Here is a 133,023-nt window from a genome sequence, read left to right as displayed (position 1 = left end):
CTCAAGGGATTTACTCCTGGCAATTATTTCTAGATATAGTTTCAATCTATACTAGGTGTCTAATACTGGGTATATCACAACAAAAGCTGCATAAAGATGAGTAAGAATGTGTGTTTTTATCAATCTCAGGCCCTCATGCTCCTTACCACAGTAAATCTGCATCCCCACCCCCAACCCACAATGTACAAACAATCTAATCGGTGCGGATCCTGGTACTATTATTAGTACATGTACTTTGTAATGAGTGAGTACAATCTACCATTTTGAGACGCGCTAGAATATGTCAGCATTGGAGCATACGTGCAGCTCTAGATAGCACTTTCCACTCTCTAATTTCTTTCCTTCCTTCCTTTCATTGTAAATGTTTTTCCCAGAGTATATATGTCTTGCAAACCAATACTAGTCACATAAAATGTGCATTCATGAATGGACTTATTCTTAGTTTGATCGAGTTTCATCGCAAAGTGGTAGAGCGTTCGCTTCGTAACCGGGAGGTCGTGAGCTCGAGACCCGCTCGTGCCAAACTTAATAAATATATAAGTAGTGATTGCTCCTTCGTCAAACGCTCAGCATTTAGAAGTGAGACTCACAGATCTTTCGGATTAATCTCGGCTGAGTTAAAAGATGAACCCCTTCCGGGATCGCGGGAGTACCTACCCTACAGGCTATGACATAGTGTGATTAACGGAGGCAAATAGGCGTGGTTTGCGACGATGTATAGGATCAAGAAAGCCAACAACCCCCCCCCCCCTCCGAAAATTCTGTCTCAAAAATGCAATAAAGCAAGATCGAAAAAATAAAGTCTCGCAAAATACATGTATAGGTTGATGATTTATATTCAGTGGCGGATTTAGAGGGGGCGCAACCGGGCCTCCCCTAAAATTTTCAAATCTAAGGTAAATCTCAGTATCTAGTTTCGGAAAATGTACTAAGCAATAAAAGAAGCAATAATTTCTTCCATTCCCGGAGAAATGAATGACAAAATCCTCTGATTTCTTGAATTACTTTATTGGGAGAACTTAATTTTTTCCAAAAACGCCTTAAAATTTGGGTCATTCTATTAATTTCACCATATTAAAATGTTAGAAAATAGTACAAATGACTTAATAGGAGAAATATTTCAAGCCCCATAAAATCTGTAAAATCCAGGAGCTTCGCCCCGTGGACCCCCACCAGGCCTTCGCCCAGCCCCTGGACCCACTGCCTCATAAAGTGTCGCCCCCCGTAACCACAATTCCTGGATCCGCCCCTGATATTGATACTTATTACTGAGAAATGAATGTTCTCGTATTCAATTTCATCAAGGAATAAATGAACTGTGTATGCATGCAATTTTTTTTTTTTAATAAAAGCACTTAGTTTATTCTATGTAAATAGCAAATAGCAGATACTATTTGTTCTGGACTTGTACCAGTCCTGTAAAATGTTCATAAATTCTCCATTGAGAAGAACAATTGAGAAAAGATTAGGAAAGTGCTTTCAAATTCAGACCAATGAACGATGGCTTTCACATCTTGACAACCGCCAGCCAAACCCTTTCCCCGTTACTTGTGTAAATATTGCCCATTTATTGCACGGTATATGATGCCAGATCACCTTGTTTCCCATGCGGTCTTTATTATTTATTATCCCCCGATGAAACCTTTGTTTTGTAGCTTTCTAGTGAATATAACTGCAGTTCAGGTTTTTACAGGAGTTATAACCCTTTCCATTATACTAGTATTTGTTTTCCGCGTAAGATCGTTTTTGACGCTATCTAGTTTCGTCTTGATTTCTTTTGCGTATATTTTCGCCCAGAGTCCAACCTGTGTCAGTTAGACAGAAAGAAAAAAAGTGTTATAATCGGCCCAACTCCAATATTGCAGCTTCTAACTGATTAAAATGAGTGTCAAACCAATGCTCAGATTTCCAGGAAAAGGAACATTTTTTGTAAAATATTAAACACAGACACTACTTGAAGTCTTTTCTTGAACATCAATGAAAGACATATATAGGAACAAGCATATAATATTTAGAGAAAATGTAACACTGGCTGAAAATGAAAACCAAGGAACATTTTCAATCTACATTAGACTATTTCAAATGGTGCAGCAAGTAATTTTTTTCTATTCATTTGAAAGCTAATTTGAATATTACCAAGAATACTAGTAGACGGGGTGTAATGTAACCTCTATGAATTCGTTTTCCCCGCATTATGAAACTGGTTGTATTGCCTCCTGGTTTTTTTGTTTTTTGTTTGTGGTTTTTTTTGGGGGGGGGGTTGGTTTTTTTTTTTTTTTTTTTTTTAACAAGTTGTCCGCAAATATACATACATGCATTGGTGACCACTGCCGCCCGGTAAATTCAAAATTTACAATGTGACGCTGGTACTACATGAATATGATTCTGAAGCAAAATAAAAACCATGGTAACTTCATTAATTGCTGCCCTTTGAGTAGGAAATCATATCCGCAAGGATACATAGACATCTGACACAGGCACTGTAGTTGAAAATTATTATTTCTTTTTTAAATGAATTTTTGGCTAAAGGTTTGTCCAAACTAATAGATTTTGATTTACTCAGAAACACCTTGTTGATACATAGCCTAGAATGTTTAGTTTACGCCATTTAGCTGTTTATATACGAAAACGTTACGCAGATGTAAAGGATTTTCTCTTTAAGGAAACCAAGAAGTCTTTTTAAGTAAAACCATCTGCGAAGGGGCTTAAAGTATAAAACCAGAATGTTTGCAAATAAGCTTGATTATGAATTTGATGAAAGTGTGTCCTCTCGCTCGGTCGCCGTAGATGAAATTAGAGTCGTCTTTTCCTGTCCCGCATACAATTTACACAGGGAACGCTACATCAATTATTTAATTTTCAACACCTGATTAGATATGTTTTGAAATTTAAACTTATTGATAAAGATTTCCAACTCTAGAAATTATACAATATATCCGCTAAATACCAGCTTATTTATTTCATAGTTTGAAATTTCTGTAGCATATATATAATTAAAAACGAATTTAATCCGATCATCTGAAAACAAAAAGCGCAAATATTTTTGTAACATTTGTGAGTATTTTAAATTTTTTGAATGGACATGGAAATTGGAACACTACCGATGTACAATTAACACGGACTGTTAATGAAAACAAAATCTTGTTCGCGGCGTGTTTTATTCATTATTTTTTTTTTAAAATTCAAAACGAGAAATACCGTTCCGTTTAGGTTTGCTCCTCCCCTCCTAAGCAGTGACCGATGTCAGATCTTATCGCACTCTGTGTAGGGTATACCCATGTCACAGAGCGGTTGTGTTTGCACATCTTGTCGTCAGGACGTGATGCTCGCGCAGCCGATCACTGATAGAGTGATGATAGGCTGATGACGAGGTTTCCTTTAAGATAAAAACGGTATATCATAAACAAATATCTAGGAATTTTTCACTATAAATAAAATATTTACTGGGGAAAAAATACGTTCATATACATATGATTTTTGCGCTATTGAGAGATAATATCTGTGGTAATGACTATCATTAAACACAAATTTAGAAATGAGTTTGGTAGTATATTCTTAATGGATGTCCGCGAGTGTGTGTGTGCACAGGCACCTGAAGCATGGATACTACTTATCTACTTACTACTTACCTTAAGGGAGGGGGGGGGGGCTTTTCTATACGCCTGTCGAAGACGGGATGTATTAGGCTATGGTATGGCGTCGTCCGTTTTCTCTGTCTGGACCTTGTGGGCAGGATACAGACTGAACCGTAAGCTCCATGATTTTATAACTTGGTACATTTGATCACCATGATGAGAGGAAGATGCCTATTGTTTATCAAGGTCAGAAGTCAAGGTCAAGGTCGTAGTATTACTGAGTAGGAAAACCTTGTAGGCAAGATACAAACCGAAACGTAAGCTCCAGGATATTGCAACTTGGTACATTTGATCACTATGATAAGAGGAAGATGCCTATTGTTTTGCAGTAAAACCTTGTAGGCAGTATACAGACCAAACTGTTGGGGCTAGGACCGTCAAACGTGGTACACATATATAGCTTATGCAAAGTGGAGGATGCCTATTATTTTTCAAGGTCAAGGTCGTAGTAGCAGGATACAGAGTGAACCATTGGGGCTAGCTAGGACCATCAAACTTAGTACACATACACCTTATGTTAGTAAAAATATTACATAGAGTACATGATTTGTCTGTTTTTACGATGCAAAGAAAGCATATCACACTCTGATTACTGATACTATCTAAAGCCAAGTTCTACAAATCATGACGTAAGAAAAACACCTTGTATTAGCGTTTTACGGGAGTATTATAAATGTACCTTTGGCATACGAGTGTAAGTGAGAGCAAGGAACGACAACTCTGAGTAGAGATTGGTACCGTTGGCGGTTCTCTTGTTGATAATTTTGGCGGCAAAAAAATTCTCCGAAATGTGTGGCTTCCCTGTCTATCTCATCCCTCTTTCGATTTATGTAACCTAATCGTTTCACGTCTTTTTGTAAGCTTTAGAGAAGGTTAATCACTAAAGCTTATACAAAGCGTGAAACGATTATATAAATCGAAAGAGGGATGAGCTAGACAGGGAATCCACACATTTCGGAGAAATTATCGCCGCAAAAAAAAAAAAAAAAAGATTATCAAAAACGAAAAAGGGGGGGGGGGGGGGTAAGTAAACTTTTTATCCATATTGCATGTGTGTGTGTGTGGAGATGGGTGGAGTTTTGAGCCCCCAGCGTGAGACATGCTTTTTTGCAAAGCAATGATGAAAACATCTTTTAAATTCCCGTAGAAAGGGAAAAGTTGGTGCTCTATCGTATTTAAACTTGTACATTCTGGCATATCCATCCGTATGTCTGCCCTTCCGACACATTTTCTTGTCATTGAAAAAACACAGACATACATACATGTATATTCGTGTATATCGGAAAATATGTTTTTGCATAAAGCTGAATGCAGTAAGGTTTTTGTTGTTGGTTTTGGGTTTTTTTGTTGTTTTTTTTTGTTTTTTTGTTTTGTTTTTTTTCAATTTCAATTGAAATCCAGGGATTCCGATTAAGGAATATAGTTGGTCTAATTCAACAAAATAAATCATAGAAACTCCTTCTACAGTCAAAGGTTACAGGATTTTAACTCTGTGATAGAATATGGTTCTGATAAGCCTGTTGATTAATCTTAATCTAAATTAGATTCTTTGATCCGCTCATGTAGTTTGCTAAAAGAGAGTAAAGCCAGCGGATCTAACATTTATAATTTTGATTTAGATTGTAAGCCTTTGTAGATGTGCAGTAAGTTTCGGATGCTACATATTGTCATTTATCTTCCGGGCGAATGGCAAAAGCGCCTGCAGGTACAATCATAAGTAACAGTGTGTTCTAAAATAATGAAACTTACACGAATTATACCTGTAAGGATGCATCTCAGGTGCTGAAATTGACCTATACACTTTCCATATGAGTGAACAAATCGAATTTCTATCCCCCATCCTATCCCACCACCTCCCTCTCTCTCTCTCTCTCTCTTATGCACATGCGCAACATAGACGATAGTTCAATCCGACGCAGTCATATAAAAGCACATTTCGCGCGTTGTGAGTTCAGTTCACGATATAGGGACGAGAGAGAGGGAGAGAATGCCACCCAAAGCACCAGGTGCAACAAAGGGTTCGAAAAAAGCTATATCCAAGTCAACTAAACCACCAGGCGAGAGAAAGAAAAAGAGGAAACGAAGAGAAAGCTACGGCATTTACATATATAAAGTATTAAGGCAAGTCCATCCCGACACTGGAATTTCAAGCAAAGCCATGTCGATAATGAACAGTTTCGTCAACGACGTATTCGAACGGATTGCCGGCGAGGCCTCGAAACTTGCAACTTATAACAAGCGTTCCACTATTAGTAGTCGAGAAATTCAAACAGCTGTACGCCTTTTGCTTCCCGGAGAGTTGGCAAAGCACGCTGTCAGTGAGGGAACTAAGGCAGTGACGAAGTATACAAGTGCAACGAAGTGAGGAAATTCGGGTAGAAGTCGATACTTGGTGCTGAACGTTGACAATTTGATCTCGTTTGTGTTGGACTTGTGATGTGTTTCACCAATTGTGTGTAATTAGTTCATGTGTTTATATCACAGCAAATGAATACATTTTGGCATACTTAAATATATTGTTTTCTGGCTTTATTAATCTAGTTTAAATAACCATCGTCGCAAACCACGGTTTTTGAGTCCACACACGCTCCCTGGATGATGAAGAGATCCGACGAGAAGCACCCGTGGGTAACCGGCGATGGTTTATAACGAGCCTAATAATAGGGTTTCTGAGGGTCCCACAAATTAATCATTCAATTTATCAAAAGTAAGCATTTTGGGATAAATGTCAGAGGGTTTTTTATTTATGAAGCTCAAAAATATGCGTATTTACAGAATCATAATATATTCCGGACATCAGTAAAATCAACAGTCCAATGAGGCACGTGGTGTCTACCAGAGGCGTTTATTTTCTCGATGGCCTTGACCTCCTATTGACCGTCATAGGTGAAGAAATAGGTGCAAGTTAAGTTTTGAATAAATGGGGAAACGAGACCATGATTTCTTTTTTCAAAATAGGGTAGAGCATTCAATTATCGAGTGTTTATTTTAGCTCGCCTTGACGACTGTCTGCGTCACATTTAACCTCAAGTCTCGGTATATCTTTTGAACCAAGGGGGATTGGGCTTTGATATTTCACATAAAGACTTTTGACCCTGGGCATTGACCTACGTTTCAAAAAAGTGTCTTCGATACATCTTTTGAACTGTTCTTCGTAATTGTTCTTCTGCTACCTCTTAAACGTATTACTATTATGTTATATATGTATACAGTGTATATTATGTTCCCCTCTGGTATCTAAGAAAGTTGCATTGTACCATATATTATATATGAACCTCTGACGATTTTTCTTTCATGTATTCTATTTCTTGTATCTCGTACCGTTTTTAACATGTTTTGAGCGAATAAATTTAATTGAATTGAACCAAGAAGGATAGAATCCCGCTTTCAGGCTACCGGTAACATCTAGTTTTAGATAGTCTGTACAAAAAACTCGCCCATAATCGTTCTAGATTGCCACCTAATGTAATTGATCGTTTTTCACTGCCTTTAATGTGAACATCAGTGGCGGATTTAAAGAGAAGCGCACCCCCAACCCTTAATTTTCGTCTCAGTCTTGTTTAGAAGAAGAAAAAACGATAAAAGAAGCGATCCTTACTTCCACTCTCGGAGAAGTAAATGACAAGATCTTTTCATTTGTTACTTTTATTCGGAGAACTTGTATTTTATTTTTTTTTAAACCCAACTTCCTGTCATTTTATCAATTTCACTTCATTAGAAATGACAGAAAATAGTAAAAGTTGCCACATAGGAGACGTATTTTAAGCTTTATAAGATTGGGGACCTTAAGGTGGCCCCTAGACTCCCTGAATATCCTCACGACAAATGCTTACTTTTTTTTTTTAATTATGCCTTAAATTACTCCAGGAACTGCGCATCTGTCAGATTTGTAAACATTATAAAGGGCATGTCAATTTGTAATCTAGTTCGTCGGATTCGCCGCTTCTATTTGTAATAAATCCAAATTATAATATTATCAAAAAATAATATCCGTCCGCGTGTCGAAAAATACCTCCGTAAAATATTTTCGAATTTTTACAACAAGCGCACAAACGACCTTGATGCATGTGCATGACAAATGCGGGCTCTCGAAAAAATTCATAGCAGTGTAATACGGTGTTTTAAGTTATTCATGATGTCTATCTTAATATGTACAATACTTCATAACACTGGATTGGAAGTTGTTCCTTATACTGCAATCGAACTGGAAGCCGAAGAAAATTTTGAAGCGCTATTCGATGCCACTCTTTTGGAGAACATCGACAGCGTACCATTGATTGATTATATATTGTTTAAAGTATCTCTTGAGAATATTTCTCTCACAAGGGCTGCAAAATTTAGGCCTATGATCAGTGCTTATGGCCATTGAGCAAGAAGGGATCTTAATCGTGCCACACTTGCTGTGACATGGGTCTCAGTTTTTGTGGTCTCACCCGAAGGACCGCCCCATTTATTCACCTCTTACGACAAACAAGGGGTACTGAGGACTATTCTAAACTGGATCGACAGTTAACGACAAATTCACAAAAGGTTTTTGGTGATTATTAATTATGTGTGTTCTATTAAAATTCAAGAAAATACTAAAAACGATACATTGGAGATTTCAAAATTGGGCATGTCCCTAGCAATATGCTTAGATCTGAATCGAAAGTTTGTAGAAATGAAACTAAAATAAATTCTTCAAAAAGATTTAATGAATTAATGTTGGAAAATACATGTAGGTATAAAGAAAATGAAGTCTTTGAAACCTGAAATACTTCTTATTTATTGTAAACTATATCAACAAAGTTGAAAAATTTTAAGTTCATGTGGTAAACATGATATCTGATGATTTTAGGTCTTTATTTTTAAGCGCTCGCTTTTTAAAATCATACTTAATTCAATTAAAATTGTTTATATTTCTTGTATTCGCTCACCTCATAATTTTTATCTCCAAAATAAAAAATAATATTTGTAAAATGATTTCGCCCTCTCGCCTCACTTTTTTTCTTTGAAAATCCGAAGAACTATTTTACAAATTGGTGTGGCCTAAAAGAAAATTCATATTAATAAAAATTCCATTTGAGTGGCACATTTGCGTAATTATTACTTTCTTAGACCTACACTTATAGTACTTCCAGTCATTCATGAAACGATGTAATATTTTAAAACAAGCGAAATGTGTAGTTACTCACGTCAGTTGACCTCGGTTTGAGCAACCTGACCTTGATTATGTTCGGGACTCATCTGAGGCTATGGCGGTTTTTACGAAACGCTCATTGTGAGTATGCTCTCAAGCAATATTCCCTTCTTTATTTTGCTGAATTTTTCATCAGATCATTATAATAGTTATACCGATAGGTGTTAATGGGTGCATAGTTGGCTACTCGAAGAATACCGTCAGTTACAGCTTGTAGTGCTTACTTTAATATACATATACCAAAATTCCTTTCTATAAAAGCCGACATTGAAGAAACAATTCCAATTAATGGTGCATGCCTGAGTGTGGTGACAGCTGCCCATTCTTGCCATAGTGCGCTGCTGGACATTCGGACCTCAGGGATGTGGGCGTGCCCAGCACTGACCAGGTGAGAACGGGCTCTGCACATCAGGTAGGTAATTAGACAGGTCCGATTGACAGCTATCTCCAAGGTGTAATTTCACCTTCGATTTCAAAGAAGAGGGGCGGAGAGGTGGGGAAATTTAAAAGCCGTGTGTCCTGGCGTGGCAAAGCGAGGAATTACTCGTTTATTGAATTAGTAATAGGCATTTGGACAATTTTCATTGAACGATGTAAAGGCACGATGTTCATCATTACAATGGAGGGAAGATATAGTGGAGACAATCTAATTAAAATTAGATCTTGATTGCATGAGCGGATCAAAGATCTAATTTTAATTAGATTGTAGTGGAGATATCAGGAATTTCTCCTTGCTCTTCAAATAAAAGTGAGAACAAAATAAGATGCACTATGTTGACTGTAATACACGGATTTACTAATATTATAAAACATAGCTGCAATAGTGTAGCCCTCACCGATTGGGGGGGGGGGGGGGGGGGGGGGGGGGGGGACAGAGGAGATCCCGAAAACGTCAGAATAAAAAAAATCGGATCGGGCTACTTTATTGCAGCTATATTTAAAACACTACGCGATCTAGACGTTTTGGAACGCGGGTGCGTCTAGTTAACGATTTAACAAATGTCAGTTAGGGGCTCTGTTGTAATACAGAACCTCACCAATTTTGGTATATAATAGCACCTCGTTGGTAGGCCTATAGGGTGACACAAACAATGAATTTCGTTGTCCCTGTCCCGAGTGGGCTATTTAAGAAGCTAAAACTAATGATATTTTTCGACAAAATGTGTACATAGTCTTGACAAACACGGAAACCCTGACCAAAGATTGTGAAATCCGTGACCCTAGCTAGTATAGGGCAGGCGTTCTGCTGCCAGGGTGGGGATCTACAGCTCATTTAGCAGAAATGCATTATTTCTTTAAAATCGTCTTCTTGGCTCCTGGATATGAAACTACCAAAATAACTAAATTGGGAATGAACAAGAAAGCTATTAAATATTATGAAATTCATGGCCCCTGGGTCAGGGGTTCCGGTGCTAGGGTGGGGCGCCGCTCATATAGTGCAAATTAAAAATATTTTTGGTCCATTAATACTAAACACAACCGATCTCTTCGGTGCTTGGGTGGGGATTATGGTTGAAATAGTGAAAATGCATTTTTCATTAGAATTCTTCTTCAGTTCTGAATGTCAAGAAAGTAAAATGAGTGCATTATGATTATGAGCTGGAGGCCTCTCTTTACATTTTGAAACGCATGGCGCCATGTTGTGGCTATGTAAAAACATCGAATGTTTTAAAAAAAATATTTTTGCTCCTGCATAGGTAACACATAACCTGGTCGTGTAGGTATAATAAGCATGAATCTTTTTGTCATATTTATGCAATTCACGGACTCGAGTCGGGAGTACTAGGCTGAAGCTAGCAGCCACTAAGCCCGTAGAGGCTAGCAGCCAATCAATCCAAGATTCTTCCGACTCTTATTCCCGCTTTTATATTATCAAAATTAATAATTTTGAAATTAATTAATAAACAGATTGTTGATTGTGAGTAACTTATTGAACGAAACGAATATTGAAACAAGGAAGAGGACGCCTTTGAAAATCATATCACGTCCTCAGTTTTGAGGTTTAGAAGTACCGCTTGGGATACCCTACGGAAGGGGTCACTTTTTAGACCTCTATAATCATTGACTTGGGGATACCCTACGGAAGGGGTCACTTTTTAGACCTCTATAATCATTGACTTGGGGATACCCTACGGAGGGGGTCACTTTTTAGATCTCTATAATTATTGACTTGGGGATACCCTACGGAGGGGTCACTTCTTAGACGTCTATAATTATTGACTTGATGATACCCTACTGTGGCGTCACTTTTTACACCACTATAATTATTGAATAACGACACAAAACTGATCAAATGATAGATAAAAATGTAGACGATCCCGTAGATAGTCGGCCCATTAGGGCAATACGCCGGTTTCGAGATGAATCTGAGTTATTTCCCTTTGGAGAACTCTCGTACATAGTAAGGCGCGAAACAACTTGTCTACATGCGGGAGTGGGACAAATATTGATCACTGCATAAGTGAATGTGCTCAGTGAGTTTCTAATACGTAGTTTTATCACTCGAAGTCGACCGATACACAACCAAGTAAATGATGTATTCAGGGAGTAATTATCAAATACATGGAATTCTTATTATGTCGCGTTATTTCGTCGCTTGTACGTATCATACCTAGAATATTACTTACAAATATGGCATTGTTTTTATTCTACTTTACTAAAAAATATCTTTCGATAGTATTTTGCATTTCCTACATTTACATATTTAAAGAGAAGCCGCTTTTAATACATTTTATTGTCTTCCTCACTGACTGTAGGTCTACTCTGTCCCACTTAGTTATTCAAAGTACCACTAAATGCATCAATTACTTTTAACAATCCATCTATTAATCAATTTTCAAATGACTAGTTTTGGTCTGTTATTTAATTTCGAATATTTTGTCTGAGTTCTCTCAGTATTTTGATGATTTTCCTTATTGACTGCTAGCTTCAGCCTAGTGTTAGGGGGTTAGACCCCGGAATGTGACTGCATAAATCATATAGTAGAAATTAAAATATTTTTCTTAATCATTGTACATTTAAGCAAAACAAACTGGATACATAGTTATAGCCCCTGCAAATAAAGACTGAGTGGTATAACTATGTCCATCTACTTCTGACCTTCCATCCAACCAGGAACTTCCGGATATTTTTGATCCCACAACGCATCAAACTTAATATGCGTAACATATAGATCCCACAACGCATCAAACTTAACACGCATAACAAATAGATCCCACAACGCATCAAACTTAACACGCATAACAAATAGATCCCACAACGCATCAAACTTAGCAAGCATAACAAATAGATCCCACAACACATCAAACTTAACACACATAACAAATAGATCCCACAACGCATCAAACTTAACACGCATAACAAATATATCCCACAACGCATCAAACTTAACACGCATAACAAATAGATCCCACAATGCATCAAACTTAACACGCATAACAAATAGATCCCACAATGCATCAAACTTAGCAAGCATAACAAATAGATCCCACAACACATCAAACTTAACACACGTAACAAATAGATCCCACAACGCATCAAACTTAACACACATAACAAATAGATCCCACAACGCATCAAACTTAACACGCATAACAAATAGATCCCACAACGCATCAAACTTAACACGCATAACAAATAGATCCCACAACGCATCAAACTTAGCAAGCATAACAAATAGATCCCACAATGCATCAAACTTAACACGCATAACATATAGATCCCACAATGCATCAAACATAGCAAGCATAACAAATAGATCCCACAACACATCAAACTTAACACGCGTAACAAATAGATCCCACAACGCATCAAACTTAACACGCGTAACAAATAGATCCCACAACGCATCAAACTTAACACGCATAACAAATAGATCCCACAATGCATCAAACTTAGTAAGTGTAACATATAGATCCCACAACACATCAAACTTTACATGCATAACAAATAGATCCCACAATGCATCAAACTTAGCACGCGTAACATATAGATCCCACAACACATCAAACTTAACACGCATAACAAATAGATCCCACAACACATTAAACTTAACACACATAACATATAGATCCCACAACACATCAAACTTAACACACATAACAAGTAGATCCCACAATGCATCAAACTTAACACGCGTAACAAATAGATCCCACAATGCATCAAACTTAACACGCATAAAAAATAGATCCCACAACACATCAAACTTAACATGCATAACACATAGATCCCACAACACATTAAACTTAACACACGTAACACATAGATCCCACAATGCATCAAACTTAGCAAGCGTAACAAATAGATCCCACAACACATCAAACTTAACACGCATAACAAATAGATCCCATAATGCATCAAACTTAACACGCGTAACATATAGATCCCACAACGCATCAAACTTAACACACATAACAAGTAGATCCCACAATGCATCAAACTTAACACGCGTAACAAATAGGTCCCACAACACATCAAACTTAACACGCGTAACATATAGATCCCACAATGCATCAACTTAACACACATAACAAATAGATCCCACAATGCATCAAACTTAACACGCGTAACATATAGATCCCACAACGCATCAAACTTAACACGCGTAACATATAGATCCCACAACGCATCAAACTTAACACATATAACAAATAGATCCCACAATGCATCAAACTTAACAAGCATAACAAATAGGTCCCACAACGCATCAAACTTAACACGCGTAACATATAGATCCCACAACACATCAAACTTAACACGTGTAACATATAGATCCCACAACGCATCAAACTTAGCATGCATAACACATAGATCCCACAACACATCAAACTTTACACGCATAACAAATAGATCCCACAATGCATCAAACTTAGCAAGCGTAACAAATAGGTCCCACAACACATCAAACTTAACACGCATAACAAATAATCCCACAACGCATCAAACTTAACACGCATAACATAGGCAGTGACTTTTTTTCGTCAAGTGCCCGGCATTACAGGATCCTTCGGGCATGACCGGTCTCATGTTACTTTAGGCGAACCTCACTCTTATAACCTTGGGCGTCGTGCATAGGTCTACATAAAACGTGCGACACTTTACATACAGCTGGTGACGTCTCTGTGCTTGCGGATTTTTTTTTAACAACAAACAAAACCAGTCATAATTGTTGATGGAGAAGCACCAGGATGCCATGTTTATCGCAAAGGTAACATATCACCAGATTTGTTGTGACATTGAACAAGGTCAGTTGATCAAGGCCGATGTCACCAGTAAAAAAAATCAGTGTGTTGTGACCTTGGATTAAGGTCAGTTGAGCTAACTGCTAAAGATGGACATATACATGCATGATAGCTTTGGCAAATCGGTTGGTTATGGTAATTAAGACATGTGGTGACCATATACGATCCTCAGATTTTGAATGAGAGGCACCATCAACACTTCTAATTCCAACTTTTCTTTGAGTGATATTCGGGTGTCCCGGTGACCTTCAAGGCTCATGGGTCTTTCGTTTTAGACGGTTCAAATTTGTTGAATATCTTTACACTTTCCCTCCAATACGACACTGTTAAGCTTCATGGTCCCAATCGGCAATCCTCGGCTGATTCCGCTACGCCCCTAATGTTGAGTGCGCGAGACATCCGAGTAATTCCGAATGTCATGGTCCCTCAAATTACCATCAGTTTAATTTGTGAAAATATTTTGAGCATTGTGGGTATTGATTAGATTTCAGCCCCAACAAATCCAATCAAAATCAACCCTCTTACATGTTGATAATGACAGGACAAGCTGTTCCATGGACAACGAAACATAGGCGTCATTCTGAGGGACCAGTGTGTGCTGTAATGCGCCTGTTATTCCACCAAGTTACTCTGTCACGTGGCATTAATGAATTTCTATTGGAAATAAACGTAATTAAAGGGATGAAATTAAGTTTTTCAATTTAAAAGTGTCAATTTCCCGCGAGTTTCTCTCTACTGAGTCGGTCGCATGACGTAGTAGACACAGCGGTCATCTGAAAGTCATTAGTCCATAACACATTTTTGAAATTATTATGAATAAACAAGATTTGTTTGTGAAACACCGATGTCCCAGCATAGCTGCAAAGTAATTTTTTGGTACCCACATAAAGATCTTGCCACACGGAATACAGAATTGAAGTACATATATGAATGCCCTAAGGCTATATCACTAACCATACATACGAAAGTTATGGCATAGGTTAAAGTTTATATATATATATATATATATATATATATATATATATATATATATATATATAAAACTCAAAACACTTTGTAGAAATATTACCGGTCTTCTTCAGTCGTGTTATTCAGAAAAACAGGACTGAAGAAGACCGGTAATACGGTCGAAATATTTCTACAAAGTGTTTAGAGTTTTTTCTGTATGTTACTTCCAAAAGAGACATATATATATAGATAAGATAAAATAAGTTGATTCCAATTTTGGGCCCAGAGGGCATAACAGTAAGACAGTTTATAAAGAAGGAAATTCAAAAAAGAAAGAAAGTTTACAACATTAACTACAGGTTACATAGACTGCAAACTGCATGTGGATGCAGCATGTTGGGGAAACAAGTACATACATAATCATATATGAATTGCTAATCATGTGTATACACAAGTAAATAGACAGTATCAGTATTATACCAACATATGAATAATAAACTATAATGATTTTTGCAGTTATAAAGAATCACTTCTTTTTCTGAAAGTTTGCACTAAATATTCACTCAATTTGACAATTACTGGTTTGTCTTCATTAATCATCAACCAAGTAAATTTGTACTTATTTGTTAGATAGATAAAAAAAATTGTTGAGCTTGTATATACCATTAAAAAACATATTTCTCTCTTCAACATAGAATGGACAATCAGTAAGGAAATAAATATAAATATATATATATAGAGAGAGAGAGAGAGAGAGAGAGAGAGAGAGAGAGAGAGAGAGAGAGTAGCTGATCTTTGAATTTGTTGAAAGTCATAAAAGACGAGTTTTTAATGGGTAATTGAACTGACTACCACTTTTATTATTATAAGGATCGTATTAAGGTGAAATACCACGTGTATACCTGGTGAGTAACCTATCAATTTCAGGGTTTTTTGTTAGTGTGACTTATCAAATTCATATTGAAGTATAATTAGCGATTTCTCTTGTTATCAGTTCAACCTTGGTTGGTTTTAAACATATCCAACATTGACACTCCATTTCTGTGACATTTCTTTGTGTGAAACGGTTAGTTTTAATGAATCTCTAATGGCCTCTTTTATTTGTAAGGTTTCATTTCAGTCCGGGGGCAACAGCCATGAATGCGGAAAAGTGACGCTGTCTGATAGCAACAGACAGTATTACAAATCTCATTTCCCCTGTCAATGTTTGGTCTGAAATGGACAACTGTAGTATTTACACATGTTTAGCAGTTTCAACAACCTCCTGGATCCGACACTGCATATTTGGCGGTCATTACAGGGGGGGGGGGGGGGGGGGGGGGGGCTCCCTTCTGATTGGAAAATGTAACAAAAATTGCGATATTGTTTTGATTTTAGAATTTCATTTCAATTTCTTTTAAAAAAAACATAACTGTCAAATATGTATTGTTTTGTTTTGTTTTTCTAATTGACATGTTTTGTTTTAAAGAATTTAGCTGTAAATTAAAAATAACATTTATAATTTTCATAAACACTTTTCAATCTAAAAAATTATAACATCTATCTAAGTCTCCTATGCACGTTTCATTAAATATTCTTGTGATGTATCAAATCACAGTGAATTTTTAGCTCTAAAATTTCTTATTTGCAAACACACCTTTTTTTTATTCCGAAAGAAAAACAAAAAATCAATTGAGAGCTGATATCATTCTTTCAATGATAAAAATATACTCCATACAATAAAATTAGGGTGTAGCGATTTTTTGTGAGATCTTGTGCCCGTCATGGTGTGTCGTGTGTTAACATTTGAACATTTTTCAACTTCTCCTTAAATACTACACAACCAATTTTTGCCGAATTTGATCAGGAATATCTATGGGGTATCGGTAACAAGTGCAATTTTTTTTTTATCCATGGCTCCTTGTGCTGAAAGCCCCCCCCCCCCCTAAAATAAACTATCTCTCTGCCATGGGAGACAAAGCATTGATGTTTATTTACTAAAGCTGTACTTTTTTCATTGAATAAGAACACTGATCCTCCTAAATTATTTTTTCAAAATTGTCAGTTGGAGTATGTGCCAGTGCACAGACATTTACGATTGTTTGTTTCATGCGACTTGGGCTGGTCCCATTATGTAACTAAAAATAACAAGTACGGCCTACAAAAAAACTAGGATTTCTTAAAAAATTAAAATTGACCTTAGAAAGAAACACTCTCCTATTTTTATGAGACCAGCTTTAGAATATGTCTCTGTTGTTTGGGATGGATGTAGCTCATATGACAGTGATCTGTTAGAAAAAGTCCAATTATGCGAAGCACGAATTATTACTGGCCCTCCTATACTAGCCTCTGGAGATTCTTTATATTTAGAAACTGGTTTAGAACCTCTATCTTCTAGACGAATAAATGCTAAATTAGTTACCATGTATAAGATTCCTAATAACGAAGTTCCACAATATATAAAAGAAACAATGCCTAGTAAAATAAACAATATGTCCACATATAATCTCCGTTATGGAAATAAATATGTAATACCAAATGCAGACTTGAAGTATACAAAAAATCATTTGCACCAGACGCTGTATGAAGTGGAATTCTCTTAGTATCGAATCATGACAGGCTTCTTCAATTAAACAATTTCGTAAAAGTGTTAGGTCTAATATCAACAATCACAAACTCCCTGTATATTTTGATATGGTTCTCGTTTACTGAATATAATTCATACCAAACTGAGGTACACCTGTGTTTTGAATTATGATCTGTATAGACGCAATATTGTTGATTTGTGGCATGCGTGGAGATGCATAACTTTATTTGTAAGAAATATTCAATCGCTAGATACGAATTAATGGATAGATGAATGATTTGGTTATCGTTAATACAATCTTCTACTTTGGGGTGATAGTGTCTTATCATCTGAATTAAATAATTGTATTTTTTCTTATGTTCAGACGTACAAAAATGTATATTCGTGAAACTGAAATATTCAGCTGATGATCATATTGTATTGTTTATTTATAGAACACTTGTCATGATTGTATTCTCTGTATATTATTTTTAATGACAATTGTGTGTTGTAACATGTATTAGGTTATAAGGAGAACAACTCGTTAAGTTGTACGAACTTGCTTCTGATCCCTTTGTATGTATCATATACAATAAAATCAATGAAGTCTCTATTAAAAATTGTGAAATTCACGGTCCCTAGGTGTTTTCGTGTTAAGGTAGGGCGCTATGGCTCATATAATTTTTAAAAAATCTTGATAAAGAAAAAGTATTCATAATTTCAAAAATGGGTATATCCTGGACAACTTACCGGAGGGAGGGAGGTGAGTGAAATGGAGATGAGGCCGATTTTAACCCCGACCTCTTTTAAAACATCCTAGTTTGTTGTTTTGTTTTCATGAAGGATTGCGTTTGCGATTTGGACATTTGCAAATTGAGAAACAGTGTTCGGGTTGACTGATTAGTGTTTTCCGTCTTAAGTTTAATACGTTTGATTCATGCAGATTCTGGATCTTCTAAGTTTATAGGGAGAAAACTCCCACGTATTAAATTGCTAATTCTGGTTAAAGAAGGAACCAGGTTTGTTATGTTTAGTTGCGCTTTATCTATCTATCTTTTCAAAAATATGCGTCCATTTGCAGAATCGCAATTTCTTTGACAGAGAAGCATGTAAGGTGCTATAAATCATCTCGTAAACCAGCTTTCATTTATCAGAATCGAGATTAAGTAAATATATTGTGTCCCAACCTATGCCCAATGGTGTTACGATTAGAGTCAAAATACGAAATCAGATTCCATGTGTTTACAGGATTCGTTTGATTGCAAAAGGTGAGAAGTTTACAAGATACTGCTACCAAAGATGTCTGGCTCAAAGATGAGAGCGAACCGTGCAAAATATCACAGTGCACATTAAACTGTAAAACGTTTACACAATACGCAATAAAACCGGAGAAATATCGCTCAAAGATAACATTTTATTACAGGAAAGAAATGGGGTCTATCAATGTTATTACTTAATTTGCAAACATTTGTCAATTGCAGATACCAGTCATTTGATGGTTACATGGAGACAGAGCAGACGGCAGAATGAAACTTCAACGGCACCATTTGTCCAAAAAACAAAACAAAACAACGGTCCTTGTTTGGAAGCAGTGTATCATTTCCTGTAACATACTCAGGTCCTGGTATGATTTATGTGGAGTTAATCGCGCGAAGATGCATTCAGCTTGGAGAAAATTCACTCTAAAGGTGTAATCTTTCTGGATTGCCTTAATTAGGAAATTGGTGGTAATTATTCGGGGCATATGCTCGCATTTGGAGCTCTTGGGGAAACAGAATAGCGTACTTAAGTGCGGGACATGAGCTAGGATGACATGGCCTAAGGCTATCTCTGTTTAACGTTTTATGCCTAATTTCGTTTTAAAATTTTAAGTAAATTTCGTATGAAGACTCCATGACCGTTCTTTGTTCTATAAGAGTGAAATCGTCCCTCCCTATTTTGCCCCGACTCTTAGTGCTTGACGCGTGTTTTTAAGTTTGAACTTTGGACAAATTTAAGAGGGAAACTTGATAGTATTCGCCTCTATTCGTCTAGAACATGAACACTGAAAAGAATGAACAATCGCTCCCGACAATTTTTCGGAAAAATTAAATGCTGAAAACAAAGGCCCAAGTCAGATATATTGCTGATACGCTTGCCCAAATACTTAACTGTAATAACGAAAGATATACAACCAAAACTTCATACTTTTTAAGACTTTATTAAATTTTAAACTGTCATAGATATGCTTGTTTACAGATTACTGGTAATCCCTATGCATATCCGAAGTTAATCCCCCTGGTAGTAGTCAGTTAGACTTGGGGTTATTCAGACTTCTTTCCAACACAGATAATGGAGTCGATCGGTCAATAAAGTTATGGTAATTAGGTAAACAAGTGTACATAAATTAAGCACTCAAGACACATTACTACGAGGTGGACAAGAATCTCCTCCAAACATTGCGTCACGCGGGGATAATAAAGATAATGCCATATCCCTCAGTCAACCACAAAGACAGTTATGTATTCTAAACAGTTCGCAGATTCTAAGGTTGTGCTGCAGTTCGGAATACCACAATATTATTTCATCAATGTATAGTATATATATCATCCCTATAATAGCTTTAAAACTTCATTGTTATTTCGGATTATTTGTCGAAATGCGCATCTGGTGCATCAAAATTGGTACCGTATAAGTTTTACATAGTAACAGCGGTATATCAGTCCTTGGTACAGTCATGTAAATCCAACTGAATCTCGTTCTTCGTCTGCGTTCAATATTTTTTGTTGTTGTACTTTGTGGGTTGGTTGGAGTTTTATAAACATGTAGAAATGTCACCACACAGCTTAGGTAAGGTACCACAGATCTATGCTAGGCGCTCCAGGCCATTCACATGTAATATTTTATCGTTGAAATGAGACACAAGACACTGTTCCATTATTTTTTAGCTCACCTGAGCCGAATAGAAGGCTCAAGTGAGCTTATCTGATCAAAATTTGTCCGGTGTCTGTCGTCGGCGTAAACTTTTCACATTTTCATCATCTTCTCCAGAACCACTTGGTCAATTTCAACAAACTTGGCACAAAGCATCCATTGGTGAAGGATTTTCAAGTTTGTTCAAATGAAGGGCCATGCCCCCTTCAAAGGAGAGATCATCACAAAAATGCAAAAAAAGGCGGGGTCATTTAAAAATCTTCTTAAGAACCACTGGGCCAGAGGAGCAGAAATTTACATGAAAGCTTCCTGACATAGTGTAGATTCAAGCTTGTTCAAATCATGGCCCCTGGGGGTAGGTTGGGGCCACAATAGGGGATCAAAGTTTTGCATACAATTATATAGGAAAAATCTTTAAAAATCTTCTTCTCAAGAACCACTGGACCAGAAGAGCTAAGATTTACATGAAAGCTTCCTGACATAGTGCAGGTTCAAGTTTGTTCAAATCATAGCCCCTATGGGTAGGAATGATCCACAATAGGGGATCAAAGTATTACATACAAATATAGGAAAAGTCATTAAAAATCTTCTTCTGAAGAATCACCGGGCCAGGAAAGTTTACATTTACATGAAAGCTTCCTGACATAGTGCAGATTCAAGTTTGTTAAAATCATGGCCTCCAGGGGAAGGTTGGGGCCACAATAGGGACTAAGGTTTTACATGCAAATATATATGGAAAATCTTTAGATATAGGCCTCTTGTTTTAAAAAGTAACGACATTTAGTATGTTCTTCTTCAAGGTATCACCGGAGAGACCGGAAACTCGCTCGGAGAAGGGACTTATAACGAGACGTGTCTGTCGCTGTATGGAATCAAACCCAGGGGTGAATCCAGGAATTCTTGAAGAGGGGGGTGTTCTACCATTAATTGTGGTTTTCAAAGGGGGAAGGGTCCGCCCTCAAAATGCGTTATTTTAAAGATTTTTAAGCAAAATTTTCTGACGAAAGAGGGGGTTCCGACCCCCGGCCGAAACTCCCCCTCTGGATCCGCCACTGGAATCCGGTCCCCCTGCACAGGAAGCGAGCGCTTCACCGTTTGAGCTTATCATTGTCAATGTTGATAACCTCCCGGCAAATGCACCGAATTTTGCACAGGGGCTAAGCCCGTTTTGGGCCCGAACCCTGTGATACCATAAATATATTTATGGTATCACAGGGTTCGGGCCCAAAACGGGCTTAGCCCCTGTGGAATTTTGTAATATTTTAATGAAGCTTTAAGTTAGATTAGGACGATTCTCTTCAAAGACATACTTTTTTTTTTCTTTCTTACTTTTGTTTAGCCAAGAACATAACTAAATATATCTTTTTTTTAAATTAATGATTATTCTAAAGTTTTTATAAAATCTAGCTTTTATATCTAAAGAAGCATTTTATCGTGTCCAAAAGTTAATCAGACAAAAATCGTGTCTACCCAAGAATAGGGAAAATTTTGATTCTGTATAGATTTTCCTCCCTATTATAAAGCCCTATATCATTACAGTGTTACAGCTATAGTACCCGCATTTTCTGAGCCAAATCTCATTTGCCAGAGTATAGACTCAAAGTATAGGACTCAAAATGGTATTTGCTCTGAGCTGCTCTCTGTGATATCTGACGCTTTAAACATTTAATAATTCTACCTGAATCTTGGAGTCACATGATCGGGGGATCACGGTCGAGTAACGTCAGTGTTATCAGCTTGATGTTGAGGAACTAGAAAGATATTATCGACAGATCAGAAAGGTTCCCAATATTTGTTGTGACACACTCGCAGAGTACAAGATGTATATGACTTTTCAAAGTTCAGGAGGATTAGCCTGAAAAGGGAACTTGAGTGATTATTTTTTTTCGGTAAGTGTTTGTTCATTATCGTTACATTTCCCCCCAACATAAATTCATATAATATTGAAAACAGAATTAATAATTTTGAAAAAGCTATTTTTTTTTTTTAAACCATGCAGTGAATAACTGAGATGCGAGTTTCTAGACCACAATTTTATAACGATATCTCAGCTGGATTATGAGAATTTTTATATAGTAATATAAAAATTCTCATATGACCATAAACATCAAAAATAGAAAACAAAATGCCAATTTTCTCAACAAAACGATAAACTGTTCTCTCTGCTCAGCTCAGTTCCGTTTGAAGTAAATCAATTTGGATTGGTCAAGCTAACCCGGCAAACCTCTGTCAGTTTGTTAATTAATTCCCCGGTAATCACTCTGTCAAGTTGATTAAATCTGAGGACTCGTGCAGAGAAATCGCAGCTTCTTTTGGATGGAGGGGAGAATTGTTCAGCTATAATGCGGGGTCATCTCATATTGCACGGAGCCAGAACTGGTCCATATGTCACGTGTGCAATATTAAGATTACGTTCTCTATTTCCAAATCTATTACATAATATCTTGAAAAAATAAATAATATGATTTAAAAATGTGAGTAATTTTGAATTTTTTAAAATCCAAAATTTACTGAGATAATTCAAGGGATTTCACAAACAATTAAGTTATTTTTCAATTTATCAGTAATGTTTACCATTTACCAGTTTAATTCTAGCAGCTGATAGGGGACACTAGATTCTGACAATCTTATTAGCAGTTCTGTAATTGGACTGCTAGAATTTATGTACTGTTGGATATATGTAACCCAAACTGGACACTCTATCTCACCAAGACATTAGCAGCATATCAATGACACTTTAAGTGTAGGAACACATGGAGAATTTCTCTCCCAATTTCATCAGTGATAATGACGAGTTCTCTTGTGGCCTTCCAAGTCATCAATCATCTTGAAGGAGAGTTCAGTTGGTCAGTTGGAAACTTCTCAATTAAAGCAAGGAGGGAGAGTCCGATGAAGATGGACTTTTCAAATGACTTTTTAGATGAAGATAACACCTTTTAAAAGTTTTTAAATGACTCACAACATGAAGGATATTTTAATCATGCATTTTTATCCTTTTCCTTCTTTTTTTATTTATCCATGAATAATTATTGATTTAAGTGAAAATTTTCAGATAATGAAACAGTGTTACAGATTGCTAAGCTGTTTATTATTTTCTGTCAAAGGGTTCAATGCTTTTTAAGATTTGCTAATGCTCAAATCCATCCAGCTCTAATGGACAGATATGCATGGAGAAAATTCTGAACCATTTACTCACTGGAGCAAAGAAAATTACACATTTAAGAGGGCATAAAATGTTCGAATTAGAAAAATATCCACCAATTACTGGTATATACAAACTACCAATAACGACTGACAGTATTTCTAAAAACCTTGAAAATTTGCATCTGTTACATTAAGTATGAATGCACTTACAATACCAATATCCCAGTAGTGATAGTTTTACTAGATGATCCATATGCTCCACATCAGAATTTCAGAGGGAAATATTTTTTTGAAATTTAGTTCTTATCAGAGCTTAAATTTACTGAGCTTTGAAGTTGTTGAAATTTCATGATTGCTAATAGATTGCAATTAATTTGGAGAAAGATAAGATAGTGCAATTTGTGTGTTCGAATGAAAAGGAAGCTGACTTATCAAATAATGATTCTCTCCCATGATGCATCAGCATCCACATGGATGTGATAACGAATATTTATTAAGCTGGTGAGGTGGTGTATGTATAGGTCTTTTTGATGTATCAATAATATTGACATGTGAATGTGATAACTTATGCAGATTAGAGTATATACAATGTTGACAGTTTGTGTTTGTATCAATGGATACATTTACTTGTGACAATAATTATAGGAAATTGATTTAATTCTTAAAGAGTAAGTAATTTTGTAGATGTTTTCCTCTAAGTTATATATATTTTTTTAGTAGAATAAGCCTTCATTGGTCCAACCTTGTAACAGAATTATATATATAGTGATAACTGCCTTATAATTACAAAGTGTACGTAATATTCTGAGTTGTATGAAGTGATAGTCTAGATCTATTAATAAAACAACAAAACAAAACACCGCACACCAAAAGCCAATTTTCAAAACACTGAATTTTTAAAACTTATTTATATTCATTGATCAAGCTATCAATAATTTATATCATATGACTGCACGTTAAATGTAAATATTGATAACAGCTTGGAAGTTACTGGTACATTGAATTTATACCCAAGGTTTTAGAAATTTATAATACTGAGGCAAAATACACGCTCTGTACGATGTTGTGTCTGTAAATTAAAGTTTCATAAGATTTAGCATTTGTTGCAGAATACAAAAAATTAGAAAGCTCTACTGGGAATGCCAGTAATTGGTAAATCTAATTACGCAATAAAGCTATTAGAAACAGACACAGACTTTGAGATGAATTAAAGCAGACAGATTAATTCAAGTATGGGTTTCTCAAAGTCTTCTCAAATTATTTAAAATTTTATTTTGTTTTATCAATCCTGAAACAAAAGTAAGGCATTAGGGGATGTTTATGTTAATACCTCTGATTCAATGAGCTGAAATTGCTTACAGGGGTCATGATGGGGGTCAATTAACAGTATTGATTCATTTGACCCATTGCATAAAAGAGAACTGTTTCTTAGACCCACCAATACAAAGATTTTTAAAAATATTCTAGCAGTAGGCATCTCACATATCCCTGTTATCTCATCAGCTAATCACAATGAAACATTTACATGGTATAAGGTTTAGGCTAGATATATGGGGATAAGGGTTTGATAGCTTTGTCAGATAAAGATACAGCCATTGATATGCATGTCCCGACACTGTATAGGAGAACCATTTTTAAAATGTGTAGGCAGCTGTGACAGTAAATTTAAAATTGTGGCATGAAATCCCAATAGATTAATTTATATTCCTGTGATCTGAAATATTTATTTTGTAAACATGATGATCCTCATCAGAAGGGAAGAGCACGGATAATAAGGTGTTTAGATATCATCCACTACTGTTTCTATCTGCTTAAAAACTATCTGCAATTATCCTCAGCATGGTGTTGCTTATAATCTGTTTTTCATATTGATTTGTTTTATAAATAATTGGTAATAAGATAATGAAAATATTGAGCATATATATACAACAGGAAGGTTGTGGTTGAAATTTCATCCGTATTGGGCGGATTTCTCGGTAAACGGCTGAGTTACACCTGAATACAATGGCTGTGATCAGATATCAATCCAGATATCCTCTTGCATTAGATCAGCATGATTAGACACAAGATTGATAATTTTCTAAAACACTAGCATGACACAGTTGTAAATTTTTTCTTTATTTTGGGTCTGAAATAAACAAAATCGTTCAGTTCTCACCTGTGTCGGTGACTAACAAACTCTTCGATTTTATCAAGTGACTGGTACACCTGTAATTTTTTGTTTCACCTGTGTCGACCTGGTCAATACCAACACTAAAGGATTTATGGCAAACCCATAGAAGTGGCTTACTTTTGAAGTTTATGATGCAGCTATGTTTGGACAAGTGTCCTTGTTTGTCGAGAAAACTTTCTGATATTGTCAATTGCACATGAAATCTTGGGGAAACTGGTGCAGATCCATGATAAATCAGTGGGTTTATGGCCACAAGGATGGTTACTCCATATAGTTGTTCACACATAGAACTACCATTTTATTTTTAGAAAGTCTATATACAGTGTCAACAATTCAGATCTCTATAAAATTGTCAGGAGAAATAAAAACATTTCATAGTCATCCATTCATTTTTTCATTCAACAAGATATAGCAAAATATTGAATTTTGCGCAATTTATTACAAACTTTTATGGTTTTTATGAATATGGAATTATTCTAAATAGCATTGATGATTATAATTAAGCTCTTTATAATTGACATTTTATTTGGCGACACACATTGCAAATATTAAGGTATTCTCAGTACCTAATCCGTAAGTGAGTCATCATTCATTGAAATATGTCATTTTGAAAACAAAAATTGTTGCAACATTGTTATAAAATCATAAAATACAGAATTGTTAATTTGTAGTTTCTTCCCATACTTCCAATTGAAAATAGTTTTATCTGTAGGCATTGCATTCAAGAGCATTAATTGGCACATATTTGTCATCTATTGCCTTGATGATTTCATAAAATATTCTCAATGATTAATGAATCACAATTTGCTTAGCATATTTTGCATAATTAAGTGGAAAAAAAATATGGAAATTGAATTAAATTGACCTCACAATTTTTTTGTTACATAAAAATTAGGGTTTTTTTATGGGATATATTATAGTGAAAAAAAAAATAGATATTGAATGACTCCCTTATGGCAATATACACTGTACATGTTCCAATATTTTGTCAAACATAAAAGCACTGTGATGAATCAGATCAGTGAACTTTCAACTTGACATAAAAACAAACTACAAATTACCAAAAAAGTAACTAATCGCAGAATTTAAGGAATGGACGTCTAATCTGTAGTACAAGGAGAACATAAAAGAACAGGAATCATTGCGTAATTTTGATAATCAGCTTTGTGGATAATGCAAATTATCCCCCCTCCGTTTTAACAGACTAGACACTTATTTCCTCCTAGAAATTTTATGTCAATCTCTTGTGAATCATTAGCTAAGTTTTTGATGATTTATAAAATCTAAGAATCTTAATTTTCTTTGGGGGTAACTTTAAATTTCACAATGAGTCGATGTTTCGAGTTCCCTTAACAATAAACCATTATAACATTTAAGCCAAGCTTTATTTAAATGTTTGAATCCATCTTCTTTCCTTCGAAATCTGCCACCTGTGTATTTTGGAATGGTATAACAAAGTTAAGGGGGTATTTTGCTGTAGACGAATAGTTCCTCTTAATCCCCAGCATATAGCTTCCCGCTACATCCATCCGTCATAATTATAGGGTTTTTAGCTTCGAGGTGTGTAATATAGTGTTATACAGCCTAAGGTATGAAGTACTTGTCAATTATCTGTTGACATCCAATCTTGGAAACTAACAAATGAAATTCTAGTTATGTAATAGATTAAAAAAAAAAAAGTTCCTCCACAATATTCTGATTAAGCTTCACTGAAATTTGAACAGTATGATAATTATCATCCCCTAAATGTGATTTTTAATCAGAGGAAATTTTTTTCTCAGAAATTTTAGAATGGAAATTTTGCTGAATTGACAGAGATATTACTCTGAATGTTTTTCATTATCAGTCAGACTAATGGTAAAATCGAGTCATTGAATGCTGTATCTTGTTCATGCGTTTAATGCAGCGATGAATATCACAAAATTTTCCCCTCCTCATGATATTCGATAATTTTCAAATGTATCAAAATATCTTATTTGTTAATGGAGTAGCACCAGCCATTCAGTTAGTCTGATAAAGAGGGGACAGGAATCTATAATATCCAATATCCAATTTTGGAAGGGTAAACCCCGAAATGTTAACACTGCATGATGCCTCGTGACATCATCCAATATTTTAAGAATATGAAGGATTCCCATGAGAGTCTGATAGCATCTCTCATTAATTATTGAAACTCATTCACACTAACACTCCAATTTTTCTGAAAGTCGGCATTGAGAGACTTGATATTTTTTGGTGAAATTAAATAGAGATCTAATGGCCCCATGATGCCTCTTTCCTCTCCTATTGATGGGACATGTAGCCTAGTATATATATGAAAAGCAATTGGATAGCACATTTCCATTAATTCTGTTTTCCATGATAACAAGGAGGGATCAAGTAGGTTAATGAATACCAATTATTTGCCCAAATGATGCCCGGGCCTGCTCATATACCGGGTATCTGTGTTGTTCCATGTTACAGTAAGGGCAAAATGGGGCATTGCAAGAAATCTGAAACACATCGACAACTACAAAAGGATTCAAGTGGCTTTTGCGTAAATTGTTGCATTGTAAAATACAATCTCCAACCAACTCAGTTTAGCTCTGCAGTCTTCTGATTTGGGACTGGATCTTTGTAGGTTCAGAAGGAATTGAATTATATACTGTAATTCGTCATTAAATCCATTAAACTAATTTTTGGCTTATCAGAAAAAGTGATGTCATACCATGATAGCATTATCAATATAGTAGCTGCTCTTGCTTTTCATTCAGCATTTCTGAACTGTGTCCAATGCATTCAAGCTTGGAAAATTACATGTATTAGGGAAAATGATCTTTATATTAGAAATATTGGGGCATTAAAAATCTCAAATACCTCGGCATCTATAAAGGATTCAAGTGGATTTTGTGTAATTGAGTTCAATAGTGCATTGCAAGGAATATGATTCTAAGCTGAAATCTCTACTTTCCTTTGATGTTGCATTAAGAAGTGTAGATAAATGTAACGGGTGCACAAATTAAAGATTGTACTGAATGAAATTTAATAATAACCAGCATTAAAAAATTGAGAAAGGGGTCTTTTTAATGAACCAGGCAAAGAATTGTTATAAGGCAAAACAGAACATGCATTTAGGGATCATTCACTTTCAGCCTTGTGATAAGGAAACTCAATATGTGTGGACTTGGTATGTATAGTCGGAAGAATACAATTTCATCAGACTGAAAACTTATTTTGATTGTCTTTGGTGACAGTAATTTTTAGAAATATTTGGTTGGGCTTTACTGAACAAGACCTGCCTCATCAGATTCCAATAGTTTGTGAAAAACCAATGATAGTGAAAGCAGAAAACAATGGGACTGTGGAAGGCGATAGGTTTCAAGCCTGGCTGCTTGTATTGGTTTTATTTCACTTCTCTGAGAGAGTTTAGATGTTGGAGCTGTCATTGCATACATGTTTGTGGACATTCTATGTGAAAGGGTGGACTGTTCCTGAAATTGGAGGAAAACCTCTTTTATTATAACAATTCTATTCCTGAAATTGGAGGAAAATCTCTTATTATAACAAACATTGAAGAAGGTAAGTTCTGATTTTCATGTTGTGACAGTGACGTTTATTTTCAATGTCGTTAGGTACCTCAATGTTGTTTTTTGTCACCAAAATCTGACACTTACATCATCAAATTCTGCACGTGTCTGAAGTTTTGTCACCAAGGACTTCCACATATTGTCTCTCCGGGTATTAAAACTTTCAGTGTTATCATTAATGTCCTTCTATCTGTCCTGCATCAGGTCAAAGAAACCCAATCTTGTAATGAAGCCTCTCTTTTATGCCCCCTTCCCATCACTTCTCTTTCATAAGATAGCCATTTTGATGAAATAAAGGCCACATTTTTCACCCAATCTCTCTTTCAAGGATTTCTGCAAAATTTTTGCTCTGAAATTTTATGAACATTTTATGTGGTATGAAATTTTACTTCTAACCTGATACCTATTTAATTGGCTAATAAATGTTAGATTCAACATGGTAAGAGTCAAACGCAGATGATAAAAACTCAGACATAAACTTTCCCTGAATGTGTTCAGCTACATGAAAAAAGAATTAGGAGCAAACACAAAATTCACTCTGTGTATATATAGACTCAAGCCTTCAGATGCAGCAAGACATTTGAAATTCTTAGAACCTTAAACAACAGAAGGAGGGGTCTCTCTAGGTATTTTAATTCAAAGAGGGAGATGGGTATAAGGGATGATAGTGCAGACAAATTGCCTTCATTTTCTCAGGTATTTATGGGCCCTCATGATCTTGCGGGATTTTTTCGGAACAGGTGACTAGTTCAATAGGGGAGTTTTCCGACATATTTACAACTCATTTTCTTCATTGTGCACTTAATCCTTTGTTTTCTGAAGTCAGTCATAAACTGATTTGAATTTTTTTAAGCGAAGTTTAGAATAGGTGAAACTGATAGTACGAGTGATAAAGTCCCACATTTGAATACTGTGGGCTTACAGGTGTGTTACTTGTTGAAATTTTAAGAAGTGTGTCTACGGTGGAAAAACAATGCCTCTTTGCCAGTCGTATACCTTTGTATCTACTGTCATCAGCATTTTGCCTCACATTCAACTTCCATGAACCCTATGAAGTGGGCTTTAAAGCAATCAGATGACTTGGCATAGCTTGCTTGGGAGTAACATTTTTTAAACAGCTTGAAAATTGCTAAAATGTGTTGTGTTTGAATGGAGGAGAAATAGAGAGTTCATCTGTCAATATTACAGTGTAAGTTGTGTCTTTATTTCAGTAATTTTGAAGATTAAAATGATTAAGATCTTTCATTATTAAAAGTCATGTATATTTTTGAAATGTCAATCTAGAAAAATGATAGATGACTTTTAATCTATATCATTAGAATTTTATTTCATTTCACTGTCAAATTTTTTTTAACATGCAAAAAAAGATATATATTTATATAAGTAATGCTTTTATTGGAGGATGTGCATTAAATTGTTTATTTACTAACTGTTTATTTACTAATCAGTGGGGAATGCTAGATCTTTAACAATTGTGGTGGTTGGTTAAATTGATGTACAAAATGCAATGTTGTGTGAAGGCCAGACTGTTACAGGGTAGACAATACTGAATACTATAGAATAACTGCTATTGAGTGTGATTGTTGGAAAAAGTGACTGTGCTATATCATTTTAAATACACTGGAAGTTTGTGATCTGATAACAGGTCTTTTTTTGTGGTCAACCGATGAAGTCATCATAGGGAACATTTTTGTTTAATTTTTGTGAATGATTTTCATTTCAGAACTGTGGAAAATTTAAACTAACAGGATTATTGGCAAGAAAATTTCAAACTTTGTATTCTACTGAATTAAAATTAAGTTTTTAATTGACATTGTAAACTAAAAATAGATAATACATATACATGTATTGCTCCTTAATTGACTCAATCATAAAGCTATACAATGCTTAATGTTATGAAAATTGAAGAAAAAAAAAAACAATCTTTTAAGCTGGATTAGCTTCCTTTATTTTAAAATTCATTAAAATAAAAGATATATGTTTATAAGAACAAAAGATATATAAATATTTAAAAATTTGTTAAAAAGTATCTGAACCGAAAATTAACATGTAAATTATTTAAGCATTTGGACAAGGAAAATTGATTTTGTGGTAATAGCTTGAACACAATATTAACAAGCTTTAAGGTCCTCTCTTCAGTGGAATACCTGCTGTGCATCATTGTCCTTAAACCTTCATCTGAGCTCAGTGGTCAATATGGATAATGGCAAACAATATGGCTTTTCTTTCTTGGAGTGACTTTTCTGCTGCCGTGTATTCACACTGAGTACATAGATGTTATCTTTTTGACTTAACACTTTAACTACTGAATTCAAGATTTTATCAAATCAAAAATTAAAAAATTCACACAAAGTCAATGTTCTGTGTAATTGTTTATACATTATCTACGGTAAATTCATGGAGGAGAAAGTTTCCATTCATTGCCTGTATAATCTTGTCTGGGAAACAAGAGGAAATCTTAAACATGTACTCACATTGTCTGATGAGAATAAGAAAATTGGTGACTTGGCTTGCGAAGATGATTAAGGACGTTTCTGAGATTTTTTTTCATCTTCTTGATATGAAAAGTTCTTGTATGATTTCCAAAATAGGTTTAAATTGTATAATGTAGCAATATTACTATGATTGATAGCTCATGCAGTGGTTAGATCACCAGGGGTACCAGGTTCAATCTCTGATTGATCCAAAGATTTTTCTCCCTTCTTTTCTACGATAACTTCGTCAAGTTCATATATCAACCTTCTGTAATACATAAAAGTTGACTTAACATTTTTACTTGCCACAATCAGGAACTATCGAAATATGCCTAACTCTAAAACAAACTTGGTAATATACCCCTAGTGTCTTTTGTAAAAACAACATAAGAGTCACATATTTAATTGTACCTGAAATATCATAAAAAATTACATATGATTTAGCAACATCGCGTATATGTCCTTAAGATCTTTCAAGAAAGGTCAATGATATGATTTGTCATTGTGAATTTTGAAATGATTTGATATACCCAACAGTAACAGCGTATTTGATTTGCACAGTTAGAAATGATAAGGAAATTCAAGCTAGACCAATGCAATCTCATTGTGATAAAGTTCTATTGTTGTGTATTTAACCTTTCTGTTTCTTTTTCATGCTTTAAAAACTATACACTCTGCATTTATCTGAATATCCCTTTTAAAAATATCAACCATGTAGTGCACAAAAAGAAATAAAAATACTAAATGATATCATTACTGCCTGTTTAAACAAATTTCTTCTTCAACAAGGCTTTCCGACTAATGACGGCAAATCTGAAAAGTGTGATACAACAATAAATATTGTGGGGATTAAAACTCTAATTCTCTTCATAACATAGGACATGTTTATCTTTTTCGTTGCCATTGTGCAAGAGAATTAAATTTTCATGAGAGATCAGCTAATAGGAAATGCGGGACAATGCCCAATATCACCCAGGGCAATCAGTGGACGATGAAGAAGAACATTCCCAGGGCCTCTGTTTAAGGCTACTTATTGACTTTCCTCTGGGTCATCCTTTAATTATTCAGCCTATAAAAGCTTTCAAATTGTTTTAACAAGAAATCTAGCTTTCTTTTTCATGATGTATATGATAATATGTTTTAGAAATGTTGAAATACTTGCCTCCCATTGGCAGAATTTGTCATGTGTGGAAAAATCCATGAAAAGTTGCAGGACAGCTGGATCTACAAATACATGCATGAATGACATTTCTGTTAAGGCTCATTTACCTTTAGCTGTAGAAAACAAAACATTTTGTGCCTAATGTACTTAATTAATACAAATCTTGAATATTATTTAATGGGAATTAAAAATATTATAGCTGATGGCTATCATTATTTGACTTAAGGAGGACAAATAATACAAGGAAAAAGAAGTACTAATATTTTGAACTTACTCCAAGTCTAAATATGACAACTGAAAATAAAATTCAAAGAACATTTTTCCGACATCTACTTTTCCTTAAATAACAAGAGATTTATTAAAGGAATTACACGGATTAAGCAGGTGAAGTTCATAGCTTGATTAGTTTTTCCTAATCCATCCTTTATTTTGAATATGTCATAATTCTGCGAAACAATGTGCAATAATTTGAAATTATATTGCGGATATAAATCGGTAGGAGACTTTTTAAATAGCCCTGAAGTACGCACTGAGTGACTGGCGGGAAAACAGCAGAAGCCAAAAATAAAAACTCTGCAGATGTAGAAAACCACTGATCCCCATTCATTGAAACTAATTACCAAGATTTGGCATAAGAAAACAATATGACATAGAATGATATATCACTACAAACTTTTTCTGAGGTTTAAGTCCGCTGGGGACCCCTCAAAGCTAATGAACAGACCCTTTCAATACATTAACTGCAGTCTTTCTATTAACTTTAATAAAAACAGGATTTGTTCCTTTGTGTTGCTAATCAAGCAGATAATAAAACCGGATTTGAACACTTTATGACTCCATTTCAAAAAAAGAATTTACAAGCATGTCAGTTGAAAGCCATATTTGTTGCACGAGTTTATGAGAAAGTATGAACACTAATGATTCCTCTTAGCACAAAGTAAAATTTTCATGGAAATATCTGTTGGGACATTTTGTATGGGCTTGTGTGGGTCGTAGCGAATTTAATTCCGGATTTGCTACTGTTATAGCCTTGAAATGAAGCAGAAATAATGCCAAATTAATGATTACTTAAAGGGAAATTGGATTTTAGGGAATGCTTTGAAGCAAAAATACAGAAACATTACATATACTTTTCTGCATGAATTTGCAGAATATTTTACAAGTTTTTGCACAATAGTGCAAGTTTAAGTGTAAAGCGCACTTTGCCACACATTCAGTTTACACATCTGACACCTTAAACTGCTTTCATAAAGAATATTTCTTTCTTCTTTGAATGGAGTCATTCATCATTCAGTTGCAAAATTAATACATGTATCAATATTAAAATCTTGACATTTGGGCTCACAAAAAGTGGGTGTGTTGAACATAAAAATTGTGCTCTATGTAAATCCAAACAAAATTTGATCATTTTGGATCGATTTACCACACAGCTTAGGAAAGACAATTTCAGCAAGTAAAAAAAGGCTATTTTAAGTCCGTTTTATGTCCGTGAATTTCAATATTGATTACATTGGAAAGTATTTGGGAAAGTGTCAGTCAGAAAAATTCTCATTATAATAACGACTCTGAACTATGATAGAATACTCCAAGTATTATTTAACTCCCCCTTCCTCATCTTGTTTCACAGATGACTGCATTGTAATGTTATTTTCATTAATTTCATAACAGTTCTACCAAATCTGAGCTCTTTGAAATTCAGTCTCCTCTTTCAGCCATGTCTATGATCAGTGACAGAGTGAAGTCCCATGTGTCACCCTCATGTCCCCTGAACATGATGGTGACACCAGCTCTCTTAACACAGAGTCTACCATCCAGAAAATGGTTATTGTGCTGCAGCAATGGTCATCTGGTCAACTGTCAATCATAGTAGCCACAGGCCATTGTTTGACCATTCCATAATCAATGATGTTAATTTGTAATGATTTGTTAACCCTTGAATATCTCTTCATGGAAAATAATTGGCTTTAACAGATGACAAATATGAATTAATTTTCCATTTTGTTGCTAATGCATAACATAACCAAAGTGCTTAGCCCAGCAAAAGGTAGAAATGAGTGGAATCTAACATTGTGAGAGAAAAAAAAATAACAATTGCATTTTCTGACCACTTTAAAGCTAGTAATACCTTTTCATTTGGATTTCATTCTTCATGTCAACTTTTGGATGAATATATGATATTCTTTTAGATTTAAATCTTGTTTTATCTGTGACTCAACTGTTTCTCTTCTTTTGAAAATTGCCACAGATGAAAGCCATTTTAGGTAAACATTTGTGACCCAATTCTATAGTCTCAGTCTCTGGCACAGTAGTTGTGTGGTTCTAAAATTTCATTAAAGTCTCATTAGCGGCTTGAATGGGTTAGTACTGTGATGAGATTTGACTTTGATGGAGCCTTGGTTGAACTTGGCCACAAATTTGTTGTTTGGTTGATTGCATGCATTTTCAGAAACATAAGGGTGGTCTGTTGCCTCCTACTGGACATTGCTCTTTAGAGGATTTATATAGGCAATGCCTGCTGTCCAATCCTATTGTGAATTTTCATAATAAAATACTGTTTAAATTTAAATAAAGCAAGCAGAAAGTACCTCACCATCACTTTCTGTTGAAAGTATCCATACTCACATAGGTATTTGAAATAAGTTAACATTGATCACATCAATTTTTAAACATTTAGCAGGAACTTTTTAAAGTTCAGATTTGAGATATAGAGACTGGTGTCTTTCCTTGTTAATTAGATAGGATTACAAATCTTTGGAGGAAAATGAAAAATACTTTTAACACTGAATGTTGAAAAAGAAAATGGATAAAATAGGGTGGATCCTCTCAGCTCAGGCAAACAAAGTCCTCAGGCAGATGAGTTTGTGTTGCCCTTTCCAGAAGGTTTAGAGAAACAGTAATTTAAAGGTTGATGGCTTATCAAAGGATGTTTAGGGGTTTTAACTGAGACTAATTAAGTTTGTTATTGTGTGGTCTGATAAGAAGTTTGCCATAATTACAGGTAATGTCCAAATGTGCTAATCTGTGGACAGTTTCTGACATTTTTCACAGGTTGGTGAGAGGGACTATGCTCTAGAGAGGTGTTTTTGCTAAGGGTTATACTGCTGAGATCTCCAAGGCTCAGTTGTGAAAATATTTGATTCTGTGAAAAAGAAATGCTGTGATTTTAATTGAATTCTGCAGGGTGTATTTTTTCACAAACAAACTAACAAACCTGCTGTTTTTTTGTGATGTTTAAGTAATTGTTCAATTCAAAGCACCCAAAAGACAAATAAAAAAGTTTTTTGTTTGAAAGAAACTTTTCCACAATGATTTGACTAATATGTGCAATTCTGACAGCTAAGCTGAGTTAAAGTGGCATCCCTAGAAATGAATTAAGACAGTTCCAGATAATGATATAGGTATACCCCAATGTGTGGTCTCTCTTGATTTACAAAAGGACTTCATATTTTAAATTTTGTCATTCATTGTTAGTCTTCCTTCACACAGTACTACATGTAGTACTGGGGATAGATCTCAACAACTATATCACAGAGACGGTATGTACTGAAAGTGAATACAAGGTTGGTATCCAATATGTGGTGTTTCTCAATTTATATTATCAATAATTAAAATTTATATATATATAGCTTCCCTGTGTTATATCAGGATCAGATTGGGTTCAGTTTAAAAATATTAATATCAAGGGGAAAAAATATCAAGTAAATATTTAGAAGGTTTGAAAGATAAGTTTATACAATCTGAAGTTTTATTTAGTAAGGAGTGTATGTTTGTCTGTTATAGACTTTCTGTTTGTAATTCTGTCATAAAATGATGAATATCAAAAGGTTCCTTATGCAAACTGTGAACAAAGATTACATATGTTCTCAGGGTTTTTATTTTGACAATTCTAAATTTATCATTAAATTAGTTGGATAAATGTTTGGCATTTCTGAAAAATATTGACCATTCATAAAAGTAGATTTGTTCTTAATCAATCAGATATGGTTTAAATCTGTACAAATTAAGATTTTTAACAAGATTAATGAACCCTTGCATCTGCTGCTGTGTTTTACTAATCATGCAGTGTCAACACAACAGTGACATTTTGATAGTCTTTACAGATAAGTTCAAAAGAACACGAGGATCAGTCTCACCTATCCAAAGGATATTTTTATAAAATTGAAGTTAGGGGCTGGCATCTATTGAAATTTAAGAAAAGATTGAGCATTGATTAGTCTCAGTTTCATGTACATCATGTCTCCGTGGACCCTCAGGTAGTTCTGCTGATTTCTCTCACTACAGGTAGTCTTCCTATCCCCTACTATCAATTTCCTAACCCTATAATTAATACTGTAACGAAGGTTTTAAGAATATAACCAATGAAATTCCTGCAGTGTTCACCTAAGTGAAATTCTGCTACTTGATGCATGCAGACTGAGTTCTTGGGGCTAAAAGTGGCATTGTATAAAATTCAGGGATTACATGGAACACCCATAATCATTATTGGTTTACATAAGGAGTTAATCACCAGAAAATAACATAGGTGATGTTCCGTCAACTTTAGCTGTCCATCCATTAAATGAGTATATACTCCTAACACTCAGTTGGACTTAAGATGTACAAGTGCTGCTAATGAATTCCAGGTAAAAAAAAAAAAAAAAAAACCATTCTTAATTCTTTTTTTTTCATTTTGTGTTAATTTTTTTAAAATTGTTTTAGCTTTGACAATGATAATGACAATTTTTCAGTGTTAAATTATGATGTCCTTCGTTATTTGAAACTGACAATGCTTCCTAAATACATTTGTAAGCTTTGGGCAAAAGGAAACTTTGACAAATACCTGTCACCATTGGATGGTTTAAATATCCAAATGGAACTCTCTCTTTCATCTTTTCTTCTTTTAATCATAAATTTGTTTATTTCCATCATAAACACCCAGACCTCATTTCTACTGCCCATTGTAAACAGTAATTAACTCTATAGAGCTTCATTTTTACTGTGTATGGTCCAATCTGGTACAGGTGAGTTACAGGGAGGGAAGGAGATGGATACCTTATGGAAATGGAGACAGATTTTGTTTTAATTGACTAGGCTTATTCAGGGGTCAATTTGGTCTGTCTGTGTGATGGGTCACACCTTTGAAGTGTTATAGTTTTCACCTCTCAGAGCTAAAATTACTTTCACTTAGAATTTGGATATTGAGGGTCAAAGTCCTATTTATTCTACATTTTATCATACATATGATTTGGTCTGTATTAGATTGGCAGATGGTCCATGTGCATATAGAGCACAATTAATTGTTTATCAACTGTATCTTAATCAGACTAAATTTGCTCTGATCATATGAATTATCCTAAGGTCTATTCATTTAAAAATGCATTTGAGTAATTCCTATTGTGGCCTGTTATGTAGACTTGATTCTGTGTGATATTCTATATACTGTATCCAGGTTTGCTCCAGATGATCTTGCATATACCCTTATGGCAAGACACTTGCACTGGTCAGAGTGGGTCATCTTGCCCTTTCAGTGTATCCGTTCACACCTGTGAATTGGCTTTGTTTTAGCCCCTGTATCTGTTCCTCTGTTTGATTATGGAAGTCCAGTTTACTACATAAGTTGACTTAAGGTGATAATATCGATACACACAACCTATTTATTTCACTAAGATTGGGATAATATTTAATCCCCTTTTACTGTTGTGAAGAATGCCATTTGTTTGTTCTCGCTGCGTGATGACATAGCTAGAATCCCTTGTCTTCTGTAAATCTATCACCTCTAATGACCAATTCAGAAAATTCTCACCTGAAATTTACAGCCTCTTGCTGTTTCCTAATCTGTGTGTGATTGACTTTGAAACTCCGAGTTTATTTGCAGATGGTTCATTTTCATGGCATTGCCATGGTGACAAGTATCGTGTAATTTTAGTTATGATTTGTTGGACATAGGTCAGTGTTTGGTAAGCGGACTTAAAAGATGGATGTAGATTTGACATTCATGTTTAATTCATAAAAACGTGTGTGGATTGGTGAACTTTAACATTGAATATTTGTATCTTCTATAACAGCTGCATGGAGGTAATGTTCTTTTTTTTTTTTAAATATATTTTTAAATTAACAAATGAGAATGAATGGAAAACTACAGTAAATAGATATGATTTAGCATTCTAATTTATATTTGTATTGCTTTAACTTCTATATTTTACCCCTGAAATTAGTTAAAACGTGTATCTATTAAACCCACAAAAACAGAAGTACCCATACATTTATGATCCTTTTGTCCCTGTCAATAGTTTTGTGTTTTCTGAACACTTCATGTGTCACATCAGATAATGCAGAACGCTTAGAGACAGAAAATAAAACAAAAAGAATGAAGGGATATGAAATTGACACCAAGTTCCCAACAAAAGACTTTTTAAATGTGACATCATCCATTATTGTTTAGAATTAATTCTCTGGAAAACTTATTGAAAAACTTTATTGTGCTTGATAATGAAAGGAAAAGTTGTTTAAAAATAGCAAAATTAGAAACGCATAATTTGATTTAGAGGTTCTTAAAAAGAAAATAAGAAAAGAGTAATTGGTTTCAGAATTGAACAGTTGGTCAGTCCTAATGTGAGTGGACGATTCATGTAGTGTCATGGAAACCACCAGATGGTATGATACATTTTTTTTTATTGCTATTGTTTAAATTTTACCTATGATAATTAACAAAAAAAGGGAGGGACCAGTAGTATTCTTAACATGGATTAACTACAGTAACACTGCAGGTAAACTATTTTTTCTCTTGAGTATTTTTTTAAATTATAAAAATTGTAAAAACATCTTACTTTTTAAATCATTATCATTAATTTCACTCCACCCCCAAATCTATTTGATATTTATTTGAAAAATTAGGTTATATTCTTCAAGTACAAATTGAATTTTAAAGATGAATTAATAACTGAAATTCTTTAATGTAGTGATTTAGCATTTGAAATTGGAACTTGATTACAAAATGGTGAAAATGATGAACGGTGATAAAATCAGGTTTTCAGAAGTATGTCAGCAAGCAATTTTAATGAAATACATCATACCAATCTTTAAACTCTAAATGTCATGAAGTACATACTAAAGTAATGGCTTAATTTTACAATCTTAAATGATATTACAGAGTTGCTTGTTGAAAGCCTTTTTAAAGCGCTTGTAGAATGGAGATTTTGAGTTTATAAATTTGTATATAAGAATCACAGTTAGTTTTCTGATCCTATTTAGTCAGGAATTACTACACAAAGACTCTGCATTAGGCAAGAAATTGTCAACTTTATGAGGATATGCTGCATGGCGGCTCTCGCTTTGCCATTATGTATGGATTTTAAACATGATTGGAAAAATAAGACGGATAAAGGTGATTTAAGTCCAAATGTATAAACTGGTGCGGTCAGGTTTTTTGTCAATATTTAATGTTGGTCCGTCTGTTTTTCCAGATTGATGACGATTTTACCAGAGAGAGACGAAGTGTGAAAAAGGTGGCTGTGTGTGTGTTTCCTTTCGTTCTGACATGCTGTGATGTCCACCAAATCATCATGATGCTACAGGTCTATGTTTTGTTTTTTGTCCTCCATTTGTCTTCCTCAACACTTGTGTACTACGTAAATGAAGAGCGGAATCCTATTTATTCCATTGGAAACATCGGACAAGATGCGAATATTTCCTCTATGTCCGGCGTCACACAAGAAGTGCTACAAAGGATGGAATATTCCTTCATTGGGGGCAATCAGGAAATTTTCGAAATTGATCCTCGATCTGGAATTCTGACAGGAAAGATGAAAATCGATCGTGAAGTGCTCTGTCCTCATTTGAGAAAATGTGAAAGGGATTTGCGAATTGCAGCGAGAAGTGGAAATTTTTTCCTTACTATAGATGTGACAGTTCACATAGATGACATCAATGATAATGCACCAACTTTTCCTCAAACTTCAATATCATTAGAAATGTCCGAGGGATCCTTCATCAATTCCACATTTCCACTTTTGGGAGCTACAGATATTGACATGGGACCAAACAATTCTATCACAGAGTACAAAATGACTCCTAATTCTGGAATGTTTGCGTTGGACACAATTCCCAAACTAGATGGTACTTCGGATCTCAATTTAAGGCTTATTCAATCATTGGACAGAGAACTAGTTGAGAAATATACCATTTATGTCAGTGCCTTGGATGGGGGAGATCCACCAAAATCTGGAACCCTTACTGTGAATATTTCAGTAACTGACATCAATGACAAAGCTCCAATTTTTACTCAACAAATGTACAACGTGACCATTAAAGAGGACATGCCGATGAATTCCCTTATTGTGCAAGTTACTGCAAATGATGGCGACATTGGACGGAATGCAGAGGTCTCGTATAAATTTGCCACAATTCAGACAGATGATATCAACATTTTCCACATGAATTCAGCTTCAGGGGAAATAAAGCTGGTGGGACCTCCAGAATACAGCTTGACTCCATACGAGATAATTGTGGAAGCCGTCGACAATGGTGAACCATCCAGGAAAAGCAGTCAGGCTCAAGTGATTATCAACATCAACGACACCAACAACAATGTTCCAGAAATCAGCATTAATGTTCTGTCCGAGTATGACTATGCCATCATCAAGGAAAACGCCAACAAGGGAGACATAGTGGCTCATGTGGAGGTAAAGGATGCTGACACTGGAATCAATGGACACGTTTCCTGTCATATTGTAGATAATCCTTATTTTAAGCTCCAACCCATGGAAAACACACCAAATGAGTTTAAGGTGGTAGTGAATGGTACCTTGGATCGAGAAGATATTATTGAACATATTGTCACTGTGTACTGTGAGGATGGTGGATCTCCTGCCTTGAATTCAACAAAGAGCTTCAAGGTGCAGATTCAGGATCAAAATGACAATACTCCTCAATTCATCAACAGAATTTATCCGTGTGAGATTTATGAAAATGAACCCAATGGGACAGTAGTAGTCAAAGTGAGTGCAACAGACAATGACCAAGGTCCCAATGCTAAGGTCCGCTACTACATCAATCCAAATGGTCAATTGGATTTCAGAATCGCAAACCCAGTGGATGGAATAATCACAACCAGACACTCTTTCGATAGAGAAAAAATCAGCCATTTTAATTTTACTGTCATCGCTGTTGATGGAGGCAACCCAGTTGCACTGACTGCCACGGCAACCATTCTGGTGACCATTTTGGACAAAAATGACATCACACCATATTTTGATTCTGATGTCTTTGAATTCAGAGTTCCAGAAGAAATAGCTAATTTGACCACCATTGGATTTGTGAAAGCTAAAGATGAAGATGCTGGTGAAAATGGAAATGTGACTTTTGTCATGGACAGTCATTCACTTGGGAGAGTGCCTTTCCTGTTGAAACCAAATGGAGAAATTAAGAACATAAAGAGACTTGATCGAGAGCAGGTTGAGGATTACAATTTCACTGTCATTGCTAGGGACAATGGAGTTCCTTCCCGAAGCAGCAGTGCTACAGTCATTGTGAAGCTGACAGATATCAATGATAATGAACCAGAATTCATATTCCCTAACAGTGTAAACTACTCTGTCAATCTATCATACTTGGCCAAAGTTGACAGCATTGTTGCTACCATTAGTGCTGTTGATCCTGACAAAGATGTGAATGCAGAAATCAGATTCAACATCATTGAAGGAAATCAGGAAAATCTATTTAAGATTGATACTTATTCTGGAGAAATATTTTTAGCCAGAAAAATCCATATCTATGAAATTCGAATTTATGATCTTCTGTTGACTGCAACTGACCAAGGATCTGTGCAGCAGAAGACGTCTCGGCAGTTGTTTTCAATCCATATAAAGTTTGTAAACACCACAGCAGTGGCTCAAAAAATTGTAGAAGACGAGCCTCAAAACCTCATCATTGCCATAGTGATAGCTATTGTGACCTTTGTTCTTTCTGTTGCCATCATCATCACCATCTGTGTCATCAGACGAGCAGACGTCAAGAAGCACAACTATCGTGCCAAAAACATGGAGGAGATGAAAATCATGGAGACAATGGGTCGTAACAGCAGTACCCGGTCTTCCTCTTCCAGAGGATCAACAGACCATATCATTCCTCACAGAGACTTTAACCGAAACCGAAAAGAGGTCAGCTTTTCTCTGGAAGATGACAGCTTCTCTTTCCGTCATCCAAGCAACAGCCCTAGCATGTCTACCTTCAAGTCGAGTCCAGTAGATCCTCAGGTATATAACACCAGTAGTTTATACAATTTCATTCAGATATTACTTTACTTAGTTTGAAATTGGACAAGTTCAGCGGTGCAATATACGCTACAGCTGAATGGGGGGTAATTTCGCTCAAGTGCTCTATCTGCAGACAGTGTAAGCAAACAGTATTCCATGTGTAGGTCATTCCCGTGTTTGGACAGGAAATGGGGAAATTATTTAATTACACAATTTCATCCATTAATGATGTTGACTCAAACCTGTTCTCGATTTTATGCAAAACTGAAACCTTGTACATTTACGGGTAATCTCGAAACAAATATTTGATTTTGACCTGTTATATAATATGTTGCCTCTGTATTACATTCAAGATAATTTCAGAGGGTAATCCTATCTAGCTGAAATCCAAAATGTAAATCTATTAAAATATGATGTCTGTATAAAAGCTGAAAACTAAATATTGATCAAACACAAAAGCATCACCCCCTGATAATTCTCAAACCAGCAGCTGTGACGACCAAATGAGTCTCAAGCAATATTATGGGTACTGCAGAGATATCAAAACCCATTAATACTTTTGACTAGAAATTTTACAGATTAATTCTGAATTAAGAATTTTTGTACAACCATCTGTTATTAATGCATTGGGACATCCAGCAATATTACTGTGAAGGAAGATGATAAAAATTTGCATGAAAATATGATGTCATTGCTGCCATCAATATTAGTGATCACAGAATTCCTTCAAGTTATTACAAGAATAGAGTTATTCCCCTTCTGTACATTCTCTTGGAGAATTCTATCATTTTTTTTTACTTTTCATTTGAAAGATTAGCAAAATATTACCACCCACAAAATCTCTTACTGTACTAAGGACTTTGCCCCTTTTACTGTACTAAGGACTTTGCCCCTTTTTCTGTACTAAGGACTTTGCCCCTTTTTCTGTACAAAGGGCTTTGCCTCTTTACTGTACTAAGGACTTTGTCCCTTTTTCAGCCCCCTTCAATCCAACACACAAGAGAAGACAGCACACTGTCTGACAAGAATGCCAGGAACATCAACAGAATGGAGTCGCTCAGACTTCAACAGAGGATTCTACAATCCAAGGATCAACAGCAATGGCAACAGGAAGAGAGAGTAAAGGTGAGGGTACAGAAACTGTTTACTCCCAGAGAGAGTCAAATGATGCTTTCAGTATAACAAATACATGGTACTTTCTTAACAAAAATTACCCCCCACCCCCACCCACCCCCAATAGAAATTGCTGTGTATTTAATTAGTGCACACTACCTAGGATTAATGACTAAGTTGGATTCTTTCTAAAGTGTATGTTTGCATAAGAATCCTACCATTATATTCTAGAGTGGAACACTCATTTTTTATTCAAAGAGGTAAAAGTATGTATTTATCTATATTGGTGCTTTTCAGAATGTAGTGAGTTAAAAGTGCTCTCTTTACATACCACATAAAAGTTGTGTCTCTTCCCCTTTTCTCACACAATTTTTAAAAACTTTGATAAAGTATTTAGACAAGGGTTAAGATGAAAAGATGTGATGACATAATGTTCTAAGCAATAAGTTTGTAATAACATGTTTAGAGCTGTTTAGAATGATGAAATAGCTGGAGGGATGCATAAACATCTTAAAGCTTCAAAGATATACTCATTATGTGTATCATTTTAAGTATTTTGGAATAATGATAAATGTCACAAACGCCTTTTCAGCGCTTTAAAAAGGTTAGGAAATTGTTGGAGCTATTTGTTGTGAATGATCGGAAACCAATGTCGTGATTCTGTGAAGCGATAACGTGAGAAACTGTCTCAGTTTCTGCTTTGGGCAGATATACATGTGATATTGTTCCAGAGTCTGATTCACAATGATGCTTGTGGTTTTTGTCTATGATATTTTGGTTATTCACATCAGAGATATACATATCCTACTATACAGTTGACTTTAAGCAACAGTTTTTATGGACAATCATGTAATTTCATTTTCCAGTGACGTTGTAGAAGATAATACAATAATGGCGAGTACAAAACTATATTTAGAGACAAGGTGTTAAAGTAATTACAGGCAGATGGTTAACTTAAATTGACCTTTAACACAGTTGTGACCTAGAATTATTATGATTTCTTGTGTATATATGGCTTTTCATATTTGCATTGGAGTATACATAAAGGGAAATAACTCCAACATGATTACATGTAAATGCACCATGACAAACCTGCTTATCCCAAGGGCCCCATGTTACATCACACATCAGAGCATTATCATTACACTATCATAGACTTCTGCCAACTCTATCTCATTTGCAAATCAGATAATTGAATATTTCTGGAAACATTGTGCATGAAGGGATTTCCCTAACTCCTAATCTATGGAGATTAGGCTGAGGGGCAACTCCACTTCAAAGGAACGTCACAGCCAGCCTCCGTTTTCTTGTATTCTGTTGCCAGAGGTGCTTCGTGCATTGTCCTGTCCAAGTGTATCTGATATGGAAGTATGAATATGCTTATATTTTGGCATCCTGAAAAAAATATTGGTTGTGTCACAAGTTTAGGAAGATATTGTATCTACTAGTAGTGAAAAAAATTCCTAAAGGAAGATGGCTCGATCCTCAGCTTATGAGCATAACTGTGACAATGCTTTAACTGTGTAAATAATGGGTCAAATCTTATTCGATTGATCCAAATATATATTAACTACCTAAATCTATCAAGTTCATAATTTTTATGTCGATCCAATTTTGAGAGGGTTTGGAAAGGACTACAATATGTGGCGGAAGAATTATTTGATTAAAAAAATAAAAATTTGCATGATTTTACAGGTTTTGTTTTTATCCAACATATCGTCAACAATTATTTGAATTTATGATACAAGTAGTGGAGACTTTGAACTAATTCGAATGCTGTAAATTCATTAATTTGGTTGATGTGGTTTGTAAACAGAATGCTTGATTCTTTAAGAAATCTCTATTAATTTACTCAAAATTTTGTACGAAAATTCAGCATTTTGGCCAATAATTTTAAAAATTGATCTTTATCCCCCACTTTCTTTAGTTCCATCTTTAAAAATATTTTAAAAGGCAAAACTCTGTGATTAAATATGTGCAATTTTAAACATTGACAATACTTGCAATACATGTTGTTTCGAACTCTCAAATTCCATATGATGAATTTTTCCATATAATAAGTGCGAAAAGGTAATTATTTATTCAAATCCACTAGCATTAATCTTTTTAAAATCTATATTATTAGAAAACTTGAGTGCGTATATATTTGATATAATGATTAATTTTTGTTGCTTATGTTGTGTTGACAATTCAAGTTTGTGTGAATAAATCGTGTGTAAATTTGAAGTGCAAAAAGGTTTAGTTTAACACACTGTAGCTCAATAACAAGCACTATGACCCCAGTATTTTTTTTTTTTTTTTGATTTCCTTCAATGTAGAAATCAACAATTTACTGCCCAAAAAATTGACAATGCTACAAAACTCGGATGTGATCCTTTTTAAGGCAGGCACCTTTAAAAGATCTTTGCCTGTCCTTTCCCACCTTATTGAAAGTTTAGGTTGTTTAAGACAAAATCCTATTTTTTAAAAACCATTATAGTTTACATGGTATAGTTTTTGTATGGGTTCTAAATAGCAAAGTAGTGGAGAAGACCTGTTGAAACTGTAGGAAGGAATTACATGTATCAGAGATAACACCTACCTACAAATCTTACCTTTACAAAAGTATTGTAGTACTTAGGGCAATATGGACCATGGACATCAACCTTCAATACCTCAGTGATTAGAGCACCTGTCTAGTAATGCAGGGTTCCTGAATTCAATCCCCGTTTCAGCCATAAATTACATGTATTACCGGTACAAGGCAGATTCTGCAGAATGTCGTAGATCTTGATGATTTAGTAGAATTTCTTAAAGCATGGAAATCCATAAAAACCTTTCATTGTTATTTTCAGAATATGCCTTATATGGAAATTGTTGGCCCTGGAGCATCAGAGTGTAAGGGAGATAACCACAGTGATTTGTCCGAGGAGTCCCTGACTGGGGACAGCGGGCGGGGTGGGAGTGAGGAGGACGTTCGGAACAGCGGGCTCCCTCATAGCGATTCCACAGGTATTACAACTTCAAGGATTATCAAGGAACAATCTGAATATATCATCTCAAGTTATTACATAATGAGCTGATTGTTGTCTCCAATACTGTATTGGAAAGTGTCTGAGAGTTTTGGGACATTACTTAGTCTCACCAATACTTTCGCTGAAGAGACAATAACGCTAAACAAAACCTTTGTAACATCATCATTTGATGAAAAGTTTTATTATCAAAACAAAATGCAAATTTGTTTTGTTCCAATTAAGTTTTATCTTGTTCTTATCTTAATATTTTCTCACTTGCTTCTAGGTGTGGATCATAGATCAACAAGATCTCGTCATTTGTCTGTGGCCAACAGCAGCGGTGTTTCTTCCATAGGCTCTCATTCCCTCTCCCAACACATGAACTTCTCCACGTTTGGACGTGGGTCTCCGTCAGAAGGCTTGTCTACGTTTCCTCGTAATGCGGGGACTAAAAATGTTCTCAATGTTTCCAGACACCCTTCCTCAAGCTCAGTGAATCAGAGCTGTAAGGTTCATAGACTCCATTCTGAGCACTACTCACCTCAGAGAAAACCTCTACGAGACATTCCCTCTGTGCCAAGGTCATTCACTGGAGACAGACTACACAGAGCTCAAAATCAAAGTTTAGTGCGTTATGATGACTCGTACTGTGAAAGTTGCAATACAACGGCAAGAGACGATGACGACGCCACAACGACATCAGGCAGCTATACTATCAACCCCGATGATCTGTGCAATGATATTGACAATCTCTTTTTCAAATCTGACACTGTTGTTTGATGCTTACTAAGGAAATAATGTTGTAAAACTGTATGAATTGTGATATTTCATTGTATTTATTGAAATTTTGATGTTCAAATCTTGCCAAAGTCTCATCATGTGTTGAATTATTGTAACCAAAGCTTATCATATTTTGTCTTCCATTTTGATCTTTGGTAATCAAGTGTGTGTACATGTGGGTGTGTTGAAGAAAGCAAGAGAGAGAGAGAGAGAGAGAGAGAGAGAGAGAGAGAGAGCTGTTACACTGCCATGTCAGTATGAGGTCAAATGCACAGCTAGTCCAATCAGAAGATTGATTCAGATTTCAAATCATACTCAAATTTTTACGTTGTCTCTTTACTTGTCACATTAGGATTTTTACTGACATTTCTTTTCATTAAGGTGATTAAATGATCGATGCATAGATGATGATTGTAAAAAAGGTTAATGATAAGTGCTGTGCGAATATATAATGGTGTTATTAGTGTAGATGGACTTTTAAATTGTAGACTTTGTTTTCTGTTTTGTAATCATCTTAGTATTGAAATACATGTATGAGTATTCACATCAAATGTGATTTTTCATGTAGGGTAGAAAGATTAAAATCTGAGTTATTTCCCTTTAAACACAAACCACAATATTCACCACAAATCAATGGTGGTTTTAAAATATGATTTTGGTTTGCTTTCACGTATACAGTTTGCAACTTGCATGTGCGGTACAAGGGGATTGTTGTGACACAGAAGTTTTCATTGTCGAAGCATTAAATATGCAATGTATTTATGCTAGTTTTTATGTACACCTTGTGAATATTCAAAATAATTGTACAAAAAATCTTGAGAGAAAAAAATTGATATTAAAAAGCAATAAAATATGAAACTGATTTTTGTTTTATTATTGAACTTGCTACAAAAAGAGATTCCCAGATGGTCTGTTTTGTTGTACTCAAAAAAGGAAGATAACTCTGTCTCTTTTAAACGTCAGGGACGGATCCAGATATTGAAGTTAGGGGGGATGCAACTTCATAAAGCAGAGGTATGGGGGACCGCCTTGTAGCCCCCAGTGGGCTTTGTCCTGAATGGGGCCCAGGGGGTTTTAGCCCCAAAAGCTCCTGAATTATATAGATTTTATAGGGCTTGAAATATGTCCTATGTAGTCTTCTTTTTTTTTTTTTTTTTTTTAAATATTTTCTGACATTTTTAATGAAGTTAGATTAATAAATTATACAAATTTTAAGCTTTGTGGCTTTTTGTTGGGGTTGTTTTTTTTTCCCTCCTTGGAATAGTGAATAAGATCTTTCAATAAAAGTAACAATAAATCAAAAGATCATGTCATTTGTTCCCCTGAGAGTGAAAAAAAGACTGCTTTAAATTTTTCGTTTATTTCTTTTCTAAACAAGAGACCAATCTGCCCATGAGATTTAAGTTGTTTTTTTTTTCGAATCGAAATAAACTATCGAATTCGCGATCCGAGTGGCTGAGATCAAAAATCCCAGAAGAAGTAGAACACTACATATATGTTTCCGTCAAAAATAAAGTGGGAATTCAATTGATCATCAATGGGGGGGGGGGGGGGGGTCACTCAGTGAAAACTCGTGTCTCTACTCACTTTCGACTATATTGTACCTCAACAGGCCTCAAAACCATAAATTGAGAACAGACTGAGAATATACTTAAGCCTAAATTTCAAAACTATGAACTGAGAATAGACTTAAGCCTAAATTTCAAATCCAGCTAACTTTTGAAATAATTTTTATAAACAAATAAAATTTTCAGTATATGTTTGCATTTGAATTTTTTTTTTTTTATAAACCTGCAGATTTTTATAAACATCTGTGCTAGATAAATCTTAATTAAGATACAAGTAATCAACATTTTGACTTAAGTCTAATCTCAGAAATTTATATTTAGAGGGATGGCTTATCTCACGAACTGGAGCAACAATTACTGAATTATAGTAACATCGAACCATCTATCTGTACATAAATACGGCCGATCTGGTATCGTTACCAAATTTTAGATTGTTTAGGCCGATCTGGTATCGTTTCGTGGTCTCCAATAGCCAGATTAAGATTGTTTAGGCCTAATCCTATAAAAATATGAATATTGAAAGTTTCTCGGTCAGTTAATTACTTTATTCACTTCACCCCCGGGCTTGTACTTCTCAGGAAGCTGAAGCATCGTAGTGATCTCAAAAAATAATTGCATGATGTCGAATTTTATTACATACTGTTTAAAAAAAATCTTCTTCCAAGAAACATGGTCTACGCGAGATAACTCTTTTCTTCTTTTTTTTTTTTCTTGGTTAGATAAATGAGTTATCTTTCTTTGAATAGAATGGATCATTATCCGGACCCCTGAATATCTCTAATCAGGGGGCCCGGGTTTCGAATCCTCGTCTGGTCCGTTGTATTTTCTTCCTTCCTATTACATTTGACTTGAGATTCAGGGGCCGGATTTGAATCTCGATCTGGTTAATTTTTTGCATTTTCTCCAGAGAGAGAGAGAGAGAGAGAGAGAGAGAGAGGGAAAAAAATTTTTCAACCAATGGACAGAAGTTGTGAGGACAGAATTGCACTATGGGGACAAAAAAAAAAATGCCCTCACATTTACGTCCTCATAAATGTGATCTACAGCATGTGAAAGATGTAGATACAAAACATTAGCTTAGTGAGGACAAGTGGTGTGAGGACATGTCCTTACTAATATTATCTCTCAAAATCTTTTTTTTTCATAATTCGAAAGAGAGTATTAGATAAACTTTTATAGGTATCCCTATAGCTATATCTAACATAGTACTTTTTTGCCTTTAGAATAATATATGTGTATATTCTCTTCTACACCTTGTGGAAGAGGGACATATTAGGCGATCTCTCACTGTCATGTGAGGATGAGGCCAGTTACACAGTTATTCCTTCAGAAGGCATATCTAAATTTCAAATCATCCTAAAACATTGTACATAGCTATTTTCTTTATCATGATAAGACAAACAAATGAGGCTTAGATGATGATGGTAAGAAGGTTAATGATTAGTGCTGTACGTATTTAATATAATGGTGTTATTGGTGTACATAGACTTCAGATTGCAGACTTGTCATTTTGTTATGTACATGTAATCATCACAGTATTGAAATTTTCGCTAGGGTAGAAAGTTTAAGATCCGGGCTATTTCCCTATGGAGCGCCAAATTAGCATAAACTCAAATAATTGAAGATATCTTTAATTATACGAAGATATCATTAATGATATCTTCAATTCTGAGTTATTGCGCGCTTTAATTGAATTTATGATCGCATTAATTATTCTGCTGAATTGGTGATCGCTGTAATTGAATTCTTGCTCCTGGATTGATGAATCAACATTGAATTGATGCGCGCTACAATTCAATTGAAGAGAGCACTAATTCAATTAATGCTCACAATAATTGAATTATTACTCTCCTCGATCGAATACATGTTGTAGTAACGCGCTTCAATTGAATTAATGCGCGCCTGAAATCAATTATTGCTCTCATCAAATGAATTAATGCGCGCATCAAATTGAATTGATGATATCTTCAAATAATTAAAGAGATGGTCAATTAATTGAGTTTATGTTAATTTGGAGCTCCACAACTCTGCAGTGACATATTTAGAGCCCCCCCCCCCTTCCTTTTTGACCAAATCGATTATTGTTATTTATTGATTTTATTACGTATGAAGCATAGCTAAAATAATCCATAAAAGTAACCTTAAAAGGACATACCTTGAACCCAATGGGTGCCTTAAATCGGCCCCCATACATCTCTCTCTCTCTCTCTCTCTCTCTCTCTCTCTCTCTCTCTCTCTCTCTCTCTTTTAAAAGCAAATCATGGATCCGCCACTGCTCAGCACATACGCTGCAACTAATTGTTTCTATATCCCCTCCTTTGTAAACAATTTCCTTTTCATCTTAAGAGGTTCGCACCTGAAATTTGGAGTGATGTCAATTTTTGGGGAAGTGTACATTAAAAGGACATGGACACGATTTGAGCTTAAAGTTTTCAAATTTTATTTTTCCATTTTTATTGTTTACAATGCTTAACTAAAGTATTTCTAATGGTCAACCAAAATTTGAATATCGGTTTTTGAGTTACATGTGAGATACAGCAATCACAATTCTTCGTTATGTAAACAAGGCTCATGCCATGTTTTTGTTTACATGTAGATTGCTTATTAGAAAATAGCATATTTAAAACAAAATGTGAAATACCTTAGTCAAGCATTCTAAACATTAACAAGAGGCCCATGTGCCACATCGCTCAACTGAATCACCTTTGCCCTGCCATTATTCAGCTGTTAAGATTTTGAAAGGATTTTTTTATCATTCTTTATTCCTATGAATAATTTTGATCGTATATTGTAACCCCAACTTAGTCCCAAAGGATCACAACATCACTGAAAATGAATTCACATAACACAGAGATGCACACCAATATGACTAACACAATCTTGTTGTTCTGGATAAGACCAAGGTTACAAGGTCATAGATCAAGGTATGATACGAAAGACCTTGTCATAAGAAATCTACTTTAAAATATGAAAGCTCTCCCTTAAATAGTTCAGGAGATATTGAATAGGTCAGATTTTTTATATAAAATTAGGTCAAACTTCCAGGTCAAGGTCACAAGATCGCACATCACTGCATCATATGAAAGGTCTTCCTATAAAGAATGTATATACAAAACATGCTTAAATAGCTTAAATAGTTCTAGAGATATTCTTAGAGATTTTTCAGCATATAACACTTTGATCCCCTATTGTGGGCCCACCCTACACCCGGGGACTAGCTACATGAATTGCACAAACTTGTATCTGTCAGGAATCTTTCTTGTAAATATCCACTTTTCTGGTCTTGTGGCTTTTAAAAAGATATTTAAAGATTTTCCCAATATACTCGTATGTACTCGTGCTAGTGTGGCCCCACCCTACCCTCGGGGGCCATGATTTTTACAATCTTGAATTTGCATTATATCAGAAAGCTTTCAAATAATTGTAAACTTTTCTGGTTCTTGAGTAGAATATGTTTAAAGATTCTCCATATATATCCCCGTGAAAAACTGTGATACCCTATTGTGGCCTCATCCTACGCCTGGAGAACATGTTTTAGCAAACTTAAATCTGCACTAATTGTCAGAAAGCTGGCTTGTAAATTTGAACTTTCCTGGCTCAGTGGTTCCTGAGAACAATTTTTTAAAATATTTCCTCTATTTATTTGTTTGTGAAACTTTGATCCCCTATTGTGGCCCCATCCTACCCCTGGGGGCCATGATTTTAACAATCTCGAATTTGCACTATATCAGGAAGCTTTCATATAATTGTAAACTTTTCTGGCCCAGTGGTTATTGAGAAGATTTTAAAGATTTTCCCTATATATTCCCATGTAAAATTTTGATCCCCTACTGTGACCCCATCCTACCCTCGGGGGCTATGATTTTGACAAACTTGAATCTGCACTATGTTAGGAAGCTTTCATGTAAATTTGAACTTTCCTGGCCCGGTGGTTCTTGAGAAAAAGATTTTTAAATCACCCCACCTTATTTTGGCATTTTCGTGATTATCTCCCCTTTGAAGGGAGCATGGCCCTTCATTTGAACAAACTTGAATCCCCCTTCACCCAAGGATGATTTACAGTGCCAAGTTTGGTTGAAATTGGCCCAGTGGTTCTGAAGAAGAAGATTAAAATAGGAAAAATATACGGACAGCCAGACGACAGACTAAAGGTGACCAGAATAGCTTACTTGAGCTTTCAGCTCAGGTGAGCTAAAATGGAAAAATAAAATTTGAAAATTTTCAGCTCAAATCGTGTCCATGTCCCTTTAAGGATAATTAGGAAATTAAAAAGAACAAGAGGCTCATGGGCCACATCGCTCACCTGAGTCACTTTGGCTTATATTTAAAGATTTTCCATATATACATGTATTCGCAAGTAAAACTTTGATCAATATTGTGGCCCCAACCTGTCCCCGGGGGGCATGATTTTAACAAGCTTGAATCTGTACTATGCCAGGAAGCTTTCCTGTAAATGTAAATTTCTTTGGCATGCAGAGAAGAATATTTTTAAATATTTTTTTCTATATATCAGTATGTTAAATTTTGAACCCCTATTGTAGCCCCACCCTACCTAACAAACTTAAATCTGCACTATGTCAGGAAGCTTCCGTTTAAATCTATATTTTCCTGGCCAAGTGGTTCTTGAGAAGATTTTAAAAGATTTTTCCTATTTATTTGTATGTAAAACTTTGATCTCCTATTGTGACCCCAACCTACCCCCGGAGGGCATGATTTGAACAAACTTGAATCTGCACTATGTCAGGAAGTTTTCATGTAAATCTCAGCTTTTCTGGCAGAGTGGTTTTCAAGAAGAAGATTTTTAACAGATTTTTCCTATACAGTGAATATTTATATGTAAAACTTGAATCTGCTCTATGTCAGGAAGCTTTCATGTAAATTTCAGCTCTTCTTCCAGTAGTTCTTGAGAAGATTTTAAATGACCCCACCCTATTTTTGTTTTTTGTGATTATCTCTCCTTTGAAGGGGGCATGGTCCTTCATTTGAACAAGCTTGAAAGCCCTTTCACCCAAGGATGCTGAGTTTGGTTGAAATTGGTCCAATGGTTCTGGAGAAGAAGTCGAACACGTAAAAAATTTACAGATAGATGGACAGACGACGGATAACAGGCGATCAGAAAAGCTTATTTGAGCTTTCAGCTCAGGCGAGCTAAAAACTGAAGTCGAAATGCGTGTTATTGAGCTGTACAGTGTTCTAAAACATGACCTTTTTGCACTTGAATTTTGCTCAAGATTTAATTGTCTGTTGGACGTTGGTGTAAACACAATATGAGCAACAAAAATCAATCATTACATAAAATAAGTACATAATCATGTCTTCTAGCAATATAGTTTTAAAAAAGGTTTCATTCAAGAGGTGGAAATAGATAAATGACCTTTTTGCACTTGGTATACGAAAATCTTCATGATATCAAAGAAATGCGAACGATAATATTGTTTCGCCGCCTACCTTCTGGTCAATTTTAAGTTATCAATTCTCTTAAATGGATTTTTTATGTTAATATAGGCATTTATATGAATTTAAATAAAAGTTGATTTATTTGATAAAACAAAGAGAGATAACTCTATTTTATGGGTTAAAATCGCTTTTTTTTACTATGGAAAACGGAAAATATTTTTCACACCCCTCGCCAAAACATAGGTAGTAAATGCTCCTTCCCCGAACGCTCGGCATGTAGAAGTAAGAATCATGGGTCTTTCGAATGTAAAAACGGAGGTCCCGCGTAGCGACAGGCGTTGACACGTTAAAGAAGCGACCCTCACTGCTGCGGCCCTGAAAACATAATGTAGGTCTAAATTTCTGGTACTTCACCAGCAGTTGGTGAAAAAAATCTCGAAAACATGTAAACAATTTACTATTTTTGAATATTGAATGAAAACTAGCTGAAAATTTCAAGCAAACATTTCTGTAAGTTTAACTTAACATTAGCTTTAGGAATACTGACTATTCATCGACTTACGGGGCTTTCCCCCTGAACCCTCACCGTGGTTTTGCCCTGGGCCCATTGGGGCCTTAAAAAGTAGTCGTTTTAATAATTCAATTCAATTCAATTCTTTATTGGCACTAAAGCACATTATATAAGAATGTGTTGTTAGCCATACATAGATACACATATATATTGATACATTACAAAATATCAAACTGTTGAAAACTTATTTCTAACATTAAAACAGTCTCTGATGTATAGACAGGTTTGTTTTGTAGATACAAGGTTATGTGGATTTAGTAAACAAAATAAGGTATTAATATCTAGTAGTTTTGAATGCATTTTTCTAATATGTTCATACACAGGACAATCAAGTAAAAAATGTTTTTCATCTTCAACAATAGTTTGACAATGAAAACAAAATCTATTTTCTCTAGGAATGACAGGATTACAATATCGACCTGTTTCTACATACAACTTATGTGCACTTATTCTTAATTTGGTAAGATAAGAAACTAAATTCTTAGGAAGTGGAAGACATAAATATGGTTGGATTTCTAGTTTCAAAACATCATGGTTGAATAATGTACTATAAAATGAGAGCTTACCACTTTGAGTGTTGTTAATATGTTGAAGTTCAGAAAAGAATTTATTTTCAAAGAATTTTTTAAGTTTAGGAATAAACATTTTACATTCAGTGTCAACGTTAACATTTAACATCTTTTGTATTGATTTTATACAAGTTTGCCAGCATTTTTTATTTTCACTAGCCAAGTGTACATCTTCCAAGTTCCTTAGTAAAACATTGTGATTATCATTAGATTTTGCTAAATTTTCCAATCTAGAATAGTATTTAATAGCAAGCTGGTATATTTTGGCATGAATAGGGAGAACACCTAATTCCATTTTTGTTGCCAAGTTTGATGCTTTATTATGTACACCTAAGATGTTTTTCAAGATAAAATTCTGAATTTTTTCAAAAGGAGTTTTATCAAAATTATTGGGGTTTGCATTAAAGTCAGAGATCCAAATTTCTGAGGAGTATGTTAAAATTGGGACAATAATTGATTCATATAGTTTTAACCACAAGTTTGGTGAGAGATCAGAGCCAAAAGGTAGTTTACGCTTCAAGGCAAAGTAAGCTTTTCTGGCTCTAGCAGCAAGATCCTCACAGGCATGTTTTAAATTGCCATTTGATTGTAAAATTATACCAAGATATTTGTACTTATCAGTTACATCTATAGTAGAATTGTTATAATAAAATCCATAATTGATCTTTGTTTTCCTGGTAGAACAAACCATAACCTTTGTTTTTTCTAAGTTTACATGCAACTTCCATTCTATACAATATTTTGAAAGAGTGTCTATACAATTTTGGAGGCCTTCAGCTGACTCTGATAATAAAACAAGATCATCAGCAAAAAATAAGTGATTAAAAGTTATATCACCTAAAGATACAGGATAAGTTACTACTTTATCAAAGTAATTTTCAAAGTCATCAACAAAAATATTAAATAAAGTAGGACTTAAATTGTCCCCCTGTTTAACTCCTAATGTAGTATTAAAAAAGTTACTACATAAATTTCCCTGTCTTACAGCACATTTTGTAGTAGAGTACATATGTTTTATAATATTGAAAAAATTTCCACCAATTCCCTTTTTTAAAATTTTATACAAAAGAGCTGGTCTCCATACAGTATCAAAAGCTTTTGAAAAATCAACGAAGCATAAAAATAATTCCTTCTTTCTTTTAAACAAGTATTTGTTCATTAAAGTTTTTAGGATGAAAATGTTATCTGTTGTACGATATCCTTTCCTAAATCCTGCCTGAAAGTGACTTAATAATCCTCCAGATTCTAAATAATTATTAAGACGTGTTTGGAGTAATCTGTTAAAAAGTTTACCAAGACAACTTGTTACACTTAATCCTCTATAATTACTGCATTTTCCTGGATCACCAGACTTGTACAAAGTTGTAATTAATGAGAGGTTCCATAACTCTGGCATTCTGCCAGTCTGAAGAATTTTGTTAAAAAGTTTAACCAGTATAGGCAGAAAAACATCAGCACTTATCTTAATAAATTCAGAATCATTTCATCATATATTTATACCTTACTATAATCTAACATAGGCCTAACTGTGTAGTAACATTACCCCCACCCCCTACCAAATATATAGGCCTATGTATGTGTGTGTGAGGACGTGCATTTCTTTTTTTTTTCTCTTTTTTTTTGAGTGCGCATCTCTCACTTGAGGGCAATATACATTTTATAAAGCGGAACAACCCCTAAATATTTTGTTTCAAGAAACACCGTATTAGAGTTCCCTCCCTTGAGCTTACACAGTACACAAGCAAGATTTATAAATTGAATGAGAATTAGAAGTCAATGTTTTAAACTTGACCCTTTTGCACATGAAATTTCTCAAGAGTTATTCGTATAAACTTTATTTGTCTGTTGGTGTCAACACAACACAACTTGAGCGCCACAAATCAACCATTACATAGTACAGATGCATGATTATGTCTTCTAACAATACAGGTATAAAAAAGAGGTTTGGTACTAGTAGATTGGAAATAAATAACGGCATTTTAGCACTCGATGTACGGAAAAATTCATGATACAGGATTTTGAATTTTAAAAGACATATCATGAGTAATGTCAATTTCTAAAATTGCAAGTCCAGTACAGTCTTGTCTTAATATTTAAAATGGAGTTTTAAAAAGTTGAGGTTAAAGATCAAATATTTGAATTATTGGCCAGAATACTGAATTTGCATACAACATTCTAGGCCAAAATACTGAATTTTTATACAAATTTCAGGTACATTTGTATATCAATTTAGATTATGATTATTTTTTAAATCGATTTTCTGTTTGGGAAAAAATATATCAACCAAATTGATGAATTACGACAAATGAATTACAACATTTGAAGTAGTTACAAGTCTCAACTACTTGTATCATAAATTATAAAACTGAAATACGGGTGTAAAGGTATAAAAATTGACGGTACATTGAATACAACAGAAGCTGTAAAATCATGCAGATTTAGACGTTTTTAATTCAATAATCCTTCCGCAACAAATTGTAGTCCCTGCCAAACTCTTTCAAAATTTAAATGTTCGACTGGATAAGGTTAAGTAATAGCCGTATAATATGTTTGGACCAATGGGATCCGTATTGAACCAGTACACACAGAGTTAGAGCATCCTGCGCAGCTGTGCTCAGAAGAGCTAACTTCCTTAAGCTGAAAGTACTGCCGGGCGGCTTGACATACACCTGTGCAAAACAGAATATTTTATTTCTAACAATTCAGAGTATGAGATCATTACAATACAAAAACACAATATAACAATATACAAGTCATATTTCAAGTACAGAGTTCAATGACAATACATTATACGTACACATGATAATGTCTGAACTCCGATGGGATTCTTGCACTGAAGAAAAATGACACAAATTTTCTTTTGTATGCTTGTATATAAAAAAAAATTGTTGAGGATTACATGAAAAACGAAGATAACGATCAGTGATCAATCTCATGTATCCCATAAAGAATACCAAATTAAAAGTAGGGCAAATACGAACTCCTGGACACACTAGAGGTTGTATTAGGTACCTAGGAGTAGTAACGACCCCCCATGGACCGGTCATACCCGCCGTGAGCCCTCTGTCTTGGTCAGGTAAACAGAGTAACCTGTAGTCCTAATCGGTATGAAAAGAACTGCCTAACACTTCAGACAGCATTCGACATAACGGCGATAGCATCGTATTAATCATGATCTATTTATAGATTTATCTTCCGTTAACTGAATTCTCACGTCTTGGAAGATAGATCCGCGAAATAAAGTTGTAAGAGGTAGGTAAAGCAGCGACACCAGCTGGTGTCGCTGAATTCCCACTTTTCAATATCATAATGGAGTCCGCTCTGACTCTCCCCCGCAGAAGTCACAAAATAAAAGCGGGGTTAAGAGTCAGAGGAATCTCGGATTATGAACAATGTGCGTATAAATATTGATGAATGTATTAAATATGTCTATTCTAATTAATAGCTGAAAATTCCGACAGACATGAAAGTAGAATGAAAATATGAAAAATAAGTTTCACTTTGGAAAATACATGAGGGTATGAACTGCAGAGCGTTACACGGAATATTTATCGTGGAGCGCTTTATGAAGTACTCCGGCGTGAAGCGTCACAGTTCATACCCTCGTGTATTTTCAAAAACGAAATTTATTTCTTTTAAATGTACTTAGAAATTTACAGCGGCAATTTGGCTGACAAATTTTCTTGATTTCACAAATAATATTACCTTTGCAATGGGACAATATTAATTAAATCCATCACCGATTTCTACACTATTACTATAGGATTAAACATTCTTTTTGAAGAATTTATCGATGTGTAAACTCCGGACATTTTACTCACAAACTGAATAAAAGTGCGAAGCACTTTTATGTTAAGTTTGTGAGTAAAATGTCCGGAGTTTACACATCGATAAATTCTTCAAAAAGAATGTTTGATTCTTATAATTCCAATTCATTCACTTTATTAACAATTGAAAAATTTGAATAGTTTCCCCGCACTATGTTATTTGTTTTCAGGCGTGTATGAATACATCGCGTTTTCGGATTTATTGATGTATGAACTCTTGTTCAGTTTTATTTTTGTCCAATCAAAACAATTGTAATAAATAACATTGGAATTATATATTCTTAAAAAATTCACATCTACCTCTTGTCAAACGTTGCAATATCTAATTGTTGTGTAATTCTTCATGTGTGTTGTATAATTTCCATTCATATTGTATAATTTATCAATCATATTGTATATTTTCCATTTATATTCTATAATTTTTCATTTGTATTGTATAATTTTCAATTTGTATTTATTATTTTCCATTTGTATAGTATAATTTTCGATCTGTTTTGGGGATTTTCTTTCTTTTTCATTTTTATTGTATATTTTGTTATTCATTCTTTAGGGCTAAACATCATCTTCGCTAGCCAAAGGTTTTCGGTCCACTCCGCTCCCCATATGTCAGTTTTCAGGACTATTTTTCCTTACGGATAAAGATATTGCCCTGCAAGTTTCCTCTTGAAGCAATACAAGTTCAGTTTGCATTTCAGCTGGATTGGTCCCTCTGTCCGTCCGTCCGAGGTCATGTTTTCCGGACCCTTTTCCGTAACAGATGCATGTACAGCGTTGAAATTAAGTCACAATTTATACCTCAATAATAAGTGTAATCTGAGTGAGTTTTCATTTCGGCTGGATTGATGCACCGTGACCTATTTTAGGGATTTAGGTCAAATAGTTCTTATTATGCATATGGATACAGATATTGCACTGAAATGTTGTCATCACTGTACGACGAGCGCATGAGGTACCAATTGTGGTACTCTTGTATTAAAGTAGGTTACCCTTCCTAACTTTATAAAATTTGATAAAAAACTTTGAAAGGAACTAAAGCAATTATAAATGTTCTATGAAGAATTCTGTGATTGAAGATCCTTTTCGGAGATTGACACATATTTAATTCTCCATTTTTGAATAAATTGACCTTTGAGACTGTGATAAACAATAGTTTCAAGCTATGATATATACTTTTAAAATCTACCAAATATATATAACATAGTTTATTCAGTTTATACCCGAGTGATGAAAGTAATTTCTACATACATTTTATAAGATATAAAGTAAGTTGGGATAGTGTATGCTTTACAAACTGTACAGTGGCGGATTTAAGGGGGGCGCAGCCGGCGCCCACCCCCCCCCCCTCCTAAAATTTTCAAAACTTAAGGTAAATCGTGTATCTTGTTTAGAAATATGTACTAAACAATGTAAGAAGCAATAATTTCTTCCACTCCCGGAGAAATAAATGACAAAAAATCTATTGATTTCTTGAATTACGTTATTTGGACAACTTAATTTTTTCCAAAACCCTTAAAATTTGCGTCATTTTATTAATTTCACCTCATAAAAAATGATAGAAAATAGTACAAAAGACTAAATAGAGATATATTTCAAGCCCTATAAAATCTGTAAAATCCAGGAGCTTTCGGGGGCTTTGTCCCCCCCCCCCCCCCCACTAGGACTTCGCCCACAGACCCCGCCTCATAAAATGGCACCCCCGTAACCGCAATTCCTGGATCCACCCCTGCTGTATACTGAAAAGCACAAATTGTTCCTACTTTCTTTATCATATCTAGAATGTGTAGGAATTATTTTCATTCCTTATAATTCAATTTACATTGCAATTTAACAATAAACTAACAAAAATGGAATACTCTATATGACATGGAGCAATATTTTCGTCACAACAAGGAGCTCCGCGCACTGTGATGTCATTCGTATTTTACCCAGTCTATATAACAACAATATAGAAAACTTTGATAAAGTCAAATGGACAAATCAAATCTCAATTTACAAATTAAGTCAAATTATAATGAAGTATAATACAAAATAATTTGTTGCATCAATATGATTTGACCATTTTGTTCCAAAATACATGTACTACTTAGTTCACCATATACCAGTACCATAAAATTTGATGTAGTATTTTTTAACTTCATATGTTTACAAAACTTATGCATTTTCTCTAACAAAGAGTAATTAGTGTGACCCCAAACAGACTAGCAGATTCTAGTATGTCAGGAGCGATACATTGCATAAAGTCTTTGGTTCCTAATGCTTATCTACCATATATGTGAAAGGTCAAGGTCACTAAAATGAAGTTCCAAAATTTCTTATGTATGAGATATAAGATATATTTTTCAGCCAAAAGTTGTGACTTGCAGGAATTGTACATTGCTTACAGATTGGTTCCTTTAGTGGTTTTAAAAGTTACATACAATAAAATGAAACTTCTTATGTTTTTTTTTTTTTTTTTTTTTTTTTTTTGTGAACAACAATTTCTCATTCAATTTTCATCAACCTTTATGGGAACAAAACTGCAAAAAGATTTGGGTCCCAATTAACTTTGAACAAGAAATGAAAAAAGTCAAGGTTACTGGAAGGGAGAGTAGCAATATCCTTGTACATGTATACTGGTTTTTAGTTTGGTAGTGCATATTCAATTTAATGTCACTTGTCATATATTACACATAGATTTAGGTTTGTAATGGTTTTCAAAGTTCAAGGCCACTGGCATGAAAACCCCAAAGTTCCTTGTGATCTGACTATGTGCAGGAATGCCATCTTACAACACGCCATGTTACAAAGGATGTCCTGCTTTACAGAGCCATTATAAAACAGAATCCCTGCACCGATACTATAGACCATTGGAAGATTAGCAGTATTTTACAATATCATGAAAGAAAATTCAATTTTCTGTAATTTTATTACAGTATTTCAAAAGTATAAAACAATAACAAAAATAACAGTTTACATGTATGGGAATAGTTACAGGCATAAATAAGCAATAACAAGTGAGTGTGAGACTAGACTTGAACTCAGTTAATGACAAGCATGATCAATCAAATAAATTATGACAGTCTTGAATGCAATATACAATTTACATGGATTTATGGAATTTATGTTGTTGTTTTTGATGGACAATGAATAGTAAATGAGATTTTTAAAAAATTATGCATATTTGTGTCTAATGGTTCTCCCTGGCTGTTGTATGAAAAAGGGAGGCAACTCTCATCTGAAAAACAAATAATTCTATGAGAAATTGATGTACATTTTCTTGAACTAGAATCTATTATTCCTAAATATTATAATTGTAATCTAAATGGTATACAAGCTAGAAACTATTGATAAAATGTTGATGACCTACCCAAGAACCTGCTGAGTGATCTCCCTTGGCTCTGCAGGCTCCTGTAACCTGCTGAGTGATCTCCCTTTGTTCCAGTCTGCTGTAGTTCAAGTCACTTCTACATAACGCACCAAAACATAAATCCATTTCCAATACGAAATGCAAGTCTCTCCCTTTAATCTGCAAGTATATTTATTAATGCATTTAGTATTTTAATAATGACTTCTTAGACGTATTAAAATAGTTTTGAACAATAAGATTAATAGCAGGGTACCTTTCATTACAGAAGAAACACTAATCCTGAATGCACTGACTGCCCTACAGACAGGTTTTACTATTTGATATTAACGGATTGTTATAAAATGTGCATATTTCATAGGATTTTCATTATGATTAAAGTCTTACAGATTATCGACAGGTTATGTCTTGCATATCAATCTAATTCACCAATTTCAATAACTCAGTCAGATACTTCATAATAAAATAAATCTATCAGCATTATAATTATATTCATAACACTATAATCTTTTTTTTCCAGATCTCTTGATCTGAAATTTTGAACATATCTGACTGAAAAGTTGATGTCTAATAACTAATGATTGAAGAGAAAGAGAGAACTGTTTGCTACTTTTCTTCATGAAAAACTTTAAAACTACTTTCACACAAAAACTAATAGACTTTTCAAACTAAACACACACATACACACACCTCTAATTTCTCCCTCTGTTTATTGACTAGATCATTACGCTGGCTCTGTGTAAGTCTTCCATGCTGCCGCCACGCCCACTGTCTGACACAGTTATTTCCCCTGATCCATCACTGTTCGTGTCTTCAACACCTGGTTTCTTCAGCGATAGAAAATGCCTGTTCTGAAACAAATAATTGTATAGTTAGATTGCATAAAAACATAATTTTATCAGAAATATCAGACTAACGAATTGATGGAAACTATTTTAGTACATGTATAATATTAGACATTGAGAAATTGAATTGGGCAATAACTTGCTCATTTCCTTTTCCTTTCCCAAATGATCATAACCAAGATTAGTAACTCAGAAGACATGGGAACATTAGTGAATGCATTATAATCAATTATGCCTCAAAACATACTAAAGTAATTGATTTTATCAAACAGGAAAAATATCTTGTGAAAATCAAGAAAACCACTGACAAATGATTCGTGTAGCCGTCACAGAGCCGAAGAAAATCTTAGAAACCAACTTAATCAGGAAAATTTGTCCCAAGCCTTTATCCTGATTGTATGATCATCATGTAAAGGCTACCTCACTTTGTCTGAACCCACATGGATTAACTTGTTCCATTGTGATACAAAGCATCTAATCAACATATCAGAAAACAAGGCCAGATACCCATAACACTTTTGATGCCCTGCTGGGAAAATGGGCTATTTTCTGCAGACCCCATAAAAGGTGTTGGCTCTGCAGTTTTACCCTGCAAGGTGGCATCTGACCGATTTGGCCCCTCCCCAAGGTGTGATGACAAAAGTCACCTGTTGGTTTCAGAGCAGAAGACACTTTGGGACACTTCAGTCATATGACCTTTTCATGCGACACAATCATCTTCCCTTTCTTTCCATCTGACAGAAATTCACAGCTTTCTGTTCAGATCCTTTTACAACATTCTAATCATGCCAATTTTTTTTAATCTGACAATCTGCTTTTTTGAAAAAATTTGGTTGTCACTAGAAATTGCATTCTTTCAAGGTCAAAACCCTGTCAACTTCGTGTTAAGCTGATCTGATTGAAAATATGTCCAGTGTATCCTCAACACATGATGCATTACAAAATAAACAGCATCTAATACTAAATCAAATATTTGAGATATCCATATTTACTCTTCCTTTACATTATGTAAGACAGTTTCTGCATGATCTGATCACAAGTAACACCCCCACACAACACACACCCCACCATTAACCTGGATATGTGCCATTTTCAGATTCATATATTCATTTTTTTTGTTGGTTTTCGCTTGGACCTCAAGGGAAGATTTTTTGTTTGAATGTCCACTAATTAATTCCATGACTGGGATCAGGTTTACTAATTCAACAAGACAGTCAATATTTGTATAGTGCCTGTCATAATGTGCTTCAATTGACATTTCCATTCAAAGCTTTCCAGTGAAATTTAACAATATTTGATACATCTTACACTCAAATGACATTCAAAATATTAACATGTTTTTATCATTTATTCATGGAAACTTGTGGCAGATATCCATTTGCTCGCATATTAGTCCAAACTCTATTGTATGTATAAAAAAAAAAAAAAAAAAAAAAGTGTCTTCTTTTTTAAAAAAAACAAAAATAATTATAGACATTTTCTGATATTTTGGTTGAAAAAAAGCCAACCCATTAAATTGTAAGCTTAAAAACTTAGCCATCTTTTAAAATATCTGTTTAAAATTAAAACATTTCCTTACCTCATCAGGGTGATACATATGTGGTTTGTTACAGTTGTTGATTAGCTTATGATGAAAGTTAATGGATGCCAATCTGTTTAATTCCTTTTCATGGAAATCGGAAGGCTTCTTCTCCCTCCTAGGACGGGGTGGTGGGGTGTCTTCAGGCTAAAAAAAACCCAAAGGTAATGAATCAAACTTCAAAATTCATATTTTTTTCTACATTCAATATGGGAATGACTTTTCCATCATTTCACAATTTTAAAAACAGCTAATATTTTATATTAATACTACAGTTGTTCTAAAGTCATTTGGGTTCACACCTGTGTATAACTCCAGCTGTACATGCTAAACTCCTTTCTTTTAAACAGATTATGTCATTAAATAAATGAATTTTTATTGATTTCCTATCGATAAAGTGGGATCTGTTTTGGTGATCATTCTTTGCCATTCAGAGGGTGGTAATGGCTTGACACCACACAGGTGTATGTGTTTACATGACAACCATCCCTCCACTCAGCTATGGGCTTTACTCCCTGATGATTAAAATTTGGACATAATTGTTCACAAAAGATGTTCAATATCAAGGCCCTGGATCAATATTACCTGGCCCAAATTTCAAGTGACCGCCATTAATTTCCAGGACAATAATAATATCAGTTCTGTTAATGGGGTACCTATCAGTAAACACAAAACCAGACATGATACTTTTCAATACCTGCACTTGAGTTTAAACAAATTGTCTTTCTAAATATCAAAAGGCTAGTAATGTAGCAGGTAAGCAGTTCATCACAATGTAATTCACATTTTGAAGAAGAATAAACCAAGACAGGTGAAACAATTTACACACTATCTGTTTAAGGAAGAATAGACCCACATCAGGATCAAACAAATGTTTTAAAAGATTGTCTAAATACATCACAAGTCAAGTCCTTTAGCTAATATTCTCTATTGAAGAGTAGAAAGAAGAACATTCTTAATTACAGAAACCTGATCATGCTTGGCATGTTAAAGGGGCTACATTTCATTTTAATCAGTTTTACTTATCAACAGCAGCGATTTCTGAATGTTTCTATCAATGCGGATCTTGACAAAATCAAACACAGACATTCGCTATCTGATTGATGTGAAGAAATAGTGTTTTAATCAAGGTATTCTACACATTTTAATTGAAAAACTTTCACCATTAATTCTGTGAAATATTGTATACATGTTCTACTTCCAAAATGATTATTTGACGAACTAGAAATTTTATGATCATTAAAGCTTTCATGATACCTTAGTTAGATCGAAATTTATGGGGAAAGGTGGATGCATGGGCCAACAGAAAAATGAGTTTTGATGGATCTTGATATACATAATGTAAATACATGTATCACACTGTTACTATTCCACAGACCAAGGTGTTCTTTTAAATCTTGTCAAAGCAATCTCAATGTCTTCTAAAAAAATGTTTTCTACTATTTTGTACAATTAAGAAATAAATTTCATTTTCGAAAATACATGAGGGTATGAACTGTGATGCTTCAAGCCAGCATACTTCATGAGGTGCGTTAAAACGGTTTACAGCTGCAGAGCGTTCAGAAGGAAATGACTAGCATTACAGTTTGTAAAGATATCAAAACAATGGAACGTAAATGTTATATATTGACTGAAAGTAAATAATTTATTTTCCATTCTACAATATATGCACTTAATTTGTTCTAATGGATCATCTAACATCAAATATTGAAATCTTGGTCAGTAAAATGTCCCTAAAAATTTCACAATTTTTTTTTTCCATTTCATAAATTATATATTAGCTAGAACCAAAATGACTCCAAACAGAAAACAAATCAAGTGATAGCTGTTGAACAAGGAAGTCAGAATGGAAAAGTTATCCATTAATTTTGCCAGTTTTTGTTACTTCTTGTGTGACAGGGGTGATTTTTCTTTTGGGTAGGACACATGTTTTGTCACACGGAAGGGGGATGTTGTAAGCCTTGCCTACAAGTAGTGACATAAAATGGCTCCCAGGATCACCATTACAACACCATAGCCAACAAAATGGTGCAGCAAACACAATTTTTGTTTGTTTTACACAAAATAGACTATAGTTTCTAGCCATTGGTTGTTTTTCTTGCTTCTTATTTAAATCAGTTATACTGTAACAGGAACTTTTTACTACCAATACAGGGTACCTTTCCTTTTTGACAAAAATTCTATTTTTCCCCTTTGAAATGTGATGGAAAACTCTTTAAACTGGAGAAATACCCTTTACCTAAGTCATTTTCTATTAGAATCAAAGTCCATCAATGTAAAATTATTAAATGATTGGGCATTTATACACGTGTTCTGAGATTTTATAATCCAAGAAAGGTTGCCCCTGAACCCTTTCCCCTGGGAGCTCATTCCTGGTTTTCAAAAAAAAAAAATCCCCCTTCAATATGAAATGGGTATAATAACATCTAAAAGCTGGATAAAGCCCTGTGTAAGTGTTAATTATATATTTCTTGCATTTTGATTCTTATATTATAAAACTTTATCCTGCTGGACTGTATTACACAGGAAATATTTTTTTTTAAAAATTTGGGACATCTAAATACATTGAATTCCTGAAAAAATCAATTTTTCAAAAAGAAATTTCATATAGACAGAATACATCATATTAACAGATGTAATTGACAGTAGATGTTTTAAGTTTATCAGTTAGTTTCCTTATAGATTTGACATTGTACCATCAGCTTACCTGACTACTATAAGGAGAAGGCTGTTGATTTGCATAGATGTGTTGATTGGTGGTTACAAAGTTATTATGACCAGCATCGCGACCAATCATAAAAATCCCAGAATCCTGCTGGTCATCTGATGAAAAGCTGACCTTCTTCACTTCCTGAGATGTAAGATTATTATTGTCTGTCAGATAAGTTTTATGAGAGTTTTCTCTTGTCAGGCAAGATTTTTTAGAGTTATATTGCACAGAGTTGGGAATTTGAAATTCATGCTGGTCATTTGACTCCACATAGGAAAGTCTTTTACGTTTGTTGTTATCCACCCTCTTGATTAGGAAAATGGTCACTAATATGGCTAATGAAAGCACAATTGTCACACAAGCAATAGTGATTGCTATTAACACATTCTGTCCAATTTTCTGCTCTGCCACTGACGGAATGGCATGATATTCTACAAATAGCCTCACTTCTACCCCTGTCGTCAGTGGCACAGCCCCATGATCTGACACATCGATAAACAGAGAAAACTCCTTGATATCGAAACTTTCAATCTTCCTGGATAAATAAATTTCTCCAGTTTTTGAATCAATGTAGAACAGGTTGTCATCATCCCTCTTCACGATGCTGAATTTCAAAGCACCATTTTCCCCTTCATCGTTGTCGTAAGCCTCCACCCGTGTAACAATAGAATTGGGTACAGTGGTGTGCGGAATTTTGATAGACTCGTTTCCTCTTAGAGGAAACTTGACTTGAGGGTACTCGTCATTTTCATCCAAGACTTTGACAGTGACTGAACAGGAGCTGTTCTTGGGTGAAACACCTCTGTCCATTGCCATGATAGTGAGAAGATAGGAGGACCTCGCTTCACGGTCCAGCCTTCTGTTTGTTTTGATTTCTCCTGTAGATGGGTTAATAGAAAAGGGTATGCTCTGGTAGGAGAAGGGTATAGTGTACACAATTGCTGCATTGGACCCAATGTCTTTATCAGTTGCCGTCACAGTACCCAAAACAATGTCAGCATCCCTATTCTCCATCACCTGGAATTCGTACCTACTTTGGTTAAACGTTGGGTACTCATCGTTGTCATCCTCAATGTTCAGTTTCACAGTGGCTGTGGCAGTCAGAGGAACCGGTGATCCATTATCAGACGCATACACCTTAAATATAATGAAGCTCTGAACCTCTCTGTCAAACTGCGTCTTGGCTCGGATGATCCCAGTGCTGCCATCAACTTCAAATTGAGTGCGGAATTTCGACTCAATGGAGTAGCGCACTTCAGCATTGCTTCCTTGATCACTGTCGGAGGCAGTCACCTTGGTAATCATCTGACCCGGGTCTTTATTTTCAGTTATAGTTGCATTGTACTGCTCTCTGTCAAACTTAGGTTCATTGTCATTCATGTCCAGAACCTGCACAATAAAGCTTTCAGATTTGTTCTGTTTTGGAACACCATCATCTTCACAGTTGACCTTGACTATATACTCAATGTTCTCCTCCCGGTCCAGTTCATTTGACACAATGACTTTATACTCCGTGTTGGAGAGATTGTGGAGTTGAAATTTGCTATGGTTGACTGTACAGGTCACCTGTCCATTCCTTCCTGTGTCTCTATCAACAACAGCCACATAGGCGATGACAGTTCCTTTGTTTGAACTCTCCTTGACTTTGCCATCAGAAAGGAGGTTGATGTTAATTTCTGGTGCATGGTTGTTGACATCAACCACATGGATGTTGATGAAGGCTTGGCTACTAAGGGGTGGGGATCCATGATCAAATGCAGATACTACAATCCTGTGAGGTTCACCCGAAGTGAAGGTCAATTGTTGAATGACCTTGACCTCTCCTGAACTGTTGTTTATTGAAAATAACTTCTGGCTTTCTCCATTTGGGTTTGTTGAAAACTGGTAATGCACAACACCATTTTGTCCTTCATCATCATCTGATGCAGATACCTTCATAATGTTGGTTCCCACAGCAATGTCCTCCTGTATGGTAACATTGTATTGAGAATAACTAAACCGAGGCTTGTTATCGTTTATGTCTGTTACAGTAATAGCAATTGTCATGGTGCTCGACCTTTGTGGAAGGCCACCATCTTTTGCCACTAAGTACACTCGATAAGACCTCAATTTTTCTCTGTCCAGTTTCTTATTTAATACCAAGTTCACTTCAAGTGTTTCATCAATTTTGCGACTGAGTATCAATCCAAATGTGTCGCTGGATGGATCCAAAATATACGTTTTTAACGAGTTGTTTTCTCCCATGTCTCTGTCTACAGCACTGGAAAGTGGAAATGTAGAATTTATGGCAGCATCTTCTGAAATTGACAACGAGGTAGAGTTTATGGGGAATAATGGTGAGTTATCGTTTCTGTCCATGATGGAGACATTTACATTGATGGTCCTAAAAAAAGTTCCACTGTTAGCACCAATCCTCAATGGAAGAACACATATTTTCATAAAGGGACACACAGTTTCTCTGTCAAGTTTTGATTCCGTTTTCAAATCTCCCGTATTTTCATCAATTTGGAAAAGATCCATGTAGGCTGAATCAGTACCCACACTGAGAAAGCTGTATTTGACATTGGCAAGAATAGATGGATCAATGGTGGAAGTCAGGTTGCTGTCTTGAGCCACATTGCCAAGAAATACAGGAGGCAAGATTTCTTCCACAACTGTGTATGCAACACTCTGACACTGGCAACCCAAGATTCTCCAAACCACAAGAATCAAACAGGGCAAGATGGAGGCCATAATTGATTTCTGTTGTTGAAATTGGTGAATTAATGGTGTTAATCAATTATTAACAAAGTCAAACACAGTCATGTCATGTTGCCATTCTGCTGTCTTCACTAAATGACAGGCCACCAAGACATCCCGACATATATAGTGTTTTAATTCTTCGGCTGGGACTGATGTTGCATCACAGAATAAACATGGAAGGAAAATCCCTTTTATAAATTGTCCATGATTCCGTGCGGCTAATTTTTGGTAATCCAATTGTTATCTTGGCGAATTAAAGGCAAAATGGATTGTTTCCAATGCTTAGCTTTGAGAATTTACGTCCTGCAAAATAAGAAAAGAAATTGAATGAAAATATTGACATTTTTGGTAGGACTTGTGACATAAGGTTGGATGGATAGAAACAGGTAATCACAGGTTAATTGTGGCACACCTGGGGGGAAATCACTATCTACCTGCCTCATCTCTCTACTTCACTCAATCGAGCAATGTTTTAATATTTGGTTGTTTTTTTTTCCACATCCAAGAAACTTTCAATTAATGCATTCTGAATACATATATAGATATTGAAGATATCGAGTAAGATTTCCACTCATCTGTGTATTAAATCAAAATATCTTGTTGGCTGACTTTTACTATGGTACTACAAAGTAACTCTTTTAAGATTTCTACCTACTGATAAACAAACTTCCTGAGTCATTATTGAAACATCCTTTTATGAATCAAGTATCATATTTAAGTCTTGTTGCCTTATTTTTGTTTTTACATTATTGAAAGAATTAATCTTTACAAACACCCTTTGGGCTAAAAAATGAACTTGAAAGAAAGAAAGAAAAGAGCTTTGGTTTATAATGGGAATACCTAAAGGGACATTTACATATAAGGCCATTAAATTTTTTTGAACATTATTTTACAGCTCTTGCTCTCTCTCTGAACTTGATTGAATATTTTGAAACACTGACAATTTGTTGAATATAAATTAAGACAATACATGTATTATCAATAAACCGTCAAAATATATACAACTTCATGATAAAATTAAACAAATTCTGACATGTTGGATGAAATTACCGTATGCAAATCACATTTTTACACCCCAATTCATATTTATTTTACATCAATTAATCCACAAGGATGGGAAAATATTAAATTAATTTTTCGATTTTAAAACATATAAATAATTATTTTATACATGCATGTACAGAAATTCTGCTATGATAATATTTATTTTTTCATCTGATGTATATTATTTTAAAAAATCAAAGAGGTTTTTTTAATTGAAAGGAAAAGATTCTTAAATTTTAAATAAGTTAATCAATACTAGAATATCCTAAAATAATGCATTGTGAATCACTAAAATTAAAGAATTCCAAAATATTTTAAGTAATATCATAAACATGCAAACATGACAATTTTCTAAAGGATTTCAATTTACTAAAAACTCATTCATTTATTCATACCTGTTTGAAATTGCAAGTGAAAAAGATATAGCTCCCACAACAGAAACATGTGTGAGTAATTAAGTCCCAAGTTTACATGGTGAAGACACTGCCTTGGATGGTTCAGGAATATAGCTGGTGTATAATGATACCTGTCTACTACTGATCTTCCACACACACAAGTCACACTTTAACTCATTCAACAATACCACCTCTCAACCAATCAAAACGCTTTATCCAACTGCCCCTCAGCCATGCTCTTATCTTATCATGTCAATGTACCCCTTTGCTAATTTTTAAGAATCTTGAGTAAAGATTTGTATGTTTTTTGTTTATTGTTGTTTTTTGATGTCTTGATAGCCTACCAGTTTGTTGTTTTTTAAATCGAGTAGGTGACACTGACATTTTGGATAGACATAATTACATATGTTACTCAACCCCCATCTTCCCTGTCAACATAGTGGCATTTTACAAGGACGTGTAAAGTTGACATTTGGATTAAATAAATAAAATGAAATTTACACTTCATTTAAAGGTTTTTTATATCAATGTAATGATAGAAATGGAATTCAATCAGCATGTTTTATCTATCTTCTGCATCAGGAAATGACAAGTTTATGACCTTGAATTACATCACCTAATTATTTTTTTTTATTTTATTTTAGTTTTCATGGTAAAATATTATACATTAAAAAAATTTCAAAAAATTTCCAACTTGAAAATTATGAAGAAAACCATTTCACGTGTTAATTCACAACCGACTAAATATGAAATCAATTAAAGTAAATATTAGAAAAAGGAGTTCGGAATATTATGATTTTCAGTGAATGAAATCTTTACATCAATGAATATATTACATACTACATGTGTAGTGATCTCTGAAATCACAGAGAAACAGATGATAATGTATGTTTCTGATCAACTGATGCTTCCATTCATACTACTGACCATAAATCAAAATTTTACAAATGATATTATGATGTAAATGGCAAAATTTACATTTACAAGATGAATTCATTTCCTAGTATGGTATTGTTAACATCAAATGACAGGAACGTTTGCTGTACAAATAGGAGGCATGGTATAATTTTTTAGAGAGAAAAAATTAATATTTAAAAACGTATTTACAAATCAAGGTGTTATTACAAGTTACAAAGATGTTGGTGTCTGGCAACGTGGTTATAGGACTGGTCCTTAACATGACAGAAAAGTAATTTGTGATTTAATGAAAAATAATGATAGATTAACAAAAGAATCAAGCTTTTCACAATATGTGGAAGAAAGTCTATAATATTTGAAAGATTTTTTGCTGTAATATAGATACCACGACTTCTGTCTGATTTTTTAAAACCCAAAACCTCATTAACATCCAAGATCCATCCTCCACAAATAAAACGGCCTACTTTGAAATTTGATCAAACATTGATCTTTTCTGAATCATTTAATGCTCACAGGGACACACATTTTTCTGTAGCAATATTTGGCCCAGGTCAACTTGGATCCTGGTAGATTTTCTTTGACAATGACACTTTCTTCTTCAGCCCTGTTTACTCAGTACTGTTAATTACACACTGCACAAGTTTACATCTAAGACAGGCCAGAATGGCAGTCACACTCCCACTTTGTAGCCTGTGTGTCCAACCTGAGATGTTTGTCCAGTGATTTATTTAAATATTAAGTCTGTAATGCCATTTAATTGGAGAATATTAGACAATATGTATGTTCCATTCACTTCCTTTGTCCTCACAATTAGCTCCCTCTGTGTTTTGCTGTTTTACCAATTATTGTTTGTGATAATTACACACCTGGGCAGGTGAGAGGTTTACTTATGATCAACCTGTCTTCTTATAGGGAAACCTTTGATGTCCCACAGTCATACAATCATCCATATGGTCTCAAAGTCTTATTTTATTTTCACTGCTGATGGGTAATTAAACACCACATATATTATATGAATTAATTGATCCAATAAAAGGTTAATCCCATACAATCAATCAAAATGATTGCAGGATAATAATGTTACATAGATAACTTTATATCACATTATGCATTCACATATATACTAATGATAATTTCAAAATCAGTGTAATTTTCTATTTGATGCAAAGAATGTACAAGTGTTAGAATCCATTTTGCTGAAATATACATTCTTTTTAAAAATAATGAATAATTACAATATGAAAATTGACATTTTGAAATCAGGTATTAAAAATTTATACATCTGAAATGGACTTTTTATTACATCTGTCAATAAATGTGACTATCTTTTGTTACAGTGAATTAGGAGCCACGCTGTGCCCTTGACTGACTAATTAACTCTACATTAGCATGGTGGGGCGCAGCACTGGCCATCCTCATGGACTCCAGGTAAATCTAATCATCTGTGTGCCAGGTAAAGTTCCAAATCCTTGATACCCTGACCATTATCATGGTCATGTCAATACCCAGAAGATACAGCTCATAGATACCATTATACCACAAATCTACCCCAAACTTGGCAGAGGGATTAGTGCTCTACTCTAGAATCATTCAATCCCTTCTCGACTGAAATGTCATTAAATGATAAAATCTTGATTTTCTGGGTGAAAGGGTTGATGAAAAATAATTGAAACCTTGAACAAAATGAAAAAAAGGATTATCAGTGGTATAAAATATTCGGATTTGCAATGAAAAAAGTTTTAAAATACAATTTTAATACTTTTCACCAGAACACGAAATATCTAAGACCTTTGAATAAGTTGAACATGACTGAAAATAGCAAAATTCTTTTTTAAAAATCTGCATTAAAAACCCATCATGCACAGAGAATCTTATATAAATGCCAATGGTTTGAATATCAAATCATAGCCCGGGTGAAATTCTTGTTATCTGCTATGACAGTCATTTATTATATTCCTAATATCAGTTCCACCTGATTCCCGTGATATGTGTAAATACATCCTATTACTAGCATTACCTAAAGTCAATACAAAAGTCTCCACTGCTAGAATAATTCCTGAATCTCGGCCTGGTAATCTTCGGATTCTTATAGATGTTCAGTATCACAAACACAAACGATCAATTTCAACTTATCTCATTAACTGATATGATATCCAGCATTTGGGCTTTTAAGAAGAAAAACACCTATTCAAACCCTGTATCTTAATCTGTTTGTCCACATATCATAAATGCACTCTCAGATCTTGGAGCCTGTCACCAAATGTAAGCAATGATGATTGGGTCTGTTTTAGGGGATTACGAAGAACAGATTACTGTATTTGCAAAGGTGTTTTGATCAAGGGAATAATCATAATCTTACTTTTGAAAGGGCCAGGTTTAATCCATGTTTGTAATCCAACGACAAGGGGTTTAAAACAAAATGTTCAAATTGTGCTCCATTTTAATCCAGTTTAGAGTTGAATGGCACAGGTTTCCTGATTGAGATCACCTCAAATTCAGTACTAGTATTGTCATCAATAAAAAATACAAGGAAAATGACAGATTGGAGGGGGTTGAGTCATTGATCCACCTTAAGTATCTTAACAGACTGGGAGAATTACAGATGATTGAATAGTCAAAACTGTATATTATTTACTGAAGAGTATACAAATATGTATAAAAAATGCAAAACATAAAAACTTCTTGTATGCATTAATAAAGCGACATTCATATCAGAGAGAAAATAGCATTTACCATGAATTGCCATTCCCTGAAATGAAATGAAATGTTCATAATCATAAGTTAATGATCTGTGTATTTCAAATATTTTCATAAGGAAAATGTTGTCTTTTTATCTGTTATTAAATGGAACACTTTATGAAATTTGCACACTTAACATTGCGATATCATTAAGATGGCAATCGTGATAGCTGCAGTGATTAAATTGTCAACCATTTCGAAAACTGTGATTGACATTATTTAATTTTGGATAAGGATCTTATATTTCTTTACAGAGATAAAAATCCGACTCACAGTTCCAATCACTGGTGAACATTCAAATTGAAATGTAGTACACAAGAATCCGTGCAAACTATATAAGGAAACTATGCACAGTAATTTAAAGTAACAGATTATTAAGAAATATTAAAGGGATCCCTAGTCTACATTTTGTCAGGGTCTCAGCTTTTTATTTCTTTATTTCCACTTTTTGACAGTTGGAATGTGGACACAAGTGTCAAATTGTGTAAGCCTTTTTTCATCAATATTTCATTCATAATGACCTATAAAACTATGACCAATTCATTGGATTGCATGACCAACAAACATTAAAACCTAACTTTTTGACACGACTACTTTCACCTTTATTTATTGGTGTTCAATTCATGCAAACAGTAAACTACCTTCACAACACAGGCAGAAAAATTGAGATCGGTGAAGTTGATGGCAATTTTTGGCTTATCCTGCCATTACCGTGTGGATTTCTCCTGTATCTAGTAGAGGCTTTTTATTGCACTTCTTGTCAATAGTTGATGGAAAATTTCCCTTTGCTCCATTTACAATGTCAAGACCTGTCTTTCTGATGTATTTTCCTCTCAGACCAGTAACAATAGGAACTGCAATTTTGTCTCAAATTAATTTTTGTTTATCCCTACATGGAATTCAAGTTACACTCATAAATATGGGTTCATGTTTCTAAAATTCAACCAAAACATGCGACAATTCTCACAACTATAGTTTATACTCCACGTTATCACACCTCAGATCCAATACCTGTAATTGTCTACTTAAAAGAAAAATAAAACCAATGGCTTTTTGATGTAGGTCTAGTCAGATCTATGGCAAACCATGTTTTGACTCCCATACCTGACAGAAAAAAAAAATGATAGCTGTACCTTAATCTGACAAAAACTAGTAAAGTCAACACAAATCAATTTCAGACTTTCACCCAGGTATGAAAAGACATGTCAATTTGGTGTATTTGGTGATGGATCAAACTCTCTTATAAGTTTGCTCGGTCAGCTTGAAATATTTCTAATTTCCAGAAAATTATGAGAAGTGTTGAAGCATAAAAAGCTGTATAGAACGTTTTCCATGTCCAAGAAAAATGTGTTTCCTTCATAATGATTTGCTTGGTTAGCTCAATTTATCATCATGCTGGTCTAATATTAAGAGCTATTAGAAAGCAGTGGGTTGACTGGAATTTATAAAATACCATGGTATTATCCCTGACAAATAAGAAAAATTGGGGAAAAATTCACACTTCTTTGAAAATGCAAACCAGCTCTCATACATCTGTTGAATGTCTTTAAGCAACATTGACGTGCTCCTTCATCTTGAAAACTGAACTTAACATTTTACGCTTAACAAAATTTTTGTAAAAATTACGATTACTTAATTTGAAGTTGTCAACTACAAACACCTTGCAACACCTTACGTGATCAAAACTCAACCTTTTCTGTTCTAGCCTCCAGAAAGACATTATATATATACCTGTACGAGCAGTATACGGCAGAACAAGAATTATAACAAAGAGATTGTTACACTGGCACCGTTATCTTTCATCAAGTTCAAAAACAAAAATTGTGTATATCAATGTCTTGTTAACATACGAAAGAAAACATAAACGTCACATCATCATTTTATGGAAAATATCTTTACATCATGCAAGTTTTTTTTTTACACCTGATGATTTATGATGATAAATACAACAAAGTCAAAATTGGAGACAGAAAAAATAAAAGGGAACGGGAAAAAAAGAATTTCCACAAAAAACTGGTATCTGTAGAACAGAGGGAGGAGTGGACGTAGAACAAAGAAGGCTGAAAACCAGATTTAGAATCTCCATAATGACTAGATATTCTTTGTTAGTGCATGGTAGAGAAAGGGAACATTTACTCTGAGGCCTTGCTGCATTGCAAATGAAAAACTTTAAAAACAAAGCTGAAGAAATTTCTACTACAAAACTGCTCTGGTTAAATTTGTATTTTTTCTTTAAACGCTGCAGAAAACAATGGAAAATCAACTGTTTCTTAAAACGTAAACATCTGCAAGATTAGATGTCAGATCTGGATAGGTTTAAGATTCTTTCAGGCATGTGACCCATTAGATTAAGATAAAGACTTTAAACTCTAGGGACTAATTTAATGTTCAATATTCCAGTATTAGCAGTCTGGGATACTAGGGAACATTTGAGCAATTCCTCGAAGATCCTTCTTCCCTCCTTTGGTGAAGAACTGTGTTCTACAACCCGGTTCATTCCAATTCTTTATATCGGTAGCCCCCAAATGGCTACCATATACTCCGGCCATCCAAGACACAAATTTTTCAATCATCAGGCAACTCACTGCATTTAATATCTTGAACAGCCAATGCTACTCCAGTACGACATGAGGTTAGAAATTGATTATTTGATTCTGTCACCTTTTTATCAAAATAAATGATAGCTGGATTAAGATTTAACATGATCTGGGGAAAAAATATGCCACTTTATGAGGGGAATTGTTCAATATTTGTCCCACTGTGAAGTGAAAATCTCCCCTTGAATGTGTAGACCACTGTGATCGTGTTAAGTCTTCTAGCTAAAACCTCTAACTTTATCATGGAACACAAATCGTGTACATATACTTGAAATTTAATTCCATTTTTTAACATCCTCAATATTTTTGAGTGGTTAATAATTGGAAATTTATCAAATTCTTACTCAAAGAATAATGTAGTGGGGATGGAGGGGATCCACCAGAGATAAAAAAAGGAAAAGTTGACATTAAAACTAAGAAAATCCTTCATTCTTGATACACAAGGAAAATATTTCATGAGGAAATATGGGAGTGTGAATAACCATCAGTACCTCAAGGCCTCAAATTAACAGGAAGTCAATTACACATCATCTGTCAATGGTACAAGTCATATTTCTATACAATTCTTAACAATAACTATCTGCAAGTTTCATCAAGAAGACCAACCAGTTTTAAAATAGTAAACATGGATGATTGGAAGAATTTGGCACTGACAAGCTAAGACCATCAGAATGTGGGACAGCACAGGAAGAAAAGGATTGTGGCTGGCTGGGGGATATTTTCCTACACATCAGACAGGTATTCGGAGATGTTTGTCTACCCTACACTTCAACAAACACTGATTGGACTTGGATAACAGTTTGGGACTGTGGGGCTTTGGACTCACCTGATACACAGTGTCTCTCCATCATCAGAGCCCAATCATGTCAGGACATTCTAACTTTCATCATTTTATTACATAAGCTTTTTATCAGGGGGTAGATAGAAAGGTACCCATCCATTAAAAAATACTTTGTGGTTTGGTCTTACTCAATCTGTGTTGTTATAAGACTGTAATGTTATCAGTGTGACACATTAGGGCTGATTGTAAGAGAAACAGAAACTGATGGGTGATAATGCATTTGGTAATCTTAACTAACAGTAAATATCTTTATAGAGAAAAAATTATTCACTCATCTGGTAAATAAAGAATATAAATATCTTGCTGAATAATTTCAGTAAATTTTATACTGTATTTTTAAAATAATGGTTTGGTAAAATTTTAAAGATTATAACAAACTTTTAAAAATACATACTACAAATATTTAGAATTTTTTAAACATTACATTTTACAAGTATCAAATACATATATGTCCAATGTCTTTTAAATAACTGTAAATTGAGATTCTAACAATTTTCTTGTAAGGGTCAGTGTGAAAAGGAAAAATATTTCTCTTGATTTTGTGAACGGTCAGAAACATTAAGATTTCTATTTCTTACATTAACAGATTGTTAAATATCCATAAATTTTCTCCAGAAGAAGAAAACCGACATGAAATCAAAGTTAGTTCAATTACTATTTATTAAAAATGTTTTGCCACTGGAGCTGATTTTTACAGATAGATGTAAATGGAAGACTGACATAAAAGGCTGAGGTGACCCAAACCACAGAAAGTACTTAGGAGTCAAATGACTTCAAACAAAATGCCCCCATGATCTTGAGAAAAATCTTTCTCACCAATTCAAAAGACCTGTTTATCATTGTCCTTTTGTTCTGTATCTTTAAGAAAGATCAAACTAGCAGAGGTAGAAATCTGTCCAGCATATTTTACGAAATAGACTTACCTGTTACCTCAGATGCTCAGGTGTCACTTTGCACATTTGAGCGAATTCAGAATCCAGATCATGGGGAAAATACTACAAAAACATAAAAAACAACTCTGTCACAGAAAATAAAGTAACAAGAGTGCTGCTAATTGGACTGAAAAAGGAAAGTTGTAGATAAACAAAGATTTGCACCTGTACATAACAATACTCACTGATCCATTGATTGACACATAAAACCTACTGAGGTAGCCAATGATATGGGACAATCCCATTGACTCCACAGAGCTATTCACCCCACCGCTTAAAGGAGAGAAAAATATGTTGTGTTTTACTTTCTCTAAGCTTACTTTATGACATCAAAATATATGGTATACTGGTCCTTGTATTTTCTTTTTAATTTGTCTAGTAACAATCTTGTGCCTCTGTGTATGTTCAATATTTTGTAAATAGAAGCTTTGAATGAAATCATAATGGAACCGACAGGAAATTGGGGGGTTTGTCCGTCTTTTCTGATCCGGTCTGTTTACCTAGCACTTGTGTCAGACTTCCTTTGGAAACGAAAAATGTTACATAGAGCTAGATCATCAACTGTCGTCATCTCCCATGATGACCTTTATTTGGTCTTCACATTGATCAACAATGCTCATAAAGTAAAATTCCAATGATATTCTAGAGACGCCTTGTAAAAATAAATAATTCTGCTTACAAGTATTTAATAAAACTTTCATCTAAATGACAGAATTTGAACTGTTCCCTTGATCACAGCATGAAATTTGGTTCCCTTCTTTAATTTTGCATTTCTTTTTATGATTTTGAAGGACATGTGAAACTCATTTGATATGATGATTCATTTGTGGACAGGTCAGTTTTTATCAAAACATGAATTTACACATTCAGAGGTACATTGATGGGCAGAGAAGTTAATGGAGTTATTTGATGACTGCTTTCCAACTAATGAACTTTAAATGACTCTATATCTCTATTTGCATTGGTTCATCATCAACAAAAGTCGGGTATTTTTTCATTTTCACCTGAGTAATGACTTCTATAAATTACAATCTCACTTATCACAGATTTATCAAAGATTTTTATCTTGATGTTTGTCAGTGAAATATGTACCCTATCTCATGACATACAATAAAAGAAAAAACACACCATTAAGAGAAAGGCCTATAAAAAATGTGCAATTAGCTTCCATCTTAATTTGATATTTCATAAGTCAATAAATATAAAAATATAATTGCTTCTATTACAGACTTGTTGCCTTAACATTTTGATCAAAAATAAAAAACATTCACAGAGGTCAATTCCGTCACTTATTGGAATAGGAAACATTTACGCACACCTTGAGATTTTACAGGTTGCCTAAATGTACTTGATCTCTTTTTTTCATCACTTCCAATGAACACTAGTGACCCACACATACCCTTGGTATTCACAAAATCCCATCTGGGGTTTGCTATTGCAAAAAATCATTTGGGCAGAAAATATATTTAAAACAAATTCCTAAGTAACTTTTGGACCTGCTTCTCCTTATGGGAGATTGATGCAGACATTGGGGACGTGACTGGGGTAACAGGGTTTGCGTCTAACGATGATCGATACCGCAGCTGTCAACGACAATTGTCAACAGTTTGCATGATTAGCTTCCGCGTCAGATCATTTGTCAGTGATTAGCGACGAGTGATTTCCCCCACAAGATCCTCACATTCACATTCCCTTCATTTGAATAAAAAAATCAAAATGTAGCATTTCTAATGCGTACAGAATTATAAAAGGCAACAATCACTGAAGTTTTGGACAACCTGATATTGCAACCATAAATTACACCTGCCCTTTCATAATAAATTAGCTGTAAAAATGAAAGATTTTGCAGGAAAAAGAATGTTTCAGGACATGCATCTAATGTTCTATAAAAAATAAATTCCTTCTTTTTTTTTATAAATTAGTTTTTGAACATATGCATGTTGCAAACATTTCCTACTTTCAATATTAATTAGATACTGTATGCAACCAAATGATTGTTAGACATTTGTTGATTTGTACATTACAATACACTACAATCCATTCTTTTGGTTGCAATGCCACAATAACACTATAAGCTCAACAAATTAGCATGATCTAAATGACTATGAAATTTGGCACTGTACCTAAGGTATTGACTGCCTGACAAGGCGATGTATTGGGCGATGTATTGGGAAGGGTTTGAATCACCATCTTTGTGGTTTGGTATATCCGTGGCATACTTAACAGGCTAACATATCAAACCAGCGGGAACTATAAGATCATCTTAATCAGCCAGAAAACCAATCAGATTATGTGTTCAAATACTTATGCTCACACAATGATATGGCAAATCCATTAACAAAACATTAAATAATGTATTCCAAGTACCCCGTCATTGCCAAGTATTGACACGGCAAATGAAAGGACTTTTTCTCAACTGTATGCAAATAAATCTTTGTCCAGTTTAAGCACTTGCATTATAAAAACTTTTCCACAATGTAATTCAAATCTACATGAAATATCCTATAATTCAAGATGAGGGATTATCTCAGTCAATTTTTTTTTCTAAAAAAAATTCAACAGTTTTAATCAGATTTTAGATTAAATCTGTTTATGTGAAATGAGATTTAAATCTCTTCAGTTTTGCAACAAAAGATTTCCCCTTACTCACAGTTTCATGTGTTTATCAAATGAAGAAAAGAAAAAGTGTTTTTGGTTCTTTGTTGAGTGTTGATTTAAAATGCAAGATATCATAGAGTAATTTCTGCCAGCGCCATGACAAGTTGACCCCCAAATAGCAATTTATCACGAGTGACCTTTTAAGTGTAATTAAAAGTTCTTTGTCTAGAAGGGTTAATTGCAAAATCATCTGGTACTGAATATCCATGGACAAATACCCCCCCCCCCCCCCCCCCCAATACCGTGCACAATGTAGACTTCGATCACTGCTATAAATATATCTATTACCAAAAAGAAATTTTCTAGATCCACTGCATTATGCCTACCAGCATCAATAACATACATCCTTCAGTTCTATCTCTGTAACATACTAATATTATTCTGCATGTATCTATACCTCGACAACACACATTTAACACACAATCTATAGACCAGCAACCTTTGGTCCCTGAGAGAGGCCATTGTCACCTATTGATGCTATCAGATCGGAACAGTTACCAGGGGGAACTACCAACATATGCTCATTGTCTACCCAACCAATCCTATTTATACCCACTCAACACTGCCTCTGCAACTTAGTTTTGGTGAAATTCTAATAAAAGAAACTTGATTTATATATATTATTCTCATTTGTGCATTTGGACCATGAGACTGTACAAGTCCTCGTTTAAACTAAAATGCATTAGTTTAATTCTATGGCTCTAAATCAATCACCTAATCAATATCAGTAATTTTACTGCAATTTCTGACAAATATCATGAAATAGCTACAATTTCCTTTTACATATATATGTAAAATATGGAAATGAAATTATCTAAAAGCTGATGTTTAATTATTTTTAGCATTATGACTACTTTCCACGCTATAATCGATTATTTCAATCAATGTTTGAAACCCCCCAAAACCTCATACTATAACATACAGACTAATTATCCTTCATTTTAAAAGCAGTAAATTTGAATGACTTAAAATTTTTCATACCTGGCATGTATGAGAGTGATATCCATGAAGTGATTGGCCGTGGAAAAAAGTCGTCCAGAGGGCAGAGCCGTTTACCTACCTGGTCACTCTAAGTTAAATTGGTTTAAATTGTCTCTTCTCGATTCCCCAGAAACCGCTTTGTTTACAATTGTCTGACTAATCAAAGGGACCTTTGGGGACCTGCAATACCCGGTCAACAAACACCAAGGAAGGGGAGACAAATCATGCATGTAAGAACTTCTCAATAACTGTATAAATGAAAATATCAATCTGGCAAATAGAATAGAAAGTTCCCTGACACTTTTATTGTTAATCACAAAATACATAACAGGAAAAGAGTGTATCAATTATATAGTGTCAACAGTGTTGATAGGATTTCTGGTGATTAAACCATTTCTATTGAGAACGACCTGCTACTAGTGAAATGTTTCTATATACGTTTAATTATGCGCTACTGTTGAAGAAGACGGGACAAAATAGAAAGTAAACAAGGCTGTCTCCTGCTGATATGGACTGCACTCTGCCATTGCTAACTAAATGTGGACAACCAAATCCTGACAACAGTGTGAACAAAGTCAAGATTTCCTGTCAAATCTCACAGATTTTTAATACATCTTCAAAAATCAGGGACCAAACAATTAGGTCTGACCAAACTGTAATTACATAAATTCTAACACCATTTTAATTGATACCAAGTGATTTATAGATTTTCCTAACCAGTGAGAGCTTAAGGCCTCTCCTGCAAGAATAATGAATGGAGGATTTTGAGTGTATAATTTGTTTGGGCTTTCTGACATGTACCAGATCAAAGTACAGAATAGAAATCCCCTACAAAATAAATAGTTTTGTTGCATGCTAATCTCTTTCTCCAAAGTCAAAATCTTGGCAAATACCAGTTTTTTGAAATCAATAATCCCAACCAAACAAAACTGCTGTAAGCCCCTCCTTGCCTAACCATTCCCGATACATTGAAATCTGATAAAACTACAGATTTCTTTCCACATAGCTGTAGACATAAGTTAGAATCTCTAAAGTAACTGTGTCCATTAAATGCATATAAGCTAGAATACTTAAATCTACTTTAAGCTTCTGGATATGTATACCAATAGTCTTCCTAATCATTCAATTCTATGATTCATCAATGTTTTTGTTAAACAAGAGGCCCACAGGCGTTATCGGCCACCTGAGTACTAGTGAAAAAGTATCACTACTCCCAAAAGTTTTGAAATCCAGAAAAAAATTCCTGTTCTGAATATCTAAGCTAAATTTTAATGTTCAGCAACAGTAATGAGTATAAAACAAGATGTGTTCTTACAACTTCACTGCCCTCAAAAGTGCATACACTGATGAAAGACTTTACATAATATAATAGGTGTAATAATATTAAAACGTTAAAAAATATTACTAATTTGGACCCATCCTAGAGTCAAAATCCTGGGTTGTGAAATTCACCATTTTTTGTACAGCCTTTTCTGCTATTCCTAATTATGCATTTAGATTTTATACAGAATCAGCAAACTTACATATAAATACTATATACTAAGTTTGGCCCCACCCTTGGGTCAGAACCCCTACTCCGGGGATCATCAAATTTACAATTTTGGTAAAGGACTACCTACTCTTTCTAAATATCTATTTAGTTTCAATCTAGTATCAATAACACTAAAGAAGATGTTATTTAAATGTTTTACACATAAACACCACATAGTAAGTTTGTCCCCCCAACCTGGGGTCAGAACCCCTACCCTAGGTATAATAATGAAATTTACATATTTGGTAGAGGCCTTCATGCTCTACATCACTATGCATTTAGTTTTTCTTACACATGTGCAGTTCTTGTAAAGAAGATTTTTGAAAATTGGTCAATTTTGGGAACTTTTGCACTGCCCCTAGGACCCCAGGGGTGCTGGAGTCCTCAAATTTATGTCCCCTTTGTCCCAAAGATGCTTCATACCAAATTTGAAAAGAATTGGGATGTAGTTATCAAGAAGAAGTTAAAAATGTTCAATTGTTAACACATGGGGATGGACGACAACCAATTGTAATAGGTTACCTGAGTAAGCTTAAGTGACCTAAAACCAGATGTAGATCATAAAACACAAGAAACTGCAATATCACCAGTATTATGTACAACAGTATAGCAGAGGCAAGAGAGCTGGATCGAGACTATCTGCAAATTTAGCAATGGCTAGCTAACAAAGGTATGCAAAACTCTCTACCTGCAATATGCAAAATCTGCAACACCATATAAAAGTCTGAAGAGAACCACAAAACATTTCAAGATATTATAGTATATATCATGGTTGTTTTTTTTTTTTTTACCTGAAGTGACATATATTCAGGAAGAATCTAAACTAATTGACAAAAAGACTAGGCTCATTAATTTTATGATAGATCTTAGCAATATATAATTGTGATAAACTGAAAAAATTAGATAATGATAAACTTTCTCTTTTTCTTTTACCTGTTTTCTTTTTCAAAAACATTGAAATAAGTTGTAATTTTTTTTCATAACCCACATGGATCGAGTGTGGTCAAACTAGCAATAACTACTAAAACGTATGTGCGTCCTTCTCTCCATGGTCCATAAATTCATAATGAAAATAGATAAAATTCAGATGGAGTACTCACAGGGGATAACCGGAAAATAATAAATCAAATGGCTAATGACAAAAATTACCTTTGGGCAAAGACTGTAACGAAAAGAAATGGGGGCCAAAAATTGTTATAAGCCATGTCATACTTGCAACAGTGCTTACTCTTTGTAACTGTATGTACAAGGTTCATTGGTTACTTATGGAAGTGATTATATCAGAGGAAATGGAATAATATTTTCTTTTCATTTACAGGAGTAGTCTGTGTTTTTGTGGGGAGATTTCAGCTGTAGGCTATAGATGTAACAGACGGAGCCTGATAGGAGGCAACTGGACAAGCTATCCACCGCAATATAAAGGCTCAATAAACACAATTATAAAAATATATAAATGACAATTTTTGTAGAAATGTCTAATATCATATCATGGGGATCTTAGAACAGCCAAACTTCCAACTACTATACATGTCCACATCAATCTGATGGAATCCCTCTTAAAACACAACTCCTCACCTTGGAGGGGAAAAATACCTAATTTGCTGTCACTTCAAATTCAAAGGTTCTAAATTTGAGAAATGTTTTATCTGAAATCTAAACTGTCTAATTCCAAATAAATTTATATGATATTTCTTTGCTACACAGCACATACTTTGTATATAAAGTACACGATAAAGTCACCAGATTTCCATTTCTTGTCCCTGGGCTCCAGAACAACCATGTCAGACACTAAACTTATGGTCTGTCATAAAATTTGATCTCATTCACCACACCTTTCATTGGGTGACTTTGTTAAATTTAATTGGACAAGTTTGTGTATTGAAAAAGAGAGTTAATTATACCAACATAAAGAAGTCGGAGAATATTTACTGACCAACTTCAAATTCCTCATCAAAATGTACACAATTCACTGGGGACATTTGTCTGTTTGATGGTACATGTTTCCCTACCACCAAGAAAACAAGATAGGTAGACCTTTACAAAATTGAGACCGTTTATCTCATAAACTTGTGGGCCAATCTATTGTTAAAGTAGACCTGAAGATTGAAATCAATGAACTTGTATGGAAAAGAATTAAGATCCTTAAATATAAACAGTTCACATCAAAAGAATTATGTACATGTTTTCTGCCGATTGCAATTACAGGAGCTTGGAGAAAATCTGTGTAAAAATACTTTGTGATCATTAAAAGTCACCCGACTTATTTCAGACAATTAAACTACCAAATACTTAGAGCAAATCAATGCAAGTTTTGTTGATATTTAGATTTAAAACTGTGATTAGTGGTGGAAAAGATGAAAATCTGCTTTATTTTAAACAAGTGAAATATTTAATCTAAGTCAATCTGATTGAGACTCCATCACAAACAAATGACATGTTCAGAGATTCACAACTGAATGAATTTGAACATGACTCACAATCTAAAATATGTGACTGATTGAGCCATCCACAGAAAAATGAAAATTACTAGCTCTGTGTCACTGGACATGTACACCCAGTAATTTATTCCTGCTCAACAAAGAACTAAAAAATGACAGTACCATTAATTCTAAATAATATTAATCTTCAAGTTTCATATTGATATTGTATGCAAATATCTTCAAATTATCAATATTATTCTATTATTAGATATATTTACATTCATTATTGTATTAACTTTACAAATTTCCAGTAAATAAACTGAAACAAAAATTTCTCACCCAACAACAAGAAATATTATCTTATTCCAACCTTAAAACATTCTTAAAAATTCCAAACATCAGGTGAAGAATCAGAGCAAAAGAAGTATAGTAGGTACCAGTGATGTGAATTCAAAACTTATGGCACTTGTCCTTGCAGTTCGCCTATATGCCTCATACTTAGAAATAAATAATAAAACCTACACAATCCTCTATACATTAACTGATAAACATCAATTTTTTATACACAAATCCTGCTCAATACTCTGTATAAGCTTGCATGATGGAAGGAAAAAGGGATATTAGATAGATAAAATCTTACACAAATCACCAATAGAAAAAGTGAACACAAATTGAGCAATTTAACCCAAAACTTATGCTTTTGCTGAAGTGTCAAACCATTGCCTTCTTACACACACAAACTTGAAGCATGAAATGACCTCCATGAATGAACAAAACTTTTTCTGTCATAACTGATCAACTAATCAGATAACTTTCTTTTCTCCCCTCAATGAATTTTGACGCAAGATGTCAGAAAATGACTTTTACCTGTAACTAAAATTGAGGCTTACACTCTGGACCTATTTGGTGGTTCTCACCGACAGAGTTAAAATGCTGGGTGAAGCCCTTTTTAAAAAAATAAAAAATAACAAAACCAAAAGATCTATTTTGGCATGATTATGAAACAAACATCTGTAGCATTATCTACAACCAAAATAAAAAATTGTAACTGTGCTACAACAGACCTAGCATCCCTTTCTCTTTCAGGCTCTCTCATGGTGTCATATCAAATAGGCGCATTCATCAAAATATACACATGCATGATCAATGAATCACAATCTTTATAAAGCTCTACTTAATAATACCATACACAGTCAACAGAGTTCAAAATACCACATCGAAGATCAAGGCCCACTTTACTATAAGATACAATATACAATTCATATCAATGGATTTGTTTAAATAAATTGCAACATGTTAATAACTATTTGAAACCTAAATCATGAATTGATATCACTAACGCGTACTTACTTTGAATTTTCCATCAATAGTAACTTCAGTATTCTATCCTTCCAATGCTCACCATTAAATGATGTTTCGTATTGTTTTCCAGTTCTAAACTGAGTCCTCTCACTTCCAACTTCCGCTACAATAATATTTATTCTATTAATCACCTATTTCTAAATGAATGTCTTTGAAACATGAACTACAGGCATTTAATTCTTTAATGGAGCCTGGTTAACTAAATCAATCTAATGTATACAAATGTATCTCTAAAATGAATCAAATCACCACAAAAACGTACAGTGACGCGCCGTAACAATGAATGTGGAACGACTGTTGCAGATCTAATGTCAGTTGAAATAAATCTGATATCATTAGGCATATCTAACCTATTCCATATGCCATCTTACCCACACAGAAATTGTTTACACAAGACTGTTGTAAATAATTGACAAAATTAGCCACTGAGTTTGGGAGGACTAGCTAGCTCTGAAATTTAATATATAATAATTTGATTATAGTATCATAAGATTTGGACAATGTATTATCAATATGTATCATAGAAAAACTCTGACATAAATATTCTCAACAAGTGATCACTTTCAATAGGACTTGAAAATTAAATATGCTTGTTTTAAATACATGTACCTAAGCTAACATTGAAATATTTGAGCATTTTTCTGATGGATACAAATTTTTGAATCTGATATTACAAATAATATTCCTGGAAAATTAATTGTAAATACATGTGATGTCAAGCAGCAGATATTTTCTAGATTTTCATTCCAATACAGTATGTATACATATACTTCAGTAGGTGTGTTTTCCAACCAAAAATTAAAGATAGTTTACAACCACATAATGAATCAGTCCTGTTTATCACAATGAACCCCACTGAGCATTGTTGTCAAGGGTTCAAAGTGTATCTCAATCAATCTCCTCATTAAATGAATTAAACGGAGTGGACTGGTTGACTCATTAATGACTGCTCGTTAGTGTGATCATGGGGAAGAGACAAGGCAAGATATCTATCTCATACATCCCTCCCAATGTTTAAAAACAGATCTGTGATAAATCTGATAACACCTGAAGAGTTGCTTCAGAGCAATTAAATGCTCCATTGTGCTTCAAAACATACCCGTGCAAAAAAAATGACGGAAGCTTTGTGCTCCGTGTATTTGTGTGTGGACTCTCAGAGTTACGGAGTTAGACATAAATTATGATATAAAAAGATATCATCTTTAGATTATTCTAGGATAAGGATATTGGAATGATAAACAGTGACAGAGTCAATAGTATCACACTTCGAATCACACTTTATCTGACAATTTGTGAGAAGTTTGTCAGAATGCAATTTTAATTCAACAAACTTTGGTACCATGTCTGATTTGGTTACATTTATAAACATCAAAGAGGTCAGACAAGCTATCGGCTTGTATTGTTATCGGCAGTGATCCCTGGATTATAAGACCTCTTATCTAAATTGCAAATTAAAAGAAACTTTAAAGATACATGTAGTATTTAAATAATTTTCCTTCATAATGATGTCATTACAACAGGTAGTTTTCAATTTTTTAGGGATAAAATATTTCAGATAATTCTGCATCTTATTTTGAGAGAGAGGGGTTGATGAGATTCAGTTTTGTCCTTGGTTTCACGAGTACATTTATGTTTATATATTTTATTTATTTATTTATTCACCAATCAAGGGCCCTCAGAGGGCATATACAAATTAACAATTAAACATTATAACTACATGATACAATTTACACATGTGTACCATATACACGTTAAGGGTTTCTACATTGACATAGGTATTGAATTCTCATCACAATACTGATTGGAAATGTACTGTACAATAAATGTGCTATATGGGAAGTAAAGTAAAACAATATTATAAAATGTTGTCACAAGCACAGAGGGTACCAAGGGACGGTGCCTGAGCCAAGTCTATCAGACTGGCAGTCTTGTACCCTAAGTGTTTAAGACAGCTTATTTATAGTATACACAAAAATAATATATGATCAGAGTTTTCTTAAAGTGACCCTTTAAAAGGAGAAAATTCAAAGAATTATTTGAAATTCTAAATATCTTGTTTTCATGTGACAAAAACCAGAAATTTACATAGAACATCATGAAGAAGATGATATTGAAATATCTCTACCAATGACACATCTTTGAAAGAATAAGTATAGCAACAATATAAATCTTGTTCAGGAAACTGTTCTATGATATGTTCATAGAAAAGGAAAACTGATTTAAAAATATGCATTTTTTCATCAAAAATTTCAAAATCAAGAGAAAGTCAAACATTTGCAACATTACATTGGAAAATTACCATTAATATCTTATTAAAAAAAACAAAAACAAGAATACTTTGTAACATTAGAAGGTTATACATCCTTCATTAAAATAGAGACTCAGTATTTTCCTTCCAAAAATTGAAAGTCATTGTATCAGACCATTAAAATGTTCTTCGCTTCAGCAGTGATACAAAATATCTTTGTAAAATACTCTTTCCTCTTCATAACAATTCTTTATTCACTGAATTTCTTTAAAAAAGGATTTACCAAACACATAGATCTAGCAATACATATATTAAAGTCTAGCAATATACCTATACATGATCCTTCTGTGTCATAAAAACAAGTAAATACTATGAATATTAAGCAGTTGCATTCACTAGCTTCATGAAGGAAACACAATTTGCTTGTCAATGACTGACATCTTAATGCTACATTAATTGCTTTATTGAGTTATAACTTTCAAAATTAACGACATCAAAAGCAAGTTTGCTCAGTATTGCTACATTGATAACATCAGCTCATAAAAAGCATTATTCATCATTGAAAGAAATTATGCCACCTTTTGGCAAAGTAACAACTTAGCTCAATTTGTCTTGCTTCAGTTATATTATATGTAAAAAGATTATAGAAATAACATTAACAAAATTACAGAACAGCAGGTGTTTTACACAAATTTTAACTTTGATCATCTGCAAAACCTACTACAAACCTAGGTATGCTGTTCATGTATAATATATATTATAATATTTTCCAAATGGTAAAAGTTTATTTTTCTAAATTGCATCTATTCAGATTATATGAAGGAATTTTCCACGATATATTTCTCAATGTGATATTAATTTGCTTCCCTTGATCATATCAAGTCTTTATAGTTGAAATTTCTTAATCATATTGGAATGATTTATTCTGATCAGATGTTAATGAAACTGCAGTTATCTGCAACCAAGTGCAATGGGTATGCATTTAAAATATTTGAAAAATCATCTATCATATACTTACCACAGAAAGAAATTATATACTAAGCACATAGGGCAAAAGGTGAATGGGTCACAGTTCCCCCAGGAGTCCAATGACAGGTGAGAAATAGGGTCACTTTAAAAGTGTCATAAAAGTCCCCAAAGATAGTGAGGAAGAGTCCCACCTGAATAAGCAGCAGACATCATTAGCACCTACACCATATTCCACTGGAAGAATGACCAATGTGTTCAGATCCCTATATGTGGACTAGGAACAAAGAGAGAACAATGTAGTCCTCTGACGACGAGTTCAACACAGCAGGATTCATGCACATCACCAAAATTAAGTATTATTTTATTTAGCAAATAATTTTTAAAAAATAGTTTTTTCAAATAAATACAATAATCTAGGACCAATTTCTCCAATATATTGCCAACACATATCCTAATTTTTTCACAGTTTTCACTTCAATGGAGAACTGTTCTTGGAGACCAAATCACACACCAAAGAAAATGCTGGCTCATTATCCGAGAGCATTTGCAACTTCATCCTTAAAAGTGATAATCACCACATTAAATTCATGCCAAGTTTCCTACCATACTAACACGTACTCATTTCACTCACCATATTCCATGGATAATGAGACGGGGAGCTGCTAACTTTGGTTCTGATTGACAGAACAACTTTATTGGAATTATTAACCATATATATAGCAGCTCTGAAATATGCACATTACCCATAAAGCTCCAAATCAATGGCATAGGGTCACCTCGTCCTTCCAGCCGATGATAACTGTTATGATACCTGATAGGATTTAAGTGCTCACTATTTCATGGCAATTGGATATTATCATCAACGGTGCATCACTGTGATAGACTGAAAATACCAGGAAATATTAGACTTTTGACGAGTGTGATAAAATGGAATGACTACAGAGGGCTGATATAAACATTCCTCCGCTTCATGTCTTAATCATAGTGTTTTATTTTAATAATTTTACAGACATATATATGAACTCCCATGGTTTGTGGTTTGATATGATTTCATATTCAACGAGTTGTGTGTTTTCTATCCTCGAGCCTTGGTGAGGGGATATTAAACACACATCATCGACGAGTTGGATAAAAATCATATCAAATCACAAATCATGGGAGATTCTTTTTTATCACGTTATCCCCCCCCCCCCTTCTCCAAAGGGACCTCCGTGGCCGAGTGGTTAGAGCACCTTTGGTTAGTGCGGGTTTGAATCCCGCTCGAGCCGGTAAGTGCGAAACTTTCCCAGTTTACTTGCGGAATGTTTCTTCTCAGGTACATTGTATCTGGGTTCTCTCTTCCACCAATAAAAACTGGGCGCCACCAGATAACTGAACAAGAGGCCCACAGGCCTTATCGGTCACCTGAATACTAGTGAAAAAGTATCACTACTTCCATGGGCTATGAAATCTAGAAAAAACTTCCTGTTCTGAATATCTACACTCAATTCTAATGTTCAGCAACAGTAGAAAACAAGATGTGTTCTTAAAACTTCATTGCCCTCAAAAGTGCATACACTGATGAAAGGCTTTAAATAATAGGTGTATCAATATTATAACATCAAAATATATGACTAATTTGGACTCATCCTAAAGTCATAACCCTGGGTTATGAAATTCACCATTTTTTGTACATCCTTTTCTGCTATTTCTAAGTATGCACTTAGATTTTATACAGTATCAGCAAACTTACACATAAAGACTATATATACTAAGTTTGGCCCCACCCTGGGGTCAAAACCCTTACTCTGGAGAAAATCAAATTTACAATTTTGGTAAAAGACTAGCTGCTCTATCCATTTAGTTTCAATTTAGTATCAAAAGCACTAAAGAAAATGTTATTTAAGTGTTTTACACATAAACACTGTATAACAAGTTTGGCCCCACCCTGGGATCAGAACCCCTACCCTGGGGATCATAAAATTTACAATTTGGGTAGAGGCTTTCCTGCTCTACATAACTATGCATTTAGTTTTTCTTAAATGTGTGTGGTCATTGAGAAGAAGATTTTTGAAAATTTGTCATTTTGGGGCAGTTTTTGCTCTGCCCCTAAGGCCCCAGGGGTGCAGGAATCCTGAAATTTACGATTTATGTTCCCTTTCCAAATATGTTTCATACCAAATATGAAAAGAATTGGAATGATAGTTATCAAGAAGTTAAAAATGTTTATTGTTCACACATTTCATAACTGACCATTATGGCCCCACCCTGATACCAAAACCCCTACCCCTGGGATCATCAAATTTACAATTTTGGTAAAGGACTACCTGTTCTTTCTAAATATCTATTTACTTTCAATTTAGTATCAATAGCACTAAAGAAGATGTTATTTAAGTACATGTTTTACACATAAACACTATATAACAAGTTTGGCCCCGCTCTGGGGTCAGAATCCCTACCCCAGGGATCATGAAATTTACAATTTTGGTAGAGGCCTTCCTGCTCTACATTACTATGCATTTAGTTTTTCTTATCTATGTGTGTGGTTCTTAAGAAGAAGATTTTTGAATATTTGTCATTTTGGGGCAGTTTTTACCCCGCCCCTAAGGCCCCAGGGGTGCAGGAATCCTGAAATTTATGATTTATGTTCCCCTTGTTCTAAATATGTTTCATACCAAATTTGAAAAGAATTGGAATTATAGTTATCAAGAAGAAATTAAAAATGTCTATTGTTCACACATTTAATAACTGACCATTTTGGCCCCACCCTGATACTAAAACCCCTACCCCTGGAATAATAAAATTTACAATTTTGGTAAAGGACTACCTGTTCTTCCTAAATATCTGTTTACTTTCAATTTGGTATCAATAGCATTTTAAAAAGAAGATGTAATTTAAGTGTTTTCCACATAAACACTACATAACAAGTTTGGCCCTGCCCTGGGGTCAGAACCCCTACCCCGGGGATCATGAAATTTACAATTTTGGTAGAGGCCTTCCTGCTCTACAGCACTATGCATTTAGCTTTTCTTACATATGTGTGGTTCTTGAGAAGAAGATTTTTGAAAATTGGTCAATTTTGGGCAGTTTTTGCCCCACCCCTAAGGCCCCAGGAGTCCTGAAATTTACAATTTATGTACCCCTTGTCCCAATGATGCTTCATACCAAAGAACAAGGTACGATTGTATACATGAAAAGGCCCAAAAAATTTCTCTCTATAAAATGTGTCTGGAATTAACCTTAATCAGCGTTTTAAGAAAGTAAAATATATGCCAGGTATACTATGTCAACAAAATCATTATGGTATTCCTAATTGGATGGCATTATGACATCATGAATAAGACATTTCCCTCCTTTTTTTCAAAATAAGCCTGAAAACTGCCAAATGTCATACATATTATTGCTCAGGAAAAGATGTGCGCATTTGTCGAGCAAAATGAAAATGATATATATTGTGTATTATTTTAAGATGAAAAACATACTTGAATATGAATTTGCTCGACACAGGCGCTGTATGTTTTCTGAAAGGAAAACCCCTGAATTTGTGGCTATTTTCATTGAAAATGGCATTTCTGCAATTTTATGCCAACTTCTAGCTCTCGTCATATGACACAAATCATTTTGTTGATCAAACTGAGCGGATTTTGGGTTTGCTAATCTATTCCTTATTTCAATGTCAGGGTTTAAGCTCCAAGTGAAATCATCGATATTTTGGGCCAAATGACTTTAGAAACTGTACCTACTCCTTTGAAAAGAATTGGACTGGTAGTTATTAAGAAGAAGTTAAAAATGTTCAATTGTTAACGCACGACGGACGAAAACCAATTGCAATAGGTCACCTGAGTTTACTCAGGTGACCTAAAAATTGTTGAGTGTGGTGGAAAACAGCAAACAATCAATCAAACACACACACACCCTCTCTCGGTTATTCATTTGCGTTGCTGTATTGTTGGGAATTTTGCTTCCTGACATTTTGTAAACAAACTATGTAAAATTTAATATTAATTAAACTTTTTTAAATGGTAGCTTTAGTCTGTGTGTTTGTATTCTTGATTTCTCTATGATTAATACTTTATGCATTAAATAAAAAATGCTATATGTTGTTACAAGCATCGAGGAATTTTATTTGTATTGATTTTGCAATACATGTACAACTTCCCCGAAGTCAGTTCAGTTCACACAATACTCTGTATAATATTTGAAAATCATTAAAATTTAAAACACCTGTGTGTTTAAACATGTTTTCTTTTATTACAAAAGAACAATGATTACATATAATATGTCTTTACCTAATTAAGACTCTGTCTTTTGTTTATTTTCTTTGATAAAAAAACACCATTTGCAAGCATAACAAATAATAAAACGTAGGGGCTAATTTTAATTAGACTATCATTTTCCTAAAAATATATAATTCAAAGTAAAATTTCATCTTTGAAAAAATGCCAGTGTTTTTGCAGAAACCATCAATAATTTTTCAATAAAAGCAAAACTCTTCCAACACATCAAAACAAAATTGTTCCAGTACTCTAAAATCAAAAGATAAACTACCACCATATGGATGAGTCGTGTAGAAAATGAAGTTCTATATAGATACTATCAGGAAGACACGGGGTCCAGGACAAGCTAATGACACACCAAATGCGAGTTCAATGCTTCCATTTAACTGGTACAATCTCTAACCATCGCATGGTGTCTCCAGTTAATTCCATCAGGGGTTCAGAAAGTGACCTTTTAAAACAACATTCATATCCTCTTCCATATTACTAATGCATTGTTTATAACAGTCAATCTATATTTATGTGCACTGTATATTCTCTGAAAAATGTAATCTGCTTATAAAATCAGCTAGAGTTGTCCTTGGTGGCAATTGGCAACTTTTTGACACAAAGATATTGTTCATATCTGGTGGTACCGATCCCGTTCATTTTCATAGTTTTTCTATCAGATTTACATTTTGTGACACATTCTAACACTACATGTATCATACATGTAGTGTTAGAATGTGTTCAGATTGCATTAGTTATAGAATTATCATACAGAAGCACATTCTACAACAATGAAGCCTTTGACTTTGTTGTACAAAAAAAAAAAAATGAAGAAACAACAAATTTTGTCATCAAATGCTTTTCTTTCTTTCTTTCTTTTTTGTTGTTGTTGAAAATCTCACTAAAATTTATTCAATATTTCTGACTGAGACAATATGTTGACCATTAACAAACATACTCAACTTCGCTGAATAAACATCATTACTCAAAGGGCGGGACCTAACCTCTGCATGGCTCCGATGCCATCACTTAATTACATAGGTTGAGATTTCTGCATTTGCCCTAAATGAAATTTTTTGAATGATTCTTTTTGTTGCTTTTTTTTTTTAAGGAGATTGATGTTTTAAAAGTTGCCATTCAATTTCTACCTTTTAAAACCTGAAATAAATAATCCTGATATTCCAAAGTTGTAAACCCCTTGCTTTTGAAAAACTTTGTAAAGAATAACCTTCCAAAAAATGTCAAAACATTACATGCACTGCAAAGTCTACCTATGCAGCATGAATTCCACTGTATTATAAATTCTACTGTCATAGGATTTGAAAAAGTTGGAAGGAGACGACATAACTCTCTTTTGAAATGAGATATAATGCCCCATACATGTGATAAACCATTTACAGTTTTTGATCATCTGACAAATAAAATCAAACTGCAAAGCAATTAAAATAAACTCAACTGTGCACCTGCATGTGTGGGGTCAGACCATCACCCAGCAATTAGTGAAATTTAGGGGGTGTTTCCCTTAAACCCTCATCAAACTGTAAAACTCTTCAATCGCTCTGGCAAAGTTCGATTGTTTACAGACAAAGTAACATAAAACACAGAACCAGACTGTTACTAGTCATGCCCTATAATGACTATAAGGATCGGATAGTGTGAGGTCCTAACATCTTCAGGAAAGCAAACATTATTAACAAAACAGGGAAGAAATGTTCATCAACGATTAACTTTACATCACAAAAAACTCTTTTAAATGTTAATATCACATCACTGTGAAACATCTCTCATTAAATGTAACTTAATCACATGCAAAAAACTATTCATTATTTTAAGGGCTTTTGAGCATGTAACATTAACACCCCGGGGTCTGTAATTATGTGTTTGAATTACTGGTTTTGTCACTTGTGAACATGGTTTTCTTTGCAATCAGGACTTCAAAGATTACCAAGAATTCTTATTTTCTACCACTTACTTAAAAAGGCAACATCTTTAAAACGTTTAACCATAGAAGTGTCCCATGATCTGAAGTTGCCAAACCTGGAAAGGACTTTCACAAGTCTGCAACATTTTCTGCTTTGATATTTTGTTCATATGGCATATATAGGCACAGTAATGGGTACACTGGTTCACCAAAATTAACAAAACTGATCACTGTTTATACATTTAACAAATTATATTTTTGAAAATACATGATGGTATGAACTGCAACACTTCATGTCCGCATACTTCATGAAGTGTGTTAGAGCTTCATAAAAGTATGCCAACACGAATCCTTGTAGTTCAAACCTTCTGTCAAAAATCATATTTTTACTTTCATTTCTGTCAGAATTTTCAGCCGTTAGAATAGAAGTACGTACCATATTATCAAGATTTATATGCACAATGTCCACAACTGCAGCGCATTCATGAGGAAATGGCTATCATAACAATTGCTTAAAATATAAAAGGAAAAAAAATTGGAAATGTAAACATTAATAAATACACACATATGTCCAGCCGAGTTACAAACATTAAATTATCATATAAGTTGTCATATATTTTTTACTGCAAACACTTTTGTCTGATAATTTTCAAATATAGCAGATTTATAAACATATACAAATATATTTATTGTAATTTAGTAAAATAATGTTTTTTGAAAACTGTCCCCCCACCCCCATAAAATAAATTCAGGAAAATGAATCACTTGTAAATTACAAGGTCTGAGTGGATAATGATGACAATTATTGACAATTAAAAAACCACCGTCCATCTGTCAGTTCTAAACCAATTCCGGATTTCATCTGCCGGTGGATGCATCTCGTCTCCACTTGATACCATCAACTCCACATAACTATCTTCTGGGTGCTCATCACATGTCCTGCAATAAAATTAAACTACTGACGTTTAGTAGATTAGGACGATCTGTCCTTTCTACAATAACAAAGAAGTCTGTGAGGACCTTTAAGTGACAGTCATAAAACCACTACATAAAAATCTCACTCTCATCCGTTATCGAACATAAAATGAAAAATTTTAATTTTTTTTAACCAACTTCATTTAATCTGATTTCTTCAACCTTGAATACCAGCAACCTGTATTTTCTAAATATCTTGGATTTAATCTCTCTGACTAACAAAAAAAACAACAAGCCATCCTAAAACTGAAATTCAACAAGATTCAAGTTTCATTCTTATGTGTATAAATATCAATGACTAAATCAGGTGAATGGGAGACAACTCTTATACAACCACTAAATTTCACCACGAGTCCCACAAGCACTAGATAACACCTGTCATTATGCATCTAGTAGTAGAAGTTTTTGTGGTATAAGTTTTTCATAACCTATAGTATTAGTTATTCATTGGCAAGAGTTACCCTTTGTTACATGAATCACCAAATAATGCTGCGGGTCTGAGTAGTACACCTCATGAGGAGCATTGAATGCAACAAAGCCTGTAAAAATGACAAGTCACACAAAAACAATTTCAACAAAGTTCACACTGACCTTGGAGGCATGACCTTGGATTAAGGTCATGACACATCTGCTTTTCCACAAAACTACGACTTTGTTCTTCTCAGGTACATACATGTACATGTATATAGACGTCATAACCCAAACAAAGTGTTATGGATACAAAAACGGACAGATGGGCAGATGACATAGCTTATTATATCCTATCAAAAGATGGGCATATAAATTTTTTTTCAATGTATGGCATTTTCAAAATAAATCATGCAAGTGTAGCTTGTACCATTAATAATAGTACAGCATACATATGTATATATACCTTGATCAACAAATAAAACAAATTACTACTTTCCCAGTCACTATTTCAACTCCTAATTCATCCTACCCAGCAACTATTAAAAAAATAATTATGCATCAATAGAGGTGACCAAATTCATTATTTTCTTAACCAGTGCTTGTGAACATGCACATAGCATATATCCTGGTGTCTCACTGATCGTGCTTGTTAAATGTTTTCTATTTTTTGTGGTAAATTTGTAATGTTACAAAAATTACATCAATCCCTCAACAGACACAATTTAGATATTTTTTCCTTTAAAATCATGAAAGAAAAAAAATGGTGTGCAACTTCGGTTTGCTTTGTGTTAGTTGACAGTGAAGAGTTCCACTGTATCGTGCCGTGCAAGTTCCCTTACAGCGAAGCTTGTGTAATGTGCCCTCTTGTGAGAGAATGATTTTCTTCACTCTGTTCCGTCGATGTGGCCTCATGTTATAACCCACACAAAGGTTACAATGTTCCAAAACGACATTACTGAAAGCTACTAGTGGACTCGACATACCTCCCTTCCATTGGTTAAAGCCATGAAATCAAAGGTTTCACAGTGTGCAAGATATTCCCCATAAAATATATGAATGGAAACTCCATACGATATTGTAATGGTCTTCATGGACAGGCATACATGTATATATATCATCGAAAATAGAATACTATAGTTGACTACAGATTTGCATGTACATGTATTTATTAGAAACTTCTACCAACAGAGTCCAAATGCATAAACAAAGTAACTATCATAAATACATGCATTATCCCCCAAACACATGTATTACCACAAATATATTGTATAGCAGGTTTATCGATAATAACATCAGAACTTTCACAGTTTGCCTAATCATTTTCATTCATCCCATGTTATCTATGATTTAATCATCCATAAATTCATCAACATGTTAATCACATATTTTGCTCCATTGATACGATTGGTTATTTTAACGGTTGGGTCATAGCTTCTAGACATGAATTCTGGCAATTGCTGTTCATGTAATTCTAAAGTGGACAGTAGCAGTACGCAGTTCATTCCCACAGTGATGATGTATCCAGTTCACATCTTAGACATGTGTAAGGACGAATTCTCAGGAAGTCATCTAGGAATTTATTTCACCGTGAAATACAATGTAAAACACACATAGGCAAGTTACCGGTCAACCCCAATCCACAAACTGTAATCCCCGAAGAACATCTGGTGGAGGGGGCAGAATGGAAGGAGGGGGATTTGGTATCTGAGCCACATGAGGAGGAATTTCATATACTGGTAAAAGGGGGGCCTCTTCCTCTTTGTCCTCTTCCTCTTTGTTATGAACTTGTTCATCCTTTTTATACCTTTTTGATAACCATTCTGACAGCTTCTTTTCTGGGTCACTCTCGTCCAACAAATCACTCTTCCTCTTTCCCTTGGCCTTTTGTTTTTCTTCCACTAGTTTCTCTAGCTCAGCCTTCCTGTTATCAGTCAGATGTGAGAATTTACAATTGTCCATGAAATTACATGTGCCTGTGTTAAGGAAGTTCTTGCAGGGTCTCTTGGAAAGCTCATCTTGAAGAACAATTTCTGGGTTTCTAAAAGTATCAAATTATCAAAATATGAAATAAAATCTATTTGTTATATGTATATCAGTCATTTTAAAGATAAAGGTTAGTACAGACCCAAGGCCCACAATGCTCACAGGCACCACACGATTTTATCCCAGAAACTTTACACCCTTTAATTTGTCTGCATTGAAAATGAGGCACTCAAAGATTGAAATTGGAATGTTGATAAAAACACAGGGTTTTGAGGCATAATGACCAGCATGAAGCACTCAAATGTGAGATTCCTCCGAACCTTTGTCCCAAATTTCATATATTGACATTGATGTTGCAACTTTCCTTACCTCTTGTAACGTAATTTAAAGTGCTAAACCTTCAAGGCTAGGTAGCACACAATGTCCGCTCTGACCTCTCCTACTCACATGTCAATTCTTAACAGCCCAGGAAATATATCCTTGAGGAAAAGTCTGCTCTCAAATTAATTGCTCTTTATTGTCAATTCTTTGATACCTTATTTATCTAACAAGATTGTATGGTTGATGAATTGTTAGAATATGATTTTTTTGTGTAACCTTTCTTTAAACTAAAAACAATTTGATTGTTTGTATCAATAGCTCTATTTCTGCCACCTTTATTGCAATTTCTATTTTCAAAACTGTTCAAAATGTATCTGTATGATTTACATAAAGGATATGTGGCACGATGATCACGTGATGGTTGCGAATTTATTATAAATTTAGAACCGGATGCAGCGTAGTTAAGCTTCCCGAGAAAAATCACAATACTGTACAGACACACTATACGACGTCATAATAAAAAAAGTATGTCACGACATTGTATTGCGGGGAAAATGTCATCATATTTTGTTGTAATTTGCTACCGCTGTCAAGTGTTTTGTGTAAATCTGTTAAATGAATTCTTGTCAAATGATAATTTTCATTTTATTTCATAGTGATTACAAGTCTCTTTTTCATATATATACATTGCATATATTATATATATGTATAGTATGCGCCACAATAATTTTGATAGTATAGCCTACAAGTCACCGAAATCGCTCCTACATGCACATGCAATTTGCATCTCTAGGCATTTACAAAAAGAAAGTCAACTGTCTGTAAACAATGACTCAGTGTAAGTGTAAGATGATGATCGTTTGTTGATATTTACTATAGTAGTGTGAAACTAGAACTGGGCACACATTTCTCCGAATCTTGCTTGGGAAACGTACAAACTATTCAGGTGCTTTTATAATCGATCCTTGTTTGCGAAAAATACTCCCCCCCCCCCATGACGTTAATCGTTACTTTTGGTCAAATATTAACGTCCATACTAGGAATGTTTAATTTTTGCAAGCATTTTCATGTAAATATAAGTACGCTTTATCTCTGAAACTATTTCATATTCCAAATTATTTTTACTAACTTTACGAAACACTGCTGCGGAAATGGTAACTAATTTAAAAAATATGACACACGTCGGAATTTATGCGAGAAGCAGACATGTGAAAAAGAAAAAGGTGCAAAGTCACAACATGTGCGATACATAAATACCTTGAAAAATAGCATGGAGACGATCGAGTCAAGCGACACTAGCAACCATGGCCGTGGAAATGCTGTTGATCTAGTAAAGGAAGTAGTACTTAGCTCATATTGACGTTAACTAGACATAACCCGTGGTTTGAAAGAAAGAAGACGTATTGTTCAGAGCTAGACTAGACGTTTTGTTTGAAGCCATGTTTAATATATACATGTACATGTATATTTAAAAAAAAAAATTTAACTCAGTTTTTGTTCCATAATTATGAAAATTCTAAATATTTCAATAGGTTCAAAACAAATATAGTTTCTAACAATGTATTTCAAAACAGGCACGAAGAATTAGGCTGCCCCCCCCCCCCCCCCCCCCCAGCTTTGACAATGAGCTTTTATTTTTATTTTGTAGTGCAAATAAATTGAGACTGTCCCATCCCCCATTACTTTTAACAGGAGTTGTACATGAAAAGAATATAAGCTTGAAAGTTATTAATAACAAATATTTCGCCAAGCCTAACCCCAAGTGAACATATCAATGTATAAATTCAAGGACGTCTACCTCAAAATCAAGATTAGCTTCACCCCCTTCATATTTCTACAGGAAGTTGGGTATATGAATAGCTTTTAATTGCAGTGTTTGCAAAAAAATTCATTGACAAGTTTTTGAGCAGTGCTTCATTTAGTATCTGGACTACCCTGTTTTTGAGTACCAATTTCCACCCCAAATCCTTAAATTTTCCCAATTTCTTATTATATGGTTATGTTTAAGCATTTTATTATTATGTATTTTATATTTTACATATATTCTAAAATTATTGTAAAAATATAGATAAAAATTCCATCAAATTATTTTTTTGAATTGAAAATCGGAATAATCTTGTAAATTCACAATTTTCGAAAAGGGGGGTAATTCACAGCTTATTATCTCCCTTGTATACCTAGAAAGTGGCCATGAAATTTATACACATTGTATAGGACATCCCGATGGTGCTTCATGAAAAAAAGAAAAAATATTCATTGACGAGTTATTTTTGGCCACATCGTCCCGCATGTCCTTAAGTAAAAATTTCACTTGTCTCAAAATCAGGTTTTCTGACGACAAAAATGTGTTGCTGCAATATTGCCGCAATATAGCAGCAATATTGCCGCAAATATTTTACTTTGATAAGGGAATGGATCTGATAATTGTCCCGATACACCAACTCTTGCTATATTTTCTAAGTTTGTTCAAATGTACTCGGATATGTACCTACTGATGATTTAATATATCTCAAAAGTTTACTTCTCTTTCTATATGAAAGGTAGATTTCCTCACATTTCACAGTCACGTTGTAAGTATCTGTGTGATTTACAAAAGAAAAGGATTGTAGCATGCTGTTAGTGGATTATTCACATACACAGTGGTCCATATTACTACATGTGATCATTCCTGATAGTTATATTTTCACTATATGCAATCTATATATAACTATGTCAATTAAGCAGAAGTGATTGAAACACAGACTCTTGCTGCTTTTTGTATATAATTCACAAATACTGTGTATTTTGATATTACATGTACTCGTTTTGTCATATAGAGACTAAAAGTTAACATGAGGCCCACAGGCCTTATCAGTTACCTGAGTATTAATGAAAAGTATCACTAGCCCAAAGGGCTTCAAAATTTATAATAATTTTCCTGTTCTGCATATCTAAGCTACTCAAATTCTAAATTTAATATTCAGCAGCATTGCAGTATAAAGCAAGATTTGTTATTTTAAAAAAACACAAACACCCCCAAAAGTTTTGATACCGATGAAAAACTTTACAATTACTTACGGGTACATTAACAATATATCACTATCATGGACCAACCCTAAAACTGTGAATTTCACAACCCCAGGGTTTCAAGTCTAAGAGTCAACTTCCCTATAGAGTTGTGAAATACACAATTTTGGTAAATCCCTCTCTGCTTTTCCTATATATGCATTTACTTTTTATAAAATATCAACAGCATAAAAGAAGTCTTTTTTATAAAAGATGTTATTTAAATGTTTTACATAGAAACACTGCATGTAAAGTTTGGCCCCACCCTGGAGTCAGAACCTTTACCCTGAGGATCATGAAATTTACAATTTTGGTAGAGGCCTTCCTGCTCTACATAACTATACATTTAGTTTTTCTTACAGATGTGTGGTTGTGGAGATGAAGATTTCAGCAAATTGGTCAATGTTTGACAGTTTTTACCCCACCCCTAAGGCCCCAGGGGGTGCAGGAGTCCTGAAATTTACAACTTATGTCCCCCTTGTCCCAAAGATGCTTTAAACCAAATTTGTAAAGAATATTGGAGATGGTAAATATTTTATCAAGAAGATAAAAATGTTCAATTGTTAAGGCACAATGGACAACAAAAAACGACAGATGCAAACCGATAGCAACAGGTCACTCAGGTGACAGGTAAAATATTTAGGAAAATTAGCTGTACATTTAAAACCTGTAATGTTATTAAGACTCATGTTCATTGACTGAAACTGCATTGTTGTTACATGTATATTACATGACTGTACTAAAAGTAATACCTATCCATCCATCCATGTCTTGATTTTGTCATGCCTCCTACGTATGTTTCTATCTGACATGTTTTTTGAAGATTTCATCCGTAGATTTAAAAAATATTATAACAAATAATGTTTTCAATTTTCATTAAAAAAAATTTCTAAAAAATTTAAATGTTTATATCTGAGTTTTTAAGGTACCTTTTATTAGATTAGATTTTAATGTAATGCATCAAATCACAGCGAAAGTTGGACTCTACAATCTCTTATGCAAAAAAAACACCTTTTTTTATCATTACAGGAAAAATCTAAAAAAAAAAATTCACATGAAATATTCGAGAGCTTGTATCACTTTTTCAATGGTGAAATCATACTTCATAAGAGATGTTTTAACGAGCCGTTAAACAAAATTTTGGTGTAATGAGCTACCTTAAAACACTTAACGATTCACGCAGTCACTCAAGCACATGTGCCTTACATTCAAAGAAAAACTAGTTTGCCACAAATTAAGTGCTTCAGCCTTAGGTCTCGATATACTCTATATATTACATTTATTGTGTATTCATACTTTTGAATGTTGATCTTTATATCTTTGTTGGTCATAAAAAGTTATCCATATCAAAGTTTACTTGTGTACATGCACAAGTAATGAGGTCATTCAAGTCATGCAATAGATCCCCACCCACCCTACCTCCCTTTGCAATGCATGTATTTGATATCACTTGTTAATGACATAGAGTTTTTTCTAATGTAGAATGTTAAGTGAGTGAAGATAAAAAAAAAATATGCATACATTTTAAATATTACAATATAGTTTTTAGTATGTTGCACTCGCCCAGGCGAGCTGTTCCTATAACAGGTGTTTTAGTACATAAACAATTTATGTCCACAGGGTTTTGACACAATGTGAGCAAACTGGTATATATAGCAGGCCTAAATAGTGTGCACCAGTTCGCTTAGATTGTGTCAAAATCCTGTGTTTATCATCACTTTATGTTCGTTTGAAATGGCGAATTTAGAACACTAAACCTGTGGGAACATAATTTGGGGAAACGAGGGGGTTAAATTTGGTCTTTCCTATAGGAGGATACGAAAAACCGAATATAAACACCTGTGGTTTGCCGATATTTATTGACTTGTTCACCTCAATGATGATAATGTTTACATGTGTACATCATTAAACTTTTTATAATACTTTCTAAATTGATTGTAATCTAATACCTGAAAGAATCATAGTGAGCTTTTTTATTCCGTTGATGCTGAACCCCCTTCAAATGATTTTTACGATGAACTGGGTTATCAGCGAAAGATTTGTCGCAAAAATCACAGTGGTATCGCCTACCCATCGAGATTCATCAATCAGTCACTTGACTGGTTCTCAAGTCAAGAACCAATTCAGAACACGTTTGTTAACTCTTACATGAAATGTTTCAGTATCGGGGCCCGAGAAGGGTAGGCCTAATAAAAGTACATGTACAGAAAGTGTTATGTTGTCATAAAATAGGCTTATACTACCAAAAATATTTGTTATAGAATTTTGTAAAACTATTTGTAATTCCTTCTTTTAAAATTTTTATTAAAATATTACTAAAAATTTTGTTCAAAATATATCTGATATTTATCGTCGATACCACAAAATTTTCCTATGAAACCACCTTTATTTTAGCATTGTTACCCAATCTTCACATGAAAATTCAATACAAAAACGTATTTTTATTGCTGCATACCGATTTCCGTTGTTGTTTGATCTAATAAAAGAAAGTCCCATGAAAACACAGCAAAATCCTGTACTTTCAGTATACTTGATGCCTACAACATGTTGGGCATCCTATGACCTGAAAACTTTTTAAAATGCTGTGTTGATGTGGGATTTTCTATCATCTGATCACACAATACATGAAATGTATCGTTTTTGAAGGATATCAGATTTTGGCTAGGTTTAATGTTTCTCCATTGAATTTTCAAGTACAGATTTTTGAACAATGCAAAAATAAATTAAGGTGGTTTCATAGGGAAATTTTGTAGTAAATATAGTTTTAGCAACATCAAAACATTTACAAATATATCTAAAAAATTCTAAACCTAAAGTTTTAGGGGTAATCTCTGCATGATGGTAGAAATCGCACTCTGGTAGATATATTTATCATCGGTGACCCTTTATTTATTGTGAAAATGAACATTTGCTTAAAAAAAACAACAAAAATGTCCTATATTGTAAACCAATTTAGCTGCTGCAACATTTGAATATATTCCTTCCTTCTGTTAACACTTACCACATCCAATCGAAATTTACATATTGTCCACACAACAGTTGTTTAATCATATTGCAATATTTGTTCGTCATTGAATATCTGGAAATATGCCTGCCCAAGATCATTCCTTGGTCAAGTGAATGAAGCAAAGAACGAGGACATATTTAGAGTTTAAATAATCTACATCTATTCTTTTATGGCATAATAAAAGCCTGCAATACTCTCTATAAATTTTAACAAAACAATTAAGATATCAAAACATGTAATAAATGTATATATTATTCTTTTCATCCATTGGATTACAATAAATAAATGTTTTAACATTAACTCAATCTCCTTTCATACCATATCACTAATGAGGATTTAAACCTGTAAACAGGTAAACAAAATGTTTGTTAATAAAAGCTAGGAATAGAGAAACATAACAAGCTATATTGTCCTCATGTAAATGCCTTTATTTTTAGGTATTGTGATTTAATATCCATTTTACGTATATTACTTAAAACAATCAAATACTGGCCAATCATGTGGATAAAACAATACTTCATCTATAAACCTATGAATTACCAACTACCAAATTAAAGCAGTATGCAACAGCAGATTACTTAACAGAATGAAGATAATACCTATCCAAATTTGTAAATATTCAACAGTTTGAAGAAGACATTTAAAAACTCTATTTGAAAAAGTAAAGCTTGTTGGGAATCCATTGAAACACTGGATCAGCTAAGAGGGGGTGGACACTTAGAAGTACCCAGTACTTAATTCACAAATTGACTGTCTGACGTCCTTTTCAGCATCTATCATTTACATTATTATGTATCTAAAAATTCCTTGCTACATTAAACATTATACACTGTATGTTGAGTGAAAGCTAGCATATACATATTAAATAATTCAAAATTTAAACTTCAGTGAAATCCATCATCAATGTACTACTTCATCTAAATGACATATAATGAACAGGCATGGGGAACAACAAATGTAAAGATTTGAATTGAAAGACTGAAGAAACAAATGGTCCACAAAGGTTTAAAAACAGTCAACTGCAGTACAAATACTGTTATAAATATCATTTTAAGGTTAACTACTTTCTTTTGTAAAATAAGCTTTAAAATGTTTTTTGCCATTCTACATACCACGTGACGTCTACAATTCAACACTGAAAGGAAAGACACCAACATGTCATATATACCCAACATCTGCAAATAATCTTGTTGAAAAATTGATGATGCAATCAAACTGTAAAGTTTTTTTTCTTCTAAATCCGTCACTTTATTTAGTGTAGCGTATATTAATAAAAATATGTTCAAAATCTAGGGTTAGACAAAAATTACAAAAAACCATGTCCAAAAATCAAAAATATGTTCAAAATCAAGGGTCAGACAAAAATTACAACAAAAAAACACGTCCAACAATCAAAAAAGTTATATTTACAGCGAAATTTATAACAAGTATTCCTCTCTGGAAAAAATAAGAACCTCCAGCTTTTGAGCACAACCATGCAGGACACTCTAACTTTATAGGTACTGGTTCAATACTTATTTAATTTGTTCACACATATGATATACTATTCACTTAAATCCATCCCGTTTTTTAAGTCAAATCAAATTTTAAAAGGGTTTGGAAAAGACTACATAATGTGATACTCAAAATCTGCGAGATTTGACTTTTCTGTTCTATCCAGTGTATCGTCAATATCTATACCCCTAGAGATGTACTTCAGTTTTGTAATTCATGATACAAGTCGCAGAGACTTCAAACCAATTAAACTATTTATATTCATTAATTTGGTTGATATATCTTTCCAAACAGAACACTGATTTTTAAAAACGTCTATATCAATTTACCAGAAATTTGGGATGCAAATTTAATACTTTGACCAATAATTCAAAATTTCGATCTCTTATTGATTTTAAGGCATTAAGAGTGCATCTGATGTACAATTTTTAAAAAATTGACAATACCCCTAGTATGTTCTAATAAACTCTTATAAATTCTAGATGATGTTTTTCAAAATATTTGTGTGCAGAAAGGTCATTTTCTACTTCAAATCTACTTGCACTAAACTTTTTTTTTTACCTACATGTATATTGTTTAATAGAAGACATGAGTATGTATTTCCTGTAATAATTGATTTGTGTTGCTTATGTTTTGTTGACATCAACAGATATAATAATTTTAAGTGCAAGAAGGTCAAGTTTATCACACTGTAGCACTATGAACACAGTTTTTCTTTAATTTCATGATTTCCCCCACAATGTAGAAATTCGAAATATACTTCTCAAAGAATGAATATGACAATACTACAAAACCCAGGTGCAAACCTCTTTAGAACAGAACATTAATTCTGTCCTCAACATTAAACATACATCACATAAGCATCGAGACTGATTAAATAACTATATGTATTCTTTATGTGTCCTTCATGTATGGAGACTAACCAGCACCAAAACAATATGATGGATGAACTTAATAAAAATTCCTACTATGAGTAAATAAAAAAAAAAACAACAAAAAAAAACCCCAACAATAACAATGTGGAAATCTTCGACACTAAAACAGGAACAAATTTCTATTTCTCAGGCTGTTTTGAATCTGGTTCCACTCATATTTTGTCTTGATGTAGTGAATAGCTCCTCGTAAGAAAATCAGCATTCCTACAAGTAAAAATTCATTCGAAATTATTTTTGATTTACAACACACAACTACCAGGTCGTGCTAATTGCAATGGTGGTGGTTACAACGGACATTCCCCAAACATTTGTTTCAAAAGATCTGAAATACAGTAAAAAAAATTTTTTTACCTTATTTCCGTTATCTCTTGGAGAGCTACACAAATTACAGCTTTATCCAAACATGAGGCCCATGGGCCTAGAATCGCTCTTCTGATACATTGTAGAACAGGCAAAAATTCTCACTAACCAAGATTCATCAATTAACAAAGTTTGATGATGTTAAGTCAAATAGTACCTGAAAATTTAAATGTAACTGTCCAAAAGTAGGTCACGGTGACCTACTCTTGGTCGACACACTGAAGACTCAAGATGCATCAACTGACAAGTCAAAAAGTATTCAAATATAGCCGTCAAATTCCAAAAGAAGGCCACAGTGACCTACTTTTTGGTCGACACACTCCAAAGACTCAAGATGCATCAATTGACAAAGTTTGATGATCCTAGCTTTCATAGTGTCCAAAATATGCATCTAAAATTGAAAATGTGAAATTTGAATGTCTGCAAAATTCAAAAAGTAGGTCACTGTGACCTACTTTTTTTTTTTTTTTATAAATATGTTTCGAGGCCTCTAGACGCATCAACTTACAAGGTTTGATGAATCTAAACCTCTCGGTATCTGAAATAACAACCTAAAATGTATTCATAAATGATTAGCCATAAAATTCAAAAAGTAGGTCATGGTGACATTTCACATGAAGCACTTCAAGGTCCCATGATCCATCAACTCACAACTTTTGATGATCATAGGCTCAAAAGTGTCCAAGATATGCATCAAAATCCATTTAATAATAATTACCTGCGAAATTCAAAAAGTAAGTCACCATGACCTTCTTTTGAGACAACATGATATTAAGTCCTAAGATGCATCAACTGACAAAATTTGATGATCCTAGTCTTTATACTAAGCAAAATATCAAAGTTTTAACAAAACAAAATTTAAGGTCAACTTTGAAGTGACCCCGAGACCACACCCTTTGCCCCAGGATGATGACTTGAACAATTTTTTATCTATAACCTATCCTCATCCTTATGCATAAGTTTGGTGATAATTTGCCCAGTGGTTCTTGAGAAGAAAATTTTATGGCAACCAATACTTTTGTTTGCATTTTCCTAATTATCTCCTTTTGTTAAAGGGTCAAAACCCTAGTTTTAGTACAAGGATACCCTGTGACAAATTTGACAAAAATTGGCCAAGGGGTTCTTGAGATATAGCCCTTTTCCCAAAAAGTTTACGCACACCGCACGCCAGACATATGGCCATATGATTAGCTCTTTGAGCCTTCGGCTCAGAAGAGCTAACAAAAATCAATCCAACATGCATGTACTTCCTGGTCTGTAACTTTCACCAGGGCTGTCACTAGTTTTTGGGACAGGGTCCAGGATCCCTTTAGATGGGGAATTTATCAAAATATTTTGTTCAGATTTGGAATTTTTATATCAACATACAATCACCCAGATCCTTGTTTTCATTTAATAATCAGGTTTCCTTTTCTTTTCAGCACCACAAAGTAGAGCATCATCCACTCATAACTGGGAGTGTTTAAAAATCGATTCAAGAACAGAAATGTTATCTATCATAAAGACAGCAGTACATGGATCCAGATGAAATAAAAATCAACTATTAAAAGTATTTGTGGTAGAGAATCAATTATGTAATGTGTAATGTGTCCATAACAACTGTACAAAGTTTGGGGAATGTCAAGTTAGAGGTGTGAGAGGAGTTGTGCAACATGGCCAAAAATGCAAAATCAAACTTGATGCATTTTATATTGGCATTATATATGCATGCCATCACCCACCCACCATCACAAACATACTTGTGTTACTATATCTTCTTTAACTCGGATAATAAAGTAACAGCACTTTAACTGAATATTATCTGAATCACTGATTACAAGTGTGGTATAAATGTAATATTGCCAATCTTCATCCATTTTTTATTTATAAAATTAAATTTTCTGTTCGAACATTGTGTTACAAAACACAGAATTAGTTTGACATGAAGCTGTTCCTTACCACACAGAAGCAGTAGCCACCAGACCCAGGAGTCGCCATCCGCCCAATTACTGGCCCACTTATTGTGCTAAAGAGAAAAGGGATAAGTGGATTACATCTCATATAAAACTGATCATGCAGGCAATATAAAACACAGCTGCAAAACAAGAGCTCTCTAGGGAAAAATATTCTTCACTAATTCTTAATTATCACCACTTGAACAAGAGGCCCATGGGCCACATCACTCACCAGAATCACCTTGGCCTATATCTAAAACTTTTCCCTATATATTTGCATGTAAAACTTTGATCCCGTCCTACCCCTGGGAGCCATGATTTGAACAAACTTGAATCTGTACTATGTCAGAAAGCTTTCATGTAAATGTAAACTTTTCTGGCCCAGTAGTTCTTGAGAGGAAGATTTTTCCCTATATATTTGTATGTAAAACTTATGTATGTAAAAATCCCCTATTGTGGCCCCAACCTATCCCCAGGGGTCATGGTTTTAACAAACTTGAATTTGCACTGTGTCAGGAAGCTTTCAAGTAAATTTCAGCTCTTCTGGCCTAGCGGTTCTTTAAGGTAGCTCACTACACTAAAGCTTATACTCTTAATGACACTACATCACAAAATGGCGATTTAAATGTTTTGTGAAATTATTTGTATCGATCGATTTGTTTATCAAACATTGTAGCCCAGTGGTTAAAGCATTGGGCTGGTGAACAGTAGATCTCAAGTTCAAATCCACCAGTCTTTTGTGCATATGTGTTGAAATGATTTTTTTGAAAATCATGTTTTTATCCAAATTTGCATATTTTCTGCCCTTTTGGCATATCTACTTATTATACAGTAAAATATCTGTATTTCGAATATGGTTTATCTTGAATACCCCGCTTGAGTCGAAGTCGACCGCCGGTCCCGGCCGTTTTCCCTATATAAATGATTAAAAAAACTTCTGATATCTCGAACACGGTAATCTCGAATACTCCGCTTATGTCGAAGTATTTTCAAGGTCCCATACCCTAAATTCACCTGGTTTATCTCGAAGTGCAGTCAATTTTCCACTCTGCTTACCATACCTGGCATCGTTAAGTCACACATTCACACCCGCGGCTACATCAATTATAATTAATGACTGCTAATCCACATTCGTCTTTTTCGAGTAGACCCAGGTCGCAATAAATGGTTCAACAGCTTGGGTGATTAGTGAAGCCTTCCAACATAACGACTAAAATTCACCGCCAATTATGAACTAACACACCCGATTCCAGGGATGGTGTTTTGAATGACACGCTCTATCATTAACATGTGGGTTAGATAAACGCACAAAATTGTCAAAGTACGCTTGAAGGTAATGCTCTTAATAACGATAATGCATTTAATAATACACGCTTCATCATTAAAACTAGTACAGAGAAAACACGAAAATTTATTTAATAAACATCTGAAAGTTGTTTTTTTTTTAAATCCGTCTTTTTTGTTTCTTACGTGATAGGTTCTTTCATTACAACGCAATAACTACATCCCATTCGAGTCTGGACATGAGTAAACTTAAAGTAAGCATACAGGCACGATCATCTTAATTTTGAAACACATTGTGAATTCAATTGGATGTTTATATATATATATATATATATATATATATTAAAAAACGAAATGTTTGTCTTTGAAATTCCACAATATTAATTTATCAACTTGTATTAAACTATAAGAAACGGCAACAGGGTTTTTGTTTATAATGCAAATCCCATACTATGCATCAAATATCCTCCTCCTTCAAAAAAAATATCCAAGATCGATTTTGGATATCTCGAACCCCCGGATATCTCGAAGTTTTTTCAAGGTCCCTTGGACTTCGATAGAGATATTTTACTGTATATAATCAAATCTTTTATGATTAAATCAATTTGTACTGCTTTGAGAAACTATCTCTGGGTGTAGTGAGCCACCTTAAATGACCCTACCCTATTTTTTTAAGATTATCTCCCCTTTGAAAGGAGTATGGCCCTTCATTTGAACAAACTTGAAAGCCCTTCACTCACAGATACTTTTCACCAAGTTTGGTTGAAATTGGCCCTATGATTCTGGAGAGGAAGTAAACAAGAGGCTCGTGGGCCACATCACTCACCTCAGCCACCTTGGCCCATAGCTAAAGATTTTCCATATATACTTCAGTCCCTATTGTGGCCCCATCCTACCCCTGGGAGCCATGATTTTAACAAACTTGAATCTGAACTATGTCAGCAAGCTTTCATGTAAATCTCAGTTCTTCTGCCCAAGAAGATTTTTAAAGATTTTTCCAATTTATTTCCTTGTAAAACTTTGATTTTAACAAACTTGAATCTGCACTATGTCAGGAAGCTTTCCTAGTCTAGTGGTTCTTGAGAAGAAGATTTTAGATTTTCTCCCTATATATTTGTATGTAAAATTTTGATACCCTATTGTGGTCCTATCCTATCCCCAGGGGCCATGATTTGAACAAACTTGAATCAGCACTATGTCAGGAAGCTTCCGTGTAAATTTCAGCTCCTCTGGCCCAGTGGTTCTTGAGAAGAAGATTTTTAAATGACCTCAACCTGTTTTTGCATTTTTGTGATTATCTCCCCTTTGAAGGGGGTATGGACCTTCATTTGAACAAACTTGAAAGTCCTTCACCCAACGATACTTTGTACCAAGTTTGGTTAAAATTGGCCCAATGGTTCTGGAGAAGAAGATGAAAATGTGAAAAGTTTAGAACAACAATGACGCTGACGAGACAATGGGCAAATTTTCATCGGAAAAACTCACTTGAGCCTTCAGCTCAGGTGAGCTAAAACTGTAAAAAGTTTAGACGGACAACAGGTGATCAGAAAAGCTTACTTGCGCTTACAGTTCAGGTGAGCTCAAAAGGGTGTGGCACTTCATTTGTGCCATCGAGAGTCACCTGAATAAACTTTCTATAAACATATTTATTAAAAGATACTAAAATCTTTATAAAAATACAAATGAATATAGAGGAGTAATGTAGAGCGTTTATAATTAATGGGCCAAACCTTGACAATAAAGATCCACTTGACAATGGAGAGTCCCAGTCCTGACAAGGCACCACATCGCCCAGCTATCGTGTTGAACAGGCATATAGAACACAGAAACCCAATCCAGTTAAAGAAGAATGCCACTGTAAAGAGAGGGATTCAATCAGAAATGACATCATATGTGCTGGTCTATGTTAATCTGCATTAATTCAGGTGAGTTAATTTAAATCATGCCATCACACATCGTGTTTAGTTTATTGAAACCTTGAGAAACATCTCTGTTGGTATACATTCCGGTTAATGTAAAATCTGAACCATACCGACGGACCTTCAATTTCCGAATTTCGATCTCTCGAACTCTCTATTTCTCGAAGTTTTATCAAGCTCCCTTGAACTTCGAGTTATCGAGAGTCACCTGTACATCCTTTTCTGCTATTCCTAAGTATGCATTTAGATTTTATACAGTATCAGCAAACTTACACATAAATACTATATACTAAGTTTGGCCCTACCCTGGGGTCAAAACCCTTACTCAGGGGAAAATCAAATTTACAATTTTGGTAAAAGACTACCTGTTCTATCCATTTAGTTTCAATTTAGTATCAAAAGCACTAAAGAAAATGTTATTTAAGTGTTTTACACATAAACACTATATAACAAGTTAGACCCTGCCCTGGGGTCATAACTCCTACCCCGGGGATCATGAAATTTACAAGTTTGGTAGAGGCCTTCTTGCTCTACACCACTATGCATTTAGTTTTTCTCACATGTGTGTGGTTCTTGAGAAGAAGATTTTTGAAAATTTGTCATTTTTGGGAAGTTTTTGCCCTGTCCCTAAGGCCCCAGGAATCCTGAAATTTACATTTTATGTTCCCCTTGTTCCAAAGATGTTTCACACCAAATTTGGAAAGAATTGGAATGATAGTTATCAAGAAGAATTTAAAAATGTCTATTGTTCACACACTTAATAACTGACCATTTTGGCCCCACCCTGATACCAAAACCCCTACCCCTGGAATAATCAAATTTACAATTTTGGTAAAGGACTACCTCTTCTTTCTAAATATCTATTTACTTTCAATTAAGTATCAATAGCATTAAAGAAGATGCAATTTAAGTGTTTTACACATAAACACTATATAACAAGATTTGCCCCGCCCTGGGGTCAAAACCCCTACCCCGGGGATCATGAAATTTACAATTTTGGAAGAGGCCTTCCTGCTTTACATCACTATGCATTTAGTTTTTCTTACATGTGTGTGGTTCTTGAGAAGACGATTTTTGAAAATTGGTCAATTTTGGGCAGTTTTTGCCCCACCCCTTGGTCCCCTGGGGTGCTGGAATCCTGAAATTTACAATTTAAGTCCCCCTTGTCCAAATGATGCTTTATACCAAATTTGGACTGGTAGTTATTAAGAAGAAGTTAAAAATGTTCAATTGTTAACGCACGACAGACGACTGACGAAAACAAATTGCAATAGGTTTAAAATTCCTGTTTTAAATATCTAAGCTAAATTCTAATGTTCAGCAACAGTATAAAACAAGATGTGTTCTTAAAACTTCAATGTTCTCAAAAAAGCATACACTGATGAAAGGTTTTAAATGATATAACAGGCATATTAACATTAAAAGATATGACTAATTTGGACCCATCCTACAGTCAAAACTCTGGGTTGTAAAATAACAATCTTTTGTACATCTTTTTCTGTTATTCTTAAGTATGCATTTAGATTTTATACAGTATCAGCAAACTTACAGAAAAATACTGTATATTAAGTTTGGCCCTACCCTGGGGATCATCAAATTTACAATTTTGGTAAAGGACTACTTGCTCTTTCTAAATATCCATTTAGTTTCCATTTAGTATCAGTAACACTAAAGAAGATGTTATTTAAGTGTATTACACATAAACACTATATAGTAAGTTTGGGCCCGCCCTGGGGTCAGAACCACTACCCTGGGGATCATGAAATTTACAATTTTGATAGAGGCCTTCTTGCTCTACATCACTATGCATTTAGTTTTTCTTAAACATGGGTGGTTCTTGAGAAGAAGATTTTTGAAAATTAGTTAATTTTGGGCAGTTTTTGCCCTGCCCCTAAGGCCCCAGGAGTGCAGGAATCCTGAAATTTACAATTTATGTCCCCCTTGTCCAAAAGATGCTTTACACCAAATTTGAAAAGAATTGGAATGATAGTTATCAAGAAGTTAAAAATGTCTATTGTTCTTACATTTAATAACTGACCATTTTGGCCTCACCCCTGGGATCATCAAATTTACAATTTTGGTAAAGGACTACCTGTTCTTTCTAAATATCTATTTACTTTCAATTTAGTATCAATAGCACTAAAGAAGATGTTAGTTAAGTGTTTTACACATAAACACTATATACCAAGTTTGGTCCCACCCTGCGGTCAGAACCCCTACCCCTGGGATCATCAAATTTACAATTTTGATAAATTGATAGAGGCCTTCTTGTTCTACATCACTATGCATTTAGTTTTTCTTAAACATGTGTGGTTCTTGAGAAGAAGATTTTTGAAAATTTGTCAATTTTGGGCAGTTTTTGCCCTGCCCCTAGGGCCCCAGGGGTGCTGGACTCCTGAAATTTACAATTTATGTCCCCCTTGTTCCAAAGATGCTTCATGCCAAATTTGAAAAGAATTGGACCGGTAGTTATCAAGAAGAAGTTAAAAATGTTCAATTGTTAACGCATGTCGCATCACGACGGACGACAACCAATTGCAATAGGTCACCTGAGTAAATGAGTTATCTAAAAAGTTGCACAGAATAGGTTAATTTAACTCATAACAGGACCATGAGACAGACCTTTTTTAATATTTTTTTTCCTCTTGAGATTTCTGTAATATTTTCTGTAGTTTACCACAAGATCCTTTAAACCAAAGTACAGGAGTTTGTCAAAATATATTTCTTTATATCATATTTAACTAGTCTTCAGAATTTTTCAGGTGGGTGTCAAAAATATTAAAGTGACAGACGCATGTACTATGCTCGAACTGCAACGGCAAAAGTTCTATGATTTTTTACACAGGTAAACACAACCATGTCCTTTACTTTCAATTCTATTCACACTTATGTCAGACGTGTATGAAATTTCTTCTAGGAATTATTAAGGCTTATTCATTCAATATCATACTTGCCACCTACCATGTTGATGTTGCCACCTACCATGTTGATGTTAAAAGCTGAAGTGTTCCTCAGTTTAATAATTTAACATCAGTCATCAATAGACTTTCCTTCTTACTTTAAAGAATTGTAATATTATCCATTTAATCTATGATCTATAAAGCTGAAAAAAAATGTTTGAAGAAAATAAAAATCCTTGCCCCATGAATATCTTCAATACCCATACAAACACTGTAAAATAAGGTCCTCACTTGAAACTGTGGGAGGAATCATGTACCCTCCCTCCAACATTAAATTTCAAATAAACAAAAGGCCCTGAGTGACCTTAGTCTTGCTGGGTTTTTTTTTTCAATGTTTATTCCCATGAAAAATTTCAAAGGGTGCTGTCATAACTGAACATGAATTCAAACATGGATTTACCTCAACACGAATATGACTAACATGACCTTGCTGTTCTGAAAGAAGGTCAAGGTTGCATACCACAAAGCCGAGTAAGTATAATCTAGTTTCTTTACTACTTTTATGGAGTATAATGAATATTGCTTATTTTCTCAGTAACTAAACAATAATCACTATACTCCTGAAGAAGTAAAGAAACTAATGAAGTATACTCAATCGAATCTGTGATATCATATATAAATTTATATAATATATATATCAACTTTGTTATCAACACACACAAAGCATAATACACGTCATATTTAAAATACAATTCATACTACAAATTCAAAATTAAAATTTGCATTGCGGGCACAATTTGGGTTAAAAGTTCAACCCATTAAGACCTGCGGCATGAATGTGAGAAGTCGAAATATGAACTAACTATTACCATATATACTCATCTATAAGTCGGTTCGCCTATAAGTCAGTTGTATAGTTTTTAGGTTATTTTGGAGGGAATTGCCATTGACCCATTTATAAGCCGGTCTTACTTTTTTCAAGAATCGATTAACAATTCATATCAATGCTCTAATGTTTTTATCCGTGTTTCAAATAATAATTTGAGAAATGCGCTGATATTTTATATTTTTCCCCAACAAATCAATTTCATATCATACTCTTCTGCATTTATAATTTATCCATGTTCCAATAATGTTTTGGGATATGACATCGATATTTCACTTTTTATTCTCAGCAAATTAAACAGTTACTATTTTATTTATTATGTTCATGTTTTTGTTGTTTAAAAAGTACTAGGCTATACATCACGCCGTCCAGAAAAATACTAATCTTCTTACGACACTCCTATATGTCAGACATAGAGTTTTGGACCAAAATTTAACTCCCAAAAATCCGACTCATAGGCGAATATATACGGTAATACAGTAACAGATCTCACAATCCAAATTGCTTCCAATTTAGTTAAAATATCAATTGTACCTGACTGATGTAACTACCAATACTGTAATAGATATACATTGAAACTTCTCTAAACCGGCCGGCTCTTGGACCGGAAAAAACAGCCGGTTTAGAGGGATGGCCGGTATACCGAGAATTTAGCAATTATAGACATTTTATCTCAATATTCACAAAGTAGGTACTGTTCACTTTGATCTGGTGATCTATGATCAATTATCGGTGGAGATCAAATTAGTCCGCTTGCACCTAAAGATAATTATGAATTACAAGAAATATTCTCGCTGGAATCATCTAATTTTAAACTGAAAATCTATAACAGGATACATAAAGAAAACACAGAGGCCTATTATTGGAATTCCTCTTACCTATAAAAACTCTGTTTACATTAATCGCTTATGTCATTAACAATTTTGTTTAAACGTTTTTAAAAAGTACAGTAGTAAATATGAAATTGTAATTTGAATATTTCTTTGGAATTTTAAGTCCATGGAAACCAAGAAAATTAATGTATCTTTTAATAATTATCATTAACAGTCATGGGTTTGTTCTTTATCAACTACCCCTTATATCCATACGAAAGTATGGTGAAACAATATGGTGTTTGATATGGTATTCATTCAATAATTTCCTAACTGTTTTTTTTACATTTTGTACAGAATTTGGAAGGGTCTCTTGGATTAGCTAAGTGTCAATTAACAGGATTGACAGCACAGGTAAACAATAGAAATTGAAGAGGCCACTAGTGTTTTTCACACCTCCAATGGATAATTTCATACCTGGCCAGTTGGTCAGTCAATTTGCACACCTGGAGGATCTTAATTAACCTTTGGCCAAGATTTTCTTGTCTTCAAAAAGTGGCCAGTATGTTAAGGGTAAATTACACATGTTTGTTAACAAATGTACTTTAAAAAGTGGCCGGTGTCCGGTTTTCAGGGGTGGCCGATTTTGTAAGACTTTCTTTGTAAGGAAATGTTAAGATTTCTGCCGGGACTTTGAAAATCGGCCGATATTCAGGGAGAACCGGTATTCTGAGGGGCCGGTTTGGAGAAGTTTCACTGTATTATCTTTTATGAAAATTCTGTACTTACTGACAAAGGCACACAAAAACATGCCATCGGTGCCAAGCGTGGCAGCTTTGTACAATCGACCCTCGTGTGGAGCAATTTCCTAAAATTAACAAATTTTGAATCATATCTTATTTTCAATACCAGACAGGGTCTATTGAATCTTACAGTATAGTAATATAAAATTCAGTATACAACAACAAGAGGCCTGCAGGCCTTATCAGTCACCTGAGTATTACATAGAGAATATTACATGCTAGCCTAAAATCCATATCATATGTTACATCAGCCTGAGTGGCTTTTAAATGTACAAGTCATGTATATTGAAAACAACAATAATAATAATAAAAAAACATTCAATAATTGATTCCAGCGGTTCCAGCAGGTGTCAAACTTATCTTTTTCACTATATTTATATGCAATATGTATCTGAGTTTCATAAAATGTATTCATTAGAAATATCGCAGCATTTACATTCAGTATCTTCCCTTTACATCTCATAGTGTATATAATATTTCAGCCAAAGAACAAGGTTATTTTGTATAATTTTCTTTTCATCCAAAAATAAAACTATTTTTTGTTATTGATATTTGAAGATTGGTTTTATGTTCAAAACAACCTTCAAATTCTCTTAAGAAATGTTGAACACGATCACATTCCCAAAACAAATGTTCAATTGTTTCTTCTTCTATCTGGCAGAAGGTACAATTCTTATTATCTGTAATTTTGATTTTGAATAAGTACGAGTTTGAAGCTAAAATTTTGTTCCGAATTCTGTATTGAAACCATTGCAGTTCACAATTACTTGTAACTTTAAAAGGCAATCTGAAAATTATTTCAATCTATTATTGGAAGGGTAGTTATCAAGAAGTTTGCAATTGTTAGTGCACGACGGACGTAGACCAATAGCAGTATGTCACCTGAGTAATGCAGGTGACCTAAAAATATTAACAAATCAAGGAAAACAGCAATCTATTAAAAAGCATACATCTTGACTATCAATGTTAATGTCAGTGTCTCCATGGACTTCCTGGAATTTTGAGCGCTCTGCCTCCTCATAGGTTGGCAAAGTTGTAGCCTCGGTATAGGATGGCAGCTTCTGGTTAGAAGCATCTACAATATAAGGAAAAGAGTAAATGATAACTATCGGATTTTACTATCCTATGATGATCAATTATGTTATTGCATGCTAAACACACATGAATGAAATTGCCAAGAGTGGATCTTGTTTTTAAAGCCTAAGGGGACCAAAGTAAACTTGGATGTAAGGGTTGTGATTTCATGTAGATGCTATTGGTGGACCAGGGGACAAAGCCCACACTCCCACATAAACCTTATACAAGATATATGCCCCTCAAGGTGCAAAATTGAAAAGGGTTATACATATATGCATCATTTAATTGATAGTAGTGCCAAACCAATTGAAAATATTGAGCAGATCATATCTTCCTACGTCCAGAGTGGATTGACCATGTGACCTAAAAATCAATAGGGGTCATCTACTCCTTATGCTGTACCAGTGTACCAAGTTTAATGTCAATCAAGCAAATGATTCTTATAATATAGGAGACAATATATTACTATGTCCAATTTAACCCTTGACCTTTGGCCATGTAACCTTAAATTCAATAGGGGTTATGAGTGTGTCGCACTTATTCAGTATTGCACAGAATTAGCCATTATTTTCAATCAAAACACCAGAACACTTGTTTAACGTACTGTTTACTTTCTTGCTAAAGAGGGATAAATCCTGTTTTAGCGAGAACATCTTGCTATAGAGAAAGTGTTCCCAAACTGATAAATAGTATTTGGAGAACCTATGTGGTGATGAAAATTAGCCATTATTCATTCAATTTTCTACAAATATGAATGAAACTTTATTCAACTTATAGGTTAGTTCAGCGCTTGATTTTAGTACGTGAAATAATCGCCATGAAAAATGTCTAGACGACAAAGACAAATTGAAAGATGGCTTAGAGATAACTCAAAACAGCTGTATAAGCCTATTTGTTTACTTCTTTCTTAAATAAACAGGTAGAGTGCGGTTGAAAGTCAGGGTTTGAAATTAATAGTCACCGACTCGCCAGTGGGCGAATTAAAATTCTGCAAAGCACTTCATAATTACCTTTTAGAATAACTTCTCTGCAAAGCGTCTAAGTGATTTTGAATTACCAACAATGTGGCGATTTATAAATGGGGTCAGTGAACCCAAGAAGCAAAAAATACTGACAGAAATGAGTATCAGGGTAATTACAATAAGACAGAAAGACAACAGTTGTTGGAATTATGAAAGACCAACCGACTGTGGCTAGAAAATGCGGAAGTGGATGTAACTTATTCATATAGTGAGTTAATACTTGATACTTCTTCTTCGAGAAAAAGGCTGGGAAACATGCATGTCGCACGCAAGGGGCATGGGGTGTCGTGTCATGGTCGGTTGGTCTTCCATGATTTCAAACTTCCGTTATCTTTTTGTCTTACTGTATTCACTGTGATACTCTTTTCTGTAATGCCATCAAATATCACAGGGTCCCGATTGTTTGTTGCCGGTTGCATGTCGTATAAACCAAACAGCATAACAAAACAAGAAAATACTTTTCAAATAAAACATGTTCTAGTCAGTGGGCGACTAAATTTTGATGTGGGCCCCTATAATTGCAAGGTTCAGTATAGCCCACATGGCCACCAAAGTTTTCAAGTTAGTTTCAAACCATGAAAGTACATAAAAACTTATATTATCAATCGTAGACGATCAATTGTTGCTACAGACATGACACAGAAATTGTCACTGGATAAACGATATACACTTCTTCCGTTAAACTTAAGGTGGGTCCTTAGTCCTGAATTTTTGGGGTTTAGGTAGCATTTTTTTGTTTGGAATCAATAGATTAACATTCAGAGTAATGAAAAAAGGCAAATTAGTTAAGGATTTCCATATTAATTTTCATTACAGTCACTACTGAAGTCATGTACCCCTATGTAGATTTTTATGAAATTCATTGGAAACAGTTATCTGTTGTTATTTTAAAAAGAAATAATAATTTAAATTGTATTTATCTATCAGGAAACATGTCAATAACTATAACACATGTCATTTTCAATATGTTCATCAAGTTTTAGTATAATAAGTGCAAAATTATTGAATTAGCCTTATTCTCCAAAATCTTAAAAAACAAACTAATATGGACACAACTTCCTTATAGCATGGTTTACATATCATTTTTTCTGTTTATATTAGTAGATGTACATCTGTTATAGTTATTTATGAAAAAAAATCCATACCTTTCCTTAATAATTTCAAATCTATAGCTTCCAGAGTATGTATACCCCAATAAAAATCCTAAGTCTGGCACCATACAGCTGAGCTATTCAAAACCACTGATGGATTAAAATTTTATGTAATTACATGAAAAGACACAGATAATAATTCCTTATCACCTTGGTAAAATGTTTGTGAAAAATATAGGAAATTTACTGCATAATGGACTTGATAAATAATTTAATGAAAACAGAGTTATTGTCCTTGGATTCAATATTTTGAAACACATTATTGACTATTCAAATATAACTAAGACTTTTGAAATATTTTATGGCTAACAAGATTTTTTACAATAACTATTGAAAAAGACTCCAACAAAATTTATGTTCCAGTCATTAAATTATTGACTTTGGAAAATCTTATGACGTCACAGGAGTGTGGAACTACGTTAAACTAAGTTGTTACTGAAAGGTCATCAGTACCCCTTGCTTGTCGTAAGAGGTGACTAAATGGGGCAGTCCTTCGGACGAGACCGGTTCCGTGGGGATACGGGTTAGAATAGGTTGCTCCTGCAGCATTTAAAATGGGAATCACGTATTTATTTACCAATGCACACGTTTTACACAGATGGAAGAAAACCAATTCTTGGTTATAACAGTACTTGGTGAGGGGGAATCCCGACAGTAATTTTTAGTGAAAACAAAGTGCAAAAATATATGGGCAGAATTAGGTTCATCTAAATTTTAAGATAAAATGCTATAGAAAGACACAAAATATTAAGACTTTCGAACTGATATTTTAGTTTCTCAGTTATAACAGTTTAATTTACAGTATGACAAATAGTTTTGTATGTTTGGTGTTTATGAAATTTATTCTGAAAAGCAAAATACTCATTGATTTGAAAATCAGGGGGTAAATACGCTTTGTGGTAAAAAATTATCTGGAGCTCTGAGTAAGTATGTACTAATACCATGTCATGTCATTAAGTTTTAATGATATCAAGGTGTTTTCAGCAGTTTTGGGGCATGTTTTTCAATAATTCCCTGGTGTATTAAGTGTTTCCGCTGTTTCCATGAACTGCTGGATATGATATTTCATACTAAGTAAAAATTTCAGGAAATTCTCATCTCAATCTTCAGATGGTTCTTTGTAATTTATGTTAGTTGACATGAATACCAAGACATGGACATTATTAAACATACAATACCTGTTCCATATGCCTCACTTCCTGGATACTCCGGAGGCGGAACTATCATCACAAGATTCACAGGCTCTGCTGGTGCGCTGGCTTCATCTTCACGAAGCTGAAATATCAAAGATCTGATCAATAATCTCCTCCCTGCAGAAAATGCAATGGCGGCTGCTTATACCTACATTCTGTTCTTGTACCGTATGTCTAATGACCATTATGACAATAAGATTAACGTCAGTATAAACTAGTACATCTTACAGCTCAATACTTACCACCTCGTAACGTATGGAACTTCTATCCATCTTGTAGATGGAATTCTAAATTTCGTTGTTATCAACTAAACGGTAAACCGTTGTGAATGTTTATTATTACCTCTTCCGGTATATTGCGCAGACAGGCGGTAAATGCAGTACGGTCAAAAGCCGAAAGGCCGTTAGTACCAGCTCTACCCAGAGTTATCGTTCCCGCTTCGTTCCACTAATACCTCTGTCAACGTCTAAAAAGTATATCAGAATGTACTAAAACTAACTTATATGTAGCATATCAAACTGTAATGATAATACCTAAGCAAATCAAACACTTGTTTGAATTTTTTAAAAGCAGAGGATGGTAAATGTGAGATATTTGAGCGAATTAAAAGGTTAATTCGTTGTTTTTGTGAGCCTACTTAAACGTTGACAGAGGTGTTGTAGCGTAGCGTAGTACGCCCTCTGGTGAGAGATTTTACCAGACTGCGATTTTTTAAAAAATATTTTCTCTTTTCTCTTTTTTTTTTTTTTTTTTTTGCAATATTTCTCTCTAACATAATTTTTCTGCAATTATCAACTGTGATCCTTTTAAATGCATGATATATAAGATTTCTCAATTCTCTCACGAAAATACCTAATCATACATGGCACGCTGTTTTTACATTTATTCCTCTTCAAAGATATCCCATTATGAGATATCTTATATAAGTCATAAGATACCTTCTAACGTTTGCGAGATATCTTATATCCTTATAAAAGGTATGATATTTCTTATATATTTTTCTTTATAAGATATCTTATATGTTTTATAGGATATCTTATATACTTTATAAGCTATCTTATAACTTTAAAAATTATAAGATATCTTATAACTTTTATAAGATAAGATATCTTATAAAAGAAAGTTTATAAGAATGGGGTTTCAACCACCAAAAAGAAGTAAATCGCTCGATCAGGTTGTCGAAAGTCTGCGTTTTGGGGTAGAAAATGCACATTTAAATTATATTAAATGACTTTAATTCATACAAGTAATTTATTCATAGTACGTTTACATGCGCTTTGATTAATATCTTATCAATTAAGAAATGAATGTTAGTTTTGAAAATATACGATAACTATAATAATTATATTAGACATGTATATTTCAGGTACAGTAAGCGCACGGTACTGGTGTCACTTTACGTTACGCTTATAACGTCATAAATTGTGGCAAAATATAATCACGAAAGCAACGTCACATTTTAAACAAATTAAGTAAAACACATGCATGATTTAATGTTTAAGAATTCAAAATAAATCCTTGTACGTGTATAGTGTACATTCATAAAAATTTTGAATTCTTAGAAATACTCCAAAGTATACGTACTGTATTTATTTCACCGTGCCTACAACAGCAGGTATGTCGTATGAAAAAAGGGTAACCGTTTCGGTAGGCTTCGTTTCGCTTCGGTATATTTCGTTTCATTTCGATTTCGTTTCGCATTTTACAGGTAATCATTCCATGAAATAAGGCTTGTAATTCTTATGAATGACCTCTGAGAAATTTGAACACAGTAAAAAAAAAAATCAGTTTTGGTTTTTTCTAGGATATATATTGCATGGCTAATTGTATGTTTTAATGAATTTCTATATTTTTTGTGTTTCTTTCTCTCACATTTTAGCCCGTTTTGCTCTATACTTTCTCACCACCTCTGGTGTTTGTTTATATTCAGTCTGATTGATAGTTTTGGTTTTATTCTACAATGCTAGCCTTAGTTCTCGGCATTTTTGGAGTTTATATATCTATAGAATTCAAGCGTTTCCCTTTGTGATATTTTCTTTTTCTCATCCACTTTCTGAAATCCATAATGAAATAACAAAAGTCTTTTTAAAACTATCATAAATTTAAGCTTTTACAATCGATTTTTTGTTGGGGAGGGGTCGTCATGGAAGTGAAAAATGATTTCATCATAAATTCAAACCTTTCCATATTTTTGGAAAAAAAGCTACGAGATTAATTTCGTACAGTGTACATATATGAGTACTTATGGCTTATTTACCAAATCGAAACTTATTACCAGCCTGGAGGCGGTCGGTTAGGGGCGGGATCAAAAGATCGATGTGGGATAAGAATATAAATTCAAATAGTTATGTGGAGGGGGAGGGGTGTTTAAAAACTCCCGTACGTTTCTGTCATCCGACATCGATCACGCTCTAGTGAAAAAAAAAAAAAAGCACCCAGCGCATAGAAAGTATATGTAGTTTTGCGCTTTATAAATGAATAATATTAATAACCACGGTGAGTTGAAGTGAGAGTTAAAAACCTCCGAATAATATTACATTTTAACGTTTTGATGTACAGCAATTATCCTTTAGATCAAAAGAGAAGGAAAATATAGATGTTTATTTATGACAGCTACTAATTGAACAATTTCAGTGGCATATTCTCCACAAACCTTGTCATTAGACACTTTCTGAAACCCAAGCTTTTAATTTGGAAATCTGACGTCATTCGACATGCCAGTTCTACAGTGCCCGGTGGGAGGATGCGGGTGGAAATCTCGGGATCTGGACGTAGAATTTGCGGCTGTCCTGGCCACTGCTCTTCAGATTCATAACAGGACTGCACATCCTGTACATACCCCTCAGCACCCCAAAAGCTAAAACTGGACCCATCAACCATAGGAGTTGGATGTAATCCAGATCAATGGTTAGCTTTTACCAGGCAGTGAAACATATAAAAGGCCGGAATGGCCATCGCCAACGATGTCCTGTCTACTGCTCCCTTTTGTGACCCCGATTTACCGACAGATATTATGCGCGATCTTCGTTGTGATGTTGCTTCCATGGAGGAGGCAGATCTTATGGGTGCAATCAATGGACTTGCTGTCAAAAAAGAGGGCACGTTAGTTCATCGCATTCAACTAAACAGGATGACCCAATCCTCTGGAACAGCCATCCGGACATTCTTAGTCAGCCTTCGATGCCAAGCTCCACTATGCCAGTATAGGGCCAAATGCAAGGTACCACGATGTACTTACGAGTTCCACTACAGTAACGAAGTAATCAAGAACTTATCAGGGGCATTGCTGACCCTGAAATCATGTCTGACTTGTTTGGTAATCCTAAGACTGATAGAACAGTGGAAGAAACAGTGATGTTCATTTCCAGAAGGAGCGGGGTAAGGTAACTAGAAGTGCTGTGGGAGATTCTACTCCAAAAACACCCACTACTCCTAAAAAAAGGTGAGGTCCGTCACATTGGAATAGAAATGGCCCCAAAGCCAGATCCAAAAACCGTGAGACTGGGACATTCACATGTGCTAAATGTGCAGTTAAAGGACACTACATTACTTCATGCAGCAGGTGAACTGCTTGTGGTGCTTGGGGCAACCGTGGTGCTCCATTTAAAGTCTGCTCACATGCAACAGGTCGCAAGAACCCGTCGAAAGACAGTACCCCATGCAGTACCTCGAAGGACATTGTCTACGATAATGCTGGTTATTTCTATGACCAGTTGGGCACCACATCAGAGCAGGGCAGTTCTCACCTTGTAGACACTTCTGCTGAAAAGTTTACACATAAAGTTTCTGTAGGACGCCTAAACCATCATGTGTTTTAGGGAAAATGGATTGCTGATCCCTCCAGACCCCAACCTATATGAAACTGCTGCCTCAGGATCATGCAACATTCGGACACCCCATTCTTGATACATCTAGACTTAAAGACCCAATTTAAAGTTAACACCCCCAAATGGTAAGCCCCCTGTCATTCAAACATTTAACAATAGATCTCATGTGGAGTGACATCTGCAGAGACTTTGGCTGGAGGGATCCCAGAGAGGTGTTTTGATAACAATAACAGTCAATTAGTTCAGTCATTCTTTAGATCTCGAGGAAGCCCAGTATACCAGAGTTTTGATAGTATGGTTTTCTCGCAATTATTAGCAATGTAATTTTAATATAATTGTATTCTTTTCTCCTCTACAAACATGTATTATAAATTACACAATCAGAAATCAAACAATACTTTGCACATTAATCTCTAAAACTTTTAACTTACTGAAATAATTTATATTATCAATTCACGAAGCTCTATATTTATAAAAGAAATTATTCATTCAGCCAATGAATGAGAATAAGAGAAAGAGAGAGAAAAAAGGTGTGGTGGGTGTAGATTGTGTGTCAGCTACCGTTAGAGATACAACCACTGTAGAAACACTATCACCACTGAAACTCTGCAGACGCCCTAATCTCGGCTGAGATTTGGCTTGGCTGAATATTTGAACTGACGTCAAAATATTCAGCAGAGTGCAAGAGCCTGGTTCGGGGTTATAAACCAGGGTGCATTTACATTTGCCATGACACTACAAATGAAGTCTTTCCTTGCTCCTTTGAAACTATCAACACCATTCGTTTGGACAGATGAATTGGACAAGGTCTTCCACCAGTCCACGGAGATTATCATAGAGGAAAGTTGTGCGGTTATTTGACCCTAATCGACCGACCTGCCTTGCCACTGATTGGTCTGTTAGTGGCATTGGCTTCTTAATGATGCAGAAGTATTACCAATGTGTGCTTGTTGCAATGATGGCTGGAAGCTATGCTTAGTTGGAAGCAGGTTTACACACCCATCTGAAAGTAGGTATGCTCCCATCGAAGGCGAGGCTTTGACAGTGGTGTATGCACTCCACCAAACACGTTATCATTATTGGGATGTAAGGATCTCATTGTTGCTACAGACCACAAACCTCTTCTACAGATACTGAATGATAAGTCACTCACTGACATTGATAACAGACGATTACTCAACCTCAAAGGCAAAATTCTTGGATACAGGTTCACAATCATACATGTGCCCGGGAGGAAGAACTTGGGTACAGATGCAGTCTCCAGACGCCCTAATGGCCAACCCACTCGCCTTCCACTACCAGGAGAACCACCATAGCGTGATAATCTCAACATGATGGTATCTCGCCACGACACCCTGGCAAGCCTATATCAGCATGCAACTGATAACGATACAGCTAAGGATACTTCCACTGGTGCTGCAGCCAACGACACACTGAAATCTGTCAGTACAGTTATCACGATATGGTTCACGAGGCCACATCATCTGACACAACACTTCATAACCTAGTACATCACTTGGTTTTGGGAGCTGTCTGCAGCGTTACGGCCTTACCATCGTTTTGCAGCTAGTCTGTGTGTTGTGGATAGTGTAGTACTCATAGGCTAACGAATTATCATCCCACCTGTCTTTCGTACAGCAATCCTCAATACACCCCATGCTGCCCACCAAGGTGGTGTCAGCGCAATGCTCTGTATATTGGCCTGATATCACTGCTAACATTGATAGAGTGAGAGACCAGTGTGCACATTGCCATCAGATGGCCAAATCCAACCCAATGCAACCTCCATCCGATATTACACCCCCAGACTACCCCTTATAAGTGATCTGCAATAATTGGTTCTCTTTCAATGGCAAGGATTATGTTGTTATTGTGGACAGCTATTCGAAATGGCCTATGGTGCACAGGTCAGAGTCTGGTGCAGAGGATCTAGTAAAATAGCTACGCGAGACATTCGTGACATTTGATATCCCAAAAGAGCTGACGTCAGACGGTGGCCCCAATTCACAGCAGGAAAGACACAGGAATTCTTGAAAATCTGGAGGGTTCAACATAGAATTTCGTCTGTTGCTAACCCACATGCCAACTGCAGGGCGAAACTGGCATGTGAAGACCATGAAACGTATCCTGACGGACAACTTATCTGTTACAGGATTCCTGGATGTAGACAAGTTCCAGAAAGCATTGCTGCTATACCATAACTCAATAGATCCAGAGACAAAATCTTTCCCAGCGTTGATCTTATTTGGATGTCCCATCCGTGAAGCCACTTCCAATTCTGATGGACAGATACTCATCTCACGAAATGTGGAAAGAACTGCTCTCACATCGGGAAACGGCACTCGCTCGACGACACTCCAGGGAACGTGAAAAGTGGAATGAGCACACTCAAAGGTTACCACCACTGAAAGTAGGGGATCATGACTACTTAAAAACTTTGGTTGGCAATCATCCCAGGAGACGGGAACACATTGTGGTCGTTATGGATTGATGAAATATGAGAATATTTCACTCATATGAAGATGACACAATTGCCGGTGAAGGGCTGCAAAATTTAGGCCTATGCTCGGCGCTTATGGTCTTTGCGCAGGGAGGGATATTTATCGTTCTGCACCTACTGTGACACGGGACCTCAG

General features: G+C 34.5%; 5 protein-coding genes across 11 annotated transcripts; 2 read left to right on the top strand and 3 right to left on the bottom strand.

The window, feature by feature from the left end:
* The first annotated feature begins 5,562 nt into the window (after positions 1-5,562).
* On the top strand, positions 5,563-6,147 carry LOC125680437 (late histone H2B.L4-like). The gene has a single exon (XM_048920034.2). It carries the CDS (start codon positions 5,623-5,625, stop codon positions 5,998-6,000), a length of 378 nt encoding a protein of 125 aa, XP_048775991.1. The 5' UTR covers positions 5,563-5,622; the 3' UTR covers positions 6,001-6,147.
* A 33,375-nt stretch (positions 6,148-39,522) lies between these two features.
* On the top strand, positions 39,523-48,959 carry LOC125681174 (protocadherin beta-15-like). The gene is made up of 5 exons (XM_048921135.2): positions 39,523-39,612; positions 40,422-43,211; positions 44,190-44,336; positions 47,159-47,315; positions 47,604-48,959. Exons 1-5 carry the CDS (start codon positions 39,610-39,612, stop codon positions 48,095-48,097), a joined length of 3,591 nt encoding a protein of 1,196 aa, XP_048777092.1. The 5' UTR covers positions 39,523-39,609; the 3' UTR covers positions 48,098-48,959.
* A 13,956-nt stretch (positions 48,960-62,915) lies between these two features.
* LOC125681192 (protocadherin-11 Y-linked-like) lies at positions 62,916-99,674 on the bottom strand. Of its 6 annotated transcripts, XM_056157224.1 has the most exons (8): positions 99,485-99,674; positions 89,655-89,769; positions 80,706-80,777; positions 68,504-71,551; positions 65,797-65,943; positions 64,063-64,223; positions 63,376-63,534; positions 62,916-63,243 (listed from the first exon to the last, which is right to left on the bottom strand). In XM_056157224.1, exons 4-6 carry the CDS (start codon positions 71,237-71,239, stop codon positions 64,089-64,091), a joined length of 3,018 nt encoding a protein of 1,005 aa, XP_056013199.1. In that variant the 5' UTR covers positions 71,240-71,551; positions 80,706-80,777; positions 89,655-89,769; positions 99,485-99,674; the 3' UTR covers positions 62,916-63,243; positions 63,376-63,534; positions 64,063-64,088. The 6 variants fall into 6 exon arrangements, with proteins under 6 accessions (XP_056013199.1, XP_056013198.1, XP_048777117.1 ...); XM_056157223.1 differs by lacking the exon at positions 99,485-99,674 and having other exon boundaries at positions 89,655-89,952; XM_048921160.2 differs by lacking the exons at positions 80,706-80,777; positions 99,485-99,674 and having other exon boundaries at positions 89,655-89,952.
* Positions 99,675-101,582: 1,908 nt separating this feature from the next.
* LOC125679347 (zinc finger matrin-type protein 5-like) lies at positions 101,583-108,450 on the bottom strand. The gene is made up of 2 exons (XM_048918503.2): positions 107,733-108,450; positions 101,583-102,472 (listed from the first exon to the last, which is right to left on the bottom strand). The coding sequence occupies exons 1-2, from the start codon at positions 107,855-107,857 to the stop codon at positions 102,061-102,063; spliced, it is 537 nt and encodes a 178-aa protein (XP_048774460.1). The 5' UTR covers positions 107,858-108,450; the 3' UTR covers positions 101,583-102,060.
* A 745-nt stretch (positions 108,451-109,195) lies between these two features.
* LOC125679346 (NEDD4 family-interacting protein 1-like) lies at positions 109,196-126,962 on the bottom strand. Of its 2 annotated transcripts, XM_048918502.2 has the most exons (7): positions 126,803-126,962; positions 126,546-126,642; positions 123,068-123,192; positions 122,104-122,182; positions 116,528-116,652; positions 113,518-113,584; positions 109,196-111,423 (listed from the first exon to the last, which is right to left on the bottom strand). In XM_048918502.2, exons 1-7 carry the CDS (start codon positions 126,830-126,832, stop codon positions 111,320-111,322), a joined length of 627 nt encoding a protein of 208 aa, XP_048774459.2. In that variant the 5' UTR covers positions 126,833-126,962; the 3' UTR covers positions 109,196-111,319. The 2 variants fall into 2 exon arrangements, with proteins under 2 accessions (XP_048774459.2, XP_056013202.1); XM_056157227.1 differs by having other exon boundaries at positions 109,196-113,584; positions 126,803-126,935.
* Between the last annotated feature and the right edge of the window lie 6,061 nt (positions 126,963-133,023).

This window comes from Ostrea edulis, chromosome 2, assembly GCF_947568905.1.
Source record: "Ostrea edulis chromosome 2, xbOstEdul1.1, whole genome shotgun sequence".
Taxonomy (NCBI): domain Eukaryota; kingdom Metazoa; phylum Mollusca; class Bivalvia; order Ostreida; family Ostreidae; genus Ostrea; species Ostrea edulis.
This window is presented reverse-complemented; position numbering and strand designations above follow the sequence as displayed.

What these genes read in the sequence shown, in the direction of transcription:
- LOC125680437 (XM_048920034.2), top strand. Translation starts at nt 5,623, where the DNA reads ATGCCACCCAAAGCACCAGGTGCAACAAAGGGTTCGAAAAAAGCTATA.
- LOC125681174 (XM_048921135.2), top strand. An exon ending in AACAGGAAGAGAGAGTAAAG is followed by an intron (nt 44,337 to 47,158) that starts GTGAGGGTACAG and finishes TGTTATTTTCAG; the next exon opens with AATATGCCTTATATGGAAAT. An exon ending in CCCTCATAGCGATTCCACAG is followed by an intron (nt 47,316 to 47,603) that starts GTATTACAACTT and finishes ACTTGCTTCTAG; the next exon opens with GTGTGGATCATAGATCAACA.
- LOC125681192 (XM_056157224.1), bottom strand. Translation starts at nt 71,239, where the DNA reads ATGGCCTCCATCTTGCCCTGTTTGATTCTTGTGGTTTGGAGAATCTTG. An exon ending in CTTCTCCTTATAGTAGTCAG is followed by an intron (nt 65,944 to 68,503) that starts GTAAGCTGATGG and finishes GGTTTTTTTTAG; the next exon opens with CCTGAAGACACCCCACCACC. An exon ending in ATATGTATCACCCTGATGAG is followed by an intron (nt 64,224 to 65,796) that starts GTAAGGAAATGT and finishes TATTTGTTTCAG; the next exon opens with AACAGGCATTTTCTATCGCT.
- LOC125679347 (XM_048918503.2), bottom strand. Translation starts at nt 107,857, where the DNA reads ATGGGTAGGCGATACCACTGTGATTTTTGCGACAAATCTTTCGCTGAT. An exon ending in GCTCACTATGATTCTTTCAG is followed by an intron (nt 102,473 to 107,732) that starts GTATTAGATTAC and finishes TGATACTTTTAG; the next exon opens with AAACCCAGAAATTGTTCTTC.
- LOC125679346 (XM_056157227.1), bottom strand. Translation starts at nt 126,832, where the DNA reads ATGGATAGAAGTTCCATACGTTACGAGGTG. An exon ending in GTTCCATACGTTACGAGGTG is followed by an intron (nt 126,643 to 126,802) that starts GTAAGTATTGAG and finishes TTGATATTTCAG; the next exon opens with CTTCGTGAAGATGAAGCCAG. An exon ending in AAGTGAGGCATATGGAACAG is followed by an intron (nt 123,193 to 126,545) that starts GTATTGTATGTT and finishes CTTATATTGTAG; the next exon opens with ATGCTTCTAACCAGAAGCTG.